The sequence below is a fragment of the Euleptes europaea genome, chromosome 9, assembly GCF_029931775.1.
Source record: "Euleptes europaea isolate rEulEur1 chromosome 9, rEulEur1.hap1, whole genome shotgun sequence".
Lineage (NCBI taxonomy): Eukaryota > Metazoa > Chordata > Lepidosauria > Squamata > Sphaerodactylidae > Euleptes > Euleptes europaea.
In genome coordinates, this window is record NC_079320.1 from 31,488,470 (window position 1) to 31,632,648 (window position 144,179).

A 144,179-nucleotide genomic window follows, 5' to 3' on the forward strand; every position below is an offset into this window, starting at 1 on the left:
CCCGAATATATCCATGGCTTTTCTTATGTTCTGGGGGGTGGGGAACACAGGGAATCCTTACAATGATCCATTTGATATACATGTAGAAAAAATGGGAAAACAGAATGTGTGCTATTGGTGATCATCTACCTTACCAAGATAATTCAGTTGTTTATCAGAACATAGATTTTATCTTGCAAGTTAGGACAATGGTTTAATTCTGCAAAGGATACAGCAGAATTGAATCTCCTTTTTATCCAAGGATGTTCTCTAGATCCAGATGCAGTCTCTGATTATTAAATACTTCGGAGCATTACTTTGAAGGTCAATTAAGTTATTCCTTATAAGGAAAAAAATAAGACTCTGGATTTGCGTAGATATTTTCCTGGCTGCTGGACTAGAGCTTATGCTGTGCTTATCAACTTAGTAACAAAATCAAGCCCAGCTGTAGATTCACCTACAGCAAACCAGAAAAAGAGTACACAAACTCAGGGAGCCATCTGTGAGCCATTTGATTTGGCTTCAGGGGGAAAAATGTATTTTTGTGGTTCTGTTTTTCTCTCTCTTCAAAATGATGTCAAGGAGTGAAGGGATACCGGGTGGGAAAAGAGCAGCCATGGACAGTTGTGTTATCTTGCAAGAAGCTCCTTTTGTTGTATGCAAAGTCTGTGACTGCAGGCTCTTGGAAAGCTCAGGAGTGATGCAAAGCCAGCGAGGTCTGAATTCCTGTCTGTAGAGGTTTTGTTTTTGTTGTTACTTTTTTTGCAGAAAGCTTTTGAAGCAAAACATGCCCTTTGATGGAGAGATGAATGGTATCCTTTTAGTCCTGATGGCAGCACACATCCTCTCCATCTGTAATAGATGTCCACCCCGAAGCAATGAAACAAGCAGCTAATGGTGTCATCTGAAGCAGAGTTAAACCCTTCCAAGCCTGTTGACTTCAGTGGACTTAGAACGCTGCTTAAGATTGCAGTGCGCTAATGTCTTAGCCTTCTGCTGAAGATTGTACCAGGGCCTTGGCCTTGGTAGACATGAACAAGGATAGAAAGAGCAACGGAACTTAATACGCCAGTTCACAGATAAGTGGGAACACATTCTTGGGCCTTGTTGCTGTAAGAATCTCACCTGAGGGCAAGGAAAGGGAATGCGAACTCTCACTTTTGCCTTGCCCTTCAGTCCAGGTGGGGTGCTCAGGCGAAGACATGTGGCCTTGGCCTCAGCTGGCTTCCGCACACCTCAGGCCACCCCAAGCTGTTTTTGCTTGACCTTTGGCTCTGACTTTATTCCAACATTCAAAAGACCCTGGGAGGCTGGGCTGCTGCAAACTAACTGAGATGGGGGGGACATTGAACTTGTTACACAGAGGAGTTTGGTTGCCGAACCGGAGGGGAAACCAACTAACGGTGGAAGTAATGGTGATTACATTTCTAAACCATTTGATTTACAGCAATTGTTGAAATTGCTGCCTTGGTGGCCTTGATTTGGCAGAAAGGTGGGATATAAATTACCTAAATAAATAAATAGATAGTCCATTCACAATATTTGTCCTGTAAAATTTGTATCCTATGAACCAAACTGTCAGCTCTGGGCTCACCAGATAAATCCACAAACAGACTTTCAGGCAGGTCTTCCTACGAAAGCTAGTTTATTAGGAAATACACAACGAGTTACAGAAATTGACTTGAAACTTAGCAAGGATACCAGTGGAAGGAAAACTACAGGTATGGGTGATATAAAGGCAAAAGTAAACGTTCAGGATGACTACTGGTTGCTAGGGCAACCCCCTAGATAACATTCTTTCCCAGGAATGATCAAAGGCTAAACAGAGCTAGGGCTGAGCAACAGTTAGACCTTGAAACGCCACCTGGCCTAACCACTGGGCACCTTTCCCAGGCCGGTGCCTGACACAAACATTACTGTTGCTCTGCTCACACTTCTAAAGTTCATATTCCATGTCATTCAAGAGAATTCACTTTGAAATCTACATCTCTATTAATAGCATCAGAATTTTGCATTCAGCCAAACAGTCGCTCCTGGGCTTTTCAGATTGAGAAAACAGCATGGGAGGGTTTAACCCTTCCTTTCATGCTATGGTCACTATCAAAATAAGCCCCATTACCTGAAATCTGAACTTTAAAAAGTGGGGATTCCATCATCTCCTCTAGTTTGGCCCATAGACAGCCCTGTAAGAAGTCAGACCCCTCCTCCCATTAAGGGGTGCCATAGAGGGCCAAAGACTGGCATAAGAGCAAGACACTGCTCCCCACAAAATGGATTCCTCTCAGAGAGTTTTGGGATTCATCTTGTTTATCAAGCCAGAGCAGGAAGGCTGTTGACCGCTGAACTTTTCCCCTTGCCCTAAGGTTTGCCTAGCTGGACAATGGGGCCATCTAATCCCCATTGTGTCACCCTAAGGTGATTTAATCAGCACTCCAAGCAGACCTTTACTTACCCTATCTGCACCCATCCCATCAATCAATCAGTATTCAAGATAATACTCCAGGCATTTTCTGTGTCCTGATGACTCATCAAACCCCTCTTATCTTTTTGTTGGAACCGTGGGAAAGCAATCAGTTCTTTGTCTCTGGCTTTCCTGCCAGCTTTCCTCGTACCACCTTAGGACCCATTTTGGGGTATAAACATTGATCCTTTGGCCATTCATTGTGTGTGTTTTGGATCCATGCACGCACCCTCACTTGCATGTGGGCTCTTTCCTTAGCTAGTCGTTTTCCTCTGCAGCACTGTTTTCTCTGGATGTCCCTCCAAGACTGGTAACTATCACCCATCCCTGAAATCCTATCCAACTTCCTTTCCTCTTAGTCAGCTCTTGTATGTTTTGTGTGCATATGTTCATTGCTTAAAGTATATCACTTGTTTTACTATTTTTATTCTTTAATAAAACATTTTTTAATTATACAACCGCCTGCTCACTTGAGTTTTTACCCAGGACTATCCTGGAATACATAGGTTATCGATCCCAGTTACATCCCCCTTGCTCTCTGTCTCCAGCTTATTCCCCCTACTAAATTGGAGACTGCCTTCTTAGAGTAACAGGTCCACATATTGTAATCTAACCTGGAAATTAGTGTGGGCTGTGCTGCCAGTATGATATCATATGTATAACTGCTCATTGATTAGGATTCCATATTTTACCATCATAAACGAGACATCTTTAAAAGGTTTAGTAGGCAAATGAAAATGAACTTACAAGCTTGATCTTTCTGACATCTGAAAATACAAACCCTCTTGTTCTGAAATGGAAGTTTCAGATGCTTCCATTTTCAATCTAGTATATTTTAAAGCTTTCTCCAGCAAATACAAAAGTCAGAAGTGTATTCAACTTGTAAACATTGTATTGAGATAGTAAAAGTGATCAAAGTCCATAGCAACCTGCTATATCTGGCAACATGCAACAGGTATGTGTGCTTCTGTGGCTGGTCACAGGATCTGCTTCATTTTTTCCTACAGTTGTGTTTGAACAGCTGCTCATACTGGAACTGAGGTTGTGTATTTGAAAGCACATGGCCTCTTCCCTCAGAGAAGAAGACAAACAAAGCCAGAAAACTTCTTTATGAAAGGTTCCTCACAGATGTCTCTGCCCAGTGAAATATTTGGGGCCGGGGACAGAGTTCAGACATGCTTCCATCATTTAATAAATAAACACAGCACTGTTATCTGAAAGAGATAACCACCTTTGTGTGTGTGTGTGTGTAGTTCTTTCCTTCCTGGCCATCACCTTGTTGCCCAATTGGGGTGCTCATGTGGCATTTTTAAAAATGGGGAACACAAGAAAGGCTACCCCCTTGCCCTACCCCCTAATAAAGACCTTTGCTTTAAACCAAAAATGTCAACAACAAAAATGACCCATTTCCTATGTACAGTGTATAAAATTCAGCCAGGTAATCTTTGGTGTGGTCTCAATTCTTTGCACACCATAAATCTTTTGGAAACTAAATACTCTTCAAAGCAGTTCACTCAGCTGTTCATTCTTCATTTTCCAAAACATTAAATATTTCCAGGTTTTGATTTTGCCTTCGTTTCTCTCCCATCTTGCTGCTTTGTGGATCCTAAGCTAGCTAATTTCATGCCAGAACCAGATCATGAGGGGCAGGAATGCATTCTCACCTATTTCAGACAGACTCCATGGGGAGAGATGGAGCATCTGGTCTCTCTCTATCTCTGCCATTCTGGGTGGCTGTTTCCTTCTGTTTCTTTCGTCACTCGTGGGTGATGATAGAGTGCATGTCATATAAAGCCTCTGATCTCAGTTCTGTTGTAACCTAAGAAGTAGCTGAGGGTTAACTATCACCTCAATTGCCTGAAAGATGAATGTCACATGAGCAGAACTAACAAGATACAGGGAAAGTGACACTCAATGTGTCAGTTAACACTCAATGCTACATTGACTGCCAGTTCTAAGACAAAAACAAAACAAAAAATCCAAGTGCTCTTATTTTGTTTCTTGTGTGAGAAATTAAAAGTCCACCCCTCAGAAATTGTGATTTATCACACGTCTGTTTTCTCAAAGGTAGACTGAGAGCAGTTTTTATCACTGAACTAGTGACTTCTCATGGTGGAAGGAAGAGCTGAGTTTGGCTTTTATCAACAAAAGGCATGTCCCACCTACTCCAAGCCTAGTAGAACAGAAAACCCTCAATCAAGACAACAAAATGAATACAAAACTTAGTATTGTAACAATGTAATGCGTGTAGTTAGAGAGGTGATAGGGTCTTCCGCTTCCACATGCATCAAAGAGTGTGGCCTAAACTCAATGTTTGCAACATGTTTTAGGTCAATTTGGTTGTTCCTAAAAAACCACATTTCATGGATTTTACTCGTTTTTGGATTTCACACGAACCACTACGGCAGCTGCAGAACTTTTTCTAAAGCAAAACATCCAGCTAGATTACTAAGAACTTATAAGAATTTATGTGGACTACCAATTAGATGGGAATGAATGCTCACAGAATGATAAAAATTCCTCTTTCTTCTCCAGGTGACGACAGGCAGTCCACGTGTACAATGTATGTGTATGAGTACATGCATTCCCTTAGTCTTGTGGTGAAGAGAATTAGCGCTCATGGGATGGGTTTATAGCTTATGGCTTTAGCATGTGGATTCTCAGTTGAGCCTTGCTGACTAATCAAGTTCTTTGTGCCCCCTTGGCAGAACCAGCCCTCTGATAAGGCCAACTGAAGTGGTCACCTCAGGTGATGGATGTCGGAGGCAAAGAGCAATGTCTCCACTCTCCTGTCTTGTCTGCTGCTACCTCTTCCTCCAACTCACTCCATGCGCTGTGGCCAAACTCTCTCAAGAGTTATGTCTGATTTTTATGTTTCTGTGTTTCATGTGAAATAAGGGCGTGTTTATCTTAACGCCTTAGCAAACTGGTTCCCTTTGAGCAAACAGTGCATGTGTGTAATTACATATATAAAAGTTGGATCTAGCTAGCTTTTCTACTGGTGAAAAAAGGGAGGATCCCTTTGATAATCAAAAAGGCCATGTTGGAGATGATGGGACATGTATAGACAAAAGCCATATCCAGCGGAGCTGTAGCAAGGATCATAGACACACACAATACTATACTATAAACCTTCTCTTGGCCTTACAGTAGAATCTAAGAATAGAAATATGAAGTTTCATCTGGCTCCACAGCTTAGTACTGAGCAAAGCTGATTGGCCTCTTCTTGACAGAGTAATATGCGTGAGTGAGTGATAACTGCTAAATACAAGTGGCATGGTTCAATAAAGTCAGTTACTATAAGCCTTTTAAACTAGAAATCCCACATGTGGCTGTCAGCAAAACTGACAGCTGAAAGTTCATTTATGAATATTTCAAAGCAGACTTGACAGGACAATGAATCTCATATTACATCTATACAGAAGCAGCAGCTTGTAAAATAGCTCAGATCCACTTTACATTAGTGCACATTAGTGTGCTTTCGTTTGTGACACAGCAACTGCATTGATAAGATGCTCCACTGTGTACTCCAATGACCAGACAGTAATTTATAGTATACCTGCGTATAGATCCTGGGTAAGAAAACACAGAGCTAGATTGACAACAATTCCGACAGTGCATATTGCAAAAACCATTTCTTTCCAAGGAGATTGTTCCTACTTGAAGAAAAATAAGTATATTTCTTAGATGTGTAGTATACAAATAGGAGGATAAGGTGACACCTAAGGAGAGAAAAGGCTGAAGACCAAGGCAGACCATCATCTTGCCACTTCTTGTGGCCCTTCACTCTTCCACGAAAACTAGCTCTGGGTAGAGAGTCATCTTTTTCTACAAGTCAACTACACAATAGAACAGATGTTTATCCAATATGACATATGAATGGAATATTTCATTCAGTTGGCATCTGAATATTTGCTGTTCAAAAATACGTTTGCATTTATTTATGGATCCACACCTAGAAAAATACATTTGATGTCCTTTCCTTATCCCCTATCCAAAGTAAAGCAGAGCAGAACACAAGCCTTTAAAAGTAGGGTTTGTGTCTGTGTGTTTTTGCAGTCCCAAATCATTGCTTTGTGTAATGGCCAACATAAAAAGGAGAGAGGCTCCATACGAGTGAGCTGCAGAGTACAATACTGCATGTTTTGAGGTTGGTGGAGGATGCTGACATTGCTGGCCTGCTCCTGTGTAAGCCGCTAAAGGCTTTTGCTTCTCGTACGTATAATCGAACCCACCCAACCCTTTCTTATTCGCTATATAGTGGTGGAAATCATGTGATAGAATATACTGAAATGAAGTGATTTTATACATTGGCTAATCTATTTTCTTACTGTACTCCTCTTCCTTCCTTCTGTTTGTTTGTTTGTTTTGCTTAAGTTCCTTATTGGCTTCTACATTTTCCTGAAAAGTTTAAATAGAAAAACTGGAAGGGAAAAATACAAAATTTAGGTCTCAAAAGGCAGTGGAAACTGGCTTCTTGTGTTTCCAAGAGCATCCTCTTGATAAATGAACTTGATAAATGAGCTTAATTTTTAAAACCAAATGTTACTCCAATTCAAAGATGCAGAATACACAAGGAGTTACAGGTACAGATTGATAAACAAGTACAGAATGATAAACACCACCAATCAACAATGACTAAAATACAATGAAATCAAAGATTCAAAATAATTTTTTCAGACATAAGGAAAAATGTTTTATTTCTAGCTAAGTGTAAGTTAAAATGCAAAATGCATGCACTAGGTGTTATGGCCACGCTAAACACATTGCTTGCATATCTATCTGTTTAGAAACGCATCTGCATTCTGCCACATTGTGTACAAAGTGATGTGTCAGAGAGTTTTAGATTGGTAGGGTTCATAGGTGAAGGAAGCTGAACCTTCTCTGTGCCTATGGCTTACTTCCTTCTTTCTCTCAGCCAGTCCTACTACAGGTACACAATACATTATTATTTGTACATTGTGTACAAAGTGATGTGTCAGAGAGTTTTAGATTGGTAGGGTTCATAGGTGAAGGAAGCTGAACCTTCTCTGTGCCTATGGCTTACTTCCTTCTTTCTCTCAGCCAGTCCTACTACAGGTACACAATACATTATTAAAATGTGTAATTTACAGCCGAAGGATGTAATGATGGGCACAGTCATGAACACATGAAGCTGCCTTATACTGAATCATACCCTTGGTCCATCAAAATCAGTATTGTCTACTCAGACCAGCAGCGGCTCTCCAGAGTCTCAGGCAGAGGTCTTTCACATCACCTACTTGCCTAGTCCCTTTAACTGGAGATGCCGGGGATTGAACCTGGGACCTTCTGCATGCCAAGCAGATGCTCTACTACAGAGCCATGGCCCGTCCCCTCATAGGCAGCTTTAAAAGGGGATTAGAAAGACTCATGGAGGATAGGTCTATCAGTGGCTACAAGTCATGGTGACTGAAGAAAAGCTCCATATCCTAATGCAATAAACCTCTGAATACCTGTGCCAGGAGGAAACATCAGGGAAAGGCCTTGATCCCTATGGCCTGTTGTTAACCCTCCAGAATAACTGGTTGGACACTGTGTGAGACAGGATGCTGGAATTGATGGACCACTGCTCTGATCTGGCAGGGCTCTTATGTTCTTATGGAACTCAACTGTTCTTTGAAACTCAGCTGATGAGAAAAGTACCTGAGTGTACACATTTGGGGGATAAACCATGGGAAGTTTAGCACCTTTCACCCATTGATCTACATATCAGATTTGGGCATAGAAGTTCTTGAAAAGTGTTCCAGGTGTAAAGCCATTCAGGGATAATAATGGGCAGAGTCCGAGAGCAACGTAGAAGGGTAAATGACAGTGTCAGATGAGAAAGAATGTAGAGCTAGAAGAAAAAGAGTGAGGAGACCTGAAAGTGAGGAAATTTGGTTTGGATCAAACAGAGAAAGAAAACTCAGTGCAGAGGATTTATATAGGTAGCACAAAGGGCAACCCTATACCTCAGTCTTCTACAGACCAGGTGTGAGCTATTATAAGGCAACACCAAAGAAGAATAGATGGCTACAGCAGATGAAATCAACGTTTAACCACGAGAGACTGAAATACTGGTATCAGGGTTAGAGAAGAAAAAACGAATTGGGATAATGCAGTAGAAGGAGAACACGATGCTTGATCAGTGTGGGCCTCTTATTTTTCATCATTAAGCTAAATTATAGGAGAGTTCTAAAATATATTACGTGCTTTCTTCATTATTTAGCCATAAACACAATTATTGTAATTACTATAATTTTTCAGTTATAGTAATTAAACTGCAAGAAACCATCTCTGTAAGAAATTATTCTGCATACTATAAAAACAGTTGAGAACAGCCTGTCAGACTAGTGATGTACTTATACATTTCTTACTTACAAGAACCGTTTCCCTCTTATGTCCTGGCCAATCACTAAAGCAGGCCTTGATGTTTTTGACAGGGTCAAAAAAAGTGAACTTGGAGCTGGGTTTCAGTTAAGCAGGTTGTGTAAGAGGTTTTGCCATCTGAACAGGAATTGCTTGTCTCTAGAACATCCATCTACATTCAAGGGTTCTTAAAATGACATTTTATCCTTCCAAGCTGACACTTTCCAGTCTTATTCACTTCTTCTCAATCATTCCTTGGCTCATGTTGTTCAAGTAAAAGAATCAAGACTTCCCATCAATAAGTAAGGAAATAAAAATGCATTAGTGACGGATGCTCATTGCATAACCCTAATTATAAATGACACAGCACCATAAGGGGTAAAACTTCACCCTAGCAACTTATATTACATGTTTTTTTGCCTTGATCAGCTGTTGGATACCATTCTGAGATTTGTGTTTCTTACTGCTTCATCATTTATAAATATTGCATTAACATAGCATTTCAACATCAATTGCTCACAGCTTTTGCTTTTGCTTTGGCTTACACATTGCAACAAAATGAATATTAGTATTACACAATACCAGTAGTCTGTATAAACCCTGTTTTAGATTGGTGTTCGGGGGGGGGGGGAAACTATTCTAGTATTTCAATGTTAATTCTGAGTTTAGTTAAAACTTTCATGAAGGAGAATAAAATTTGTATGCTGAATAGCAGGACGGTAGCTATTTCAGTGGGCTATAACGATCTAGCAGCTATTAATATTTTAAAGTGTCAGAAAGAATTGCACAATTCTCACACAGATGTACCAAATTTGGCTCTCATGTGCTGAAGCTACATGGGCTTTTATGGAAAGCATGTGAACTAGGGGCTGAATTACAGACAACCAAAACTCCAGAGTATTCTCAATTTGTAGGATTTTACCTTGAGATTATCTGGAATTTAAAGACTTCAGGTTGGATCCTATGACTCCTCTCCATTAGGATGAATCCTATGACACTCTTCTGCTAAGTCTTCTTTCCAGGGAGAAAGACGTCCTCTAACAGAAAATGACTTTTTCTGATGGAGAAAGGCTTCTTCTGATGGAGAAGTCTTCATGTGATGGAGAAAAATCTTTCTTTATCAAAGAAAGCAAGCCTTTCTCTTTTGAAGAAGGGTGGGCAGTGCAATCCAGAGGGAGGGGTAGATGCACCGCAGCCAGGGACAACACAGTCACGGCGCAGCTGAGCCACCTCCTAAGCGGCTTGCCACGCCGCTCCCCCAACCCCCATGGAACCGCTGTATGCAGCTCCATGGGCTGCACCTACGTTTTTGCCTGCTTAAGTTAGCACCGGTAAAAGTGGGTGTTCCCAAGCCGAAAGTGGGTGTTCCTGGTGCCAGCCCCAGCCCCTGTGCTGGAGGTGCGCTGGCATGTGCTGCAGCTGTGCTGGCACTCATGTGTGGGGGTGCTGCATCGCTCCCTGGCACCGGCATAAGTGCTTCGGTGCTGGCGTAAATGCCCCTTATGCCAGCGCAAGTTGCATTTATGCCGGCGTCATTCTGCCTTCCCACTACCCCACCCCTGTGGATTGCACTGGTAGTGGGAGTCATAGGATTCAACCCAAAGTAATTTTACAGAATCATTTTATTTGGGAAAATGCCATAGACAAATATATTCTCACATAGTGAAATGGCCATTTAATCACATGATGGAAACCTGACTTGCAACAACAAAGTTACAGTGAGCAACTGGCAATGAATTTTGGTGACATTTACCCATCTAAAATGATGTTAAGATTTCACTCTTATTTTAATTATATTGTTTCAAACCTTGTTTAACTTAGGAGACATTTTTATGGTATGAACATAATAGGAGGCAATATAAAAAAGCGATTATGTGAATACATTAGACTTTTTGTGTATGTCTTGGTTCACTAATCAGTTGAGAAGTCTGGCATTTATATGCTTCTAAAGGGAATGTTAGACACTTTCTCAAGTCAGCCCCAAATTAACTGTCAGTTTCTCCGTGGACATTTTCCATGTGCACCTTGAGGTAGTCATTTCTTGTAAACTTTTTGTGGCACAGCTGGCACTCTGCCATCGGGCGATTGGGATTGTGAGTCAGTTTGTGCCGGATCAGCATTTTCTTTAGGCTGAACGACAAGTCACAGACCTACAGCATAAACACAGAGACAAAAACAAAGCATTTAAATCCCCTGAAGAAACCGCAAATAAGTCAGATGCAATCAACCACAACAAAAAATGGGCACCTAACTTGATATGCAGAACCTCAGACGGGCAATCCTCTGCACCACTTCGTAAACTAGGAAGTGTTGGTGGCCCCCTAAATCTTCCCAGCACCCCAGTCTTATGAGGCTGCTTTAACAAATAATGGTTTGTACAACTGAGAGGGCATCTGTTGTCTGGGAAGCCAGTAGAGCTCAACAGGATCAGTAAGCAACATTTTACTATCTTGCTCATTCTCTCACATGACTAGGGTCACCAATTACAGGCTGGGAAATACCTGGAGATTTTGGGGGGTAGAGCCTTTGGAGGATGGAGTTTGGGAGGGAAGGGACCTCAGCAGGGTATAATGCCATAGAGTCCACCCTCTAAAGCAGCCATTTTCTCCAGGGGATCTGAACTCTGTAATCTGGAGATCAGTTGTAATTCTAGGAGATCTCCAGGACCCACCTTGAGGTTGGCAACCATACACATGGCTATCAGCCTCAGTTTCCAGTTTTTAAAATGGAAATAGCAATAATCCATCTAAGTCTACCCAGTGGAAAATGGACACTAACCTTTCGAGTCCCAATCAAATACTGATTTGTTGGATCGCACTGACTTGGGACTGGAGCCCTAACCACTGGGACTGCAAGCTAAGGGAGGCTGTACCAGCATATGCTCTTCAAAGTCAGACAAACTAGGTTTTTTTCCTGGCTTTCTAAAACATACTTCAATGAAATGTCCATGACGTAAAGTGTGGATCATAATACAAAGGTTGTGGGAGGGGGTGTTTAGGACAATGACAGTAAGCAGGAGGGACTTGTATTCCTCTTCTCCATGTTTATCGACAATATCTAAAGTGAACCTTTCAAGTCTGTCTCTCCCTGCCCCCTTCAGCAAGATGTTCACGCTGCCTCTGTACTGAGAATGTGCACTTCTCACTTGCAAATATGTAAGTTCCACTTTTGGTGTTACACAGAGGCACAGAGAACGGAAACAATTGCCCTTAGGGATGCCAACTTCTGAGTGGCCCCTGTAGCTGAACTCTGAATGGAATTTGGATCTGCAGCAATGAGCAGTTGCCTAACACCATGTCAACAAAAGCATCACTTCTGTTGAAGTTTAATGGGGAGGGGCAGTGGCTTTACATCACTGACATTTCATTCCCTTGGCATGAAGAAGGTCCCAGGTTCAATCCCCTGCATACCCAGCTAAAAGCATCAGGCAAGAGGGGATGTGAAAGACCTCTGCCTGAGAACACAGAAAACTGCTGCCCTCCAGATAAGACAATACTGACCATGATGGACCAATGGTCTGACTCAGTATAAGGCAGCTTTGTGTGTATTTTGTGTGGTACTTTCTGTTTTTAATGCACCCTGTTTTCTACACATTCAAAGTCACTCGAGATATTCTGGAGTGTGGGTTTAAAGCCAACAACATGTAACTGCTTGTACTCATAAAAGTACAAAACAGATAGAAGCAGCCCTGTCAGGTCACTACATTTAAGGACCGTGCTGCAAAATTATCTTGTGTTATTCCTTCCATTCTGCAAGACAAAACAATACCAATGTATACTGGATGGTAAAATAAATGACACATTCTGACTGCTGGGTTGCTATATGTAAGCCCAATGATTAATGACATGCTTTTTATAGAACTCTGAAAACACAGGAACACCAGCATCTCCCTGTCAATGAATAAGAGGCTGGATCAGCATCACTTATGCATGTATATTTTAAGAAGTGACTCTTTTAACACTGAACAAAGGAGCATTTTTAATAAAAGGATTTTCTCTCTCTCCCTGCAACTACCCCCCTCTTATTTTCAATTAAGGATATTCTCCAATTAGACTGTTTTAGTGGATCACCTAATGTGTTTGACTATTAGGCCTTAATGCATCTATGATTCTGTTTAACCAAGCAGAACGGCTAAGGATAATGACAGTGGGATCAGCTGATCATCACCCATTTGCAAGGAAAAGGCTGCCTATGCAGCGCCCTCACTACACCCATTCAGTTGTGCCAAGTATCATGTGATCAGCATTGCATTTTCAAAATAACCAGAAGACAATCTCCAAATAGCTTAGAGGCGGGGAAGGGAAAGCACGAAGCCATATCCTGTATCTCTTAATGGTTGCTTATGTTTCCAGGGAACTGGAAAAGAGACAAGGGGTTACAACAGCTCCATACTGTAGCAGCTCTTGCCCACAGTCCTGTGTTAATGACTGCAAGCTATGTTGGTGTAGCCAAGATATTTGAGAGTAACCTTGAATTCGGTAGTTCCTTTTGAAACCAGCTAGATTTGTGGCTCCTAGCATTTAAACCACTGCCATTCCTTCAGTCAGGTTGCCAGGTCTCTCTTCGCCACCGGCGGGAGGTTTTTGGGGCGGAGCCTGAGGAGGGCAGTCATTTCCTCCAGGGGAACTGATCTCTATCAGCTGGAGATCAGTTGTAATAGCAGGAGATCTCCAGCTAGTGCCTGGATGTTGGCAACCCTATCCCCCAAGGATGTAACATCTAATTGAATACTCCCCCAATGCATTCATTTACATGTTGCCTTTCCCACCTGCTATGGTGGCTTGCAGAAGAATCTGATCTTTAGGTAACACGTCAGAAATACCACTTTCTTACATGAACACCTGAAACTGCCTTATGTTGAGCTACAGCACTGATATATCAAGGTCAGTATTGTCTCTTCTGGAGGGCAGTCTTTCACATCACCTCTTATTTATTTATTTACTTTATTTATATCCCACCTTCTCCCCAATGGGGACCCCAAAGCAGTGCACATCGTTCTCCTGTACTCCATTGTATAACAACCTCATAACAACCCTATGAAGTAAGTTAGGCTGAGAGTGTGTGACTGGCTCAAGATCACCCAGCTCTTGTCTGATCCTTTTTAGAATATTCTCATGCCGTCTTTCCAACCAATCAGGATTCACAAGGCGGCAAACATTTTAAAAAACCCATTAAAACATTAAAACAATTAAAATGCAGTTAGAAATATAAATTCAATTAAAATATAAAATACAATTAAAACACATAAATAGCACTAGAAAGAGGGCCAATAACCATTATTGGGGATATGCCAGGCGAAACAACAAAGTTTTAACCATAGAGACAGATGGATTAATCTCCCTGGCGAGGGACTTCCAAAGTTTTGGTGCCACAACAGAGAAAGCCCTTTCTTGGGCAGCCACCTATCTAGCCTCAGATGGTGGGGACAACTGAAGTAGGCTTCCAAGGATAACCAGAAAGAGCGAGTAGGTTCATATGGGAGAAGGCAGTCCTTAAGATATGTTGGTCACAGACCTTACAAGGCTCTGAAGGTCAATACCAGCACCTTCAATTGAGACCGAAAGCAAATTGGAAGTCGGTGTTGGTAGAACAAGATTGGAGTGATATGGTCTCTACGACCACTCAGTCAACACTCTGGCTGCTGCATTCTGAACCAACTGTAGCTTCCAGACAGTCTTCAAGGGCTGCCCCACATAGAGTGCATTGCAGTAATCCAATCTAAACGTTACCAGGGCAGGCCCAACAGTGACAAGAGCTTTTCTGTACAGGAAGTGCTACAGCTGGCTCACCAGGTGAAGCTGCCCTGGCCACTGCTGCCACCTGCTTATCCAACAGCAGGCCCAGGTCTTGGAGCACCCCAAGCTATGAACCTGCTCCTTTAAGGGAAGTGCAATCCCATACATAATTCATTACCTAGGTCAGACCTTTCTCCCTTACCAGAAGCCCCTCCACTCAGTCACGATTAAGTTTCAGCTTATTAGCCCTCATCCATTCCAATACTGCCTCCAGGCACCTGTTCAGTTTCCAAAGCCTCCCTGGGATCTGCTGGTAGTGTGAGATACAGCTGAATGTCACCTGCTTATCGGTGGCAACTCAGCCCAAATCTCCGGATGACATCTTCCAGTGGCTAGGACTTTTTTTGTATGAAAACAGGTCCTCTACCATTAAGCCATGGCCCCTCCCCTGCCTCCCCTCCACACCTCCTCAGGGAGGGCATTACCTAACACTGGAGCTGCCACCGAAAAAGAGCACGCCTGTGCTGGTCACTGAATGGACAATTCAGAGGGAGGACTCAACCAGGTGGGGGCCCTGGGGAATATGAGGTAATGAACAGGCTCGTAACCAGCAAAAAGTAGCATATAAAACTGCATTCCAGACAAGGCAGTGTTATTTACATAGGCATATTTACAATATATGTATATGAAACACAGACCTTGGGTGAATAAAAATCAGGGATTTTATTCTCAGAGTGGGTTGAGCAGTATAAAAGCTACTATCCTTTGTTTGCTTCTGAAGCCACTGCAAAATCCTGACCTTCCATTTCTCCCCCAAAGTTCAGAATACCTCCCAAGATTTATAGATTGCTCTGGGTGGGGGGGACATATGGCCCCCATTAAGAATAACTGGGCAAGGTTTTACAGCTACAAGGAGATAAATGATCCAGTGCAATAAGAACGCTTTGAGTGGAGCAAAACTGGGGATTCATTTATAATGTTTAATGTGTCTTTATGTGTCTTTATGATCTCTGTGTTACTTGCATGCTCAACACAGTCAGAAGCAACCATGCAGATGACAGGAAAAGTGCTGATTAAAGAGCACATCTACCGTCACTAACGCACGCTCCAACAGAAATAACAAACTTGCTTTTATGAAAATTGAGACCGTAACGGATTTGGATGGTCACGTGTTACACAGTAAGTACTACAGACAGCCATATTTGCATAAACAGTTACATCACAGATGCATAATTTATCTTACTGGAAATAAATTGTAGGAATATTATCCTAAACAGATGGGCTATGTTAAATTCCGCTATCCATAAGTATTTCCTAATGAGTTTCAATCATACAGCGGTAACAATTTAACAACGGCACATTATCTTTGCAAAATGAGAAGAATAAACTGCTTACAGACACACACTTAAAACCTATATGCTTCTAAGCAGTAAATTCTTCTTGATATGTTATACCTGTAACAGTTCAAAAGACTACGTATAAATCAAGAACTTTAGCAAGCTGAAGCCACAAAAGCAAATCACAGGTCAGTCAGGCAATATTTTCTATAGGAATTTATATAGGATTTTTTTTAATTGACTTTTAAAGGTGGGATTTACCCCGCACAATGTACAATATTATAATACTCATTATTAGGGTCTCACATTTTAAATGCCCTTTAAGTGCAACAATGACAAAGAGGCAACGAAAGGGATGTGTTTGCTAGATTCCAAACAAGAAAAGCTTCTTATGCCTTTATTACCACCAACACGGGAGAATTTTGTCAGGTGCAGCTTCTCCAACAACAGTGCAATTTGAATTTGGAAAAAGGGAGAAAAAGAAGAAAAGAAGCTAAGAAGAAACCAAACGCACAGAGGTTATAGTTAGACTTCAATACACTGTAGTAAAATATTCACTGAATTCAGATGAGGAGGGAAGCAATGAAGAGATGCTTAGGCTTTTAATTCACAAGGCAAGGAATATTTACACTTAAAAGGATTTTTCTTCCTGAAATGCAAGTGTCTCAGTTCCTTCTGTTACTGCAGAATCCTCCTGAGGCACATAAAAGTGTTTTAATATGTTAAGAGATACTTGATCTTGTTTAAATTTTTGACACTGAAGTCATTTCTCAATGCTAATTGACGAATTAATATTAACAATGGAAATCCTGTTCCTAGAAACATTAAGGACGCTACCAGTTTTGTCTGCCTTCTCTAGAATTTTACCAGTTACCCAAGTTCAGTGGGCCCTTTAGTTTCCCTTAAGATCAGGAAAAACAGAAATAGAATTAAAATACTGTATACACTTTGTGAGAAGGGATACAACTACCTGCCTTAATTGGAAGGTTGACTGATTAAAAAGGAAAATTCGGACTTACTGTGAACTCTAATTCTTGCTACTTCCAGTTGACAGACACCCCACTAGCTTCTAATGCCTGTGACTCTCAGTGCAGGCAATCCTAGAAGAAGCTATTCCAAGTTCCCTGAAATCTGTACCCTTTTCTCTGGACTAATAACTGGGTGAGATGACTGCCCCACTCCGGAACCAGAGACAAGTGAAACTCACAAAAGTACTAATTTTCTTTTCTCCAGTGTTCCAGGGTGGGGCAGTCTTTGAGTGATTGAACGTAGAAAAGTGGCTCAGCCTCTAAAGTGGGTAAACATATAAGCCTTATTCTGTAACTATCACAATGATCGTTTTGCTTCTGCCAATGCTGCCTTGAAAAAATCTTGCAAAGGAAAAAAAAATTAATTATAGCTGTGTGTCTAATGAAGGAGTAGGCTGAATTCCATGTGACTTCCTTGCAAGCTACAGAGAAGAAATTCCTATAGCTGTAGCTAGTTCCTTCAAGGAAAGCTGTGACTTGATACTACTTGAGAAGGCAACGTAAGCCACCTCCCAATGGTAGACATTGAGACCCTAGTGGCCAAGGAAGAGATTGTAAAAGACAGAGGATTCAGACTTCCTTATCCTAGAAGCTTTTTAAAAAAGGTAAAGGTCCCCTGTGCAAGCACCGGGTCATTCCTGGCCCGTGGGGTGACATCGCATCCCGATGTTTCCAAGGCAGACTTTGTTTGTGGGGTGATTTGCCAGTGCCTTCCCCAGTCATCTTCCCTTTACCCCCAGCAAGGTGGGTACTCTAGAAGCTTAATGCCCTTTTAATATCTAAATTATACTACAATTGCCAGATCAATCCTTAGAATCCCCTGTCCTTCTGAAAAAATACATCGTTGGTTGTTGTTTTTTAACTGACAATGTGTTCAGCACAGAAATCCTTCTAGCTGACGTAATACTATTAGGAAACCTATCAAAAGTTAATTCTCTGAGGGGATACATTGGCACAGGCACAAAGCGAAGTGAAGTAAGAGTTCTCATACCAGCTTGTTAGTATCTCAGGTTGGAAATCTATGCACTGTAGGGGAATTTAGTAGACAGCCCTTTGAGAAATGACTGATATGTGGATGGCAAGAAAATAGTTTTCTGCTCTGCTGAAATCACTGCGACTTGGCATTTTAGAGCACTAAGACCTTTGACAAAGTGCTGTTTCAGGAACATGAGGAACCTCGCAATTTAAATCTTCCTTGGATCTACTGGTAGAGGACTTTCTGGATGACAACATGTCTGAAATGACCTCTGCTGAGTAGCCTAATGTCCACAGCAGCTCTCCTTGATGTGTAAGTTTGGCTACTAACATTAGCAAAGATTGCTACAAAGAAATGGCACACACATGGCAAGAAAACTGAAAGTTAAAGGCTTGTAATCCTAATCACTTTTTCAGGGCAATTTACTTCTGCGTATACATGTAGAAGTGTCAGGCACAATGCAAATTACTGACAACAGTTAAATTAAGGAATTTGATCTATAACTGGGAGGGTTGATTGCATGTTAAATGGGCCGTTACTAATTATTTAATGAAACAATACTGTTGTTTCTGATGCTGACATTTTGTATTAAAATACGCTTATTCGTATCATTTTAATGTGTTAAATGCTTATAAAAATGTTGGGGATGATCCACCCCACTACACATGTGTATGCAGACTCATCAGAATCCTGTTTTCTATACCCACATACCCCATGCATACAGGCAAAACAATGGACCCTTAATAGAACTGGTAAGTCTGTGTGCTCTTCATAATACTGTTGGGTTCGCCTCCTCTGCACAATGCAATGTATTTATGCTCTAAAGCATGAGTAATTTGTATCATGCAAAGTGATACAAGACTCCTGTTCCCTATAATGGTCCGTTGAGCTGCTTGCATGCCAAGAAGCTGTGAAGGTGGGGAACAGGGATATATTGTAATTGCAGGGATCCTTCATGCCCAGATGCTGTACTCACAGAGGGTTTGGACCATGCCCTTTATTTCATTAGTACTCACAAAAGGAAGGTCGCTGTTATTCCCCTTTAAAAGTTGAGGAATTAAGGCTGATATACAGTCACAAAGCCACTTACAGTGCATTCCTAAGGAGAGTTACTCCAGTCTAAGGCCATTCATTTCAATGGGCTTAGACTGGAGTAACTCTCCTTAGGAATGCACTGTTAGGCCTAAGAATATTTTCCTGGAAGTGAGCCTCATTGAACAGCTTACTTCTGAGTAGATCTGCATAGGATTGCTTCCTAAGTGAGTCCACTGGCAAAGCAGGTATTTAATTCCTTTTCAGCTAGGTCCACATACACTATTCTACTCACTTTATTTTCAAAATAAAATTCTGTAAACATAACTAAAGTTTGAAATTGATTCATATCATGACACATGGAGACCAATAATTATTTCATGTGGCTAGCCTACATTTTTTTAACTTTAAATAAGTTTTATATTTTAAAAAATTAAAACGTGAAGCTATACATAAACAAACAGAATATCGACTGATTTATGTCAACTTCAGATCAGCCTGTCATGTAATCTATTTTGTATTCTTCATAAGATTCAATTAAGGGTTTAGAATGCCTGTAGTATATACAGTACACATACACTCCGTTCTTTTTAAACCATTTCATGACTTAATATGTATTGCAGGGATTCATCAGATCGGCTGTAATAAAACCAATTATATTGCTGAAAGTTAATCTTCAATTCTTAAACTACCCTGCACAAAAGGGCTTCACTTCCAATAGTCTCAAATATCGCAACTGTAATTGAAATGGTGTAAACAAGATTTATATGCTACAGAAGCATATATGTGAGTGTGTGTGTGTGTGTGTGCGTGTATACAATGCCCTTAGCACACACAAAAAAGTTAATAAAACTACAGACTGATGTTTCAAATGCACAACGCTCAGATTTTGAGAAAGTCTGCCAAATTCTGTAAATGTATACAACCATGCACAACTTGAAAATCCATTGAGGTGAATATTCCCCATGGGGCTGACTAAAAAAGAAATCTAACTCACGTCACACTGAAAGGGCTTTTCTCCGGTGTGGGTCCTCATGTGCTCGTCGAGGCCGCGTTTCTGACTGAAGGCCTTGTTACACTCTGAACACTGGTATGGTTTTTCCTGTAACACAGGAACAAGAGTGGGAGTGAAAGTGAGTCAGTGAAGAGCACAGGTTGTTAATGGGACATCATTCCACGCTGGAGGCACAAGATTTGAATCAACTCTGAGATGATAAAGTCAGAACAAAGAACAGCAAAATTACTCCTTGAATGGCAGACTGAAAACTGGGAAACCGGTGGCTTGCCACCTTCCACTTTAACATAGGGTTGCCAACCTCCAGGTACTAGCTGGAGATCTCCTGCTGTTACAACTGATCTACAGCCGATGCAGATCAGTTCCCCTGGAGAAAATGGCCACTTTGGCAATTGGACTCTATGGCATTGAAGTCCCTCCCCAAACCCCACCCTCCTCAGGCTCTGCCCCCAAAACCTCCCGCCGGTGGTGAAGAGGGACTTAGCAACCCTACTTTAACACCCACTTAGGAATTAATTACCTTTCCTCCTTTTTTACAGCCAGTATTTTGTGTGTGTGTGGGGGGGGGTGTCTTTTTTTTGTAACTTCTAATATGGACTAAAGAACATGATGTCTAGGGTTGCCAGCCCTGGGTTGGGAAATACCTGGAGATTTTGGAGGTGGAGCCTGAGGAGGGTGGGGTTTGGGGAGGGGAGGGTCTTCAATGCCATAGAGTCCAATTGCCAAAGCGGCCCTTTTCTCCAGAGGAACTGATCTCTGTCGTCTGGAGATCAGTTCTAATAGCAGGAGCTCTCCAGCCACTACCTGGAGGTTGGCAACCCTAATGGTGTCTCAGAAAGTTTTAACATACAAACCACGTAAATGAAGGCACTTCAGTGTATGTCATTTTAATCCCTCTAACCATAATGCCAAAGACCAAAAGTGCAAAAGCTTCCCACAATCATATAACAAAAGGAAATATTTGCACATGCATCATGGAAGACAATTGCAGGAAGTCTAAACACTAACAATCCAAGACGGTGTGGACATGTTTTCTAATTTTCTAGTGGGATAAAAATATCTGTAAAAAACAAAAAAATTACCATATAAATATCTCACTGCTTAAACACAACTCTCCAAAACTTCCATGTCAGTTTAAAGATGCCAAATATATATAAAAACCCTCCCAATTTACTATATATAACCAATCCACAAACTCCCATAGTTTATAGAACGTAAATGCCTAATGATAGAGCATTCTTGCACAGGTTTTGTTTTTCTAAATGTTTATCCGTTTTTGGCTTTCAAATATTTATTTTATTTTGAGCAATGAGTATTTCTCAAAATACAACAGAATAAGACCATTTCCTAACAAACAAGATTCCCTCCCCCCAAATGGTTGTGGGTCTGGTCTTCAAGCTTTTACGTCAATGGGGTTTCGCCCCCCCCTCTGAATATAGACTGAGTAAATACTCCATAGACACGACCCTGTAATTTTTACAGAAGTGTACGGCTGGCTCAACCATATGAAAAACAGGCTTCACCAACACACCCTTAATTTGTTTTGCATTGTAGTTAATGCAAACCACATTCTGTGTCAACTCGCTGAAAATCCATGCTATTGAGGGGAAATAAAGAGCAGTAAGGAGTTCCACATCTAAGATACAGAGCTATGGATAGATGAAAAATCCACACAAATTCTATGTTCTTTTATATCTTCCTTTTGATTCGAAAATGCTACCTAGTTCCTATGCATCAATAAATTGCTTACATCATCACTACACTTTGAAGGAGACTCTTAAAGGTAAAGGTAAAGGTCCCCTGCGCAAGCACTGGGTCATTCCTGACCCATGGGGTGACGTCATTTCCCAACGTTTACTAGGCAGACTTTGTTTACGGGGTGGTTTGCCAGTGCCTTCCCCAGTCATCTTCCCTTTACCCCCAGCAAGCTGGGTACTCATTTGATCGACCTTGGAAGGATGGAAGGATGAGTCAATCTTGAGCTGGCTACCTGAAACCAACTTCCATTGGAATCAAACTCAGGTCATGAGCAGAGCTTGGACTGCAGTACTGCAGCTTACCACTCTGTGCCATGGAGCTCCTAAGGAGACTCTTAGAAAATGGGAATTTGATGAAGGATAGCGTCTTCTGTGAAGAAAGGACTCCATACTCAGCAAACTGATAACTGTATTGAGACCCAGCATTTTTATTTTGTTTTCTCATGTTTGTTATCTATTCACTGTGCATCGAGTATATGGGTTGGACCCAACTGGTTTCCTGGCAATGAATAAAGAAGTGTTCCCCCTTGTCCACCAAAAGGGCTACGCTGGGGGTTACAGGACTTGCATATACAAAAGGTATGTGGCACAGGGGCTCTAGTATGGAGGGGAACTGGGCAAGACTGAGTGAAAAAGCTGGCTGGATGACAAGTTTGCATATATCAAAAAACTTTAAAAATGATGCAGGACGAGTGGAGCCCAAAAAACTGAAAGCGGAGCTCCACCTGCAGAATGGATACTTGTCGCCTTGTGCTTGATGCTGCAGTTCACTGTTTTCCCTGGAAAGCTGCTTGTCAGGATTTTTGGCATCCTTGGAAACAGCAGAGGGTGCAGTGTGTGGTGGGGGGAAGCAGTGAGGAGCGGGAATTAGTAGGAAACACCCCTCTTCTTGTGCAAGGGAAAAGTGTTTCTGCTCATGCAATGGAAGTCTGGATCCAACCCACCTAGGGTTGGCAGGGCCCTCTTCGCCACCGGCAGGAGGCTTTTGTGGCGGAGCCTGGCAGGGTTTGGGGAGGGACTTCAATGCCATAGAGTCCAATTGCCAAAGCAGCCATTTTTCTCCAGGTGAACTGATCTCTATCAGCTGGAGATAGGCTGTAATAGAAGGGGATCTCCAGCTAGTACCTGGAGGTTGGCAACCTAAACCCACCCAAAGTCTCTTCTTGAAGGTACACAGCCTCTGGTTGTTTATCATGGCTTTCCAGTTCCTTTATAAGATTTTTCTGTACTTCAGCCGTCTTCTCAGTTAAAAAGTTCACTGTTTCCACATCTGGCTTCATTGTAGTAACTTGGTTATTTATATCTTTAAGTTCGACTAAGATGATGTCCAATTTTTGGTTGATAGATTGATGTTGAGAGTTTATCATAGCAAATAGTTGATCCAGCTGATTAATAGTACGTTCCATGGTTGCTACTTTTAAAATTTCTGTTAAAGTTTAGTTGGTAAAGTCCAGACAGATACACCAAAAAAAGAGAGTTTGTAAATAGTTGGCAGGGTTCTTGTATTGTGAGTAGTATTTTAATATTGAAATACCATCGAGTTAAAGACACTCTAGCACAGAGATACTGCAGGAAACAGGATATACACAGGAAGTTGCAAGATCGTGAACCCTCCGTTACCTCCTCCTGATATCCAGGAACTTGGGAGATATTTGCCGGTTGCACAAGGGAGACACACTTCCGGTCCCACGATCGATGATACTGCAATGGTATTAGATGCCTTAAAGAGCAGCGAGTTTCTTACTGTCTTCCGGTTCTCCAAGACAAGTCGCTTCCAGGGAAAATGTGGCTGGAGGACCTACTTAAGTCGGAAAGATTGGGGTAGGGGGGAATCTCCTCCTCCCTCCCCTTTCTGCATCGTGGGGTCTGATTGGTAGCTGCAGCGTCTTTCAAAAGATCCTGTTTGTTATGTCTACCCACCGATCAAATTGATAAGGTTCCTGCCAGTTTATCAGAAATTTTCTTGTTTTCAAAGAGTCATTTATACATTAGGTGGTGAGATGCGGATTTAATAGATGTATTTAATAATCCTTCAGAGCTTCCAAATCCAGGTAAAACTAAAGAGATCTTGTAACTTACTCAGATTTTAGAGGAGTAGGTATTCTTGCTTGCATGTAGTTGCTTAGATGGTAATAGATAGAGGAGATCTGAGCCTGATGCCAAGGAAACGTTCACAGCATTGTATTTCCCCTCAATGCCGGCGGGACCGCACCCAATGTTTCTGAGAGTCTTCCTGAAGTTCTTTCAGAAAAAATGGGGGTCAAACTGCTCTTCAAGGCTGCAGGGGTATTCCTACTTCCCAGTCCACCTGGGGGGAGTGCAGGGTGCACCCCAAATTCGGATGTTTCTTGGGTCCCTCGGGAGCTCCCGAGGAACGTGGCGCTCAGATCAGCGTCTCTACCAGAAGTCCTTCAAGAAGAGACTGCAATAGATCAGCTGGCCACAATGGATCTGAATGTGAGAGACTTTGATTTCTGTCTTTGCAATATGTCTGAAGAACTCTTTAATGCTGGCTTGAAGGACTTGAAGGGTGGAAAGGCTGGAGTTACTGGGATCTCCCTCTACGACTTTGGGATGGAAGAAACTACAATGCACATTTATTATGAGAACCCTAAGTCTGCAGAGGGAATTCTACCAACAATCTCCAAGGATGCTTTTTGACGTTCAGTGTTAAAGAGGAAAAGTGGAAGACACTGGAAATTTTGGACAAAGGGACTGGTTAAAAGAGTTTAGATTTTTTGGAACAAAAAGGAACTGGTTAAAAGGCTCAGCTTTGGTGAAAATGGAATAATCTATTATATCAATATACTAGAAAGATAATTTACAATTATGGGGGATTGGAGACATGGAGGGTTTACAGAGAAATTGACTTTTAAAGGAGATGATAAATGTTACCTAGTGTTCTAATCTATTTACTATTAATAAAATGTATAAATTATTAAGTTAGTATTAATTAATTTTTAAATGAATATATTCAATGCTTTATCTTTAAAATTACATGTGATTTAGTTTAATGAATAAATTTAAAAATATTAGGATTGGAATTATTTATACTAAAGAGTACATAGGCTTATCGATGGATGGAGGAAGATGTAGGGGAAGTTTTCTTTTTTTTATATATTGAATATACTTTCAACAACAATATAACGTGTTCTTTTTAAAATTGTTATTATTTGTAGAAATGTATATGTTTATTTGATTTAGAAAAACAATTATTATAAAAAAAGGAAACCCACCCAAAGTCAACATAAACACAGGTTGTAAAATTGTTACCCACACTGAGCCCTGCTGTGCAAGGGGAGGGGTATAAATATGTATAAATAAATATGTGTCCTATAAACACAGAGATAAATTCTTAACTACCCCTGGAAATGCCCCCTTTTCTGATGTATTTGTGGTGTGGTACTGAGAATGCTGGGTTAGGGTCTGGGTGATCCAGGTAATCCCTGCTCTGATGTGGAAGCTTACAGGGTGGGCTTTGGCCAGCCACACACTTTCAACCCTACCTACCTTACCAGGTTGTTGTGAAGGTAAAATGAAGGAGCACAAGGTAGTGCACTTTGTGTCACTACTGGCAAGAAAGGAAGAAATAAATTAAGTCAATAATAAAATAGACTTGGTAAAACATGTAAAAGGATAAATTGCCAGATATGTGTGTGTGGTTTTTTTCTTATGCAGACTTATGTTCCTGGTTGCCACGGAAAATCCCCTCTTCCCCTCCATGAGAGGCTACTTCAAGGGTGTGAAGGAGAACTAACTCAGCAGTTTCCTAATTTTGCTTGCTCTGTGGTGGAATGTTCTCATGCAGCAGACCACATGTCCTGCATTTGTACAAACAAAATAAAATAAAATCTCATTTCATCCTTTCCCCCCTTCTACAGTAATCAGGATGTGTTGGGACTAAATGTGTACTAAATTTCTGCTTTCTGTCTTTTGCAAAAGTACCATTACAACTTTTATACATCCTTCAGTGGATGAGTAATTGATAATATTAAATAGTACATTATCTATTACGTATTAATTATACCAAGCAGTAGGTTCCCAGCCTACTGGGGCTCCTTGTATGTCAACTTATTTGTGGTTTTTATTGGCATGATGTCCTCTTAATGTACTTACATGACATTTAGAAGCAATTCTGATTTTTACAAGGGCATTTCATTTGGGTGGACAAGAGGGTGGCTTCTTTGGAAGAACCGCCATGTCAAAATCTTCATTCCTACATTGTTCCTTGAAGCTGAGGCCCAGTTTATTATTCATTTCGTTTATTTCAAATATCTCTATTCCGTCTCTTTAGAGGCCTGCTTGAGACGACTTACAATTAAAAACCACATTTAAAAAAAAAAAATTAAAAACAGGCATTAAAAACAAACCATTAGGCATAAGCAACATTTACAACTGTCTATAAAAAAGGAGCAGACCATTTACAAGCCCTGATTAAAAGCCTGGGGGAAAAGATATGTGTTAGCCTGGCACTGAAAAGTTCTCCAAAACAATAACAATTCAGACTGTTATTTGGGTGTCACATGACCAGATGCTCGCCCACCCCCCAAAAACACCCTACACCAAATATTTGTTTTCCATTGCTTTCAATAGCACATGCATTCTTAAGAGGACAGTATCACATGATCTCTCTGAGTATGCACACAGGTATCAAGCCTAGCTTTTCTTAAAGACAGTATTTCGCAAAACAGTTAATAACAAAAGCAACCATCCTTGCTTCTTTTACAAGTAACTGATAGAATGTAGGAAAAGATGCTGGTGGACATGCTCTCTGCACTAGTAAATCTATACAAAACATAAGGATAAAAACTATAGTGCCAATTTGAGAAGAAAATTAATGCCATGACAAAGGACAATGGGGACACTGAAGACATTAAAAGAAGGATGAAAAGATTTCAAAGCATGGCGGGAGGCTAACTAAAAAGAAAGAGAAGGTCATCCAGAAGACAGTAAAAAGGTGAATTTTGCAGACACAGAAAGACTGCTAGAACTGTAAATTCCAAATGTTTATGGAGCATCTTTCAGATGAAAGAAGCAATGACTTCTACTTGCTAAAGTAGAAGAACTAAACGTGTTGGCATTTATTGATGACAGTAATGTAAAAATGGGTTAGGAGTATGGAGAGCTGTCCCTTTCGCTAAGAGGGTGAGTAAATATAAAATATGCCAATCATAAATCAAAGCATCTTCTATAAAGGAAGCTCTATGACCTTCCTCTTTTTGGGAGCCAACAATCTGGAAATCAAATGCATACCTTGGCCATGTATTACAGCTACAAAACACTCTATTGCTACCTACATGTCTTTCCTTATGTTCTTCTTGCTCTGCTGCAATTCTTTCTAAAGCCCCTATCTGAGCTGGGACTCCAAGGTTTTATGACTTGGATTTTGGAATCCATACTTCTAGATATTGTCATGCCTGCTGTTAAGCCTGTCTTAATTGTTTTATCTTATTTTTCAACATTCATGTTTAAAAAAGGATGATACTGAGATGATTCACACAAACCCTTGTTGGGGCATCTTTCTAACTGAGCAGTTCTACAGAAATGTCCAGCTGGTGCATGCCTCAAATCCTTAATTCCTGACTATCACTATTTACAATATTTAACATAATATTTATGTATCTTTATTACCCATAAAGTACTTGCGGCCACTGCCAGAGCTTTATACTTTTGGAGCACAGTCACCTTGTGACTCCCAAATTGTGGTCACAATGGCTGTATGATATATCCACAATAATATTTGCAGCCCTAGGCTTTGGGTTGCCCTTTACAGCATCACAGACATGCATCCACCATATATACTCATGTATAAGCCGACCAGCGTATAAGCCGAGGTGCCTAATTTCACCCCAAAAATGGGGGGAAATTAGGCACCCGCGTATAAGCCGAGGGTCAGCTTACACAATGCCCCTGCCCCAGGTCGCCCTCCCGCCCGGCCTCCCGGGCCCTCCAGACCCACCCCGACCCCAGCACCACCCCCTCCTGGGCCCTTCACACCCACCCCAACCCCAGCGCCACCCTGGGGGGGAGGGAGAAGATCCCCTGAACCCCTTACTCACCGGGAGGACGAGGCCCGCTGATCAGCTGGATGAGGCGGCAGGGAAGGCGCACGAGCCGGCTGCGGAAGCGGCCGCGGGGCCCTGCCTGCACGCAGGAAGGCCCCGCTGGCCGCTCCCAGGCAGCAGAAAAGGCGTGCAGGATGGCGGCGGCGGTAAGTTCCCCCTCTCTCCCCCCTCCTCCTCCCCTCCCCTCCCCTATTGGCCCGCGTATAAGCCGAGTTGGCTTTTTTCAGCCCTTTTTTGGGGCTGAAAAACTCGGCTTATACGCGAGTATATACGGTAGCTTTATTCTCACACCCTTCAACTAGGTTTGCCAGCTCTGGGTTGGGAAATTCCTGGAGATTTGGGGGTGGAGTCTGAGGAGAGTGGGTTTGGGGAGGGACCTCAACGGGGTATAATATCATAGAGTCCACCCTCCAAAGCAGCCATTTTCTCCAGGGAAACTGACTTGCATTGTCTGAGGGTCAGTTGTAATGCTGGGAGATCTCCAGGCCCCATCTTGAGGTTGACAAGCCTACTATCAACTTCCCTCAAATTTTGTGGCTCGATGCAACTGTGCCTTATCTCCAGCAGCTTTAGGCAGGAAAGCAAAAGAGTGGGAAGCATGCATCAAGTGATTTTCAGTCATCTCAGCCCACATGTTTTCTACCTTTCGTCAGTCCTGGCAAAAACTGGCAGAAGTGAAGCGCAGTGATGGCAGGAGCACCGGGCAATGGTCTGCTCCCCTCCCCCTTTGAGGACAAGCACCCGGACAAAGGGCCTATTTGTTGAGTCAGTTGGTCCAATTAACCTTCATCCAGACCCAAAAAACTGTACTGAATTTCTAAAACTACGTAAGCGTTCTCACAGTACTTAGCTGGCTATTATCATATAACACCATCATATACATGAGCTTTAGTCTTCAAAAGTTACCAGTCCTGGGATAAATGTTAGAAATTATGCCAGCGTTTTGCACAAAAGAAAAGGTTAGAACTGGGTTCTTGCCCCCACAGAGTTTCTTGTAAATAATCACGGCCTTTTGCGTCTGGCTTGGGGAATAAAACTCCCTTTGCTGCCAATGTATACAACAGAGCAATAATATCGGCATTCAAACATGATATGGGTGATCTATCCACAACAGCATAGTTAACAGCAAGCTATCACACAGTTAGGCATGCCACCAATGAAAAAGAAATAAGAATCCAACAGAGTCCTACAAACTCCTCTCTTTGGTCTGGAAAACCCCTGCTGACTTCATCAGATGAGCCAGAGTGGGTAAGTTCCTTCCTTTTTGGACTGCAATTTAAAGAAAGCCCTTGTTTGTGATGCAGCTGTAGTAACAGATGACCAAGTGTGTGAATTCTGAAGTCTCTGCATTTTTTTTAATCTTCACTGTGAAGGATCACTTTTACTGCCAGCAATGTAATGATAATGATAGAAATCTTGATCCAAAAACCACTTTGCCTGTTAGAAACCTTGGTGAACCCAAGGACACAGACCAGCACCGTGTGATTACACCTAGAGATTATTTTTAAAACCACAGCAATTATAATATTTGTAAAAAGAGAACTGCATCATAATTGCTTAAAGACAAAACTGCTTGTTAGATGATGTTTAAATAGTGGCTTTTCAGCCTTACAGAAGGTACTAAATTAGTGGCTTGCTGCTAACGATTAGGCTGAAAAGTTGAAGATTTTAAATAAATAGTTTAAATTTAGACCAGCTGCTTTCCCTGCTATTGCCACAGCTCCCTGACACTGATTTGATTCTATTTCTGTTTCTCTTTTCACCAACCTCTATCTCCTGCCAATACCAGACCCTGAGGAAGGTTTTGACCCAATCCCAAGTACCTTCTACTTCCCTAACAGCAGATAAACTCATTGCTGGCAGTTCCTTTCAGAAGTTACATTTTTGTGAACATTCAATGACATCACAGCAGCTCAGACAATGATTACTAGAGCTTACCAGTACTTAGGGTTGCCGGTCCCTCTTTGCTACCAGCGGGGAATTTTTGGGGCGGAGCCTGAGGAGGGTCGGGTTTGGGGAGGGGAAGGACTTCAATGCCATAGCCAAAGCGGCCATTTTCTGCAGGTGATGTGATCTCTATCGGCTGGAGATCAGTTGTAATAGCAGATCTCCAGATAGTTATCAGGAGGTTGGCAACCCTACAAGTACTGGCTTATAGAACTGGAACTTAAACTTTATTTATATTGTACTGTGAATGTACATGGTTTTTTACAGAATAACTTAGTCAACAAAAAATTAGCATTTAAAATTTAATAGTGCAGGAGAACTCATGTGAGGGATAAATGTGAGCAAATGCTGCTGGATGTACACATTAGTGTATGTATAGCCCCCCACCCCAGCAAATAATGGCCCTTGGAGCCATTATAATGGCCCTTGGAGCCACAGTGGGACAGGCAGAAACCTCTCTTTCACTTACCCCATGGTTCCAATCTGAATCGGACCTCAATTCTAAATGGTGTTTCCAAATGGAGTTTCCACTTGGAACCTGTAACTGTAGTATGGCTGTAGGAGCCCATTGGGAATTCATGTAAAAGGTAATATGTAGTTTGGCCCTTCGTTTCAACTGAGGATGGGAACTAAGGGAGAAAAGAGATGGCACCACTTAGGAGTTCTAAACAAGCAGTTTTAGGAATTGGGAGGAAAAGAGAAAGGGCAGGCAATTTAAGGGAACAGAAAATGCCAAGGAAGCATCCCTGATGGATTATACTGTTTTAATAGATTTTTCTCATTATGTAATACAGGGTCTATTCCACTGTTGGTTGTATGTATTATACTGTTCTTATTATGTGGCTTTTAATCTGCTTTGAGTCTCAGTAAGAAAGGCAGATAAATAACTAAATATTTATGAACAGTAAATCATATGAAGATATTAAATAAACATGGAATTCAGTGAAACCCAAAACAGTGGGGAAAGAAGGATTTAGACAGGAGCCAGGGCAGATTTTGCTCCTCAGCCTGCAAAACTAATTTGAAGATACATTTCCTTGTACTGGAAAAAAATAAGAATTAGTCATCTTCAGTGACAGGAAAAAAAAGGGTGAATTAAAGGCCACAGAGAACCCTACCCTATGGAACAAAAGAGGTCAGATGTAAAATCACAGAAGTAGTGAAATCCAATGTACAGTAAAGCACCCTTGTGTTCCACTGATTGGAAAGGGATTTAAGCATATAGCACTACTCTGGATTGTGTCCAATGTCTGTAAGGTGACATATCGGAAGATGTTTTCTTGTCTTGCCACCGGGGAAATATAATTGGAATTACGCATTTAAAAAAAAAAACACTCAGTATTCAATTAGCTAGTCATCTATTATTCTCTGATTTCATGATATCCTAAAGACTTCATTTTTTAAACTTAATATCACTTGTTTGGCGAAAACAAGGAACATCGTTAATAAATGGTAACTTTTTCCCCTCTGTCCGGCAAGCCAAGCATTCACTGTAATGAATAAAACAAAACATTAAATAAAATGCCATTTCCCACTGAGGATAGTTGCAGAACACCAATTATTTCCAACAGGCCTGTATTTTACATATAGGGCAGCTGTACCTATGGGACAATCATGTATGCATTTGTATGAACCAACCAATTTCCTGTAACATTTTGAAAAAAAATTAAATCCTGATCCCTATTATTCTTCCTTTCACCCGAGAAGGACCTTATAGTCATTGCTTATCCTGGAGTTTGTTACTGCAGAAATTTCTGTATTACCAGAACGTGATCCTAGCATTAGTTATTGTTAGGCTCTTATAGTGAGGCTGGTTGATGTATGCTTGTTAGTATATTGTCATTGTTTATTGTTCTGTTTTTTTGTCACCTGTACTATTTGCACTTGTTTTGCATTTCACTATTATATTGCATGAGCCTGTTACTGTTATTTTGCAAGTACTTCTATTTATAGTATTGGTGAATTTTTGTTACCCAACCTCCAGGTGGGGCCTGGCAATCACCTGCTAATACAACTGATCTCCAGATGACAGAGATCAGTTCCTCTAGAGAAAATGGCTTTTGGAAGGTGGACTGTATGGCATTGTACCCTGCTGAGGTCCCTCCCCAAACCCCGTCCTCCCCAGGCTCCACCTCCAAAATCTCCAGGTATTTCATCACCCAGAACTGGCAACCCTAGTCTAAAGAGATAAGGTGGGATATAAATACTTCAAAAAACAAAAAAATATTATGCTTCATAGTGACTCAAATGGAAAGAATACTACAATGGATTGCAATAGTTAACATTTACTAAATAATCCATAACGGGGAACTACTTTATTATCCTTACTAGCAAAGAAAAGGTTCTCTTAGGAAAAGCAATGATGGATGGACCTCAGGCATACAGATCTTGGGTTTCCCTTAACAGCCCATTCCTTAGCTGGAAGGACGAAAGTCCTCAGGAGGCACACAAGGGCCCATGCCGGCATCCAGGCAGCTTGCGCCTGTTCCACTTGTGCTTCTGAGAGTGGTACGGGCACTGGCACTGGGGCACTCATGCCGGCTTCCTTGCACTGCTGTGGCAGCACAGCCCTGGGATGTCAGCTTGGCCTCCCGACGGCGTCCTGATGGTGCACCTCTGTGCGCCGTTGTCCCAGGGGGCGTTCCTGGGGCATTCCGGGGGCGGAGCTGCCTTTAGGAGGGTTGCTAACTCCCCTTCAGGCCGGGAACATCCCCTTTGCCCTTACCTGGAGTTATGCCACCTAAAAAGGACCGCTATGGAGCGGTTCCACGGGACTCACAGGTAAGGGCAAAGTGCCGGCTGAGCCCTCCCCTTCAGGAATGGGCTGTAAGATACTCAGAATTCTAACATTCACTGCAACATTCATGAAAATGATAATAAGGTTATATTATACAGTGCTATAAGGCACTAATGAACTAGAACTGTTAGGTTTGTGCTTGCTATCCAATGAAAAGCATGATGCTAAACAATTCATTCGCCATTTATTGCCATCACTGGCAAGCAGCTGCTGGAGCCAGCATCTATGGTCTAAGTGGAGTGCAGTGAAGCCAGAAACCACAGAGAGATCAAACAGGCATCATTTTGGAGTTTGAAATGTCTTGATTTTCCCAAGACTTTGAGAGAGATATCTGCGGGATGGTGGTAAGGGAAATAACTGAATCTATATAATTTTGACGAAAATAAACTAGTTCAGCATTTCAGGACAGTTACAAGGTTCCTGAAAGGTAATTGTTACTCAACCGTACACTACGAAGAACTGCGGAACAGCCAACAGCAGCGCAATCTTAAGCAGAGTTACACCCTTCTAAGGTCACTGACGTCAACGGGCTTAGAACAGTGTAACTCTACTTAGGATTGTAGTGCAATTCACTCAGATGCTTCAAGAGTAAGCTCTGTTCTCTTTTGTGGTCTTGTTTGTTTAATCTGAAGTCAGTGCACGCTCCACTAGCAGTTTAATTATTTTGAAATTTGGTGAGACACTACACAAAATGCCAGTCAGGGAAAAAAACACAAGCTTGACTGTTGGGCTTCAGAACTGCAGAGTATAAACAACATGACAGGGCTACACTTGAAGAGTTCAAACAGGCATCTGTCCCGGTTTTGTATATTTCAAAACACATTTAGCACGACTGAGGATTTCCAATCATTTATTTGTTACAAGGGATGAGGTGTGTGACATTCCATCTTATCTGACAAATCAGCCATGACATCTCAAACATATTCAAGCCGTCACAGCACACATGGCTTAAGTATCTGAGGAAGTCCCCATTTTTCTGATTCAGAAATGCGGACATTCGGACTGAAATGTAAGTATTTTTATGCAGTGAAAGGATTGTTGCACCATCAAACATAAACTATTTTACCATCTAATTTGGTATCACACAGTGCTTATAGAAAGCCAAAAGCCTGATTTTCTGGCCAGCTTAGTAGTACAAATGTTCTTGTGCCACCCTTTATGTGAGGCACAGTGCTATTCTGAGCACAGTTACAGCTGCGTTGGAAATATACTCCAGATTCTCTGGCCATTTTTCCTTCCAAAAGAAGAGCAACGGACTCTCAGAGAGTGGACAGGAAGTTATTATCTACTGCTGTGGTCAGCCACCGGCTTGCTCTTGACCCTTTTATTGTTCCTTGAAGGGAAAAAAACAGCTGGAGGATCTAGCACAATGCCCTCTTTTCTCTCTCCTCAGCCTTTCCTGAATTGTGAATACCGGATTAGATCTGTGAGAGCGGCACTATGAAAAATATGTTAGGGCCTCTACAGATATACACCAAGCTGTTTCTTATTGAAAGCAGGTCTGTAAGTATCGGCACAGTGTCCATTCTGAGGTATTAAGGCAGTGTGAAGATGGAACGGAAGCCCAGGCTCCTGGATTCACCCAGGAGCCTGTTTTGATGACATGGGAGGGAGAAGGTAGAAGGAAGACAGGCTGGGTGGAAAGGAGCAGCGCATGCGTGCAGCTTTCTCTGCCGATGAAAGACCCGACTATCAGCTGTTTGTCAGGCCTGTCACATGCGCCTTTGATAACGGCCAGGAAGGGCTTACAACAGCCCTAATGGCCAGCTTGGGGAAGACCGTTGCTTCAGGGAACGGACGGTAGGGAGTTTTCACTCCTGTCCGTTCACTGAGCAATTAAGAGCTGGCTTTCCCCTGCCTACTCAGTCTGCCTTTGCTGCTTGTCCCCTCCCTTCCCTTGGTTTTATGGTTCTTGTTTATTAATGTTTAGTGTTATTGTAAGTGGTGTTAGCATTGGGCAGGTACAGTATGGAGAAAGGCAGCCTGCGAGCCCCCTTTCTCAGCAATGGGGATCCCAATAAGGGATTTTGGAGGTGGCATGGGAAAAGGGCATGCCCAGCTTGGGGGCTGTCCAGATGCCTCCTTCCAAGTGGCGGGGAACCGAGTGGCTCATGCCCAGGTAAATCCTGTGGGCACCATCCCTGGGCTCCTGGTGGGCGCACGGGAGCAGGTGTGTCACATCTACCGCATTTGGGCCGGTCGATGTTCCTGTACCTGCTTCCATGCTACGCCAAGTCATCTTCAGCTTTGCCAATAAAATTGGCCATTTTATCCAAACAGAGTGTTTAAAGTTATTTTATGGTTCAATAACACCTTCCGTCTACATTCCCACAAGTGTCTTATTGAAAAGATGTCTTGCTCAGGTTCTATTTGTAACTTGTCTTACTATTTTATCATTGCACAGAGAGGCATAATTGCCTTCCTTTACTCATAAGCAACACAGAATTGAAAATTTCAGGTTGCCAAAGAAACAGCTCCAGTACAAGATCAAGTAAATGATCCATTCTTACCCTTGTGTGGGTACGGATGTGCATTTTTAATCCATCATTCTTGCTGAAAGCTTTATCGCAGTAAGGACACTGGTAAGGACGCTCACCTAAAAGATAAGCATCAGAATTAAAAAAAATGTGGCCTGATGAGAAGAACGTTCTGGCTAAGAATATTAAGAAAGCACAAAGTGTGTATATGTCAAAGGGAGACACAGTTTGGTGGGCAGACAATAACATAGCACTTATTTAGCACTTTCAGTGTTCAAAGAACTTCACATACCTTGCCACAGTAATCCTGATAACTGTCTTCAACACTTTCATACTGTAGCTGGAATGGAGTTGTGAGAAAATGGCATTCCCAAAGCTACCTAGTAAATTCATGGTGAGATGAGATCTGAACCAGTGACGTCCCAAATCACAGCTCATTCTCTAAACTATTAACTATACAAGCTACCATTGGCTAACTAATGTTTAGTTAATTCACCCGAAGGCCCCATTTCAAGTGGGCTGTCAATTGTGTCTGAGATATTCACATGAGAAGCACTGTCTACGTAGCTACTCACATGGAGAATAGGTCCATCAATGGCAACTAGCCAGGGCAACAAAAGGGAACCTCTAAATTAAAAGGTAGCAAACCTCTACAAGTGCTAGGAGGCAACATCAGTGGAAGGTGTGGCCTCAATGCCCTGTTTCTTGGCCCTAGCCAACACTTGTGTAAACAGGATTCTGGACTAGATGGACTGCTGGTCTCTTCCAGCAGAGCTCATTACATACATGCATCCCTGCAGCACGTGATCACACTGAAATGACTCAGATGTTTCTGTATATGGGTATGAAAAGGGGTTGCAGAGGCTGAGAAATCTGAGTTTTTAGAGGTCCACACAGAAGAAAGAAACAAAGATCTTCATCATGCACAACTGGATCAAAAGTACCACACTCAGCTGCTTGACGTTATCCTAATGAGATATGAACACACATACAAATATAATCCTTCCCATACTCCTGGGGACAACTGGGTTGCTAGGGTGACTTCTTTTGTGGTCAGTTTATGGCCACTTTTGTGGATATTCAGTAACTGTTCTCAAAGTACAGTATGTTTTCCTCATCTCACAGCTGTTCATCATTAGAGCCATCTGGGTGTCACCATTGAGTTTAATTACTCCAATCCATTTTCTTCATGTGTCTCATTTAACTAAAAGCAGGCCTTCTGGATATTGTGGCTGTAGGGTTCTGCTGTGCAACTTCTAGAAGTCCTTGGCAGGTAAAAGTGTGCTCAGGATGGTAACACTCAAACCAATTAAAAATATAACAGGTATCTTTCCTGGATGGGTGACAGCAACTAGTAATTTCTATTCCTTTTTAAAAAAAAAAAAACCTCAAACAAATAGCTAAGTTATTTGATATGACCAGTCAACTAGAGCAATATTATAAAAGGAGACATCTTGATCACACTACAATTAATCCATAAAACCACCACTACATAATTTGGGTAGAGTTATCTATGCTCTGACTAGGGTTGCCAGACCCCCACTGGGAGCAGGGGATCCCCCGCTTTGGGCCCCCTCCCCCCAACACCATCCAGCTGGCCAGTGGGAATCTTACCAGGCTTAAAAAGAGGCCTAGGCCTCAAAAGCGCCTGCGAATCATCACAGGCAACAACAGGGGAGACGCTCTGGTATTTGGGCAAAACCCTATGGTAAAAACAGCTTCTACCACAGAGTTTTTGCCCAAATACCAAAGCATTTCTCTCATTGTTGTTAAATTAAGGTGTCACTTCCGTAAGTGATGTCATTAGGAGGACAGTGTCGAGGCCCAGGCCTCATTTTAAGCCTGGTAAGATCTTACCGACCCACCCCTTCTCCTGCTGATGGCTGGGGGGACCTGGCAACCCAAGCTCTGACTAAATCCAGGTGAGACTACTGTGATCCATTCCAAGTGGAGCAGATTCTAAAGGCTGCTTAGAAGCTCAACTGGAGCAAAATAGAACCGGAAGATTGTTTGCTGGAATAAAATATTGTGTTCATACCTCAACAGTCTTTAAAAGATCTGAACTGGCAGCTGATATACTTCGAAGGACAATTCAAGTGCTGGTTAATACCTAAAACCCTGTGTGGTCCAGGCCCAGGATACCTGAATGACTATCTTCTTCCATATGAACCTGCTAACTCCTTGAGACCATCTTCACAGGCTGATCTCTACAGCAGAAGAAACTGGATGAGTACCTCAAAGAGACATTTTCTATAGTGCTACCAAGACTTTGGATCTTCCTTCCCGCAGAGGTTCACTAGTTCCAAATGTAAATGTTTTTAAACTCCAGGAAAAAAATGCTTATTCTCTAGAGTGTTTTTGTAATTGCCCCCAGTTTAACAAATGTCTTCTATGGTCTACTGACATATAGATTTCGTTCGGAGGTTTAATGTCTTTGGTTTTGAGGTGTTTTCATATTACTCACTGGACTGTGTTTTTTTTTATATAAATGCACTTCATTTTATGCTTTTCTGACATTTTTATTCTCTAGCTTTAACTACTAGCTTTTTTTTAAAGGGTTTTTGCTGCTAGCATGGTCAGTGCTGGACTGGAACTGGGGAGACCCCATGTGACATTAAACTTACTGGATGACACTGGGCCAAACATTCTCCCCTCAGCCTAAGCTACCTCACAAGGTTGTTATGAGGATGAAATAGAGGAGGGGATAGCCATATACACCTCTCTGGGGGAAGAGTGGGGCAAACATGTACTAGATAATCAATCAGTGCTTTAATTGAATGTTGGAAATTGCCTTTTACATTTTACATAGTTGGTGCAGTCCTAATTTTTTTTCTTTAAAAAATATTTTATTAAAATTTTCCAGGGTACAGAAAGGAAAAATAGGAAGGGGGGGGAGAATATAGAATAAAAAGACTTCACTTCTTGGATTCTTCTAACACGGCCACAACCCTCCTCGCTTCCCCTTTCATAACCCTGACTCTTTTCCTGAATAGAACATTCATCAATTATTCCACTGATGCTACCACTTATATTCAATTATTTTCCACTTCTCATTCATTTTCATTAAGGATTATAGATCCCACTATTAAACCTTTTGATTTCTGATTCTATTTCTACTATTTCAAAGCATACTATTTTACCATTTAGCATACTATTTTACCATAATGTATGAATAAACACATATGCATCTAACACAAGTCATTGCAAGTCAGTAGGTATGCACTAGGTTGAAAAGGAAAATAAAAAGAAAGAGGCAAGATATGAACTGCACGTCCATTTGCGGATAGCAACACTGAGCATGTAGTTTGCTCTGAGGTAAGGGGAACAGAGCCCGGCTATTTTTAATGCTCTCGAGGATAAAGCCACTTGCAGAAACAAACAGGGTGATAGAAGCCTGTGGCTTTCCTTAAAAAGGGCTGTTGCTTTTCCTCTTCCCCCTCCCCTTGTCCTGCCCTACCTCATTAAGTCTGAATTTAAGGATTTGGGCCAAGATTCTTTTTTAACAAGGCCTGCAAGCTGTCCCTTGTGCTCTGATTGACCAATTTCACATCTGTTTGAAATGTGACACTATCTCTCCTGACCTCTAGTGTCACTAATCCATGCTGTCATCCTTTGGACACTGCAGGCTCTGTTGGGACTCAAACGTTTAATTAATCCAGCTGACATTTTTATGTTTTGAGGCTTTTGCATTTCAAGGAAAAGTTTGGAAAGGTTTGGAAGCAGATGAGTGGTGACAGGCCAGCACCGCCACCTCTTCCCTTCATTCTTTGTTTGTAGAGGGGAGGGTGTGTGGGTTTTTTTAACCTTAAAGGGTTGGCTTAGGGTTGATCTGAACACTGTTAATAACGTCCTTCCTATATTAATCTTGGTGTTTATAGCTTTTGAAGAATGTGTGTTTAAGCAGCTTTCAACAGATGCCAGTGGAAGGTGACACTGTCATCTGATAGCAACTAGTTATGCCTGAGGTGGCCAGCCACAGATCATCCATCATATACTTGTGCCTAATTATTTTGTTAAGGAGCCCCGTGGTGCAGAGTGTTAAGCTGCAGTACTGCAGTCAAAAGCTCTGCTCACAACCTGAGTTCGATCCCGACGGAAGTCGGCTTCAGGTAGCCAGCTCAAGGTTGACTCAGCCTTCCATCCTTCCGAGGTCAGTGAAATGAGTCCCCAGCTTGCTGGGGGTAAAGGGAAGATGACTGGGGAAGGAACTGGCAAACCACCCCGCAAACAAAGTCTGCCTTGGAAATGTCGGGATGTGACATCACCCCATGGGTCAGGAATGACCTAGTGCTTGCACAGGAAACCTTTACCTTTACCTTTAATTATTTTGTTACTCTGTTCATGGGTTTGTTTTTAATTCCTCACCATTTTAAGCTTTTATTTCCTCATCATTTATTTCTCAGTTTTTGACAATAATCCCCAGCGCTCTTAGAGGACTAACAACAGGTTGATCACAATGTCTGAAGTATGCTGCCACCCATTTTTTTTTAAAGAGAATTACAATAATGTAGAAATAAACACTGTCAGTGGGGGAAAGCCCATGTCTTACTGCTAGGTGCACATTTGGGTCTACTTGACACAGAAACCAACAGCAAGCTATAAGTAGGTCATTTAAACTACACTCACTCCTGCAGCGGTGCAAAAAAAAAGGGCAAACTCAATTATCTGTCCTTTGTAATGACGTGAAGCAACCACAACCTGAGGAGAAACTAATTTCCCCTAATGCGCAGGTGCAAAAATGTCCAGAAGGCATAAAGAATTGAGACCTATCCACCATGACCACTGCACAGCCACGTAGCTGCTCATCTTGGCTTTTGAGTTGGGCAGTGAACCGTGGGACAAGTGCAGAGACCCAAGGGTCGACTCTTGGGAAGGTGCTGCTAACTTGGCCACTTATGCATGGGGGGTTGTGCTTGGATTTGGCTGCTCTCTAGATGCACGTTTTCCCCATCTGAATTCTCAAAACTCTGCCTGGGGGCTTACTGTTGAGTTTTGAGGATTTGGATGGGGAAAACGTGCATCTAGAGAGGGGCAAATCAAAGGCAAAACCTCCCATGCATAAATGGCCTTAAAGGTATGTTCACCTGGTGAACACGTTTAAGGTGAAGTTCTCAGCATGCATTCTTCCGACATTTGAATGGGATTGCATTCTTAGCCTTCTATAAATTATATTGACCTGGATCCTATGAACCATGAATGAAGTTCACAGAACAGACCTTGACAAGTGTCCCTTTCCCTTCATACTGGATCCCCTTGAGCGCTATCAAAAGCTACTCCTAAGAGACATGGGATCCCTGGATATAGACTGGATGGTGCATGGGTAACACTGGCAAAAACTGCCCCCACCCCTTTCTATGAATACAGCAAGAACTTACACACGGACTGGCTGGTTTTCCCCTTCCAGCTGCATCCTCCCATATCATGTCCTCATCCCTGAGGGATTCTTCTGTGAACTCTGCTCTATTCACAGTCCATAGGATCTAAGGCTAAGCAATTACTTATACTCTTGCATATGTACAGAGAACAACAAACAAATATTTGTTGTTCCTAAGCACTGTATGCAGGCTGCATGACCAAAGGATTATGCTTTCAGATTTAAGGCTCTATTTAACTGAAAATCAGTAAGTTTTAATTGCTATAGCAACCAAGTGCTATGCATGTTTGCTCAGGAAGAGAATGAATATCAAAATGGGATACTTTATTTAAACCAGTCCATTTTTTCTTGGTGATTTAAATCATGTCTGACAGTGTGATCCTAGGCAGAGTTACTCTAGTCTAAGCCAACTGATTTCAATAGACAAAGGCTAAAGTCACACTGCATAGGACTGCACTGTTAAATTATCTTGCTCTCCTGATTACTTGCAGTCCCATGGATTCTCAGAATACTGGTGTCTGGCTTACAGGTAGACTAATACTCTTCTGATATTACACATTTCAAAGCATTATTCCTTTAAGGTGAAACTGTAATGTCAGATGCCAGTCAAGGGAAAAATAAGTACACTGTTTTTCTGGTTTCCTTTGAAGAAAAATGGCATACATATGGAACAGTTTGCTGGTGCATATTTTATTTATAATTTAAAACTCATTAAAAAGAAAGTTGAAGTAGCCTTGTATTTTGAAATTCACGTGTAATCAAAGTACAATTACAAACACTGATTCAGATCAATTAATCTATAGCTAATACTGAAGGATTCATAAATGGGAACACCTAATAGTGGCAGAAATCCATCAGCTGCAATTTTAGAACAGATTTTGTTTTTTAAAAAGATGATTATCTTGTGATAAGAGATGAATTCCACAGTAGTAGGTGTGTTAGTTTGCTAATCGCACCATGACACCTTTGAAACTAACAGATTGATTGTGACATCAATCCTTGCACTAGACCCACTGGGTAAAGTCTTCTCCAAAACTTTATGCCACAATGAATGTGTTAATATTTAAGTTGCCAGACCTTTGATTTTGTTTTAAATAATGTTGCTTTCAGATGTTTTCAAGTCTCCATATTTGTTACATTTAGTTATAGATTCGTTTTACGGAAATTGATGCATTTCCAGAGTTGAACCACAACACCACAGAATAAGTTGTGGTGGTGAATTTCACAAACCATTCACACTGGAAACTATCAGAATGATTAAAAGTAAGATCATTCTTTACAGGGTCAAACCTGAAGATGGCTTTTATCATCAAATAAATATTAACCTAGATAGGACTATTCATCTGTCCATCTGTGGCTTTTCCAGATATGTTTCTGCTTACTCATTTTTGAAGGAATGAACCAACTCTTATGATTTGGAGTACACACCAGTCCATACATGTGTGTATATGTTATGTTATGCAATAATCACATGGATTGCTGAAACCCAGGAATGTTTCTGCCCATGAGAATCGGGATTCTAAAAATCCAATGGAACAGAGCAAGTTTACAGAAACCATTTGCCATATTCTCATTTACACTGCAGTTCCTGCATTCCTCCCCACTGCTTTTGACCCATGGGAAGGATACAGGATAGCTGCAGCTAGAAGATGGAATCCCAGAACCCCGCCACCACCACCTCTTGCATGAGTGTTGTCTATCAATTATCCTATCTAAAGCCCAGCATGCTGCATCCCAAGCTATCCTTGAGGGCCCTCCAATTGTCAGGAGTGGATTTTCAAGGATACAGGAGGAGGGAAAATGTGAAAGTGGAAACAGAAACTGCCAATACACTCCATTTGCAATTCTGCAGGAAGCAACCCATTGACTGATGTGGTGCATCCCCAACTAGAGGATCAAGTAACTCCATGATCATGCAGTTCTATAACAGTGATTTGTGTTCAGTGTGTGTTACAGATGTTTGACACGGTGCTCAGTGATTAACAGTAGAGTCCTATGTATATTTACAACCTTCTGCCCATTGAAGTCAACAGGCTTAGTAGGTTGTAACTCTGTTTAGGATTTCATTGTAAGTTTGCTCAGGCATCTTTTTACTACCTTATTATCAATGTACATCTTTGATGATAAAAGAAAAGCCCAACATTAAAAAAATTAATCCTTAGCTAAGATCATTCCTGATCAGAGCGCTCCCTAAATCACACTAAGGTAACATAAAATAAACTTTCATATCCAGACCCAAAATAAGCCAATAATGCCAAACCACAGCTACAACATATCTGACTAAATCAAGGTGATTTTCCTAGCAGAAGGTCATTGGGGGTGAGAGAGAGAAGGCCATCTGGATCCCACATTCAACACTCGCTGCCTGGTGATCAATAGAACAGACCAGAAAGAAAGGTAGAAGAAAGCTTTTCTAATCAGAGATAGTGTGAGGTGATGACAGAGGCAATAGCAAGTATGAATGGGCAAAAGGTTAGGGTAAAGAAGAACAGCATTTAATGCTTCGAAGATACTTAAAACTTCAGAGCGTATACAAAAGTATTTGTTGACACAATTACAAAATGCCTTAAAAATCACTTGTACCAATGGAACTCTTGTTGCAATTATTGTGAAGTGATTTCTTTGGCTTCATCACCCTGAATAGATGTTGAAGTTTGTAATAACTGAAATTTGGATAAGGGCTTGTTGCTAATCTAATTATGTAAATCTCTCATTTACATGCACGGGGGGTGGGGGTGTAAAAAAGGAAATCCTTAACATTCAAATAATGTTTAAAGTTTAGAAATCTAATAGATATATATCATCCACCTCAGTTCCAGCTTAAATATAGTCTGGTTTTTTTAAAACCCTGAGGCTGGGGAGTGTGGTCATTAGAGCATTCATGAATCTGTAAGGATTTGAAACTTAGATGTCTTAAAAGAAACACCAAGAGGAAGCATGTCACTAAACAATCTCAAATTTCAGCAACATATAAATAAACAAGGTATAATTTAATTCTAATGCAATCTTGGTTCCACTAAAGTCAATGTGTGGTTGGATGTTTACTACAAAAGAAACAAGCCTGGTTTTTTATGTTTGTTGATGTTGTTAGATCAATTATGTTAGCAATATTTATACTGATATTTATGTGTAATGCCTTGTATTCTGATTGAAATAAAATAAAGAAAATTACAAAAAAAACTATTTAAAAAAGAAAAAAAGAGGAGGGGGGACAAGTGAATATATCTAGCATATTTTTCATGAAATGAAGGCCTAAAGGCTTAAGGGAGTGAAGTAAGCTTCTTGGCAACCAAAACCTGCATCTATTTATTTGAAAATGTCAAATGTACTTCAGTGTCCCTGTCTTCTTTCATTGAAGTGGATGGAGCCCAAAGTGTATTCCCTGACTACCATTTAAGAGCCAACCAGAACATGGCAAGGAGTTGGATCTAACCAGCTACTCAGTAGATATAAAGGAAGGAGGTGGTCCCTTTTGACCTGCAAAAAACCTATGCTAGTGAACATGGGATATACATGGACAAAAATGTGGGCTAGGGGAAGTGGGTATTACTGATTGAAAAAGCTGGGTGGATCCAGTCTAAGTAATCTACTTGTATTATTTACATGTTTGCTTATTCTCATGGGATGGGGTATGATATTAATAACAATCAGGACATGGACAAGGAGGTAACCCTGTCATTAATTTGTGTTGATATGCTCTTTTATTTGAACCATTTTTTCTTCCAGCCTGCTTCTAGCACTGGAAATGAACTAAGGGCGGGGGGGGGGGGGAGCTTAAAGCAGTAGAACACAGCAAAGTTAAGGAGGGAGAGGAGGCAGCTGCATGAGTGTTCCACAGCCCCTCGGCGTGTCGAATGAATGTGGGCACAAGCACGCTGGCCTCTCCCCGTGCCTCTGTGTGATCACCGGCTTGAGCACTACGCCCACATGCAGAGGCAACATTCATGCGGACACTCTCTCCTCATGATCGAGGACGCTGCTTTCTTACTGTTGCCAATCACAGGGAGGGAGTATTCATGTTGACACAGCGTAGGCACCATGCTCATGAGCTGCCAGTTCATGCAGAGGCAGGGGGTGAGGCCAGCACTCATGACTGCCCGTCTTCTCCACACATTCCACCAATGTATAGAGGGCTCACGGGTACAGAACTCACTTAAAACCAGAACCTACCACCTGCTTGACACATGAATGGGCGACATATGAATAAAAACGCATGAACTCTGCCCATCCTGGTTTGGCCCTAAAAAGAGATACATGCAGTTAGGTCCATAGGCTACTCTTACATGTACACTCTTGGGTTTGTACTTGGATGGAATCAGTGCTCCCCATCCCCCTTCTTGAAAAGGAACATTAAAATCTCTGACCTCAGTGAACCCAGCACTGGTTCTCTTTCCAGCTCCTCACATTAATCTATCTATTAGGTGTCGTAACTCATTTGATCTAAAGAAGTCACTAGCTATCAAGACAGTCATCCTTTGAAAGAACCTCTCTCTCTCTCATCCACTAGTAGCAAAGCAACAGGAGGTTGACAGCTGCCTGAGACTTTACAGATACTTTTGAAGATTTAACTGTCGCAGTGAGATAAACTAGACAGTGATGTATCGCCCAAAACCCGTTAGGAATGCAGAAGTCTTAACTTTGAGCCTTATTATAATGAAAGTGTTTTTACAGGCAACAGATTCTTTATTTTTGAAAAAAAGATCACTCTTGTGTTAATTATGAAATGAGGTTTCGGGAATATCTGAGGGGATTTATTATGGCAGCGGTGCAAGAGGCAAAGGAAAGCAAGAAATTCCAGTCAAAAGGACACCGTGACTGCAACCAAATCCAGAAAAGAACCGATTAAACTATTTCACAAGTCAGTTTTGCCAGTCTGCATATATTTTCTTATAAAGCCAATAGCAATTAATAGTAGCACTTGGCACTGACTTGCAAGTTATTGGAGATGGAAAAGTTATTGGAGATGGAAAAGAATTCATATGTTCTGACTAAATTCAAGAGACTCAAGCAGACTCTAAAATTTAACACTGCAGGTATGAATACATGCCTGAATGCAAAACAACAACAAAAAACCCACAAAAAACAAAACCCTGCATAGGAAACTAGTAGGTCTGAAAAGAGGCATTCCTGGGGTGTCACGGCACTAGCCGGCGGACAGGGTCGCCTTTAGGCAGCCTCCTAGGCCGTTACGGCTTGGGAATGCCCCCTTTTCCCGGCCGAGATACGTGGTGTATCTTTTGGTATCTTCCGTGCAACCCTATGCGGGTTGCACAGATTTTTGGCACCGCAAGGAGGTTTCAGCCAGGCCGAAACTGCCTTTGGAGGCAGCCCTCCCTATGCCCTTATATGGGTTCAGGGGGCGGGGCCAGGGGAGGGGACTCCAGGGGCCCTACCCTATATAAGGGCCAGTGGATCAGAGGCTGGGGAACATAGAGGCCACAGGTCTAGCTGCAGGCTATGAGGGATAAGCAGCGTTCCTGGCCACCTCTGAGGGAGAGCTCAGCTCAGACTCCCCCTCAGAGTGGTCTGAGGCTGAGGAGGCTCCCTCGGCCCAGCCCTTTGCTCTACAAAGGAACAAGAGGCAGGGCTCCTGGAGTCAGGGCCCCACAGTTGCTACTTATGTAGAGGTGTGGAAAAATGAAAGAAAATACATTTTAAAAATAATTCTAGAACAGGACTGCAATTAAATAATTCTGCTATTGCTTACACAGTCTTTCGGTGAACAACATGAGTAAAATGTTGGAATAGGCAATGACTGGTGTACAAAGAAGATCCCGCAGGGGGCAGCAATAAGACAATTAGATAGGATAGTGAGGTCAGCACCTTCTCCCCTGCTAGGTGTCTGTCTCTCAGAAGTGCCACATTTAGTCTCTCTCTCTCTCTCTCTCTCTCAGCTAGTGATGTAGCTAGGACCCTATCTCTGTCTCTCCTCTTTACTATCAAGTATGTTAGTTCTTGAATAAAGCTTTATCTACACCTTTGCTGTGTTAATTACTCTGCCAACGTACAATGCCCATGATTCTTTTCAGTAGACCTCATCACTTTGAACTAAACTCACCCTATTTGCAAACAGATCTCAGAATTCAGTGTGCTGGAGGATTATTTTCATATAAGACCTTCATTATAAAGAAAAAGGTATTGGATTTGTCTTTGCTTGAGAAAATGAATATTAGGCATTACTACACTTTCGAAATGCATTATGTTAGGTGATCTTGTGTCATGGGGCCTAGGACTGCCTGTGGTCTCTCCCTGCTGGACTTCTCTTGAAGACCTTTTACATAATCCTGGAGTATCAGCCAGACAGGTACCACTGGTCCTAACTGACCAGTTTTCCTTGGAGGAAGAGCTAACGTATAAACAGAGGAAGGGGGAGTTCCCAGATTACTGTTTGAAGGACTCCCCATTAGTGGACACTAAAAAAGTTCATGGCTCTTTAGAGATGAACACTGAAGGGAACCACACTTCTCTGTCATCCACAAAAAGACACAGTTCAAAGTAACAATGGGGCTGACAACTTGACAGATAACTTGACAGATAACTTGACAAATGATAAATGGAGCTAAGCCTGTTCACTGTCAGTGGAGCAACATAAGTAGCATATATCAAGGAGACTTTGAGATCATGCTGTAACAATGAGAATCATGAATATATTGAAATTATTTTAGTGTTATATCCAGCATTAATACAAACATATTTCTGAAATTTGAAGTATAATTGAAATTTTGCTAAACAGAAATTATCCTTTCCCCTCCCCTCCAAAAGGGCAAGTTTGATCCATAATACTGTTATCAAGGTCACTATAAGGAGGAAGCATTTTACTAAGAGATAAGGGCTTCCCCTGACTGAAATTTTGAGCTGGTATAAACTGAGTGAAGAATGGCACCCCTAGCAGATTAAAGCAAGTCTGAAGGAGAGTCTAGAACAGGGGTAGTTTAGAAAGTGGGTGGGGCCAGGAAGAGCCACTGGAGATCTCATGAGCTGCACAAATTAAAATCACATTGTTTTGGTGGCAGCTGCCACTGTAATTTTGATTTTATTCTCTCTCACACTTATTTTTCCCAGTGTATTGTTTTAAAGTAATCCTCCTATTCCCTGTACTTCAGCTTCCTCTGTGTGTGGGTGGCTTCACCTCCTGTGGTGGCCATTTTGTAGTGGGCTCCACCTCCTGTGGTGGCTATTTTGTGGTTGTGCCCAACCACCCTGTGCCCAAAGGTGCCCAACAGGCTCAAAAAGGGTGGGGACCCCTGGTTTAGAAGCTGTGCATCAGGGTTTGAGTTTTATATTTGATAAGAAGGATAGTCAAGCGCAATATTCCTTTCACCAGGCGGAGTTACAAAAAACCCTATGTTTCCAATTCTTCTACCATTTTCCCCCTCCCAAATCAGTAGCTGGGCCTGAACAAACTGCCAAGGTATTTAAAAAAGTGTACCTATTACATTATCTGATAATAATTTCAGTATCTGAAACAATTTTCTAGTTTGTGTCACAAGCATTCATGGAGCAAGACACCAGACGACTGTTTCAAAATAAAACAGTGGCTTATTATCAGATTTCTATGGCCATGTACAAGGGAAGGCAGACACAAATACAAACCACAAATGATGTATGTCAGCATTGAGTATTGGCTGCAACTGCAGGCAAATCATTAACCTCCAGGTCCAGAGCTTCAAAATCCCAAACTGTACTCCAAAGAATTGCCTTCACAATTTATGAACAACCAGGGGAAATTATGTTATGGTCAGAGGATTCTTTTGTTGAATTAACCCCAGCCCCCTCTGACCTGAGAAGCCATAAACCAACAGGATATAGCGAGGGAGAATGTGCTGTAGTGTTCTTTGACCCACACAGAACTGTCTCTATCATTCCAATACTGGAAAGTTAAGATGACAAACTGCAGGAAATTCTGCCACATTCTTATATATTCATCGGAACTATTCCCATCAAATCAAAAGGTCTAGTTAAAACTGAGTTCACAGCACATTGCGTTACTCCTGCAGAAGAGTGCATTCTAGGGAACCAGAACAGTGGATGAGTGAGGTTTAGTTGATAAGTGCAGGAAGGCGGCAGAAACAAACTTAATTTGTTTATTAAGCATCATTAGGGTTGCCAACCTCCAGGTACTAGCTGGAGATCTCCAGCCGATAGAGATCAGTTCACCTGGAGAAAAATGGCCGCTTTGGCCATTGGACTCTATGGCATTGAAGTCCCTCCCCAAACCCCGCCCTCCTCAGGCTCCACCCCGAAAACCTCCCGCCGGTGGCAAAGAGGGACCTGGCAACCCTAAGCACCATCCACATATGCAACGCTCAACAGAGGCTGAGCTTGCTTATAGTTTTCCTGTTTCATACAAAAAGTTTCTTCCAGCTTAATCCCCAAGAATGAGAAATATAATATTAGCAACATGATTTACTGGTGAATGATCATGCATATGCTTTCAGTCATGTTTAGTGGCATTTCCTATCTGCCTCACATCTAGTTTTTATACCTGAAAATGGATACCATTCTCCATAGTCAACATTTCCCCCAGTTTCTAGAGAGTGTTAAGCACCTGAGAGTGCAACCGTACAGTTTCATGGCGACAGCTTTCAAATGCCAGTGGCAATTCACTCTGCGGATGTCGTACAGGCATACAATTTTTACAGAAAGAAATCTGCTGCAGCTCAGTAGGAAATCAGGCTCACCTGAGGCATACGAGTGAAAAAGGCTACAGGGAGAAGAAGCTGGTAGCAGGCAAGTCTGCAGCTAGATTTCCCACACGTTATTAGCTCCAGTGCTCAAAACCCAGGATTAATAACAGATCTCTGGCCACACAGATGTCATTGAAGCATAATCTGTGAAATTTAATTCTGCAACAGTTTTGAAATCTGTTTAGGACCAAATTAGATTCCCACAAGAAATATGGAACTGTTACAACAAAGACATTGCACAAAGGCATTGGGTGGCACCACCTCCATCTCTCATAGTTCGAAGACAGACATATGCCAATAGGGTTCAAGAAGCATCTTCACAATGAAGTTATCAGAGGAACAGAACACTCCATTTTGTCCTTTTATTATCGGCCGCTTGGAAAAGATAACCCCTTCAACCAAGTCCTTTCCTCAGCTGGAAGAATATGATAGTATGGCACAGAGCTTAGATTCCTACTGTTCTAGATTAAGATTCTATAATCAGTTATGATAGTTACAATACTTCATATTGGCAGGGTGGTGTAGTGGTTAAGAGCGGCAGACTCTATGGTGAACCAGGTTTGTTTCCCCACTCCTACACATGAAGCCAGCTGGGTGACCTTGTGCTAGTCACAGCTCTCTTAGAGCTCTCTCAGCCCCACCTACCTCACAGGGTGTCTGTTGTGGAGAGGGGAAAGGAAGGCAATTGTAAACCAGTCTGAGAATCCTTAAAGGCAGAGAAAATTGGGGTATAAAAAGTACCTCTTCTTCTTTTACTTCTCAAAGTACTTAACGTGTATAACAAAAGGTATGTCAATACTATTATAATGTGCAGCATGGGTGACCCCAGATATCATCCTCCCTCAGCTTGTTACAGAGCTTTTCTTCCACCATTAATTACTAGCATCCTAGTGACCCACAGCTTTCCATGGCCAAAAATGCATGGCCCCTTAACCCACTTTATTCCTGTTTCAGCCAGGATCAACTTTATTCTGGCGGGGGGGGGGGGGAACTGTACACATTACCTTGAAAAGCAGGGATGAAACTGTGCCAATCGATCCATGTAAACAGAAAATGCGGGAGACATCAAGTTCCTATTTAGTTTGGCACACACCCCACGCCCCCGGTGATTGGTCGTTTCAAGTTGACCATTGAGGGCCTTCCCTGCCCCGGGAAACGACTAATCACCGGGGGCGGGGGTGTTGCAAGCTAAACAGGAACTGTGCACGTCTCCAGCATTGTCTGTTTACATGGATGGATTTGCACACAGTTTTGTCCCTGCTTTTCAAGGTAATGCGTACAGTTTCCCCTCCAGCCCGGGTAAATTTGATCCTGGCTGAAACGGGGAATAAAGTGGGTTAAGAGATCATGCATTTTTGGCCAAAGAGTACGTATTCTCCAACTAATAACCACCATTTTAGTCCTTCTTGAAAAGGGGATTCAATTTCAGCTATAACAAACCAAACTTTCATTGGCACAATCAGTATTCATCATCCCTAGTTACAGTCAGAATTACAAACAGGACCAAACAAGTAAACAGCTTTAATCTTAACAGGTGGCTATGAGAGATGGAAGCGATTAAAACTTATCAAACATATTAGGAAGCCAAGTGATTAAGTGCACATGTTCTGTCATCTTCCTGTGAGCCAAATTTGTTTATGCAAAACTGAACAGAATGCCATAGAAAGACTATTTGTTAACAAGCACTTTGCATGTCAAACGCCAATCCTCACCCTTTTAAGTTGGAAACCAAACATCACTAAAACTCTTTGCAGCTTGCCAATCACTTGAATATGTTGTGAGCAGTGCACATGATGCTCCAGGGCATCTACTTTGTTGTGGAAATCTTTGTCTACTGTATACAGTCAGATATGAAGATAAGTTGGAGTACTTAATATTGGGGAGGGGGGGGAGGAAGAGACCGCTAACCCATGGTCGTATTGACTGATTGCAGGGTATTGGTGAAGAAAGAGTTGAGTACAGAAACACATGATTCGAGACTGTACTTGCCAGCAGGGTTTCCCAACCCAATCTTGACTCTCAAATAAATTAAAAGTATTATATTTCTTCCCAAGAAATACTCAATGCACAAACTATATTTTCTTATGTGTGAAAAACCGTCTGTAGAATAATAATCATAAATTGTGCCACATTCTTTTCCTATTCAAAGAAAAATGTCACTTGCTTTAAGCTAAGTTTACACTCATTTTGTCTCAGTAGTAACACAAGCCAGTATATCCCAGTAGGTATCCTTCCACTTCGCCTAACCACACTCTGGCCTTCTACTTGGCCTAACCACACTCTGTCAAAGTCCCTCGTTCTGAGGAACCAGATGCTGCCAACTATTTGAGAAATAATTGGGGGGGGGGGGAGAGACAAGTACCAAAAAACCCCCAACAACCTTACACGCCATACAGCATTTTTCTGTTTGGTGGCTTTATGAACCGTCTTTACTCTAGTGATCAATATCTGCATGCCATATTTAATATCAGGATATTTAATATCAGGAAGGAATTTCCTGTCTTGGCCAAACTGAGATCCATGCTCAGTTTTGCCAGCATTTCTTTAAAGCACTCACAGGGATGGGGGAGGGGTGGAGAAACAGATCATATTAATGGCATGGAAGAAGGGGATAAAGTCCCCTGTACTACTGCATCCCAATGCAAATTTCCCTCCAAAGCTTGGGATTAAGGTTTGCTGAGGCCCTAAACTATGCCAAATTTCAGAAGCCCCATTGCATTTCCAAAATAACAGTGATTTTGTATTTAGAGGCCCCTCATAATCTGAAAAGAGCCCCATGGCACAGAGTGGTTAGCTGCAGTACTGCAGTCCAAGCTCTGCTCATGACCTGAGTTCGATCCCGACAGAAGTTGGTTTCAGGTAGCCGGCTCAAGGTTTACTCAGCCTTCCGTCCTTCCGAGGTCGGTCAAATGAGTACCCAGCTTGCTGGGGGTAAAGTGTAGATGACTGGGGAAGGCAACGGCAAACCACCCTGTAAACACAGTCTGCCTAGTAAATATCGCGTTGTGATGTCACCCCATGGGTCAGTAATGACCCAGTGCTTGCACAGGGGGACTACTTTACCTTTACCATTACCATAATCTGAGGCCCTAAACTGCAGATTACTTAGTTTGTGGATATATCCAGTCCTGCCTACAGGGAAACCACATAATTTCTGACATAGTACTAGTATGGTTTCTGCTAGGGGCAAATATCAGTTCACTACAGCAAAGCCAATAGATAATGCTAAAGAAAAACTAGTACTATGACACAGAGATATTTAAAAGTCTAAGAACAGCTGTTCATTTATTACAAAGTCATGCTGTACCTGTATGGCTTCGAATGTGTACTCTCAATGTTCCATTGCTTGCAAACTTCTGTCCACAATATGGACAAATTTTTTCCTTTTCACCTGTGTGAGTCTACAGGGGAGGGGAGATATAAAGAATGAGCGTGACTGCAAAAGAAAATACAATTAAATATGGCTATATTTTTATGTTTGTTCTTTGAGGAGTCTAAAAATATAACACTGAACTCAAATCTAAGAGTTTAGTAATACAAGACTACAACATTCCTAAACAAATTAGCTATTCATTTCAAACCGCAGGTCATTTAGCCTAGCGACTGGGCATATTAGGCTTTTTTATTTATTTTAAATGGTTTGGTTCATAAAAATTCAATTAATATTTTCTGGCTCTTGAAAATGCTTATGGCACTGCTAAGAAGTATGGAAGTAACAAGTACGGCCTTGTTACTTCCATATTTGCACTATTCCTTAATGGCATTTTTCAAAATAGCAAATGCTGGCTGGATTTTTTCATGATAAACTCAAGTTCCATAATTATGTATTTACTTAGAAAAACATTTAAATGCCATGTGGTCATGAAATGACTGTACATCTGAACACCATGTTCTGTTCAGTTCTATTTGTAGTCAGTTCTATTGGCACTTATTGTCTACTGTTAAGTAAAACTGTTAAGTGAGTTTGACCTGCTGAACAATTTTCCAGTAGAAGGGTAGATGGGTTGGAGGCCCGTGTTTGCATACAAGATTTCACTTTTAACTGTTTGCTTCAACTGCCTAGTCATAAGAAACCCCATTTCTCAGTTGACTTGAACCGTAATTCATAATTAGTGCAATGGAGCCTGATTCACCAGCCTTCTTGTCTAAAATATTTGTTTGTGCTTTAGTCGATACTAAATAGAGTATTGTGTTGGTCCAATGTTGACCATAATGAGAAAAATCCATCCAATAGCTAAGCACATTAAACAATGCAATACAAAAACGCTTTCCCCCAATGAACTGTAAGCCCCACTGAATAGACCTGAATAGGGTTCTGAGTAGACCTGCTTAGCATTGATCTCTAAAGGCCAAACTAAATGATACCACATCCTCAAGTCCACTATGGGGGCACAGTGCCATTTCAGAGCTCGTTTGGGGCCTGATCCTGCTGGGGACTGCAGCGCAGGGGGATGAAGGACTCCTGATTTTTCCACCACTCCATTTTCAAGACCTCTTAAGAATGGCATGGGAGGAGACAGGAGACCCTTGTGTCCCCCATGCTGTAGTCCCCAGCAGGATCAGGCCCCTGCTGCATTTTCAAAAGCTAAAAAAAAGCTCTACAATGGTGCCACATCCCTGTGGTGGACTCCAGGATGTGGCGTTGTCTAGCTGGGCCTTAACACATTTATTTATGTGGGAAAGTTAAGCCAGTTCTTACAGGTTCATGGGCTTTCACCATAGGATTTGCATAAAATTTCATCATCAGCTTTGCATAGGTTACAAGCAATATCTTTGACTTCTGGAAGCAGTGGCCCACAAGTTGTAGTAGCTACAAGTAAAAGGCCACTGAGTAGTATCCAATAAAAGAGGGACTCACATTCTTACTAGCTGGTATTACAAGGGAGCAGTAGATGTATGTGCACTGCCAAATCAATAGTGTCAGTTTCTGGTAGGCGTCAACCAGGGACCCCCAACTTTTTTGAGCATGCAGGCACATTTGGAATTCCGACACAGCATGGTGGGCACAGCAACAAAATGGCTGCCACAAAATGGCTGCAGAGCCAGCCACAAAATTATTGCCACAGCTTAACTTCAGTAATAGTGTAAATCCTTGTGCTGTGGTGGCAGCTGCCAAAGCAACATTTTTAAAAGTCTGCACAGCCAATCAAATCTCCAATCGTCAAACAGAAACCTTACTGGACAAAAGAACCACCTAGCGCCATCCACTTTCTAAAAATATTTGACGGCCACCAACAAAGGTGTCATCAGGCACGCCGATGCCCACATTGGGGACCCCTGGTCTAAACATACAGAGTTGGCTGCATTACATATTCATAGCAATGTGCTTGCTCATTTTTCACATATTAAAGGGTAGTAAAGTGTAACAGGATGAGGTACACCCTTGCTTTCTGCATGCAAGACAAATATCAACAGATTTCTTCCAATCCTTTGTAGAAATATAATCTGAACAAAACATTTGTTTTATGTTGTCCAGTTCCTATTGTAATACAGAATGGCTATTTTCCTTTCAAACACAGTAGCTATTAACTGTCCAATGAAAACTATAAATTTTGATCTCAGTCATGCAAGGTGACAAAGGAGATGACCTTCTAAAAATTTATTTCAGTCCCAATGACTCCTGCCAATGATTCCTGCACACTAGTGGATAAACAGTGTTTGTATTTGCTCTCCTTATTGAAAGCCCAGATTTACAGAGAGAGGGAGAAAGAATGTTGGTTTAGCTCATCTTATCAAATGCAACTGCACACAACCTCAATAGAATCAAAGTTAAGGCAAACACAAATTGGTCAAATACAAATTGGTCAATACTTCAATCTCCGGACGGTGGTCTCGGTGCGATTTACAATGGCTTTAAAAATGAAAGAGTGCAACATGCTGCATGATAGCCTGTACGCTTTGAGTGACTGGGCCATTTTTTGATCAAATTGCTAGCAAATTCAATCAGCAGAAATGTGGAATATGGGTCTTATTCCAAGCTTTCACAAAATCTTCTGGGGTACTGATTCAAGGAAATAATTACAATTAAACTGGTCTTCATCCAGACAGTGTGGTATTTATTTATTTAGAAAATGTATAAACTGTCTCTCCAGAGATCTGCTCAAGGTGATTCAAAGTAAAAAAACAAAAAACAAAACAAGAACAATAAAATAATAAAAAACATAAGAATTATCAGTAATAAAACATGAAATAAAAACAAGTCATAAAAACAAGCCAGGGACATTAAAATAACATTTAGCAGACTGAATGAAAGTTTAACTCTGCTGAATTTTATATACATTGTATTTATTTATTTATTTTGCTGTCAAGACACATCTGACTTATGGCAACCTCATCGGGTTTTCAAGGCAAGACACTTTAAGAGATGGTTTGCCATTGCCTGCCTCCACGTCAACCCCTGGTATTCCTTGGAGATCTCCCATCCAAATACTTGCCACAGTTGACCCTGCTTAGCTTCTGTGATCTGACGAGATCAGGCTAGCCTGGGCTATACCAGGTCAGGGCAAGTACATTGTATACCAGCTAGCATTGTATACCAGCTAGAACTCTTCTGAAAATATGAACTGATGCTATGACAAATTATCAACTCAATTCCAAACTTGGGTGAAATGACTAAACTATCAAATCCATGGACGATTTTTTATGTGGAGAACTCCAGATCTGTATATGATAGTCAGTACTTTTAACTGAGCCCGGTAACTGATGGGAAGCCAGTGGAGTAACTGTCGAATGGGAGTAATATGCATGCTCCATCTAGCTCCTAGTAATAGCCAAGCTGCGGCATTCTGCACCAACTGGAGTTTCTGAACTGATTTTGAGGGGAAACAAATGTACAGCAGTCTAGTCTCAATGTCACCATGGCATGGATCCAGGTGGCCAGATCAGCCTTCTCAAGGTCAGGGGCCATTTTTCGAGCTAGGCTGAGTTGAAAGAAAGCCTTTTTAAACAGCTGCATTAACTTGCTTATCCAGGAATAGTGTTGGGTGAAAGCCCCTCCCCCTCGATGTGTGTAAAATGCCATCAAGCAAAGCTGTAACTGGAGGGGGGGTGAGGAGAGCAGCTGCCGCACTTGTGGGATACTGCCTCTCCTACCCAGCGCAGAGGCTCCTAGAGCAGAGGCAGTTCCGCTGCCCTCTCTGCATTCCACAGGAGCCGTGACTACCCTCCTTGCCCCCTCCCCCAGTTACAACCCTGCCATCAAGGCACAGCAAACTTAGGGTGACCCCTCATGGGGTTTTCAAGGCAAGAAATGAACAGAGGTGGTCTGCCATTGCCTGCCTCTGTGCGACAACCCTGGACCTCCTCAATAGTTTCCCATCCAAGTACTAACCAGGGCCAACCCTGCTTAGCTTCCGAGGTCTGATGAGATAAGGCTAGCTGGGCCATCCAGGTCAGTCCCTCCCCCCCAAAGTTAAGTTACTGAAAATCATGTTGGTGTAGTGGCATTTCTCACAATGGCTGTAACTTCTGAATATTGTTTTTCATGTGGGTTGATCTCGCCAAATGGAGACAATCCATGTCACAACTCATTACAACAGTAGCAGCTGCAGTGAAGACTTCTGGAAATGAGATGCGGGAAGAGGCTATCTAGCTATCCATGACATTTGTATCTTGCCCTTCCTGAAGGAGCTGAGGATGGTGTATACAGTTTTCCCATTTTACCCTAGCAACATCCCTTCAAGATAGGCTTGGCTCAAAGAGAATGATTAGCTGATGGTCACCTAGTGAACGTTAACGAGTCAACTGCGACCACATTGTTAATAACAACAGATTATACTTACTTTTTTATGACTCTTCAGCACAGAGGGTGTCACAAAAGCTTTGTCACATAAGTCACATTTATATTTCTTGTGACCATCATGAACAACCTGTATGTGAACATTCAGCGTGTCCTTCCTTTTGAAGGTAGCATCACAATGATCACACTTAAATGTTCTTTCACCTAGGTAATAAAAAAACAAAGAAGAAAGACATATGAATATTATAATTAGATTAACCTCTACTATAGCACTAGTGGATATACATAAAACGATCAAAATATGATCACATTCAAACACAGTCATACCACGAGCAGAAATGTCATGTTTTGGCTAGAGGATGTGGGTCCAACAGAAGAATGTCAAATTTTGAATACATAAAAAAAAAACCACTGGATTTTTCAGAAGTGATATTTTAGGCTTGCAAGATGGGGATATATATGACATACGGTGTTACTAATGCTTTGGGTAATATCATCTTATCCAGGATAGCACCGGTTTAATGTTCTTGGAAAACTTTTCAAGGAAGCATGCATTCAATAGCATGCCAAGTGCTATCTTGGAGGCATTTTCCTTTCCCCACACAAGTGTCCATATGCAGGAGTGTTCTGCATGCTTTGGTAATAAAAAGATATGGCTGGTAAGAGAAAAACCAAACCAAACCAAAGTTTGTTATAATGATTAATTTCTCTGGGCCTGTTCGGCCATTCCCTTAAAAAAATGCAAATTCCTCAAAAGCTGTATGAGCAGCCAATAGCTATGAACCACTGTTAATGCAAAACATTTATCCCAGCCCAAGAAAATATTAGTGCTAATTTAATTTAAATGAGGTCAATGTCTATGCATAGTAGAGAGTATTCTTTAGTTCTGCACCCATAACATCACAGGTTATATCAGTGATGAGTGCAGACCTCTTAACAGTCTATATTAGGACTTACTGTTATGTATTAGAAGATGCCTCTGCAAAGAAAATGGGGTTCGGAACAATGCTTTGCATTCCTCACACTGAAATGGTCTCTCTTCAGAATGAGTCTGTGGATGAAAGACAATGTATTTTAAGGGGAAAGTCTATGAGATATCGGGTTGGATACAGCTGGCTATTTTTGTTCCATCTTGGCCAATTCCCCTCCTTTCTACAGCCCCCATGCATGTCCCATGACTCCCATCACAGCCTTTGGGTGGGCATAGGAAACCATTCTTCCCTTACCCCAGTGGAAAAGCTTGTTGGATCCAACCCATCAATTAGAAGTTACTACAATAATTGTGCTATCTTTACTGGGTGAGATCGTAAGTGCTGGTGTCTCATTTTACCAAAGAAGCAACATGTTCCCTATGCTCTACAGTCAAGGAAGCCAGCAGTTTAGCTGAGTTGCTGTTAGGCAGATATATGCTACATATGGAGATATGCATATACAGTAAATATGGCCTCAAAAATAAAAGCTTATCTAGGTTTTGTTTGATGTTTCACCAAATAGCAAAGCATAAAAGTCTTCAAAACCTTACATTCCTCCCACCACCCCCACAAAAAAAGAGTACCGTATTTCCTCAGGTAATTAATTACATCCTAGTTTGCAGCTCAATGCCATCTTCTAAAGCTGAAAAATCTAGTAAGGACCCATGCCCTGTTTACCAAATTAAACGTGTTATTTTATTTTGACCCTGATATCAGAGCTAACAGAATTATTGGTGCCTGACTGGAGCTTGTCCATTTGAGTACTCCATGGTTCAAATAAGTTTCAAGTCTTGAAAAAAAAAAACATGTGCAACAGTGATCCTGAAAACATCTATATAATGCTTAAATGCACATGATCAATAGTTTTCAATAGGCCTTTGCACAAACTGAAGTTTTAGTGGAAGAAGAAACATGCTTCAGGGCAGAGACTATCTAGTACACACAAATTGTTCATAGGATCCAATATATAATGTCTTCCTAGAATTATTAATACGCTGAGCGAACTGGATTCTTTAACAATTTTGCCTACTCAGAAATTTCTGATGATCAGATAAATTAATATTTGAGTTTTAAAACAAACAGACAAAGAGCTTCCAGTATCCATAACTTGGGGTGTTTCTGCACAGGGTGATTCTTTGCCTCTCAATGGAGCCACTGTATGGAGATTTTCTCCTTGCATTCCCTTCCCACCCATCAGTCTCCCTTCCTGCCACTAGCAGATTTTTTGCTGTATTTTTTTATCATTGAACACATGAACACATGAAGCTGCCTTACACTGAATCAGACCGTTGGTCCATGAAAGTCAGTATTGTCTACTCAGACTGGCAGCAACTCTCCAGGGTCTCAGGCAGAGGCCTTACACATCACCTATTGCCCAGATCCTTTAACTGGAGATGCCGGGGATTGAACCTGGAACCTTCTGCATGCCAAGCAGATGCTCTACCACTGAGCCACGCCCCCCCCCCCCCCCGTGGTAGCAGATATCCCAATTATCCACTACTGATAATTTTTTTAAGACCCACAAAAGGCCTGATGGAGGTGGAAGGGGCGGAATGGCAGGCAGGCAGGCAGGGGAACAGCGCTGACGTGGGGTCAGATTTAGCAAGGAGGTACAGAATTTCAGTGGAAGCTCAATGATAACATGCAGAAGCTACAACGAAAACCACTGCTAAGGGTAGAGTTGGGGGCATGTGGACCAAGAAATACATGGGCAAGCATCTTGTGTATCTAGATTCTTATGTGTTTCTAGATTTCTGGTAACAGGAGCAATGATGGAAATTGATTAAATCATATTTCAGAGTCACAAGTGACACTAGCCTAATATATATATATATATATATATATTTCAAGCAATATATTATCCTAAAACTACAAATGAATATACATAACAAATGAACGGTCTGCTTCCAAATATACACAGGGTGGGGGAGGTCTAAGATACCATTAAATATAAATCTCCTTCCCTTAAAAAAAAGCCTGTGACATTTAGAGGCACTGCATATGATCTAGAAGTGATCTGTGCTTGCATTGAAGTTTTCCTCTCACTCTCCCTCAGTTACCCCACAAACTGCTTTTTAAAACTTGCCCAAGGATTTGGTGCAAGACTTACTATCACTGCCATCATCTCACTACAACAAAGCTATTTCTTTGTTATCTGGCATACACTTGCATATTTGCCAACTAAAGATACCCTCTGCGCATAATTAATCATAGAGAAATATGAAACAAGAAGAACTGGCATCCACCTCCCTTTAAGTCAAAGACAGTTTTGCTAGTTAATGTAACTGATTAACTGTGCATTCCTGAGCTGCGCCGGCGGCCAGGACGAAAGGCCTCTGGAGGCCGGTGAAGGCCTGTGCTGGCGCAAGGGCCTACAGCACCAGCGTCCAGGCAGTGTACGCTGGCGTTTGTGGCCCCAACGGCAGCATGAAGGCCTGGACACTAGTCGCTGCCACGCCACTGACAGAGCCTTCCACCGGTGTCTGACAAAGGCCGTGGCGGTGTTCCGGGAGGCGTTCCTGGGGCGTCACAGTGACGGCCTGGGGGCGGGGCCACTGTTAGGCAGCCTCGTAAGCCGTTATGGCTTGGCAACGCCCCCTTTTTATGTTGTTGAGATACGGCACCTTTTAGGTGGCGTATCTCCCATGCAACTCTATGTGGGTTGCAAGGATTTTTGGGCTGTGTTGCCTCCTAAGCCCGGCACAGGCATTCCCCTCAAGAATGCAGTTAATCCTCATTTAATGTACTGTTATTTGGAGGGAGGGCAGTCGTATTATTTTACATTTCTGTACGTTTCTACATGGATAGGTAAATATGTAGCTAAACTATACTCATTCTTCTCTCCAGCATTTTAATGCAAGAAAATCTATTGTTCCTTCTGGACTTTGGAACACCTTAAGAGGAGGGTGGTTGCAAAGCTAGAAAACAGCCCCAATGAACATACGTGTCTCACTGTCAATACCTTCAAAGGCAGCCCCCTGAAGGTCACAGAACTGTGACAGATAACAGCTTGCTACTATATAATGATGTAAGGAATGACTGACAAGTAGTCATAATATATGGATTCACTCATGGGCTGAGGCAGAATGTAGTGAATTTCTTCTTTGAGTTCTCATCTGCTCAGAGGATATGCTACAAAATATTCTTATTCCCCATTACAATGGCCTAGTCACGTATGAGGGAAGTAAACCTAGAACTACTCTCCACACTATTTCCCACAAAAACAGCACAAAATGTTTCCTCACGTTGCAGGACAGTACCAAGATATATGGGAAATGATGCCGAAACTCCCCATTCAGGAAGATCATTATGCTATTCTTCACATTTCCCCCTAAGTTACATGAAGCAAAACATCATACTTTTTAGGGTAGTGAACTGAATGAAAATATGAATGCTTCTAACCAATCTTTATATTGTTGCTGTATCTATTGGTATGATCTTTAACAGCAACTGCTGCAGAAAAGCCAAATAACGCTGGACATAAAGAGACTGAACTACCTTCTCACCTCAACAGGTGGATCCTCCAGAACAGGGCTGAGACATTTGGATGAGACTTTGCTGTGGGGAAGCTTGCACTGCTGCTGACTGTGTTGTACCTGTTCTGTGGATAAATAGAAGGCTTCAGTCTCCAGGGCTGTTAATGTGGCACCATGCATGAGTGCAAAATCTACCCACTTCTCCTTGACAGTCCCACTTTTAAAAGCACCCCCTGGGGCTTGCTTAGGTGATCAGTTTTTTTCCAGTATTACAACTCTTAATTTGACTAAAGTTCTGGTTGTTTTTTTAAATGTGATCAGGGGTTGTACAGAAGCAAGCAAAGAAAATGTCTCAAGATAATCAGGGGACTCTTTTTGACTTGCCTTCTCACACCGTGTTAAGGAAGCTCTGAAATAATGTGATCTATGTTAAACAGATATAATGAGTCATATTCAGAATTCAGTGCAAGAATAACACCAGATCTTGAAAAACACAGTAGATTTCTTGGGATTCCTGTATGCATAAACTAGGGTTGCTAATTCAACTATTGGCTAATTCGGACAATAGTCAGATCCATGTGGGGTGAAGAGTGGGGGCATGAGAAAATCACTTCTCCATCCATTCAGTGCACCTCCCCTGGTGCTGTTGCCAACGTCTAACATGTGGTGATGTAATGTTTATATAAGGCCAGATGCAATGCACATAAGGCTCAGTTTGCATAGTCAATTTCCAGATCTCCCTGGGAGATCGACCACATGAATTGTGTACACTGGACTGAGCCCCATTCAAACACTATACCAGCACATGGGTAATCAGAGAAATTGGAAATAGCACAATCACACTGGATGTGCAGGGATGTAAGATGCGGTCTTGCGCCAACTCATCAACAGGCATAGGACTGAGTACTGTCTGAACTGACCCTTTATCAACCCACTAACAAACAATGTCTTGTTCAGCTAAACAAGCCCTTGGTGTGTTGTTGTTTTTGCATAACTGTAGTATGGTTTCCTTTACTTTGCCATTTAACAGCCCTTTGTTGGCTTTTCTGCTTCTCAACCACTAGTTTGAGGACCATCATCATAGTTGGTTCCCCGCAAAGATTTTCAGGGACGACTTAAATTTTATAGCCTCCACATAAATCCTGCTAAAAGCATCATGTATAAGATTTAAATGTTCTTATTATGTACATTTATGAAAATACGTGCAAGCTTGTGCAATATTCATATGCCATGGCCAGTGATACCCCAGGATGAACATGACAGCAACATTCATCCTGGCCAACCACTGGCCCTGGCATATGGATTCTGTAAATGTTTGAACCAACAGGCATGGTATGTATCTTTTAAAATTATGCCTGCTGTGTACAGGAGGATAAATGCTACTGGTCAGACTCTGCAGAGGAGTTGCAATGTTTAAACTGGCTCTTGGTTAGGTGACCCAGAATATAGTTGAGTATGGTTAGATCTCAGAGAACTGTGTCACTTGAATTGACTGTGCACCCAGCAGGATTCTAACTTTATTTTTTTTTCCACAACAGAAGCTGAAGGTTTCTTTTAACAAGCTGAAAGTTGAAACCCAGTGTAAGCTTCAAATTCAACAGTGGATTGCAATGCTGAAGATAAGAGGAGCTCTTGTTCAAACACAAGACTGGAAGACTGAAGTGTTCCCAATAGAAAACCACTGGATAGAACCATCTTTGCCTTGGAAATATACACTAATATTACCTCTGAAACTCTGAATGAATTTGGTCCTTCTTCTTAGAGCTATTAAAAATTTGGAACTTTGCATTTAAATTAGAGAGACAAACTGGCAACCATTTAGAAAACTGGTGGTGACAGGGAAGGGTTATTCCACATATGTGACCAGACTAGCTTTTGCATTTTGGCTTTATCTGTACTGTGCATTCCCAGTTCTGTTATTACTCATTTTCAGGTATTTTAATCATGTTAGATGTGCAACAAAACTATAGCAAAAGAGTTTCAAAAAACAACTCACACATGATTCAATAACTACAAATGGTCCTTCCAATAGGAGCTTGATCCACCTTAGCCTGTTCATAAAGATTCCTCTGGATAATGCCACCTCTTGGGCACCCCTAAAGGACCTCTCTGGATTCTTATTTCTAGAACTCCATTCTTTTTGCCTAGCATTAAGAGGCTATCAGCAGATGCAAAGTCATTCAGGAACTCTTACAAAAGCCCAACTGTACTTCTACAAATCTTTGTAAATCATCTGTGAATACATGAACACACGAACCTGTCTTATAATGAATCAGACCTTCGGTCCATCAGAGTCAACGTTATCTATTCAGCCTGCTAGCAGCTCTCCAAAGATGCTAAGCAGAAGATTCACATCATCTACTACCAGGTCCTTTCCCTGGAGATGCCAGGGACTGAACCTGGGACCTTCTGCAGAAGCTCTACTACAGAGCTGGGGCCCCTCCCAGATATGATCTGTCTGGATGCAGAGTACAACTGTTTCTATAACCACATAAATCAAATTTGCATCCTTTGCCATAACTTGTAGTTGTCAAACTTTTTACCTTCAAGGATACCTACTGTATGCAGAGGAACTGCAACCGACCAAGTTCCTGGGTACAAGTCAAGTGGAAGGCCCTCAGAAAAGGATGAGGAGGCCACTATAGCCCCTCTCGATGATAAGATCAGGAGATCAGGGAACCCAATCCTTGAAGGCACCCAAATCCAGGGATTCTGAGATAAATTCTTTTTTTTGTATCTGAGCCCTTCATCTGTCAACAGATTTCCCACAGTTAATTCCTGTAGGGGTGTGCAGCACACACACACACCCTGTATTTTCCAGGTCTGGATATATTGGAGATGAAAAATATCAGTATTCCAAGGTTCTATGTAGCGCTATAGTATTTGGATCTGAGTTTTTTTTTGGGGGGGGGGTTCCAATATTATTTGGTTCCATTATTCCCTATGAGGAATCTATCTAGTGGCCGGGGGGGATGCTGTTTTTGAAGGTACTGGCATCAATATTGCCAGGGAGCTGCTGGTGCCTGTTCTTTAAATAACCCCCCCAAATTTCATGTCAATTGGACCCCTTGGTAAGGGTTCCTGAACAAGGTATCCCAGCTTTCCTCCACTGTTTACTGGGAGAAAAAAAACCTGAGAAAAATGTAAAACCTGAGAATTCCCCCACAGGCATGCTATTGGGAACTATTTCTAAGCCCAACCAATGTAAAATAGGAGAATCTGAACCTATGTAAACCACAAGAATCTGACCCTATTTAAAATGTGATAATCTGAACCTACATAAAAACAAGCATCTAAACCTATATAAAAAGCAAGCATCTGAACCTATATAAAACACATGAATTTGAATCTACATAAAACTTGAGAATGTCAACCTACATAAAATGCAAGCATCTCTATATAAAACACAAGAATCCAAAAAAGGTGAACCCAACACAAACTACCTCCAGCAAAGAACGAACTGTTCTTAACCCTTTCAATTTTCTTATGTGATTCCTTTTTAAATTCTGTGTTTATTCAGACAAATGGCTGCTTTAGAAGGTGGACTGCATGGCATTATACCCTAGTAAGGTCCCTCCCCTCCCTAAACCCCACTCTCCCAGGTTCCACCCTCAAATCTCCAGATCTGAACCAGGAGTTAGCAACCCTAGAAGAAGCCCCCCCCCCAACAAAATTTCAGGAGGCATTTCAGTCTGCTGTGGGAGAGGGATGCAAGAAAATATTTCTCTTGCATTACCATAAAGAAGGCACCACTAAATGAGGCGAATAAAATAACTGGAACAGGTTCCATAGGCCTGTTTCTCAATGAAGTAATAGAACCAGTGTTCAGGCTATACCAACTCACCTACAGGTTTGGAATCCTATGACTGAATAATCCTCCATAAAACAATACGACCCACCCCCATCCCCCGCCAATACAGTAAACTAAAGGTCAGATAGAAGGGCTCTGGCCTAGTATTCTCCACTGCATGTTAATTTGTTATGTAGAAAAATTGGGGGGGGGGGTACATATGAATACAAATTATGTGAGCCTCTTCAGCAATATGAAGTGGCACAGTCCTGAAGCAAGTCTGCCACTTCAATGAAAACTAAAACTGACAGGGGTGATCATGCTTGCTGGAAAGTATAATATTTATGGGGAAAAGGTGGCATTTGAGGGTGGTAGAACTTGCCCTTCCTTATCTTACCACAAGCTATCATTTCAGTGGCTTTTCTTTTAGTCAGGCTGCCAATACCTGAAGTGAACCAGGAAAGGGGAAAAGTATTTGGAGTGATGCTGAAAATGAAGATAAAGGCAGAGGAGAGGTAGGAGTCAATTCCCCTCACATGTATACATGGTTTTCTTCAAAACTTACACACACATACTGTTCTATATGTTTGACAACAAACGTGGCTTTCCCCATCATGTTTACTTTGGCTCTCAGTGAGAAAGCTCATTTGCATATTAACTGTATGCAACTAACATAATTAGTGCATAATTTTATAAATATGCTGGATACTGTATCTCAGGCAGTAATGCTGAGGTAGGCATACTTTGGAATGTTAACCCAATTTTTATCTAATTTATTTTACTTCATTTGTACCTCCTTTGGAAAAATTGAAACCTGGGATTAAAACAAAAAGGTTTAGAAAAACCTATAAAAAGCAAATTAATTTGGGTTTCTCTTTTGTTGCCATCTGGTTTCTGAGTTTTCAACCCATACTGATGTCATATTTCTCAGTCTTATCTCTAAAACCACAAGTATTTTAAAGAAAAAACTAAAATTCTCTGGCTTCTGCGAGAATCACTGTATCTCATTTAATGCATTTGATGCCAATTCTTATATGCATTTTATGTGGTATCATAGCAGTATTTCTTTTCAAAATTTTCAGTCTCATAATGATGGGCTTGGTGAAACCTCAGGAGCAAAAGGAGAGGTAAAATAGGCATATATTCTGTTTTGCTCTTTGCCCTTCCCCATAACATGCAAATGCAGAATAAACTGTGCAAAATATAAATATTTGACTCATATATGCCACCCATAGAAGATGGAATGAAGTGCTGGTTGTCATGATGTTATATTCAGATATACTGATGGGCAAATAGAAACTTTCCAGGGCCATTTCAATGGCAAAGGACTGAACCACCACCACCCCTCCACATACATCAGGGTCCCAATCCAAATCAGCTCCTACATGTCTGAGAACCTAACTTTCAGCTGGGAACTCCCAGTGTGCATCTGTTTGACAAGACCTGGGGAGGGCCTGGGAATAGTGTGCCACATAATTAGGCCCTCAGGTAGGAGTTAGCCTAAATTCTGCTCCTTGAGATCTCTAAAAGGGAGATGTCAGAATTCAATCATAGCACCGCAGACATGAAAACAGACAGAGGAGGCCACGCTTCCCACAACTGAAATGCAAAGCAACTCACAAGCACTTTGAGGGCTGAATTCCAAGTTGGGTTTTAATCTTAAGCAAAACACTTCAGTTACATTAATGGTGTTATGGGAATTGCAAAAGGGGGGGAAAATGGTGTTTTTTTCACTCCTTCATATTTAAATTAAAAACTGTCTGAGTGAAGTGGCTATGAGTAATTTTCATCTCAATGAAACCACTTTTAAAACTGCAATCTTTTTTTTTAAAGAACATTACATATGTAAACTATGCTCAAGGTATATATGCAAGCTACACTGTCTTTCAGCAGGCACATGCTCTCTGTCTTAGAAAGAGCAGTCATCATGCATTCCACTATAAGAAGCATTATGATGATTATTATTACTTTTGTGTGATTTATGGCTGAAAACAAAAAAGATGGTGCAAAGATCTGGTGCCAAATTCCCAGATGGCAGATAACATCAGCCAAACTGTGAAAAATATGGAAGCATTGGTATATCTGTTTCATCAAAGAATTAAAGGGAGGGAGAGAAGGAAAGAGCTGGGGGGGGGGGGGAGTTCCAAAGACTGGTCAGGAAACCAGCCAGATATATATATTTTTACAGTCTCATAATTTGGAAGCAGCAGCAGCCAAGGTTGTAGCTGTACCTTAAATACATAACCCTGGGTCAAACCTAATGGGGAGGGGCTGAGGCTCAGTGGTAGAGCCTCTGTTTGGCATGGAGAAGGGCCCAGGTTCAATTCCCGGCATCTCCAGTTAAAGGGACTAGGCAAGTAGGTGATGTGAAAGACCCCTGCCTGAGACCCTGGACAGCCGCTGCCGGTCTGAGTAGACAATACTGACTTTGATGGACCAAGGGGTCTGATTCAGTATAAGGCAGCTTCATGTGTTCATGTGACAGGAATGACCAAAATTAGGGCAGACTGGAGCTTAAATCACACAGCCAGAAGTTTCTTGGAGGGGCTAAACAAGATGTTCTTCAGTAGGGCAATGCTATTTGTTATGCATTCAAACATGGGACTGTGATAAATCATAATGATAAAGAATGACTGTCATAACACTGGACGTTTCAAAAATTTGAAAAGTAAATTTTTTGGGGAAAATGATAATGTATTTCGAGACAAACAAAACAAAAGAGTATAAGCCATTGAACTAGAGTTTGTGGTGATTTTTTTAAAAGAAAAGGGGAAAGAAAATAGCCATGAACCCATTTATTATCTAGGCTATACCACCAGAATGCTAATATATTTTCCCCAGGATTTGAAGCTCATGTTTCTAAGCATGCCAAAGCGTACTGATCCATCACTGAAATGAGCAACAGCTGCAAATCTAAGGCTGGCAGAGCTGTAAACAACAACAGCAGAGTGGTATTTTTTTATTACCTTCTTGTGATTCTTGTAAACATTTCTGTGGGCAAATCCCTTTCCGCAAAGCTTGCATTTATAGGGTTTATCTTCACTGTGTATTATGTTGTGTGCATTCACTTGATCAAGTCGTTTGAAGGACTTATTGCAAACCTCGCAGGTGTAGGGGCGTTTTTCTGCAGAAAATGAGTGGGGGGGGGACATTTAATCTCCTGTTTATACAGGGATAGAAGATGAAAGGCAGAGACAGCCATCTCTTTGGAAGAGAGTTCTGCAATGAAGTCAACCCAATCAAGATTAAACCAATTAAAAAGACATCGAATGCCCTTTGTGTTACACAGTTAAGTCGCTTCATAAAAGATGAGCCACGGCACATCTCAAGAAATTGGCACGTTCTTTGCAACAACCACAGCTAAAACTAAACTCTGATTAATTAGCTTAAATCGAAAGAGAATGACTTCAAAGAGGCAAAGCCTGTTGCCAGACTACCAATGTGAAAGAGGGTATGACAGTTTAAATGTTTTAAAACTTAATTAACAATATACATAACATATTCATTTTCCTTAAAACCCACAGTTGGTATGCATGAGCTTTCATGTTTCCACTGCTGGATGAAGCCTAGTGTTTAGAATAACATTGGTATTCTTATCTAAAATGTCAAAAGCCAGCTAAGGACTTCTAAGATGCAGCTTATTGTTTAAGCAAAAGCATTTGTAGTGTGTATTGAAATAGAGAGAACAGATAAAAATAACACTATTTGCACAGTTGGAAACCTGTTTTGACACATTTGTGGAGAGAACAGGCAATCCTGTTTTGACTGGATTGGTTGTAATTTTGCTCTTTTCAATTATTATAGTAAATGCTGTGAAAATGCCAGATTTAAATGAATAGTAATAACTAGCAGGCATAGAATACATCTATCTTTCAACTGCTCTACCCAATGCATGGAGATGCAGGTAGGATGAATTGTTGATGCGGTGAAATCTGGGGTGCTCCGCTCATGTTACTGCCAAAGGTGGAACAAAAGTTGCATTAGAGGGAATCTTCTTGCTGATATCTGGGGGACAATTTAAATTCCTTCTCCGTTATCACTGTTCTGGCTGGGGATACATTGCAGCATCAATCCATGAAAACCGTCCTCTGTACAGGCAGCTTCAGATAACTTACTTTGTTTCTGATATGTCAGGCTATGCAACTTGAAAAAAGTGGTTTGGTTGGTTTGAAACAACAGACCCTGATAGAAGGGAAAAGCAGTGGGATCCGAGGAGCAGACAGAATGAGATGTGAGAAAGCAGAAGGCTGTACCATTAACTTGGAATATTGCAGCTAGGAATGCACATGCTACAACTTATGAAGTGTTTGAATAACACACTTAGGCAGCACTACACAAACTAGTTGTTGGAGGCCTCTGACCTATGCCAACAAACATGGAAGCAATGCAACAGGAACTACTTTGCAATTGAGGTGCCTCCGTGGTTTGTTTCAATAAAGTAGACATACTAGCTTAAACAAATTGTGGAATTGGCTACCCAATAGCCTCATATTTTTTGCTATTTAGCCCCAAGCAAAAGAAATATATATCAGAAAGCAATTGAAGGTTACACATGAAACTTGATTTGATGGAAGAAAAAGAAGCAAGTTTACCTGAGTGAGTTATCATGTGGCGTTTTAGCTGGTTAGCTGAAATAAATTTCTTGTCACACTCCTGACACTCAAAGATCTCATGAACCTGCAATATGAGTATTTAATGTTAATTAAGTATGTGTCTTACACAAGATCACACATCTTAAGCTATAAAAGAACATATTCCACAGACTGTAATTATTCCTTAGCTAGGAGCTATGCTAATATTCATGGATATATTTTCTCCTTTAATTACCCCTTGCTTAACAACCACATGTCCAAAATTAAAAGTTCATTATAGTGCACAAAGATTACCACAGATTTCCCAGTCCATAATCCAGTTATTTTAATAGTTACATTAACATAATTGGATTGAAGTAGATACGTTAATAACCTCCAATAAATCATTGTCACCAAATACAAGCTACATAAATATGTAATTTTGACAGACATAATATTATATATTTGTATACCCTTTATGCCAAAGGAATGCTATGTCGGAGATCACTAACTCATATACTACCTTAACAAAAAAACAAATCTAAAGCCTGAAAAATACACATTGAACATGAAAATAATGTATTGTGACTTTGTACTCAATAAATAATTTCTACTGACTACTACAAACGTTTTCAAAACTGCATTTATTTTTCAAAATGTTTGCTTTGGGTGTTTGCTTTGTCATTTGTACAGTAGTATACTTTTAGGTACTATATACATTAATACTAACAAATATAAAATTATGGAGATCTAGAATAATCTTTTTTGAGTTTGATAACCACAACTAGTACATGGGTGGACAGTATTTCCACTTTAGCACTGAACACTGTTTGCAGGAGTGAAGAAGGTAGAAAAAATAGCCCAGCATGGTGTAGTGGTTAAGAGCGGTGGTTTGGAGCGGTGGACTCTGATCTGGAGAACCGGGTTTGATTCCCCACTCCTCCATATGAGCAGCGGAGGCTAATCTGGTGAATTGGATTTGTTTCCTCACTCCTACACATGAAGCCAGCTGGGTGACCTTGAGCTCTCTCCGCCCCACCTACCTCGTAGGGTTGTTGTGGGGAGGGGAAGGGAAGGTGATTGTAAGCCAGTTTGATTCTTCCTTAAGCGGTAGAGAAAGTTGGCATATAAAAACCAACTCTTCTTCTTCTAAGTTTGGGTACTAAGTTTGGGTAGCTGACAACAGTTTTACAACTGTCAGAGAACTTAGAGGCAGAAAAGAAACCAACAGGGTCAGGAGTGGTAAACACTAGAGGAATATTCAGAAAAGAACCTTGAGAGATCCCAAATGAAGAAGTGGTGTAGAGATTCACCAGCAGAAAGACTGACATGGCTCAATTATCAAACCTGAGAGCTGGGAAGAAAGCAGCAAGATATATAATAATAGGGAGTAAGAATGCCGAGCAACCAGTTCAGCTGAGGGCAACTCAACATCCTCTGGCAGAAACTGGCCCTATAGTTATTACAGACTGAATATCCCTTACCCGGACTGCTTGAGACCAGAAGTGATCCATATTTTGGCTTTTTCCGTATTTTGGAATATTTTGTAATTTTTGCATATATATAATGAGGTAGCTTGGGGATGGGACCCCAGTCTAAACACGAAATTCATTTATGTTTTATATATTATAGCCTAAATGTAATTTTAAACAATATTTTTTAATAATTTTGTGTACATTGAACCATCAATGGCACTGCTGAGGGCCTGTGAGTAATGCCTGCAATCCGGCTCAAAAGGTCTGGATTTCACATCAGTCCGGATATCGGATGTTTGCATAAGGGATACTCAACCTGCATATAGGCAAAATATAAATTTAGTTTTTCATATGATGCTTCCTCCGGCGAATGTTGATAAACAATCTTTCGAAGTGACATTTTTGCATTTGTATTTTATACGGCATGTATATCAAATCTCTCTGCATCGAGCAGAGTGCATGATTCTAACAGTGCAATCCTAGGCAGAGTAACTCCAGTCTAAACCCAGTCTAAGTAATCATTTTACATTACTCTGGGATCTATACCTCTAGACAAAGATGTCTCAAACACTAATTAGCCTGGATTGCTTGTGCCTAACCAAGGCAGTGTCACCAGAAATGAACATTTTTCTTCATTTTTCAAAAGTGACAATCTCAGAAATCTTAATTTAGCTTATTATGCAGGGCAAAAGTGCATTTGCAAAACTTTTCAAAGGTGAACTTAACAAAGAGTACCTTTAAAAGTGCATATAAAAATGAAAACATAATAAGCGTAATAATACGTAATTTCTAAACACCAAATGAACTAGCTGTGGTAAAAAAAAACAAAGATGAGCCCTGCACACAGTCTTAAAGTCGAAGATGTTGCATTTGTTTTCAGCTTGGCTAAAATAATGACTATGGGTTTTTTCCACTCTGTTTCACCTACAGCCAAATTCCACGATACATCAGGTCCCAGGGTAGCAGTGTGGCCATGTTGCCTCAAACATTTAGATTGAGAAAGCTAGTAAATCACCTTTTGAGCACTGTGTGTATTAAGTGCCATCAAGTCGCTTCCGACTCATGGCGACTCTATGAATGAAAGTCCTCCAAAATGTCCTGTCTTTGACAGCCTTGCTCAGATCTGTCAAAGACAGGTCTTTGCAAAAGGCCTTGCTTTTGAGCACTACCTGGTCCAAATATAATACATTTTCTCCTTTGGTCAGTAGACCCATGAAGGGCCAACCTAGCTAAAAAAAATTATTGTATAGAATTAGAGAAGATATAAGAAACCCACGAATCATGGCTGCAGCACCAGAGTGTTCCTCTGTCCAATAGAAAGTCCCCTTCCCTGCCCCACAGCTGTGAGTTGCTCTCTTGGGGGGGGGGGGAAGAGATATAATATAGAGCATGTCTTTTTCCCTTCTGGAGCTCATAAATGTTCACAGAGAGCTTATTTCTATGAGGCGACCACTGTTAACTCCCTACACTTTGGTGCCAATCCCAACGTTAACCTGAAAAAAATATAAATCTCCCACATTCATCTAGTTGCAGATGCTATTCAGTTAATTACAATGAACATTATCTGATCCTAGCAATATTTCATTTTTGGATGAGAGCTGGAGGAACATCTTATTGTGCTGATACATTTTGCATGAAGTTAAATGGGAACCTTTTGTTTCTAAATCTCTCTAGACTCACAAATGGATGTCTGAAACTAGTCTCAATGTTGGCTTTGCATGCTGTCTGAAAGCAGACACTCTGCTCGAACCTAGCTTAATCTTAAATTGTTCTGGAGACACCCTCCTAGGATACATAGAGAAAGTAATTAAACCAACACTCGTTGAGACAAACCAGCATTTGTGAGACTGTGAGCAGCATTATCATTTCACAACCTAACCATATTTAAAATAAACCATGGTTTCATGTTATGTCTGCCCTGAGTTACCACACAAGCCTGTTTCAGAAACCTGAATGTGAGATCAATGAAATCATCATGGTCAGAGATGCCAGTGTTTTATCTACTTAACCACCTGAATTGATGAGCAACAAGGAGTTTTCCATACTGTATGTGTAAAGGGCTGTCAAGTCACAACCATCTTACAGCATCCCAGTAAGGGGCTTTCAAGGCAGGTGAAAAGCAGAGGTGGTTTGCCATTGCCTTCCTCTGCAAAATCTTCCTTGGTGGTCTCCCTTCCAAGTACCTGCTTAGCTTTTGAAATCTGGCGAGATCAGGATATACCATGCAGCCTTCCCTCCTCGTTTTCTATATTACATTACCAAAAAGAAAAAAAAAACCTTCCTAATAAGTCGCAGCAACATCATGAAGCTGTTTGTAATTTGGGATAGCTATAGGGATCAACAACTACATACAGGAACACCCTCTTGAACACTTTCATAGATGTGTTTAGAGATACACTCAGATTGGGACTTCCTGGCAGACACTAACTGTTGAAGACCATAAATCTCCCTGATTGTTCTTCCTTAGAACTCAGTTAATTCTATAAGCTCTTAAAGAGATTCACTAATCCAAGCAATGTGATCTGACCTTTCATACTTTTCATGCAATTCTAAATAGCTAACTAGTCTTGAGTTTTCTGCAGGAATTAGCTTTAAAAATATAGGTCTCTGACATTTTTCACCCTCCTAAAAATGTGCCAGGGCCAGGACAAGCCCCTGGCTTCCATAACAATTACAATACAATAATAAAAGTTTCAAGGATTTTGTTCATACACACTCAGAAAGTTGTTAGGTAAATCAAGGAATACCTTACAGAGTTTGCATCCCAGAGAATAAATGAATCCCTGTGACTGACATGATCTCTTGTGGAGGAGTGGGGAATCAAACCTGGTTCTCCAGATTAAAGTCCACCGCTCCAAACCACTGTTCTTAACCACTACACCACGCTTTGCTCAGAGGAGTGAATCTACTGAGATGGAGCATAGCAGGAGCAGCAGTCAAGGCCATGAAGGGCTTTGTATGTGATAGTAACCATCCTGAATTTAACCCAGCAAGCGATAGGTAACCAATGGAGTGAGTACATAACAGGTATAATATGCATACTGCCTTGAAAGACTGATTAATGATAGACCTCATAGCCACAGATTTTGGTAGCAGAGTGGGTACTTAATAGAAACTTAATACTGACCATGGCAAAGAACAGAACACTAAAAAAATGTTTAAATTTTATTTTACATTTTCTAAATTTGTGAAAATTAATTCTCAGAATCCAAGCAGACTACTATCTTTGCAAGCATGAAAAAGACTGTCCAGTCGTGTTTTTGCTACAGCGGCTCTCCAGTGACCATTCTTTATGGCCTTACATCTTAACAAAGCTGAACCCTGCTGTGTATTAGCCTTTCTTTTACTGACCTTTCGATGCTCCTGAAGATTTGCTGCTGAAGAACACCTCTTGCTACACACTGAGCACATCATCCTCTTCCTAGAGTTTCCTAAAACAGAAACAAAACACCACCAACAGCTTTAATAAAGAAGTACAAAGAAAAAGAGGCCAAATGTTTTTACTGCCCGTGCCATTTTTCACAGGCCTTTTGACAGGCACAAATATTTTATGCCTTTACCCCACCTCTGAGGTATTGAGTTACAAGACAGCTCTGCGGGTGCCCTGCTTAAGATTTTGCCAGCAGAATGTAGGCCAAAAATGTTAAGCTGCTTTAAGAAAAAAAAAATTACCCTACAAAATGGCTCCTTTAACACAACCAGTACAGGGTTTACCACAATTAGATACATCGACTCTGAGGCGTGCTTCTTAGTTCTCTATTAACTGATTATTTTCTAGGAGATTCCATTTGTAAAGAAACTGCCCAACAGATTATGCCAGGTTTGTCCAGCAGCCTTCCATGAGACTAAATGCAACCAAATACTTTCTATTATTTATTAGATTTGGCTCCTGCCTCTCTTTAAGTAACTCCTTCTAACAACCTTGTACAGTTGGTTCGGTTGAAACGAGAGAATTGTGCATGTGTGTTTGTGGCTGGCCCATAACAGATGACACAGCGACGTTTATCACTGATTGGGAATCTGAGCCAACGTCTCCCTAAACCTAGTCCAACAGGTTAACCCCTGCACTACTCTGGTATCTCCGTTCTGATATTTCTGTGCAGTGGGCATGTATTTATCTTTTTGTACATCTATCCCACTCTATTAAGATAGTTTCAGGTGGGTAGCTGTATTTGCCTGCTGTAGAAGAATTCGATTTGAGTCCAGTAGCACTTTAAAGAGCAACAGGATTTCCAGGGTACAAGCTTCTGAAAGTCACAGTTCCCTTCATCAGATAACTGACTGATATCTGATGAAGGGAGCTTTGACTCTCCTTGAATGTCTTCCCCTCGGCAGTTCTCTCCGGGAGATTCCATAATATCCTGTTTAGAGATAAACTATGCAAATTCTGTCTTCTCGAACCTGATTCCATAACTCATATTTTACTGCTCGGCCCCTTTTTTTCTAGTCTAAGAAATTGTTTCATAGACCCAATTATTATGAATTTTCCTGGCCCAGCGAAGAGGACTACCCAACTCTTATTAGCTGATGTGCCCCAACTCGAATGAAGCAGTCGCCGAATATTTGGCAAAAATTTTAACTATGGATCTTTGTATTGACAAGTAATAACTTTGCCAATTGTATGTGTTACTTTGGTGTTTACAATGAATTTTACTACTGTATTATACTGAACTTGATAAGTACTGTATTACCCTAATCTGCTTCTTTTATGCCATTAAAGGTTTTGATATTGATATTGATTGACTCTCCAAAGCTTATACCCTGGAAATCTTGCTAGTATTTAAGGTGCTACTGGGTTGAATCTTGCTGTCCCAGTTCACAAATCCCAAATGTCTAACCATCTGAAAAGGGGGGGAAAGGATGCAATTATAATGAATAGGAGAGAAACCCATGCAAACATGATATAAGGTATGTCTATGCAACTGTATTATAACAACTGTGTCGTGTCTTATATTTTAATTATTTTTTTGCTACAGAAGGTATTCAAAGCAAGTTTTTCACTGTATTGTGCATGCAGGAGTGAGTAAGACCTGGATCAGCCAGGTTTTCCAGTCAAAATCCCCAAACTGCTTGTACAGCAGATTCGTACACTGTACATTCACATTGCTGGTACTACTATCTTTGATAATGGGAACAATGAGCATGAAATTCGAACTAGCAATAATCTATCTAATTCACTGTTACCACCCTTCCTATAAAGAGCTCAGAGGAACGTATATAGCTATCTTCCTCTTTTTACCCTCCCAATAATCCTGTGGGGTAGGATAGACTGAGAGAGGGTCACTGGCCTAGGGCCACCCAATGAGCTTCAAAGCAGTGTGCGGATTTGAACTCCAGACCCGAGGCTGAAACCACTCCACTCCACTCCACTGGCTCCCTGCCAATGGACATAGTGAAGAAGTGAATGGAATAAAAAGACAATGGTGTCATGGACGGAGGCAATGCATGCCAGCAGCTGTGGCTGTACAGAGGAAAGTCTCTAGATCCAAACTCCTGCCCCTATTTTAGGCTCTGAGAGCACTTAGCTCAGTGTATGTTGAACCAGGCAGCGTACCAAGGACATCTTTAATTTATATTTCATGGCCATACTGAATTTGCCTTAGAAGTCATGAGCAGTCCTCAGGAATTTCAACAAAATCAAACCACATTTCAGGGGTCTCAACAAAAAAAGTGAGATATTTCCATTCACCTATTTTGCATATGGAGCATCAATGTATGTGTGCGTAAGTGCCGTCAAGTCAAGGTTTTCAAGGCAACAGATGTTCAGAGGTGGTTTGCCATTGCCTGGCCAGTCTCTGCATAGCAACCCTGGCATTCCTTGGTGGTCTCCCACCCAAATACTAACCAAGGCTGACTCTGCTTTGATTCCTAAATCTGATGAGATCAAGCTAGCCTGGGCCTTCCAGGTCAGGGCAAAATATTTCCAGGGCAGAGATATTTCCGTTCAGCCATTTTGCAAATGGAGCATCACTAGTAAAAGAACAATTCTTGCCCTATTTTAGTCACTGCCTCATCTACAACTTCTTCAGTGAAAGTAAGGCTACCCTATTCTACCCTGTTCCAGAAAGAAACAGAACTCCATTATAATAATTTATTAATACGGTCACTGGCCAGCAAAAACAAACAACCAAGCCAGCAAACAACAACAGCCACAGTAGTTAATATGAAAACCACCACAACAGCTACTAGTGCTACTACAAATAATCTAAGCCTAAAAATTACAAATTACATGTATGAATAAAATTTATATAAACATCGTATAACTTGGTGTGACCCCCTTAATATTTTGAGTAATAAAGTATTTCTGTTACTCTTATCCTGTCAGGGTACGGCGTATTTTAATAGCTCCAGCACAGAATTTAGCAGTCAAGAGTCAAGAAACTCATCTGGTTGGTCAGGGCAAGAGTTAAGCAAAGGGGAAAGAAACCTTGTGCGGACTTCTTGGTAGAATGAGCAGTGTACCAAGACATGTTCTGAAGTTTCTATATCCCCTGACCCACAAGGGCAAAACTGAACTCTATTAATATTTTCATAACTGAATAAAAAAGCAACCAATATCTCTAATAAAAATTTGATCTGCCATGTAAAATTATGCACCCACTAAAGGTCATCTACCAGATGTATTTTCCTTCCTTTTTCACAGCTGGTTTAAAACGTGACAGAGAATATAATTAGGTTGACTATTATTTACCATGGTTTTAAGTTCCCCTTACTATTCTATTAATCTGTTTCATTACAGGGAAAGACTGCTACAATCCTGCTTCTTTGTTTATAACCAAAGGCCCATGTGACATATTGCCTGACATAGATTGGAATATTTACATACTATTTGTAAGGGGGAAAGAGCTGCAAAAGAGGAAGTGTAGGGAAAAAAACCTTCCACACCAGATGGCCTCTATATCCAAAACATTTTAAACCCAAACTGTCACAACCCAAGACCTAGACACTTCTGCATCAGAAGTGACGACTTTGAGAACAAAGAGAATATCTGCTGTAATCTCAGGAAGTACCCACACAGCAACTCATGCAGTGTCTAAGGATAACAAAGACTTTCTCTACCCCTTGACCCCAAGAATATTTCCTTGCCAGCATATTTGATTAACTATGACTTCTTCCAGCAACTCTGTGAGTTGTGAGCATTCAGCCTTCACAACCACAGCAGTCCTAGAGGCTGAAGGAATCATATCAGTCTCACTAGAAAGTGAGCCTCAGAATCAGAAGTCCTGTTACTAATAGACTGATCTGCTCCAGGGAAGCAATGTCCAGAAAGCAAACCTCCTACACTCATAATTCAGCCCTCTGTAGGATTCAGATTGCAAGGAGTAACACTTACTCTAGGCCTTGCTTATTACCCTTAATCTTGCCTCCTGATTCCACAGATCAGAATCAACAGGTTCTGATACTGAACAAACACGTGTTCTCCAATGTCTACCTGCAACCCATCCATAGGTGGGACAGCCCTACTGATCTTCCCCCAATAGTCCCTGTGCCAAAGCGCTGCTCTACAAATTTTAATCACCAGCATGAAGCAAACTGTTTAATTTCTTTAGCCTCTGAATGTTTTCCTGTATTCACTTAATTTTCTTTCACACCAAATAAATTAGGCAACACAGCACAACCTCTTCTAAACTGAATTTGCAATAAGTGTTTTCGTTGCCCTTTAAAGTAATTAATTAATGCCAAGAAATGTTTCCACACAGCCCATTAAGCCTCAAGCTGTTATGTTATGCCAGCATAATACTTCTGACATCGGCCTTAAAATGCTTCCAAAAATCAGCACAAAATTGTCCCAAATGTGCATCTTTGTAAGTTTAAAATGTCACAAGAATGCAGTGTAAACACTTGAAAAAAATCATGCTTTCCTTATCAAAATTCTTTGTTGCTTCTCTCAGAATTCCAATTCACTTAAAAAAATTTGCTTCAGGCAAAATTGGACAGCAACTCTAGTCAAATGTGAGCATGAAACACATGCATTTTAGGAAAGGTCCAATTCCAGATTTGCATCTTACCACTGTGACTTCATCATAAAGACTTTGGCTTTTGTTTCCCAACAGCTTCTGAATAGATATTGACAAAATAGAAGTACTGTACATTCAAACACAGGAATTGCTTTGTTGGAACTGAAGTAACCTCAACAACTGGATGTCTGAGAATTTCCTGAGAAGGACTTGATGGTGATTACAGTCCCCTGTTGGTTGGTCGCCATGAAACGGTAGCCAGATGTACTATGCAATGCTAACAGAGTTATACCATCCCTGAGTAGACAGCCCCTCTGGGCGTTCCATCAGCAAGCAGAGAAGGAGAGTGGGCCTGAGCACACTTGTCCCGCTTCTGTTCTATCCCTTTGCCTAGGCCAGTGGTGGTGAACCTATGGCACGCGTGCCAGAGGGAGCACGCAAAGCCCTCTCTGTGGGCACGTGTGCCGTCGCCCCAGCACATCTAGAGAGTTGCAAATCCAAGGCAAAACCTCCCTTGCGTTTTGGCCATTTGGTCCCTCCCCTCGCCCATCGGCCGCGCTAAGACCCTGCGGGATCCACCAGGGCCTGCCTCCCGCCTTGCTTTCCCCCCTGCTTCTCGGCCTCCAAGCGGCCGAGCAGCTCTAGAGCAGCAGCAGGCGGCGGTGGGGCAGGCATGGAGCAGTGAAGCCGGGGGATGCTGCTGCCGCTGCTGGCCGCCCTGGCCAGCGCACAGTATGTGCTGGAGCAGTACGAGGGCGAGGGCTGGAAGGAGAGCGTCCACACCCTGGAGGCCAGCCTGCGCCTCCACCACCTGCTGCGCGACAGCGAGGTGCACTGCCACTAGAAGTGTGTCAGCGGCAGCCGCAAGGTGCCGGGGGAGCCCTGGCTCGGGAGCCGGCCTTGGCGCTGGCGCCACGCCGGATGAGGGGCGCGTCCTGTGGTGCACCTCCTGCCTGCGGCATTGCAAGCACGGCCTACCCGTCTTCCAGCTCCGCTACCCGCCAGCCAAGACCCTGCGCGACTTCCAGCGACGCACCTGTTAACTGTACCTGCACTATGCACTCTATAAGGTGAGGGGCGTGCCTCCTGGAGACCGTCCGGCCGCACGATCCTGTGCAGAGAGACTCTGCTAGCATGGGATGAAGTGGGGATGTTAATGTATGAGTTGTTTTTTCTAAACTAAAACCTCAGTATTCAGGTTAAATTGCCGTGTTGGCACTTTGCGATAAATAAGTGGTTTTGGGTTGCAGTTTGGGCACTCCGTCTCTAAAAGGTTCGCCATCACTGGCCTAGGCATAGAGCAAAAGTGTTCGTGTACACTCCTGCCCCTTTATCAGGGAGGCTTCTTTCCAAGCGTTCCAGATCACAGGGTGGGACATACTTCCTCCACACTTAAGCACAATGCTGATGGGCCAGAGGTGGGGGAAGTAAGGCCAGCACGCTCATGCCCCCTCTCCCTCTCTGTGCACGGACTGAATGCACAGAGGGGTCATGTGCTCAGAGCTACCTTCTAAGCCCCCTAACTTCACTGAAGGGTGTAACGCTGCTCACCATGGCACTGATAAATGGAGCTTCTGCTTTAACTCCTCAACTTCACATTATATTATGTGGAGATTTCAATGCAAGAATTGGGTCGGGAGATTCAGATGATAAGAGCCGGCTTGACAGCTCACATATATGAACACATGAAGCTGCCTTATACTGAATCAGACCCTTGGTCCATCAAAGTCAGTATTGTCTACTCAGACAGGCAGCGGCTCTCCAGGGTCTCAGGCAGAGGTCTTTCACATCACCTACCTGCCTGGTCCCTTTAACTGAAGATGCTAGGGATTGAACCTGGGACCTTCTGCATGCCAAGCAGATGCTCTACCACTGAGCCACAGCCCATCCCTCATGTTAATCTTTTAGCTCATTCTGTGAAGGATGTGGTGATAAACAAGTTTGGATGAAAACCTTTGGAGATGCTTTCATTGAATAATTTATATGTATTGCATGGCACTGTGTTCGATTCGTCAGGGGGGACTTTCACCTATCTAACGACCTGTAGGGCGAGTACAATAGACTACATTGCCATATCCGATAGTTTAATCAATTTGGTGGATAAGTATGAGTTTATTGATTCCTATATGAGTGACCATGGCCCACAGAGTTTGTTGCTTAAAACCAAAACTAAAGTCCTAATGAGGTCAGTTCCGGAATCTGCAGAGGATATAGTACCAGATTTTAGGAGACTCAAATGGTCGGAGCATTTACACAACAAATCATCCCTAATTTTTACAAATCCAGAGTTAGAGCTACTCAGCTCTAAAACAAAATAGCATTGATGCCATAAAAATATATGATGCCATCGATAATTACCTCAAGCCTCTATTGAAAAACAATAGACCTATAAAACCTGTATTATACGGTAAAAATGGTTGGTATGATAATGAGTGCATAGCACCTAAGAAAGAACTCTAACTCCTGCATCTAAGAGTCACTGATACATCGATGTCTCTATGAATTTGTCTTTAAAAAGTTAATTCTGGAAAGCTGCCCCTAACCAACAAGAACTTCACTATTTCCCTTACCGGTGTGCACATTTTCCTTGTGCTTCTTCAGGGCATCCTTACTCTTGAACCTCTTTCCACAGCTATCAGCCTTGCATACGAACCTGGCATCCCCTCGGCATGCTTCTTTGTGCTGCTCGTAGCTGACATTGAATAGTTGGAGAAGGGGAAAATAATACACCAAGAAATAGCTATTAAACTTCAACTTCTCGGCAGGCATTCTGAGTGCACTTAACGCATGCTTCTAGGGTCGCTTCTGGGGTCACTTCATGCATAGCTTACTGCAGGTAGCAATCAAAGCATTTCTCATCTTGCACACTGAGAGGTCACAACTTAAAAAAAAAAAAACTAGAAAGCAAGCAAGCATGCAAAGGAGGCCAGCAGCAGGATGAGAGTAGTCCAATAATTCTGACTCGGAACCTCGATTCTGAGCTGAAGGGTGTACTGCAAACGGAACACTGAAAACTTCTCAGATGTTCACCCGGGTCGACATTTTCTGTGCATTGAAGGACGCTTGTGGCAAAAGACAGAAGAAAACATAAGACAATCATTATCCATTTGGTTTCAGGATTTGGCTGTCCTCTTGCAAACACTGATGCATTCAGAGTTCCAGAGGGTAGCCTTGTTAATGTGCAGTAGAATAGCTAGATTCGGGTCTAGAAGCACCTTAGAGACCAACAAGATTTGGGGGGTATAAGCTTTCAAGAGTCAACATAGCTGACGAAGGGAGCTTTGACTCTCAAAAGCTTGTACCCCCAAAATCTGCTGCAATGTCCCTTCTACAATGACATAAGATTGCAGTACATTCTCCCCATATTGTCATCCTTTCCTGGGAGATCGGAAGAAGCTAAAGTTTCCCTTCTCCTAGCAGACTCCTCTTGAGATAACCACTCAAGTAGCCAAATGTTGCCTCTGGTCTTGTGGGATTCGTAAACGGCTAACTGAAAACCTTTCCCCATAGAAGATCTTTCCTCCTCTTCTTCAAATCATCCCTCCCAGAATCATCAACTGTTATTATTTTAACCTAACTTTAATTTTTATTCAGAGCTGATATTGTATCGAAATAAAACTTGATTGATAGAGCTTATACCCTTAAAATCTTATTGGTCTTTAAGGTGCTACTGAACTTGAATTGAGCTGATGCATTCAGAATGTACTTTTTGAAGAACAGAACGTTGGTCTAATCCAGGGCCACTATAAGACATTCTGCAAATCACAGTCTGGGAGCTGCACACTGTCATCCCAATAAAAATCACAAAGAATCCTGGAATCAGACTGCACACCATTCTATTTGTGCACACATGTGATTTGCTTGCACGGTTGGGCAGGGAACCCAATCAGTTTTAATTCTCATTCAAAATGTGGCCGCTGGAAGAAAAATGACTTTTGTGTTTGTTTGTTTTTAGCTTCCTGGAGTTTCTTTTTTGTTGGAACTTCTCATCTACCACTGCTAGAAAACGCTTCCCCCTCATGTTATGATGTTATGGTAATAGTGCAATAAACTGAAATATAAAGTCTGCAATCCGTATTAATGCTTAACAGTACACTCATTGACCTCATCCTAATTCATAATTTTATATGATGTGAGTGACTTCACTGTATTGTTTATGATGATATTCACTTACTGTCTCTGCAAAGCTTGCTTAACTGGGAATTTCTTCCCACAGTTCCTGCATTTGAATTCCTTTTCCTCACTGGGTTTTTGGTGCAATGTTTGAAGATGTTCAGCTAGGATTTCCTGGCTGGCAAAACTGGATTCACAGTTAGGGCATGCATGGTCCTCTTTGCAATTAATAGGATCTATATAACAATAACAATCAAGAAAGAACTGAAATATTTTCCTCATGATAACATCCTCTGAAAGTAAACAATTTTTATAATATACGCACTCTAACCACTACACCACAGGTTCAACTTGATGCCTGAAAACAGAAGCCCTGTTCACATGTCACAGTGAATGCATGAACGATGCCTGTACATACATGTGCATCTGTTTGTAAGAAAGATTTGAGTTCGCTTTACAAATTAAACCAGGGACCAGTACCTAGATAAATATGGGGTTTAAGTCACATGTTCCGCTGTGCAGCATGATAATTGCTCAACACAGGTATAAGGTGTACCCTGTACATGGATTGTATATGTGCTCAGTGTGCTTTATGAACAAGGCTACAGAAGAAAACCAGACCATGCTAATTTCTGTGCAACCTCTTTCTCGTGATTTTTTTAGCATAGATAAGTGGAATTGATCAGCAATTTGTAAGAGCAGAATCAGATTCACAAGATCCCTGGTAGTTTCAAATTGACTAAGGCAGGAATCTAATGGACTTCATAAGCTTAGGCCTATAGTTCATTAGCAAAAGTCTGATACTGATGCTTATTAAGGAAAGTAAATTATTAAAATTATTATGAAACAATGAAATTATGTGTTTTTTTAATTGCAATGAATAATTGTTCATTGTGGGAACAATTCACTGAACAGTTCTTCTCTTTGTCTTTCATCCTGCAAGGTCAGACTGGCAACAGTTACAAATTTTTAAAAAAATCAAATTAAAACAAAAGTTTTCAAAGAAAATTGATCCTGACAAAGGAAACTGGAATGAAATTAAAAGAACAAATAACAGTTAGTGGACAATATCTCACCTATCAACTAGTTAACCCTAAAGGACCTTTTATCTTACTTGATTAAGAAATGATTTTTGTATTATTTTGCACAGAGGTGTATGAATTACGTCTATTACTTGTTTTTACCTTTTTCACAGCTTGGTTGCAATTCCTTATTCTGGCCGCTATTACTGTTGTTGTTGCTGTCATCTTCTTCCTGGTTAATAACCACTTCCTCCTCCTCTTCCTCTAATTCTTCCATGTCACTGTCAAGGTAACCGATCAGTAGTTCCGTATCTGTTTCAATATCCTTAACAGCTAGATAGAAAATGTTTTCTCCTTCCTGATGCAGAAAATAAAAAGATTGGGCAGCAAGTTTAGAACAACTCTAATTTCAAAAGCATCCAGAGCTAGCAGGCAAGACTCCATGATCAAGTTAATCTGTGCTTGGCATACAAACCGTTCATCAAAAGCAGGGAATGTGTTTCCAGGAGGGGATATCAACCTATATATGTGGAGATCCCAGGAATGTGGTAGATACACGGTGGCATGCCCCAATTCTCCATATACAGGAGGATGCTACATTGTGCTGTTGCTCCTTCCCTTGTTCTGTGTTGGAGGGAGCAGGCCAATGTCAGGGCTATGTGACACCATCAGTGTACATTGGTTGGCTAATGCCCTAGGTGGCTGGCATGGGGAGTCATTGGAATGCCTCTCTGTATGTCACTATGGATTCCACAGAAGTTGCTATGTTCTCAGTCCCTTAGAGTTGGATTGTTTTTTCTACTGAGAGGACATGGGATACTGACTAGCTATGGCAGAAATGCTCCAGTGCTTAGTATTGGTCTGTGAACCGAAACAGTTCTATTGAAGCTACCAAGACGTTTGTTGCTCCCCTTTCTGAGAACAGATTTACAGCAGAACTCTTCTTTTAGGTGTATAAGACAACATTCACATGGTAATGCAGTATAGGGAGGAAACCATTGTACCAGCCAAGTGCTTTGGGTGTTACGCAAGAACACAAAAGGAGAATTGCAATTTCCTAGTGAAGATTGCCAAGTTCTGTCATCAGTCATCGCACTTATCTGATTAACATCCAGTACAGTTAATTGAACCTTGCTTATAATGTACACAGGCGTATGTTTTTTGACAGGCTTCATGACACCAGGACAAGATAATGATTTTTAATTTGCAATATTGCAAAGATTTATTAAAACTGCCAGTAGGGCAGTTTAGTACATCTAAAGTTTAAATATCTATGAGTGGATTAAAATAACTTATTTAGGAAATGGGAAAATCTGTATTTAATTCAGTGTACTTGACATAAGCAACAGTCTTCAAGGACTGGCCAGGTTTTTGCACTTACATCAATAACAGTAAAGGATAAAAAAGCTAATTATGTATTATCTCAATATGGGGAGTTGGATCCAGACAGCTTTTTCACTCAATCTTCCCCAGTCCTACTCTTCATTTCAGCAACCTGCCCCACATTGCTTCTGCTGTTTCGGGATAGCTTGGGGGGGAGGTCAAAGGAGACCCCATTCTCCTTTTTCATTATGGAAAGGCTGGTTGGTTCCAACCTATTATTTCACAGCACAGTCCCCAAAACTATCAGAATATCTAGCCTACATCAAGAAGTTACTATTTCCTCTTATGGTACAATTATAGTTGCAGGACATTTTAATTTACTACAATCTAAATTTAATCTAAGTCAAATTATATGGCACTTCTTTTTTCAGTCCGTTTCCTACTGTAAAACTATTTGCCTCTATGTTTTCTAGGAACATATGTTTCAGAACAAAAGGCTTTAACTTGATGATGTTCAATTTGTGCTGTTGTTCAGATGTAAATAAAACTGATAAAACATGATTCCTCCCCTTAGAATGGGACAGCTAGTGTAGTGTAGTGGTTGGACTAGGATCAGGGACACCCAAATGCCCATCTAGCCAGCCAAGGATGACCTTGAGGCAGTCATTCTAGCCAACCAAAAAACATTGTGAGGATTTAAGGGGGGGGGCTACTCTGAACTTCTTGAAGAAAGGGTGGGACATAAGTGTCCTACATTACTAATGCTACAAATTATATATTTTTATTTTATTCATTTATTTGTATACATTTCTACCACTGCATTCAAGGAGGTTTACAATTCAAAATAACACCTATAAGGATACAAATTCCTTTTTTTAAAAAAAAAAAGATAAATACTGGTCATTATTTTTCAGAAGGCTTCCACAGTAGTTGTTTGTCTTATATTGACACTATTGTCTTATTATTTTTCCCCAAGAATCCATGAAACATTGATTCCAAATAGTTACATTCCCATTTTCTCATAAGCACCTGAATCTGTCTCATGCTGAGTGGTCTACCAAGGTCATTTTGACCAGCAGCAGCTCTCTAAGATATCAGACAGAGATCATTCACACGAGCTACTGCATGATCCTTTGAACCAGAGAAGACTGGGGGTGCTATGCCGAGGAAGGCAATGGCAAACTGCCTCTGCTCATCTCTTGCCTGGAATGCCCCATGAGTCAATTGCGACTTGATGGCATATTCTTCTTTTTATAGCACTTTTTTTTAGAATATGCAATGCAATGGCACAGCAAACCTTTATGTCTGCACTGATCTTAATAGACCTGGCCAAGGTTGCAGCCCACGGCAGGGAAGAGGGTGAGGGGATAAGTGTGGGAAAGGCAAGGAAATTAGGCAGTCTTGCCTAGCCTGAAGCAGTGATCAGGGAGGAGGAGTGGAGCCAGGAGAATAAGGGAAGTGGAAGGGGATGGGTCTCATTGGATGGTCAGGGAGAGGGGGTGAAACAACTGCCCTTTAAAAAAGGAAGCTTCCCAAACAGTCGGGGAAGACGTTGGCTGGAAGGTTTGCTAATCCAGAAACTGGCCAGCCAGGGGGCTTCTTTGGCTCAGACACATCATTCTGAGGCCTAGGAAGATGACCCAGGTGGAGCTGAAATCATGGCAGAGGGCCAGGACAGGCGCAGGACACGCCTCACACAAACACATTCTGAACAGCGCAGGCCCAATTTTTGCCCATTCAAGGTTGGGCACTCCTGCCATCAACTCATTCAAACATCTCTAAATTGTTTAGTTTTAACATTATAGCAGTCAAGAGAGCTTGGTTCTCAGTTATTTTTTTTATCTGAACTCTAACCATATTCATTTGACTCTGGTAAAAGCCTAATGTTCATATCAAAATGGGCAATTTATTTTAGGGAAAAAATGGCTAGCTATGGTATTCTCACCACATTGGTACAAACAATAAATGTCTAATATCCAAAAACAAAATATCTAAAATACCCAATACATTCAACTATGTATCTAACCCTCAAATTAAGAATCTAACAAAAAATATCTTTGCCAAACGGCTTTATAATATGTAAATGTATCAAACCACATAAGCCCTATTTGTCCTTGCTTTCCTCTTGGGTCCTTGCCCTCTTCCTCCCTACCACAATTCCCTTCAGTCATTTGGGCTGAGAGACAGACCAGTTGCACCATATTTATTGTAGTGTTGACTGATTCTCAAATACTAATCTTCCATTATTACATTTGTTAAGTATGACTTTAAACCACTCTACTGCATCACAGTAAATACCTCCTTTCCCATTAACCTTTGCCATTTCATTATTCTAGTTTGCTGAGCTTGTCCAGACCACCAGAATGTCTGGTGGTTAATGAACAGAGTGTTTGACTATAAAGATTTGGCTGTGATTCTGTTTATAAAGAGTTTTGACATTAACAATCAAGGGGCCTTCACCACACAGTAGTCACTGCCAGACACAAGTTTTTTTAAAATATATGTGTGTGCATATGTGTGTGTGTGTGTGTGTGTGTGTGCAACTTGCAAACAGTTAGGAATAAAGCCAGAAATTTCTTCTTCTTCAAGAATATTCGAAAAGGTAATTTCTTGGCAACCTACAACAATTTGAAATCAACACAGAAAAAACACTATTAGCAGTGCATTCCTGACTGGAATGCCTGCGCAGGCCTTAGGAGGCAATGCAGCAGTGCTGCCTCCAAAGGAGGTTTCGGCCTGGCCGAAACCTCTGCCCCGCGCCAAAAATCCGTGCAACCTGCATAGGGTTGCACAGGAGATACTGCAAAATAAAAGGGGGCATTCCCAAGCCATAATGGCTTAGGAGGCCGCCTAACGGTGACTCCACCCCCCCAGCCGGCGCGGTAACACCCCAGGAACGCCTCCCGGGACGCCGTTATGCCCCAGGAATGCCTCCCGGGTCGCCACCACAGCCTTTGCCGGTGTCCAGCAGAAGGCTTCATCAGTGTCCAGACCCAGCGCTGCTGCGCCAGTGGCCGTAGACCAGCGTCCGACCCTGCACGTTGGCACTGGGCCTACAAATGCCAGCATGCGCCGCCCAGATGCCGGCGCTGTGGGCCCTTGCACTGCCGTAGGCCATCGCCGGCCTCCAGAGGCCTTTGGGCGCTGCCACCAGCACTTCTCAGGAATGCGCTGTAACATTTCCAACTCTAGACTTTACGCAATGAGATGAGCTGTGGATTTGATGTCTTTACCGATCACTTGACTGACTGGACCAACGATGGAGGTTTTTTGTTGCTGCTGTTGCACTGATGAAAATTTGCAAATAAATTATTGAACAACAATATCGTGCACCCTTCTTGGCCTTTACTGATTCCAGTTAACTTAGAAGAGTGGAAGTCTCCTTAAGATAGCAATGTACTGTCCAATTTGGCAGTACTGTCCAATTTGGCAGTACTGCAATTTTGATTTTCCTGTTTTGGAAGTTGTTCCTAAAAGGTCGAATCCTACCAGATTTTTGGAGTGCTAAAAAAGGGAGAAGGTGGTCTTCTTTGATCACAAAAATGGCTATGTTAGGGAGCATGGGAGGAGGACTGCAATAAGGAGGGGAGATGGCCGACACTGATCCAACCCACAGTGTGTCACTCATCAGAGAATGGGAACCTTTCTCTAACTGATGACATTCTGATCATGATTTTAAAAATGTCCTTAATATTGACATTCTGGATATAAAGGTTCCAAACAGCATATTGATAATATTTGCAGTTCTTTTAAAGTCCAATAGCACAGGCATAACCCATGGGCCTAGTTCAGACACAATAACTACTGTGGTTTGTGCAATCTATAATTTGCCCGGTTTATACAAAGTGGCTAGGGTTGCCAGGTCCCTCTTCGCCACTGACAGGAGGTTTTTGGGGCGGAGCCTGAGGAGGGTGGGGTTTGAGGAGAGGAGGGACTTCAATGCCATAGAGTCCAATTGCCACAGCAGCCATTTTTTCCAGGTGAACTGATCTCTATCGGCTGGAGATCAGTTGTAACAGCAGGAGATCTCCAGCTAGTACCTGGAGGTTGGCAACCCTAGTAGTGGCAGCCAGACAACAAAAGCAGGAATTGAGAGAACTGAAGAGGAAGTGGGAGGAAGGATGGGTGAGTCTCACCTCAACCATGCATGTCGGGACCGTACCACTAAAAAGCAGTCAATGAGAGTTACAGTGCAATCCTATGCGGAGTTACTCCTGTCTACATGTATTGATTTAAATGGGTTTAGAATAGGACTGCAGTGATAAGTATGTACAAATCTTTCCCATTTAAATCAGTGGAAGTTTTTTTTTTTATAATAATTTTATTGGTTTTTATAATACAAATTTTCCATGATAGTAAACAACAATAAAGGCAATATGAAATTCAAATTTCTAACTCTATGTTGTTATGGTTTCTTAAATTCATAACAAAAAAAAACAATTAAAGGAAAATTTATGACTTCCCCATCGCCTCTCTCCGCCTCTTAATAAAGTAAAATCAGTGGAAGTTAACAGGAAGTTAATTTTGTCTGGATGTGCCCTATATGTTAGACAACCCTACACAATATACAAGTTATTTTTTTATTTTTTTATTAACATTTATAGTCCAGCTTTCTCTCTAGCACTTGCAAATGTGTCATCTCTTTGGGCATTTCTTCTTCATGCACACAATATAAGCTTTGATTGATAAGCTTTGACTGACTGACTGATGTTGATGTCTTACAGTGCATTCCTAAAAAGAGTTACTCCAGTCTAAGTCCACTGAAATGAATGGGCTTAAACTGGAGAAACTCTCCTTAGGAATGCACTGTTATTTCTCTATTGCCAAAATCTTCAGGTGACAACATTAAAATCATAAAGGGCTTGCATAAATTGAAGTGCAATGCACATTAACAGGAAACTATTGTAGTCCACTACCTGAAGGTAAAGAGTTTCATGGGTAATCTCTTCTCATAGCTAGTGATGGGAGCCTCACATAAAGATCGGCTTGGAATTGAAAGCTTTATATTTTATTCCAACTTAAATAGCATGCACAATCAATTCAAATAAATGGGAGGTTTGGTTCAAACTTATTTGCACTCACTGGCTTTTGCCTGATTTTGACAGCATCCGTTATTGTTACAATACATTCATTTTCAAGAAAAAGTTGCTTCCCATCCACAAAGATGGTTTGTTCCTGTTTCCTTCCTGTTTTTCTGAAAGCAACCTTGATTGTGAATGTAATTACATTTTTCTGAGATTACCAGGATCACACAGTAAGACTTTACCCATTGCGAAACATGGACAATAAACCAAGGACTACACAAATTAAACTAAAATCTAGTTGTTGTCTCTTAATATTCTAAATTAATATGTTTTGAAAATTACATTTAAAACTACAGTATAGAAGCATAATCAGACTGCCACATGGCTAGTTAATTAGGTCTCTATAGCACTCAAATGTGTGGGCATATTATTCTGTAATCAGTGGTGTGCAATTATTCAATCACATTATTAAGATTATGATTCTCTTGGGTCTTGTACAGATAATCCATATAAAGAATTATTGGCCAGTTTTCTTTGCTTGAGTGCTTCACTGTGATGTAATTGATTTTAATGAAAACTAAATAGAGTTAATGATGCAAATGTAAACGTCGTTTTTCCCAGCGTGCAGATAGCGAAATTGCCTCTTTGAGACAATTGACAAAAATGCTGTGTCTCAGAATGAATGTATTTGTTGGGGCACAAGCAAAATGTTAATTTTGTTCTACACCAGCCTTTCATTATTGATGCCACTGGATTAAAAGAGGGCCTTTTCAATGCAAGGAATAATACATGAACATATGTGTCCATGTGTTATTCCTTGAATTGAAAAAGCCCTCTTTTAATCCAGTGGCATCAATAATAAAAGAAGCTGACCTCAGACACACCTGTAGTATCAGTGATGAACTTGAAAGTAATCTAAAAGAATGGTTCTCAAGTCATGGCTGAGTCCATCAAGATGGTAAGAAACTTCCAGCTACAAATGCATGTTGAGGACAGTGCTATACAGAAGCAGGTGATAAAAAATAAGGCCAAGGCCGATGGTGCAAAAAAGGTAAAATATATTTTAGTACTCAGGTTAAAATTCCCTATGCGTTTCGCTCGAGAGGCTTCTTTGGGGGAATCTGTTAGCCTTGCAACGGTTTTTCAAAGAAGAGTATAAATTCAGTAGTGAGTAATAAAAGTAATAGAATATATTTTAACCTATTTTGCTCCATCGGCCTTGGTCTTGTTTTTTAATCTCCTGTGACTGCTGAGGGCTCTTTTATTTCTCCTTCGTACAGAAGCAAGTGCCAGGCCACACGGTGAAAAGTGGCACCCAAGACCATTTTGTTTGGCATGTAAGATCCATTTGCTGCCCAAACAAGTGAAGTGCTGCTGGTGCTGCTGGCATGAGAGAAGGCAACAGGCACAGGTTATGCCCATCATCTCAATCCACGGCCCACTGAAGCTGCAAGCCAGTTCGAAAGTGAGCCCAAGACGCTGGCAACAGCACTGGGCTGGGTTTTGTCCCCGTGTGTCTACCTAAGTACAATCATCATCACCACGTAGACAGTTTTTCAGGCCAAAAAAGCTGTCTACTCCTACTCTTAAGGTTGAGTGTACCTGATGGGTCTCTCTCTCTCTCTCTCTCTCTCTCTCTCTCAGACACACACACACAAATAATTAGATTAATCCCCTTAGTTGTCTGTTTGCACTGATGCACAAATAGTGTCTAACTCAGATATCTTCAACTTTCAGTGAATTCAAGAACACTGGCACTACTGTGGTTAATTTATGATGATGAGAAATCATTGCATACAAAGACTTTCATTGTATCCACCTACCACACAAAGGCCCTGTAAAGATGGCCAGGTAAGCTGACATAGTTGAACACTGTGAGTTGGACACTGGTTGAGTACACAAGTGGCTGTACTTATTAGGCCTGGCACAGTGGTGGTGGAAAGTGCCATCAAGTCACAACTGACTTCTGGCAACCCCATAGGGTTTTAAGGTAAGAAATGCTCAGAGGTGGTTTGCCATTGCCTGCTTCTGTGCAGCAACCCATTTCATGTAGGATGTCATTCAGTTGTTGTAGTGAAGACAGACTGTTAGCTATACTTTGGCTATCCACCTACCATACATTTAAATAGTTCTACTGAATCTGTTCCAATAGATAATATAGCTTAAAATGGCTAGTTTCCATTTCCCACCACACCCAGGGCTTGGTTCTTTTGATTGAACCTCAGGAGGTGGTAAGCTCTCCTTCCATGGAGGTTTTTAAGAAGAGGTTAGATGGCCATCTGTCAACAATGCTGATTCTGTGACCTTAGGCAGATGATGAGAGGGAGGGCATCTTGGCCATCTTCTGGTCACTAGGGGTGTGGGGGGAGGTCGTTGTGAATTTCCTGCATTTTGTGTGTGTGTGTGTGTCTGTGTGTGTGTGAACATCTCTTTTGGAAGGGGGTCATCTTACATTCATAGTCATTATTCTTTCAATTAAATACAATACTTTTAGAACGTTATCATTTTTTCTCTTAGAATACTTTATGTTTGTGAGGCTAAATGGAACAATAAGCAGTTGCAAGGTTTATGTCTTTTAACCCCTTTGCTATTTGCTAGCATAGATAAACACCAAACAAGATGGCATCCTATAAAGAAACTTAATTTACCTGGATGGCTGCCAGGTTCTTCTGCTCCTGGGATGGGGCTTCATGCACAAAACGCAGCCAGTTAGAATGCCTCGGGTTGCTGGCATCTAGAACATAAAGCACCTCACCTTTATTCCCACGAACCTGAAATGGAAAGAATCATTAAGCAACAAAATAACACTCGGAAGCAGAGAAGATCATAATCTTACACTGAAAACACAGCGAACCTATCCTAGCCTGTTGGCAGGAGAAGCAATCTGTCTTGTTTCCAAATGACGTGCCATATTCCGCTTCCCTGACCCACATACCTCCATCGCCAGCTGGCCTCTCCTTTGTTAACTCTCTTCCCACTTCCTTACTTCCTTACTGAAAGATTTTGCCCAAATTATAACTGCAATCTTTTACACAACCCCATCAAAAATCCAATTCCTTTTGTTCCCATTTTAATTGTATCAGCTTCCATTAGTTTGGCTCTTTTCTTTTTAATTTCAAATATTCTCTGCAGGGTCCAGCTTCAAGATAAAACCACTGTGTAAAAGTCACTATTTTTTTTTAACCACAGTCCTGGCTTCCCCCCTCTGCTTCTACAGTAGAAGGAAGATGGGAGCTTTTTCAAAATTGTTTATTATTTATAATAAATTGTTTCTGTATTCAGCCATTCCTTTAAAGACTCTTTGTATTATCAGTACTATGGCCAGAAGGAGCCCCGTGGCCCAGAGTGGTAAACTGCAGTATTGCAGTCCAAAGCTTTGCTCACGACCTGAGTTCGATCCCAACAGAAGTTGGTTTCAGGTAGCCAGCTCAAGGTTGACTCAGCCTTCCATCCTTCCGAGGTCGGTAAAATGAGTACCCAGCTCGCTGGGGGTAAAGTATAGACGACTGGGGAAGGCACTGGCAAACCATCCCGCAAACAAAGTCTGCCTAGAAAATGTCAGGATGTGACATCACGCCATGGGTCAAGAATGACCCGGCGCTTGCACAGGGGACCTTTACCTTTACCTTTTTACTATGGCCAGAAACAGGCTTCTGTGTTTAAAATAGCTTTTTCCCTCACACAAGGTGAAATATCATGGTTGGAGTGTTAGACTAGGATCTAAAAGACCCAGACTCTGCCATGGAAGCTTGCTGTGTGACTTTGGGCCAGTCTTTCTCTCAGTATAACCTACATCACAGAGTTGTTGTTGTGAAGATAAACTGAAGGACAGGAGAACAATGTCCCCATTAGGTAGAAAAGCAGGGCATAACTATCTCTAAATCAATAAAATTTAAAAAGCAGTCAGTGGTTAAGAGCAGTGGTTTGGAGTAGTGGACTCTCATCTGGAGAACCGGGTTTGATTCTCCACTCTTCCACATGAGCGGCAGAGGCCAATCTGCTGAACCGGGTTGGTTTCCCCATTCCTACACATGAAGCCAGCTGGGTGACCTTGGGCTAGTCACAGTTCTCTTAAGATCTCTCTCAGCCCCACCTACCTCACAACAACAACAAGTTTATTTACGGTCAAAGACCAGCAACAAATTGATATAACTCTAGACGTATATAAATAGTTAAATGGTACAGTTATAACACTTAGATAACTTTAATTAAAATTTAGGTTACCTTCTTCTGTTTTATTAAACATGTTTGTGTGCAGAATTTTGCCACCTTAAGGGTGGTCTCGTTGGAGAAGTCAGCAAGGAGAAGGTCAGTATAAAAGGAGCTTGTTCTACCTGGGTATGTGGACAATATTGGTCTAATGAGCCTGGATCTAATTTCCTGATAGTAACAGCAATCTAATAAGACGTGTTCAATGGTTTCAATCCCGCCTGACTGGCAAGGACAGGTTCATTGATCATATGGGATACGGGCATATCTTCCTTCAATAAGGGCGGATGGAAGTACGTTGAACCGGGCTAAGGTAAAGGCTCTTCCCAACTTTGGGGTTTCCAGCGAGTAAAGGTAATTTAGAGGCACAAAGTTTTTATTAACCTACCTCACAGGGTGTCTGTTGTAGGGAGGGGAAGGGAAGGTGATTGTTAGCCGGTTTGATTCTGCCTTAAGTGGTAGAGAAAGTCAGCATATAAAACCAACTCTTCTTCTCATGTCTCCACGACATGTAATCTGTTTCTTTTCCTGCCTCTTCTAGGTGCTTTTAAAAGTAGCCCTCTTTCTTGCCTTTTTCATTGATTCACCTGTGGCCAAGATTGGGATCACACTGCCAGGTGATTTGTGCTGCCTTTATCTCGGTTTTCCCCTTGCCATTTTTGCATTGACACAGGTAGTCTCAATATAACAAAACTGTTCAAAACACTTGGGACATTGTTCATATCACTAAAAGAAATTGATGCTTGTGAGGTTCAGCAAGCAATATAAAAGTCTCTCCAATTTATCACTCTTTCTCTAAACAGAGGTTTGTTTCCCTAAAAAGACAGACATATGAATACGACTTATTTCTGAAGATAACAGGATTGTTATCGGACGTGGGGGAAAAACAGAAACGGATCCAAAAGTTTTATTTTATATATATTTTACTTAGTTTGGGGCACACAAGCAAAAAACAGTGTTAATTCTGGCATGAATATGGATGAAATTAAAGTGATCGCATTTCAGACCGGCTGACATTCCCACAATAGCTCCGGTTTATGCTGTGTTTTCAACATGAAAGGGCTAAGAGCCTGGAGGGACCTCTGCAGTACACAAAACTGCACATTAAACTAAGCAGACAAGCAACACAATCATGAAAACTGGAGCCTTCCTTCATAAACGTACACAGCAGCAATCCTGCAGAGAGTTAAGCTGCTTACATCTCACTGAAGTCAATGCCATTTCAGAAGTCTTCGAATTGCTTAGCATTGCAACCTTAATCACTGCCTTTTGCAGCCCCGAAGACAAGTTCAGAATGTAGCCATCAGGGCAAAGTCTAAAAGCTCAGACAAAAATCAACAGCTACAAAGAATTCATCTGATGTGATTTTTTTTTTCAAAAGGCATGCCTCACAACTTTTGTATACCTGCACTGGCTATCATTAATTTCCATTACAGAAGAAGAGGAGGAAGAAGAAGAGTTGGTTTTTATATGCTGTCTCTACCACTTCAGGAAGAATCAAACCAGCTTACAATCACCTTCCCTTCCCCACAAAAGACACTCTGTGAGCTAGGTGGGGCTGAGAGAGTGTGACTAGCCCAAGGTCACCCAGCTGGCTTCATGTGTAGGCGTGGGGAAACCAACCCAATTCTCCAGATTAGCCTCCACTGCTCATGTGGAGGAATGGGGAATCAAACCCGGTTTTCCAGATCAGAGTTCACCGCACCAAACCACTGCTCTTAACCACTACACCACTCCAGCTCTCGCACAGATTTCAGCACATTCCTTAATGCAGTAGATAGTCTTTAAGGTGAAGACTCAAGAGAGGAACTTGTTCCTTTTCCTGTGCCACCAAATGGTCCCAATACAATGAGCAAGGATTTCAGCCCAGGTATTACCTAGTCGGAGAATGAAAGTGTATATACTATAAGGTTGGATAAAAGATACTGGACTGAAAATAGTGCTTCATTTACGAAAAGTGTTGTAAAAACATTGTTTCATTGTCTGGGCTACAGTATTCTAATGGTTTGATACCCTCCATGCTCCTACTGCAGTGAGGGAGCAAGAAATTTGGTTTATGCTGCATAGTGGATTATAGAATACTCAAGTTTCTTTTTCCAAAGCTATGGTGGCCTAGGCTGCCCATAGAATAAAACAGTAAAGAAACATAAGATTTACAGTATTGCTGAAGCTACAATTCCAGCCTTTTTTTAAAAAGCAACTTCAGCCTTTTTAAAGGGCTACATGACCTTGACCTCTGTGACACGTTCAAAGTTCATCCAGCAGACTTGCTATCATAGAAGAATCAAGAATCCAAGATTGTCTCCAGTCCTGAAGCAAGAATAAAATCTATCTGTGGCAAGTTTGCAGGATTTGGGGATCAGTAGTTTATTGCCGGTGTTGGGAATAAGGTTCAGTTTCACATGAACACATGAAGCTGCCTTATACGGAATCAGACCCTTGGTCCATCAAAGTCAGCATTGTCAACTTAGACTGGCAGCGGCTCTCCAGGGTCTCAGGCAGAGGTCATTCACATCACCTACTTGCCTAGTCCCTTTAACTGGAGATGCCAGGGATTGAACCTGGGACCTTCTGCATGCCAAGCAGAGGCTCTACCACCGAACCACAGCCCCTCCTACAGAATTTCAGTTGATTCCATTGTACAGCCATGGACAGATGCAAATAAATGTGAGCTGGAATCATGGAATGCCCACTGCTTGAAGAATGTCTACTGGCGATGAGGGGGGAGGGAAATGATGGAGACTATGTTGGTGTGTGTTCAAGTGTGGCCTCAGGCCACTTGCTCAATGACTCCCTTAAGCTTATAATGAAATCATGTTGAATTTAGTCAAAACATTAGGCATTGGAATACGTTATGTAGTACTGCTTAAGCATGCATGTAAACTGAAGTCAAATACTGTGCAGCTAGTGAGGGGGGAAACATCAGCTCAGAAATGATAACAAACAGATGGCTTCCTCTGCTGTACTCAGTGCAAACTGCTTGAGATTTTGGAGACCATTTTGTGGACTCTTGTTGAAGAAGTGCAGAAAACTACATTCACACATTAAACAGAAAGGGAAACACTTTTTCAGTGTCTGGAATCCTGCTTAATTTTGAAACAAAGCACAGGAGGAATGGCGCTGATTGTTCTTCTGAATGTTCACTTTGCACTGGATTGTGCTACAGCAAGTCCCATTTGCTTCAAGAGAATCTGATCCACTACAATGATTTAAGGATAATCCTTTCACAGGATAAGCTTCACATTACAAATATCATGATTTTTACAAACAGATGCATCGGGTACGTCCACAAGAATGATGTTTCTGCAGAGAGAAAAATTATGTACTAAGTGAGTCCAGTTTGGGATCAGTATGAGAACTTTTCATTCAGCTTTTGCTTTTATTTGCAATTCTAAAAAAACTGACACATGGAAGACAATTTGTGCCCTTCATGAGTGAACTACTAATTTATTATAGAATCATAGAGTTGGAAGGGACCACCAGGGCCATCAAGTCCAACCCCCTCCACAATGCAGGAAATTCACAACTACCTCCCCCCTCCACACCCCTAGTGACCAGAAGATGGCCAAGATGCCCTCCCTCTCATCATCTGCCTAAGGTCACAGAATCAGCATTGCTGACAGATGGCCATCTAACCTCTTCTTAAAAACCTCCAGGAAAGGAGAGCTTACCACCTCCCGAGGAAGCCTGTTCCACTGAAGAACAGCTCTGTTAGAAAATTCTTCCTAATGTCTAGATGGAAACTCTTTTGATTTGATTTCAACCCGTACATTCCATAATTTCTCATGTCTCAGAACAGCAGAGCTGATTGAAGAGTCCGCCCTATTGCCTGGCAAACACAAAATCCTGCAACATACAGATTCTATCACTACTCTAGAAATATGAACCACAGGGCTACAAACATAGTATATTTCAACATATATTAGCACATCTCTCTTCTCCGGAATTCCAAATCTTCTACTAAAAAGAAACCTATGGAACATCGAGAAACTACATGATCTTCCCATTTCCACAGTAATGGGAAGATCATGTGGTCAAAACTCGTCAAAAAACTAAATCAAAATTTTATCTGCTGGCTGCTAAATAGGTGCCAAAGGCTTTCCTTGCTCAGGATGACTGCTTCTTTGAATGTGGACAGAAACCAAAATCACAACTTACTCTTTGTGCAACAAGGAAACTGATGACCACAGTGGTCACAGTTCTCCTGAAAGATCACACCAGGGAATGCTGATGAATATTCTGGTGCTTTTTATCTATACTGGTGTTTAATTAGGAAAGGGCAAACTAACAAACACATCCGTCTGGGAGAAACATTGATTCAAAACACACCCCAGTAAACATGATTGAACTGCTCTTTAAAAAAAAAAGTATCTAAAAAAAGGGGGTTGAAAACCAGAACTTAAAAGCAAATTTCAAAAGCTTATGAGGTTTTGGTGACTATTATTTCAAGGGTAAAAGCCAGTATATGAAAACTGAAATGACCCTGTGAGTTGGTAGAGCATAAAAAGAAATATATCAGTAACATCTAGCAAGTGGTGTGTCAGAGGAACATGTGGTATGTCAGAGGAATAAACTACAATGTTGTAGAAGTGGGCTTTACTACACCAATGAGTAGCCTTATTGAAAGTGCAAGAATGCATGTATAAATTTCAAATCCTATTTTAGGACGCTGTGAAGGTTTTCATAAATGAGACACTGTTGGACATTGTGGGAAGGATGTCTCTGTTTTAAACTCAGATATTTCCTAGACGTTAGAACAGTCCCACTGCTTGTTACTAATAGGCAATGGAGCCCAGCATCCTGTTCTCCACAATGTCCAGTCATACAAACCTGCCTGCCAGTTTTGATCTAACGAGACCATTCTTCAGATGCTAATACATTTCGAGAGGGAGGGGCTGTGACTCAATGGTAGAGCATCTGCTTGGCATGCGGAAGGTTCCAGGTTCAACCCCAGCATTTCCAGTTAAAGGGGCAGGTAGGTGATGTGAAAGACCTCTGCCTGAGACCCTGGAGAGCCACTGCCGGTCTGAGTCTGATGGACCAAGGGTCTGATTCAGTATAAGGCAGCTTCATGTGTTCATGTGAGATAAGGCAAGTTGAAACCAGTGATAGGGGGCTCTATACAGTTCACACTGAGAAAATAGTGAAAAGTTGCTGGGCAGCAGATTGATTACCTATTGACTGCTGAACCTGCTGGAGCCATGCCTGGGGCACTGACTCCACCTGCCACCATAGCCTATGGATTGCTGCTCCAGCTTCAATAAGCCAGGCAGGAAGCACTAGGTAGTCATCCTAGATAGATCAGACAGCCCCCTGAGAAGCGACAGGGCCACAGCAACGAGGCCAGGAAACCCAAAGGAGGGCCAGGGGAGGCAAGAGGACTTCCATTTGCCTGTGTGAGGCTATGCCTCAAGTACCCGTGCAAAGGTCATGCCAGCAATGAGTAGCACATTGGTTTGGCAACCAGGCTCTCACAATACTTTGAAGGGGGTGAGGTCATCACAAGGGATAGAAGCCCTTCCCACCTCAGACTGAGGATGCTGTAAACCCTTGCTCTCCCTTGCCCTGATGAGGGCACACAGAAGAAACGAGAGTATATAAGATCACTGTAATTCATGCCTTCTTTACAGCTCTTCATTATGGGTTTCCAATGGATAGACTACAGACGCAAGACAGCCTGGCGCACTATTTGCTAAGCACAGAGTTCTACTGCAGTTACGTCTGTGTGAGCCATTCTTTTTTGTAAGCATAAATCCATATCAGTAGAAAGGTTATCGGGAGGAAGGTGGCATGGTATAGTACAATCTGGTCAGATCTCGGAAGCTAAGCAGGGTGGGTACTTAGGAGGGAAACACCCAAGGAAAACTCTGCAAAGGGAGGCATGGCAAACCACCTCTGCTTCTCATTTGTCTTGAAAGCCCCTTGCTGGGGTCGCCATTAAGTCGGCTGAAACTTGACAGCACTTTACACACAGAGAGAAAGGTTATCACACATTGTAACTTCTGACTGTTCAAACTGAATCCCTTTTGGCAAATCCCAAACATGGAGGGGAATGGTGGGGGAATCTGTAGTTTGGGGCCTTCTTCAATACAAAATATACTGTTGCCTTGGTAAACCATTCATACTGGCACAACTGGTTTGAGTGGGCACTGTGCTGGGAGCATAATACAGGGTTGAGCAAGAGTGGACTCCCTGCATGACACTCTTAAAGGTCTCTCGGGCCAAGGTACACAGCAGCCACCCCCAAGGCTGGCATATTGATCACACACACACCAGGAGTCTTGTAGCGGACAAGAATAACAGGCTGCTGTTTCTTGCCTTAAACTAGTTTTGTTCCCACAGGTGGATTGCGCTGTTCGCTTTCAGCAGCTCGGCTGTCAATACCATCTGCCATTCCATAAGGATGCCGTGCCAAGACTGAAGGAATCTGCAGTCAATAAAGTTGCGGCCTGCTTTCCCTATTCACATGTGTCATCCTTCTGAGTGTGTTCTCACTTTGCGCACAAGTATTCTAGCACGAAATGTAATGGTTTTGTGCTTTCCTTTTAATCGTCCATATTCCTGTTCGGTTGGTATTGTAATAAAAGGTTTTAGTAATGAGAATTCTGTCTGTGTGCTTCTCAGTACAAACTCATTCCACCACCCCCGATTATCCATATTGCTTATCCATATACTACCAATATAAAGTAAGGTATCCTTGTAAAAGGAGATAAATTGCTGTTTATAGTTTGGAGACCTCCAGCCCTTCACAGAATAGTGTAGGTGGTGGCAAATATTGATTTATAGTGTTTGGGGTGATTTTATCCACAGCTGTAAACCTCTTCACAAGCCTTTGGTTGGCTTGTGTTACAGTCACATAGTTCCATTGAAGTAGCTTCACTGGACTACTTCAGAGCAAGTGGTTTGCGGTGTGCAGCTGAAATGTTTCCACACCCTGCCTTGTGCTGTAGTCCTTAATTTGGAAACTGGATCAAGGAAGCTGTTGTTTGTTTCAAACCTCAGGAGTCTGACAACTAACTAAGGAAGTATCACGGCCTTCATTTCTTCAAAAAGAGACTTTTTACAACAGCATCTGCAGGCACAAAAATGATGTAGCCTGATCGCAAATGCGGACAAGCCCTGAACACAGAAGGACTGTTTTTACAAAGACAAAAGAAAAACATCAAGCCACACAGCATGGTGCTTTCAAGAGGCCCCCAGGAATGTTTGTTTCATCAGAGTTCAAGCAATTGCTTTGTTATATGAGACTAGATAGTCATGGGATATGGGCTGCAGTCCCAAACACGCTGAACATCTCCCAAACCCTACTGAAGCCCATAGGGCCTTGAAGGTCCAAGAGCATTTAGGGTCATAGCTTTAGTACTGCATGGGCAAAGTATGACATTTGCAAAAAGCAAAAGATCTTGGATCTTAGGGATAAGGCTGAACTCAGGGGTTCCTGAACACACAGAAAGGCACCCATCACTAAATGATCTTTCAAATTAAAATCTCCAAATGCCAAAGGAAGAATAACAGGGGAAAGGGCTCTCACCTACCCCTTATCCTGTTTTATTTCCTATAAAACTGTTTTCTATTTTACTTTCAGATGGGACAATAATCAACATACTCAATGATGCCTGAAACTGGTAGCCATATATGCCAAAATTACATTGTAACTAAGAGAGAGAAGGTTGCTTTGGGCATATAAAACCTATTTCTCAAAGTGCTTCAATTTAGAGCAGACAAAAGTATTACATGAGTTATGGGGGTTACCGCATTATGTATTCCCAGCGATGTATCGAGAGTTTGAAAATGTTATAAAGAACATCGCTTTAAAAGGGTTTTTGGATACCACGGCTAAAAAATGGTTGGAAGACGTCTTCACAGCTAAAGGGGCCAAACAAAGTGCGAACAGTATTTTTTATAACATTTTCAAACTCTTAATACATTGGTGGGAATACATAGAAAGTGCGAACAGTATTTTTTATAACGTTTCCAAACACTTAATACACTGCTGGGAATACATAACGCGGTAACCAAGAGACAGAAGATCTGTCTCTTGGTTTCAAGAACATTTTCCCGCTACCAAGGGCTACCAAGCCATGCACCCAGAATGTGTGGTAGAAAAGCAGCGTGCCTTCTCTCTCACACAGTGTATGGAAGTTTGCTTGTGACATGGATGCTATGCATGATGCACCCCACATCCACACACCTTATTTGCTTCACCTTTCATTCCTTTTTGGACAGAGAAGGATAATGGTGTAGTGGTTAAGAGCAGTGGACTCTAGTCTGGAGAACTGCGTTTGATTCCTCACTCCTCCACATGAAGCCAGCTGGGTTACCTTGGGCTACTCACCTTTCTCTTAGACCTCTTTCAGCCCCACCTACCTCAAGGTGTTTGTTGTGGGGAGAAGAAGGGAAGGAGATTGTAAGCCAATATCTTAAAAGGTAGAGAAAGTCGGCATATAAAAACTAACTTCTACAAGTATTACTCTATTTATATGAGACAAGAGGGTGAAACAGTGACGTTCGCTTCCATGTCTCCACAAGAACTGAATCCTTGGCCAAATGAACCAGCTCTGAAAGTGTCTGCCCTTATTATTACACAGTAACTAAAACTGGGCATGTGGGATACTCCATGGTTTTCACGTGTTAAACTAATCTATCTTTCTGTGTACTATATTTCTCTCAGGTTGCACTCTAGCCATTTCTACGCAGTCAAGCATTCTTGCCAAGAGCAAGTAGTTCTTTCATTTGTTTCTCCTTTCTGTAACCTACTAAAAACATTTCTTATCAACTGGAATTAACTCTGCTTCCAGTCTACAGCAATATAGTCACAAAACAATAATAAACAATATATCCATTTCAACTAAACAGCCACTTGACTAACTTGGCTAACAGTTATCACTTGCCTTCCTGGTTTCTGGAGGGACTGTCTATTCATATTAAGACAGCTGCTTTTTACCTTATATATTCCTAGCACCAGTCTTCTCACTCAAGGCCACTTCAAAGCATGATTTATAAGACACGACAACACTTGTATTCAGATCAGTGTTCCTAAACATAAACCACTTGGGTTCAACCATTCAGGAAGTCATAAAATTTGGTATGTAGGAATCTGTGGAAGATTCTGAAAATGCCTCTGGGGAAAGTCATGAAATAGTGTCAGAAACCTTCTAGTTGGTTTTTAGAGAATGTAGGTGAAAGTGGCAAGCAGCCGCAACATTTTAAACTAAAGGATAACAAACCATTTATAAGAGTCGAAAAATCATTGCTCTTCTAGATCAGGGATCTGCAAACTGCGGCTCCCGAGCCACATGCGGCTCTTTGGCCCGTTGAGTGCGGCTCTCCGAACTTGGTTCGGAGCCCCTGCTCTCGCGCCCACTCGTGCCAGCAGCCGGGCTGCGGAGCCGGCGCGCCTGAGAGAGCGAGCGCAAGAGAGCAAGTGAGCGGGCGCGCTGTCTCTCCCTCCCCCCCGCCCTGGAGAATGGCTGGGTCCCCCTTTCCCTTGCCCTCAATGGTTGGGAGGCTAAAACCTCCCCTCCCCTCTAGCCGCGCGATTGCTGGGCGGGCGGCTGGGCGGTTCCTGCCCCCCCACCCGCCTACCAGCTGTTGGGTGGGGCGGGCTTCCTTTGGTAGACCTGGCCTCCAGCTGAGTCCCATTGGGAGGCCATGTCTACCCACTGGCTTTCTTGGCGGTAGACCTGGACTCCAAGGAGGGGAAAAAGTCCCCCTTCAGAGGCCAGGTCTACCCATTGGCTTCTATGGGCCTACGGAGGCCAGGTCTACTGCCAAGAAAGCCAATGGGTAGACCTGGCCTCCAATGGGACTCAGCCAGAGGCCAGGTCTACCAATAGGCTTTTATGGCGGTAGACCAGGCCTTTAGACGAGGACTGGACGGGGAGGGGGAAATGGCAGGGACTTACAATTTAATTTTTATCAATAAATAAGATCACTATTAAGTATGATATCAAGTTTTATTCAGTGTACCTATAGTTTAATTAAGACTTAAAACTTTAATTAAAGTTTATTAAGTTAATAAACAGTGTACCTACCTATATAGTTTAAATTTAAGAAATTTGGCTCTCAAAAGAAATCTCAATTGTTGTACTGTTGATATTTGGCTCTTTTGACTAATGAGTTTGCCGACCCCTGTAGATCAACAGCCTACCTTTTTCTGCAGCTTCGATTTACTCAGCCTTTTATAAGCACCACTGCCTGATGAAGTAGATTTCAGTCCATGGAAACTTAGGCCACAATAAATCTGTTAGTCTTTATGATGTTGCAAGATCTTGTTTGGTTTTGCTACAGCAGACCAATATGGCTTGAGATCTTTGAAGGTAGGCCTTCATCACATGCAAATTCCATGTGAGGTGAAATTAGTGGAGTCAAGTCCCTAAGATCTGGAGTTCATTCACCCTAGACACTCAATTGGCCGTCTAACTGATGATCTTATGGAGACTGATAAAAACAGCCCTTCTAAAGGAATTAAATCTTTCCAAATAATTAGGCTACTTTCATGTCAAGTTTTAAATTACAGTTTGTTCTACTGTGGTTTTAGAGCTGTTTGGCTCTTTAATCTTCACTGCTATTTTTAAAATCTAGTAGGACCTTTGCTCTATACTACTGTGTTTAGCTCAGTGAAACTGGGATCCTACTATGTAATTTTTGTATCAAACTTTATATTGCTCTAAACATTATATTGTAAGCAACTCTGAGTAATTTTAAGTAAATATTCCAGCTAATTGTAGATTTTGTCCCTGCTCTGATAACTTGATTGAATCACTGGCTCATGTGTTAGTTCATTCTACAATGAACTAATCTTATATTCTTACTAATCTTACAATCTTATATTCAAGCATGCCTAGATTTACTAGAACCTGTTTTGCCTGATAAAAAAAGTATTTTCTGAGCAGAAGGCTTAAAATTGTATTGGTTGGGATTGACCAAAGAATCGCTATACAAGTAGCTAAGTTACTGTCCTCTGCTATGAAAATATGGGTAGAGATAATGTCTTGTGTATAATTTACTCTGATACCCACTAACCCTTTTCATTGTCTGATGGACTCGGGTGAATGATTAGTAGAGATATAATTTCAGGTGACTGATTAATTGGTGTTGTTTGTTCTGTGTCTGTGCGGCCTGTGGGCTGTAATAAAGATGTATGTATGTAGGTAGGTTGGTAGGTAGGTAGGTAGGTATGGATGGAGTAGCTTTAAGTTAAAGTGCTGGATATAAATTTATAAATAAACAGATTGTTGTACCCCTCTGAGTTTGTTAAAATATGTTCATTAAAAGAAACCTACATAAACTGTGAGACTACTGTAATATTTTTGACTCTATTCATTTATTTATCATGGTTCTACCGTTCTTTTAATTGGATACCAAATCATCACACCATTCAAATAACAATAACTATTGTTGCCATTGAACTCTGACTGATGAAGTAGCACAGTTTTGTTTTTGGAGAGAACTATTTCCTGTGCTGGAAAGAGAGCATTCTTCAGTGGCTGATGGACTGGTAATAAGGAACAGATGATGAAAGAATGGCACCTCACTCTTGTTCCACCCCAAGGGTGTTCTAGTCCTCTGCTAAAAGTTCCACTGTGGTTTCAAGGATTACCTCTCCCAGATGTTGACATTTAGTTGCAAGGATAAAGCTTCCTCCCTTGGACAGAGCTGTTGACTAGGATCTGGCTGCCTCATCTCCTTCTTCCCAAAAGCAGCAAGGATGCTTTCAGAGAACAATGATGACTCCTTTCCACAAACGTCCTCCTGCTGCAGCTACTAGTCTTAGCTATGTGACAACTCTGACAGGAATAGTCCTCCCAATCCAATACATAGCTTGTCACTGGGTCAAGACAGACTCTTATTAAATTCAGTCTTTAAACACAGTGAGAGCGAGAGTAAGTGAGTCAGAGAGACTCAGAGACAGAGAAAATACCAGGATCGTGGACATATCTGATGTATAATTTCGTATTTTGCACCATTTATTCTGCTTTGTCCCAAGCAGGGACAAAGGGCTTCCAAGAACTCTCACCTCACACCCATTGGACAGAAATCCTATGCATTCCGCTCTCCCCAACTTTTGAAATTTTACCATAAATTCCCACATAACTTCAGGCTTCCCTTGAAATGTGCTCGCTTGAAAATGGTAACTGAGATTTTCAATGTAACAAAATCTGTGGCCTACACCAATTCCTGCAATTGTGATCAGAAAATGCAGAAATTTCCCACAATGGCAGAATGAAGACCAATTGCCTACACTTCAGTTGAATGACAAACATGGTGGCTGCTGTGATGCAGCTCTCAACAGCTCAGTCTTCAACACACATGGCACTGACTGTGCCGCATCATTCTGTTTGTCAATATGCTATTATAAAGAAAGGACTGGGCTGAAAGAGACACAATTCACTTACTGAGTAAACACTTGCCCTGCATGTCTGACAGGCAACAGGAACACAAATAAACCTGAGCCCCAAGAGCCATATTGTTTAGGAGATAATAAGCAAGGTTAGTCTGATAAACTGGAATCCTAGTCCTTATTTTAAAAAGTAACTAGCACTAACCCACAATAGTAAGTAATGAATGAGGGAGGAGGTCAGGATGAGTGGCAATGCCAAGACGCAGGTCTAGCCCTTTAGCTGTCCATATTCTGGGTAGCTCTTCTATCACAGTACTTGCGGGTCTTTCCTACCAGAAAGGACCAAGAGTACAAGCGTCATGAGCCTGTACTTCTGGACTGGAAAACTGGAACTATGGGATTATCCCCCCTGCAGATCTAAACTGACAGGGGTGCGGGTAGGCTTCTGGGATAGCACAATAATGGGTTGCCTCGAAGTACATTGGTCTGTAGCAATTTGTTCTGTATGGTGCAGACATAATACTCCCAACTTCCGAGCCATAATCAAGAGTCTATTCATGTTGTCCCTTCACTGTCCAAAAAGCTGGGTTTCGTACTGGTTAAACTTGGTTCTTTTATGCACAGGTTGTTCCCATTGCAGACACCCACCAACTGCTTCAGGGCTTTCATTATGCATGCATTTTCCAACCTTCAGAAATCGCCTTGCTCTCCCCTCGCATTTTCCCCATATTTTCAGGATATTTTTTTTAGTTTGAAGTCTGCCTCAATCCCAAATTGAAAGCCAGTCTGTGCATACTTGTCACTTCAGGTTCCCCTCCCCCACCGCAACCATTCTAGCTTCTCCCTCCCAAGTGTCTGTCCCCCTCATCCCACCCCTCCCCTCAAAGTAATTTGTGAGTGCGCTAGGGAGAGAATAATGCTGGAATACCATGAGGCTGCTTATTTGGTCAGTTTCACAGCAAGTGTGGGTCAATGTCAGATCGAACAATTGAAAGCTGAAATAATCACAAACAACCCATGCAGTTTCACAGCGAGAGTGGGCCAGTTTCAGTTCTTGGAAGGATAGAACAGAGCCGGGCTGATTTGCCACCCTCCCCTTATATGCATCCTCTTACGGGCATGAAAGCCTTTTTTTGTTTGCGAATATAAGACTACTGATGGAACTATGAATGGCGCAAATGATCGTGTGAGTGTTATGTTCATATGAACCCTGCATTGAGTTACGCAGAAACAAATTGGCCGGTGGTGGGCAGTGACCGAACCTTTCTCTGCTTTGGCTGTAAAACAGCCACTCAGTTCAGATCAAATGAAAGAATCCCACTGAGGGCTGGTGACATCTTTTTTAAAAACAAAATACACCACAGCCAATTACAAACCAGCTCCACGTTTTCACTGGGGATACGTAATTAATCACAAGGTACTCCTGGATTTCTTTGAGGCAAAAAGTCCCTGCGCACAGTGTTTTGACAATTCAACTGAAAATACTGTGCAGTTAGAGAGCAGCATATGCAGCAGAAACAGACCATGCATAAAAAGACCTTGGTTAGTATTGGCAGTGCCAAGAGCCCGTAGCTCTCACCTCCCACATCAGCCTGCAGTCTGTGTTTTCATCCAAGTCCTGAGGCATTCGCTTCTCTCCTGCAAACGGTCCAAATTTTTCACCCTAAATCAGGATAACACAGGCAAAACAACATTGGTGCCTTTATTTTTGTCTCAGGAAGTTGTCTGCCAAATTATAGCTTCACCCATCCCTACTGCAGTTCTTTTGCCACCATGGTATAGTGGTTAAGAGTGGAAGACTTTAATCTGGAGAACCAAGTTTGATTCTCCACTGCTCCAAATGAAGCTAGCTGGGTGACCTTGGGCTAGTCACAGTTCTCTCCGAACTCTCTCAGCCTCACCTACCTCACAAGGTGTCTGTTGTGGGGAGAGGAAGGGAAGGATGTTGTGAGCTGGTTTGATTCTCCTTAAAATGTAAAGAAAATTGGTATATAAAAACCAACTCTTCTTCTTTTAATAGCATTACCTTCTTCTTTTTATTATTATTATTGCTCAATAATGAATGAACAGCCCACAGTGTCATCTTGAGCAGAGTTATACCCTTCTAAATCCATTAATGTCAATCGGATCAGAAGGGTGTAACTGCATAGGATGGCAATGCCAGTCAGAGGGGGAACTGAAGAACACTGTGAAGAAGTTGAGGAAGATCCTGCTGGCTAGCTGACCAGTAGCGGCTGAATAACATCCTGCTGAGTTTGTCCTCTTTGCTCACTGATACTTAGGGCCTGGCCATGCCCAGAAGCATCAGCCAAAGTGCTATTGTCCTTCAGCTTTTAGCTTAGATCTGGGCAGAAATGACTTCTTGGCCCTCAGAAGTCACACACCCCCAACACACACACACATACACACCTTTTCTTCTTTGTTTTCTCTTTATTTTTCCTGTATTATTAGCAATTTTGGATTTCCATTGGGGAGAAAAGTGGGATATAAATAAATAAATAAATGCTGCTGTGGTGAGACAGTGGCTCCAATGAGCGTGACTATGGGCCCAGGCCAAATTTAAACATTAGTGTTTTTAAAGAGCTGCATCTGGGTTCCCCCCAACTCGTGTTCCTGCAGCCACACAACAGCTGTATGGAACAGCACTGCAGAAGGGGAAGCACTCCTGCCTCCCCCCCCAAGCCATCTTCCTGTGTGAAAACCAAAATTGGGGGAGTTATTTCCCCAATTTTGGTGCTCCACTTGGAGTATCTGCGAACTGCTCCGTGGCTGCAGCTAACACAATTTAGGGGAGCCCAGAACCAACTCTTTAAAAACAGTAAAGTTTCGTTTGGCCCTAAGTCCTGGCCATGGCAGAGATGGAAAAGCATCCCTTGTACACGTTCTGAGATCCAAACATAGCCCCTGCCATTTAGCACCTACTGTCAAAAACACATTTACAGTACAATCCTACGCACACTTACTGGGGAGCAAGCCCCAATGAATGTAAAGGAACTTACTATCGAGTAAACCTGTATAAGACTGCATTGTGATTGAGAGCCAATGTAGTGTAGTAGTGTTGGACCAGGATTTAGGAGACCCAGGTTCGAATCCCCACACTGCCATGAAAGCTTGCTGGGCGACCTTGGGCCAGTCACACACTCTTAGCCTAACCTACTTCACAGGACTGTTGTGAAGACAAAACGGAAGAGAAGGATGTAAGCCATTTTGGGCCCCAACTGGGGAGATAGGTGGCATCCACATGACAGGTTGTTACTGCTCTCACATGCTGCATTTAAACTACAGGCCAGGTGTAATACAGGTAATACAGGTGTGTGCCCACTAGGTGTGAAACAGGAGCCAGAGGAATGCTGGAATTTGGGAGGCACCGGCCTAACTTTGCTAACAAAGAACCTTGGACCACCACCCCAATTATTTGTGTACACCTTCCCCTCCCTCCCCAAAGAGGCCTAATTTCTCCCCAAAAGGCTGGCAAAACAAAAAAAAACTTTTGTTGAGCATTTGTTGTTTCCCCCTGCTCTGTGGTATAGGGTGCTTTCACGTACACTGAATAATGCACTTTCAATGCACTTTAACGACGGTTTGCGAGTGGATTTTGCTGTTTCGCACAGTAAAATCCAGCTGCAAAGTGCGTCGAAAGTGGTTTGAAAGTACATTACTCTGCTCGTGTGAAAGCGCCATAGGCCATTTCTGCGTGGCAGGTTGTGCCTTGGATTTGCTGCTCTCTAGATGCCCGTTTCCCCCATCCGAATTCTCTAAACTCTGCACGGGGGCTGATTGTTGAGTTTGGAGGCTTCAGATGGGGGAAACGGGCATCCAGAGACGGGCCAACCCCAGGCCAAATCTCCCGCGCAGAAATGGCCACAGAGTTGGAGCTCCGACGCGCAGGTTCTCCTTGGAAACCAACGTCCTGTATTTGCACGATGGAAATTCGGACGGAGGCAAATCTGTTTTGCGTAGGAAATCAGTTCGGAGTCCTTTTTTTTCTTCTTCTTCTTCTTCTCGCTCTTGTTTTCCCACCCCGGAACTACCAAAAACCACGCCGGCGGGGGGAGGGGGGAACGGAGGAGAGAAACTTTAATTTCGGGGGTGGGGGTGGGGGGTCTGATCCCCCGGAGCAGACGGAAGTGGAAGGAGAAGTGGAAGCGGCATTGGGGAAAGGGGGGCGGCGGGACGCGAACTTGACCTAGGAAGCCTCTGCCCGGAGAGCGCGCGCGCGAGAGCCAGTCCCAGCCTACGTGGCAGGCTGTCTCGGGAGGAGGAGGCATTCCCACCATTCGGGACACTTCCCAAAAAGGGGGGGGGTTGGGGGAAAGGGAGGGTGGGGGGAATAAAAGAGGTCGAGCAAAGAGTTTGCCGAAGCGGCAGCTCCCCCGGCGGGTCTTTGCACTGCACCCCTCCCATCGCAAACGCAACCCCTCCCTTTGGGGGGGGGCGGCAGCACGCGTCACCCACCTTTTTCACTCTCCGGGCTGTAAAGAGCCCCATCCCGTCTTGAATGTTAGAGGACTTCAGGGCAAACCTGTCCGGCACGTACATGCCCAGCATTGTGCACTAAATCTGGGGGGTGGGGGGTGGGGGGTGGTAGCCGTTTGCCGCTGCTAAAGGTGCAAAGAAGCCCGCGGCGCTTCCATTGCAAAGAGCAGGAGGGAGGGGGGAGAGGAGGGCTTGTGGCAGGGGTCCGCCCGCCCCCCCTCCTCCTCCTGCTGCGAAGCAAGGGAGGCGTCTCTTGCAAGGAGTCCCCACGGCGGCGGCCGGGCGGGGGCTTCTGCGAGGGTCGGGGCGAAGGCGGCGCTCCCATTGGCTGAAAGTTTCGCTCGGGCGAGCCGGCCAGAAAAGGCCGATCCAGTCCGGCGGAAAGGCCGCTTATGCACGGGAGGGGTTGCCTTGGGTTTGCCGCTGCGCTGGATGGAAACGGTTCCCATCGGAATTCTCCAAACTCTGCAGGGGGGCTCATTTTTGAGTTTTGAGAATGTTTTTTTTAAAAATATATTTTATTTATTTTCAAAGAAAAGTGGGGGGGGGGGACAGATAGACCATTTATTCATGGAAGGTTTTGCATTGGATTTTCCACTCTTTAGATGCACTTTTTCCCCATCCATATTCTCAGAACTCAACAATAAGCCGCCATGCAGAGTTTTGAGAATTCAGATGGGGAAAATGTGCTTCTATAGAGTGACAAATCCAATGCAAAACTTTCCACGAATAAATGGCCATAGGGAATTTTAACATGTCATTTGTTGTCTCCAGTCCCAGACTCAGTCAATGCTTTAGTCTTACCCCACTTTTGATCTTAATTTGAGATTCTATTACTTAATTTCGTTCGTTGATTTCTATCATTATTCTCGTTGCTATATTTGCTATACTTAATTTTATAATAAAAATAATTGGTCATTAGTTAACAAGCTTGTGCTCTCCTTTCTTACTGGTAATTAAATCGTATATATCTAGCCTGAAAATGGAATACATTTACAAAATTCTCTATTGCTGATATCTCTTCTGCTCCCATATTCTGCTCCATTATATACATAGTTCGATCACGGAAATCTATCAAACAATGGCTGCCACTTCTGTTCGAGTTTTGAGAATTTGGATGGGGGAAATTTGCATCTAGAGAGCAGCAAATCCAAGGCAAAACCTCCCATGCGTACAATGTGGGGCAGAATCCAGGGGAGGCTGGCGCACCAGCTGGACAGTTTCTCTACTAGTGAATGCATTGCTGCTCGGGAGCTGGGTGTGTGTGTGACATTTATGCCCCATTATTCTCCCTGTAGCACCACAAACCTGTCACCCTTTTACTTGGTCCCCAACCACTGCCTTGGTGATGGTCTTTTGGGTACCACTGCCAAAGGGGTTGTGGAGCCGAGAATGAGGCAGGAGTGTTGATGTGGCCCTGGCATCACCTGAATCATGTCTAGCATGGTTATTCACGGGGCTGGATCCAACCAGCTCTTCCAGGCGTGTACTAAAACGAAGGACAGGATTGCCCATTGGGAACAACGGGAGATGCTTGAAGGCCCATTGGAGAGAATGGGAGCTCGGCCCGTTGAACTACAGGACGGCACCAAGAAAGTAGCAATGGAAATGCGGGATGGATTTGCAAAGAAGGTCTCCGGGCCAGCTAGACCACTCAGGGACTGGAATGATGCCCCCCCAAAGTGGAGTGATGGCCCCTAGGAATAGAATCAGTGCTCTGGGCATGGAAAGACAGGCCCCAGAGTAGAATGATAGCCCCTGTGAATAGCAGAAGTGTTCTGGGACTGGAATGACATGTCCCAGAATGGAATGAAGGCTCCTGGGACTAGAATCAGTGCTCTGCTGCTGGAATCACAAACCTTAGAGTGGAATGAAATACCTTACATTTTAATTAATATTTCTGGACGTTGCATAGTTATCCCTAAATCAGCTCCCCATCAATAGCTGTCCTGCTGGTCAGCTGTCCTCTGTTTTCTTCCAGAGTCATGATGCTGGTGTCCACCACCTCATTCTGCTCCATTGACAAGTATACATTTTGGGCTTCTTCCCCTTCCTTTTCTTTCTTAGAGCACCACAGTGTACAGTTCTGCTTCCTTCTGAAGCTCCCATGGACTGTTATTGCATTCTGGTGGCAGTCATTCCCTAAACTGTCATTCCAGTCCCAGAGCACTGATTCTATTCCTAGAGAGCGTTATTCCACTGAAGAAGAAGAGGAGGAGGAGGAGTTGGTTTTTATATGTCGACTTTGTCTACTGTCATTCCAGTCCCAGAGCACTGATTCTATTCCTAGAGAGTGTCATTCCACAGAAGAAGAAGAGGAGGAGGAGGAGGAGGAGTTGGTTTTTATATGTCGACTTTCTCTACCACTTAAGGAAGAATCAAACAGGCTAACAATCACCTTCCCTTCCCCTCCCCATACCCTGTGAGGTCGGTGGAGCTGAGAGAGTGTGACTAGCCCAAGGTCACCCAGCTGGCTTCATGTGTAGGAGTGGGGAAACAAATCCAGTTCACCAGATTAGCCTCCGCCGTTCATATGGAGGAGTGGGGAAATCAAAACCAGTTCTCCAGATCAGACTCCACTGCTCCAAACCACCACTTTTAACCACTACACCACGCTGGCTCTCTGTCATTCCAGTCCCAGAAAAATTCTGCTACTTCCAAGGGTTATTACTCCACTCTAGGGAGCAGAACACAATATTCTACTTTGAGGCTGTAATTCCAATCCCAAAACAAATGATGTCCGACCAGAGACTTTCATTCAAACGCCACTCTACATTTTCATTTCAACTTTTGTGTGCTGTGATATAGTTCAATGGGCCAATTCAAGTCAATTGGCATTCCTGCACCCATTATATCCAACTGGCCCATTATATCCAATGGACCAGTTCAAGTCAATTGGCATTCCCGGCTGCCATTATATCCAATGAACCTTCAAGCTTATCCCATTGTGCCCAATTGGCAATCCTGTTCTTCATTTTAGTTCATTCCACTCTTCCACTGGTGAGAATGGGATGCGAGTTCCTCTCTGACTGCCTCTCTGACTCTTTGATGGCATCAAAGCCACTAAGAGGTCCAAGAAAATCAACAGAGCTGCATCCCCTTGCCCCGGGTCACTCTCCTGGCAATGGTCATTAGTCAGTGCCACCAAGGCTGTTTCTGCTACAAGACCAGGACTGCATCCAGATTGAAATGGGTCTAGATGATCCATCTCCTCCACAACCACCTGAAGCTGCGTAGCTACTACCTGCTGAGCACCTTGCTCAATAATGGAATATTAGCCTTAGCCTACTGGGAGGTCATCACAGATCATAACAATGTGGACAGGATAAAAAGATCCCATGGTAGTTGCATGATGGAAGAAAGGTAGGATATAAACAAAATAAATAAGAGACAGTGGTTGCTTCAAGAATACACATAGAGTTTCATATCCAGGCTGAGAATGGAACCTGGGTTTCCCATATGATATCCCAACACTGTGGGATTGTTATATTTGTATCACTAGGGTTGCCAACTGCCAGGTAGTAGCAGGAGATCTCCTGCTAATTCAACTGATCTCCAGCCAATATAGATCAGATCACCTGGAGAAAAATGGCCACTTTGGCAATTGAACTCTATGGAATTGAAGCCCCTCCCCTCCCCAAACCCCGCCCTCTTCAGGCTCCGCCCCACAAATCTCCCACCGGTGGCGAAGAGGGACCTGGCAACCCTATGTATCACAGCCCTCCTCCAGTTGCAGCCCACTTCTATGCAGTTAACTACACCTAATTCTGCATAAGATCATGGTGGAAAAATACAGAGGAGGGTTTTAGCCTCACAACTACCCTATGAGGCTGGTTAAACTGAGAGACAGTCACATGTCCAATCTCATCCTGTGAGCTTCAGAAAACCACAGTCTGAGTTTCCAGCCTACAAACCCAGAATGCTAACCACCCTCGTATCTACTCGGGCTATTTACATAGCTATTGCACTGGCTCACAAGCTTGCCTTAAATAGCGCATCGGGTAGTAGTTTATTTATTTTATTTATTATTTGACTTATAGCCCACCTTCCCTAGCAAAAGTTAACATGGAAGACAGTAGAAGATTCATCAGCAGACTTTGGGCATTTTATTATTCTATTTTTTTAAAAATAAGACATTTGAAAATCAACTTACCGTGCTTGCAGCAGCCATTTCTTCTTGAGTGAAGCACCTCATACAATCATTGCTGACAGATGGCCATCTAACCTCTTCTTGAAAACCTCCAGGGGAGGTGGTAAGCTGAGCTCTCCTTCCCTGGAGGATTTTAAGATTAGATCTGTCAGCAATGCTGATTCTATGACCTTAAGCAGATGATGAGAGGGAGGGCATCTTGGCCATCTTCTTGGCATGGAGTAGGGGTCACTGGGGGTGTGTCGGGGGGAGGTAGTTGTGAATTTCCTGCATTGTGACCCTGGTGGTCCCTTCCAACTCTATGATTCTATTCTACTCTTATCACATTATTGACTTGATATGCCCTATGTTTGTCAATACTAAGTGCTTAAAGTATTGACTAAATTGTTGTTGTAGCTATTATTGCTAGCAACAGCAGCTGTAGCAGCAGTATTATCTTTGTAAATATCCAGTTTCTATAGGGCACTGCATGTAATCTAACAACTTCAAGAAGCATAAGAGAAGACCTATTTGCTAAATACTGTACTATGTAGTAAAGCTATTTACATCATTAAAGACAAAGAGCACCCAGTTGGAACATTAGATTTTGAATAATATTATACCTTGGCCCAGTTTGATCATCAAGCTGTAAATCACTTTTTGGTTATTTTGTTAATATTGTATATTATACAATGGTAGTTAACTGAATGACAGGGGACCTGAAAGTGAACTCTCTCTATTAAACAGATTAATTTAAGATGGGAATTCAATCCAGAGTACACGTATTATTGCTTTAGTCTATGCACACTTTATCAAAGCACAGACTCTGGCTGGTAAAATATTGTTCTTTTCCCAGTGGAGAGATGCATTTGTTTAAATCTGATTATAAAGCTGAAAGAAAAACAATGCATTTGGGGAGTGGGAGAAGGAGGAGAGGAGGGGAACCGACAAACCTGTGGTGTTTAGAATTCTATATTTAAAGTTGTGTGCTCGCATCTTATAATTTTAATCATTGGGCTGCTCCAGATTTGTTCTTTTGGTTATGCTTTGTTACAAACGCCCTCTCATTGACATGGCTGCCCTTTCAAGAGTGCTAAAGGGTATAATTAGTTTATTCTTTTAGCCATCATTTGGAGACATCCACAAACAAAGTTACAACTGTTGGTAGCTGGAGGTTAAGGATTCTTGTAAGTCTTTCTAAAGTTAGAGATGAGAATCTCCTCAGGCTTGGGTAATATACATCTGTGTTATTTAATGCATCTAGGTTTAAAGTTGGGTTCTTCCTTCTCTATACAGTGTACAAGTGACCAAAGCTGAAAGCTGCCCATTTTCTTTGACTCAATTATCAATACATTCTATAAACCACCTCTGATATCACTGATTTGGTTTGCACCACACAATATTATTTAGCTGTCAGCAGTGCAGGTAAAGTTGCTTGAGCAGTAGGCAGTGAAGCTTGGGTGAGCACCCTGAAGGATCAGTTTGGAAGGCAAAAGGGCAGTCCACAGAACAGAAGCCTAGGGCCTCAAGCCTCCAGGGACCTGGGACACAAACCCCTTGAGAGATGCCATTATCCTCACCCCATAGACCTCATGGAAACCAGAAGACTTACCTCATTATATCCTTTCTTGCCCCCTGTATGATGGTCCTAGGGCCAAATTCTTAGCAGGAATATTATCTGTTATTATGGTATATTCAGATAAAGATTAAATTTCTGCTGTCTGACATAGATGCTTATGTAACACATAGGGATTCTTTGTTTGCCCTGGAGCAAAGAAAATAAGATCTAAAGTTTCTGAAGGAGTTATCAATTAAGTTTAAAATGGTGAGTTAGTATGTTTTGGTATCTGTTATACTATTTCAATTGCTGATTTGTTTTATTTATATTGCTGTATTACTATGTTTTAGCTTTTTGTATGTATTATTATTTTCTGTATTACTATGGTTTAGCCATTTGTGACGGCCGACGGCCATTTACAATAAATTTTCTGATTCAAAGACCCTATGGCTGGAGGTAAGGATGTGGCATACCTCCCTCGAGCACTAAGGAGACTCGGCTGCAAGGACCCTGAGCCAGAGACACTTACAGCTCAGAGCTTGGAGCCAGGGTGGCTTTGCCTATACAATATGGCATGTGCAGACAGAGGGGGGCAGAGTCTTCTACAACCTACCCATTGCCTGCATTATGACTAGGTTTGGAATGAATTAGCCTTGGGGAACTGCTGATCCTTTGATGATGTAGAATTAAATAAAGTTGGCCCTTTAATTAACGCATCAAACAGCGTTGGCTCTCTTTCGTCTGTGTCCTCCTGCAAAGTCCTTTTTTGTACAAGGCATGGGGAAATGATCGGTCTTCCTTCTACAACTCCGTGGATCACTCTAACAATGTAATGTTTCACTGTAAAAACATTGCCAGTGCCACAATTCCTCTGCTAAAACTTGTAAAAAGTGATGAATTTACCGTAGCATAAATTTTCCATTTTCCATTAATGGGGTTATACATTTTTCCAATGCTGTTCCAGACTCTTTTATGGCCAGCTAAGATGAAACAATAGCCTTTAAAAGAATGCGTTTAGATTTGCTATATATCTTAATATGCTTATAGTTTCTGCTAGAGTGTTCGTCATCCATTATTGCTAAGAGGTCTGATAGACTGAGGTGGATCGCTTATATTCAGCACTGGTTCAGATAAGAAGCAAATGTTTACCAAGTTCAGAATGTCTCTTCTGGTCACCAAGAGAAGGAGACAGGCTTAGAAGGACATGCTCTCCACCATTTTACAGAAGGAGAAGGGACACTGTTGTGTACTTAATAACACTCTTATTCCCCCATCAAAATCACCACATGCACATTATTAAACATTGCAGAAGAGTCTTCTTTGCATGGTGTACACCCGTGGTTCTCTACTTTTGTACTTTATGCCCCACCAGTCACTCTATCAAAGACAATGGGAGCCACCATGATAGAAACAAACAGCCCACCTTTTACAAGGATATTTATATGTTTACATGGATTTATTTTATTTTTATGCCGTCAAGTCACATCTGACTTATGGCGACCTCATAGGGTTTTCAAGGTAAGAGACACTTGGAGGTGGTTTGTCAGTGCCTGCCTCTGCATCACAACCCTGGTATTCCTTGGAGGTCTCCCATCCAAACACTAGTAGTCGCGTCAAGGAGCTTTGTTGTTTTCTGGCCGCCTTGTTCCTTTGAGAGTTCTACCCTGTATTAATGCTGCCCCATTTTAATAACTTTTATCCTATTCACTTTCTTGCTATCCTGTTTGTTCAATAAATTGTTTCTTGTTCCCTCTGCTTGGGTTTTTCACACCTCAAATTTGGCCATTCATCAGGATCCACTCTGACTAAAGAGGGAGTTGCCTAGGGCAGAGAGGGTGCCCTGGGCCCTCCCTAGAAAAGCTCTAGAACCAGAGTGGTGGCAGTCAGTTAAGGCCTTTGCTTGCTGCAGGCCTGAAGGGGGCAGGGGGAAAGGAGGGTGTGTGTGGGGAAGGAGAGCTCCTTGGAAGGGACATCCCAGGTGTGTGCCAAACCTGCTTGGCCCTGCACCATTCTGTAACAGTTTTTCATAGAATATTTGCTTGCATTGTGTACTTGGATATATTTATTACAGAACATCTGCAAGTCAAGCACATTCAGCCACATTTACCCTTCGGAAATCACAAGACCAAACAAAATATCACAACACAGTGAACAAGTAGGGTTGCCAGGTCCCTCTTCGCCAACGGCGGAGGTTTTTGGGGCGGAACCTGATGAGGGTGGGGTTTGGGGAGGGGAGGGACTTTAATGCCATAGAGTCCAGTTGCCAAAGCAACCATTTTCTCCAGGTGAACTCATTTCTATGGGCTGGAGATCAGTTGTAATAGCAGGAGAGCCAGAACAAATTGTGTCAAACTCCACTCAATACAAAACACATGTTGTACTACTGAATCTGAACTCTGAATCATTTACAAGTAATCAAAGGCATAATCTACTTGCCTAAACAATCAGCCAACCCTTTTGTCACATTAAATCTTTCACCCTAGAGGAAAAAGAGTTACATTTTCCCCCAGACTTGGTTTGCCTTAACTACATTTCTGGTGATTTCAGAAACATGTGTTACTTTCCCTTTAATATACTTTGATTAGCAGGAAGCAAAATTCTTATATATGTTTCAAAAGAAGAGGTATTGTTACATAAAACCCCCCTTCCCAAAGCCTTTTGGCTTTAATTAATGTTTCATTAAGATTGTCACTCTAAAAATATTTCTGCTGCCATCAATAAATGATTCAACTGCTTCATTAGAGAGCCATTAAATATGTCACTGTTTATTTCAAAGGAGTTCTGAGCCAGATTGTTTTCTCAGTCGCATAGCTCAATATAGCTTCTTAGTTAAAAAAAAAATGTAAAATGTTATGGCTCACTCTCATGAGCTGCTGTGTCACAAATCAGTGTGTAGGATCACAAATGGCATCTCAAGCTGACCTAAAATATCACCCTGGTACAGCATTGGAGATCAAATTGACTGCACTGGCAGCAGCCATTTAGGGTTGCCAACCTCCAGGTGGCAACTGGAGAGTTCCTGGGATTACAAATGATCTCCAGGTGACAGAGATCAGTTCGCCAGGTGAAAATAGCCACTTTGGAAGGTGGACACTTTGGAAGGTATTATACATACTATAATTATAGATACTAGTCATGATGCATACCTATTCTCTCCAAGATCAGAGGAGCATGCCTATGATATTAGTTGCTTTGGAACACAGGCATGATAAAGCTGTCGCAGTTGTCTTGTTTGTGGGCTTACTGGAGGCACCTGGTTAGCCACTGTGTGAACAGACTGCTGAATTTGATGGGCTTTTCTTATGTTCTTCTTATGATCACTGTCTTGTGACCCGTATGGGCCGTAATGCATTTGGTCATGGTGGTTTTTATAGTGCAACCAATTGAGCTGTCTTATGTGATTCCTTATATGTGTGTAGTTTACCTTTTGAGGCTTACATTTTTAACTCTTTTAAAGCGCAATTAGACTTAACAATAAATATATATTTAAAATATTATTTTTAATTATTGTGGCTCAACCTTCTATGTTCCTAGCTAGTTTCACGACTTGGGTATGGCTCCTTTTTAAATTTGGTTTCAAAGTGAGATTCCCACCAAAGTGAGATTCCCTCATTCACAGTTTATTGTCATAACCATTCTGCTGCTGTTAATCTCCTCAATATCTATGATACAAATAAATAGGTATAATCATTTATTCTATTGGGATTATGAATAATAACCGGCCAGCTGGACAGATCTCTTACATTTTTGGACAGAATGCAACAGTAGGTTTATCAACTCAAGCAACAACCTGTGCCATTGCGATTAGGTATATTGTGATACTCAAGGAAGTTCCTCTGAACTAACAGGCAATGCATAGTTGGAAGAACATCCTTTAGAAAGAAACTGTTACTGAAAAATTATGTGCCCATTTTTACACTATGCTGCTATAAAAGATTTGTACAACATCAGGGTGGATTATTCCCCTTTTTTACAGAAGGGATTTACAACAGTTATTCAACACACAATTATAATAAAATACAAATCTCAAAACAATTTCTAGTATAAACTTCGAGAATGCAAATTTGGGATCTAAATTATATACACAAGATGTCCACAAGTGTACATTTGTGGTTAAACGTATCTATGTTCTTACCATTTCTGTCTCATTATTTGCACTGTTTTGAGTTTTCTATCCAAACTCCTTCCCCATCTGGCTGCTGAGTTGATTCATAACCTGTGTGAGGATGACTGCTCACTGAAAAATCTGTAAGTTCCCATCAGATGCTTGGCTCTGTCTGTTATTTAGTTTGCCACATTTAGAAGACAAGCTATACAAATAAACTCTTTATAAATTGTTGAAAGAACTTTAATGATGTGAACTGTTTTTCTGTCATTCTGAACAGGCCATGAATGCTGGAACACCATGTTGGCTTTTCCTGTTTCTGCAGACAGCGGATTATGCTATACTGTGAACATTTTGGTGTTTATCAAATATTATTTTAGCAGATGACTGAGGGCTTTCGCTTTTATTTCTTCAGCTAACTATTGGAATTGCAACACACTCGAACCTGAAGCTGAGGGATGACTCCTTTTTCAACTAGAAAGTCCTATTCTTCAACAAAAATCTCAAAACGTTTGTTTGTTTGTTAGATTTCTAGGCCACCCTCACTCCCCGGCTGAAGCCAGGCTCATTGCAGGTTGCATATAAGTTCTATTTCATATGTGACACCTGGGATTTGATTGCTAGCAAAAACTGCTTCCCCATGGCAGTGGCTACATGTGGAAAGACGTCTATAAGCATGCCAGCCATGTCATATCAGGAACACAGTGTTGGCGCAGGGACTTTAAGTCAATGACTTAAAAGAGTGTAACTGCGTAAAATGGCATCCTAAGCAGGTCCACTCAGAAGTAAGCCCCATTTTACTGAATGGGGCTTCTTCCTAGGAAAGTGTTCTTAGGACTGCAGCCTCTGTTTGTTAAAAATCCCAGTGCAGGGATCCCAGTATGTGATTTCATCACAAATTGAGGAAGTCACAGAACTGAACAAAAATTTACTTATTTTATTTTAATAGTCAATTGTTGCTAGTAGTTGAAAACTTCCAGGGTCACAAATGTCACAACTTATTGCAAGAATGTCTTTCAATCTGAGTGCCTTTTAAGTAAGTGATATAAACTAAAAGGTACTGTTAAGAAGCTAAAGCACTCTGAACAATTAACAGAGTAAGCCTAAGGAGGGGTAGTTGGGGTGGGCCCGGGGACGGCACAGCCACGTCGCCTCCTGAGCAGCTTGCTGCCTCAGTGCAGCAAGCCAAAAATGTATTTTGCTCCAAACTCCATGAAACTGCTCCACTGAGTTTCATGGGACTACGCCTCCCTTATTGCAGGTGCAAGTTCATGCCAGCAAAAGGGGGCGTTCCTGAGGTGAAAGGCCTCAGGGAGCTGACTAAAGTCAGCACCACCCCCGGAAGCACCCCCTTAAGAACATAAGAAAGGCCCTGCTGGATCAGACCAAGGCCCATCAAGTCCAGCAGTCTGTTCACACAGTGGCCAACCAGGTGCCTCTAGGAAGCCACGAACAAGACGACTGCAGCAGCACCATCCTGCCTGTGTTCCACCGCGCCCAAAATAATAGGCATGCTCCTCTGATACTAGAGAGAATAGGTATGCAGCATGACTAGTACTCCATTCTAACTAACAGCCATGAATACCCCTTTCCTCCATGAATATGTCCGCTCGCCTCTTAAAGCCCTCCAAGCTGGCAGCCATCCTGGGGCAGGGAGTTCCACAATTTAACTATGCGTTGTGTGAAAAAATACTTCCTTTTATCTGTTTTGAATCTCCTACCCTCCAGCTTTAGCAGATGACCCCGTGTTCTAGTATTATGGGAGAGGGAGAAAAACTTCTCCCTGTCCACTCTCTCCAAACCCCCTTTGGTGCTAGCACGAGCCCTTGCACCAGGGAAACTGCCATGGCAGCTGCACCGGTGCCCATGCGTGGTGCTGCCATATGGCTCCCCAGCACCAGCGTAAATGGCCCTGTGCTGACATTAGTGCCAACTTAACCAGCGCAAGTGGCACTAACACCAGCATAGGGGTCACACCGGCTCCAAACCCCTTTTGGGGGCCCCTTCAGGATTGCTCTGCCTGTTTATCATTTTATTCAAAGACCAGGGAATTTCAACAATCAGTTTTAGAAGTCTTCGTGAAAATTCCTTAGCCCAGGAAAGAGAATAGTTTGGGTACTGCAGTCTATCGGTAACTGATTTTTGATTTGCAGCCATCAACAATAAACTTGTGAGATTTAAGTATGAGTTTGGTATATGACTTCTGCACTGTGAACATTGGTTCTGCTCTCTATTTATCATATTATTTCAAACTCTTGGCAGATTCTTGTTCTCACTGCAAACTGACGGATTAAATTAAAATCAGATTAAATGTGTTCTGTTCTTTTGTATGGAACCAATACTGCAGGGTAATCGAGTCAGTCAGTCAGAACATATTGAAGCTTTCTTCCCCCAAACAAAAATTAGTGCCTTTAAAATAAAAATAGTATAAAAATGCTATCCAAACTGCCACACGCATGCCTAGCTCTTGTCTTTCATCAGCTTCTGTAGAGCAATAGATCTCATAATGCAGAAATGTTGCTTTCCTTCAGCAAAACCCATAATTGTGATAACAACTGTGATATACATTTTTGTTGTTGTTGTGTGGTAGTGGTAATTGTAGTAGTGGTGGTGGTGGCAGTAGTAGTAATGATAGAACCTTCTGTTGGCACAAGGCGCCTTCTGCCTGTAGGAGAAGACTTGCTCTGGCAGATGAGCTATGTTACTCCAGTAGAAGGCATTTCTGCTCCTTGAACCAGAGGCAGTCCCCACCATTAACAGAATGGACTAATAGGATCCAATACATTATTATTACTGTCATCAATGTACATCGTTCTTTACAGAACAACATATGCCAAAATATGACCAAGGGAACTTCCAATAAAAACTTGAATAGAGAGACAAAACAGTGAATTAGGGGGAAAGATCAGTGGAACGGAGAGAATAACAGCATAAATGCAGGAACGAGTTCATAGGGTTCATATGAGTAGGAAAAGATGATTGAGCCAAACACAGAGCTATAGGTGTAGCTTATTCTTTTAAAGGTAATACCCAGATAACGATGCAAAACTGTTATGCGCACAAGCCAAACATACCCAGTTCTATTGCATCTTAACGAAATGTTGGCCTCTGGATAGACTGGGGACCGCAGTACTGGAAATGCTGTTGAACATTTCTTTGGAAATGTTATAGCGCCAAACACAACTGGCTGCCCGAGTGATTAATATTGTATTCTTCCTCTTTAGCACAAGTGTTACAGCCAGGTGTGTGCCGTGAATTAAACATTTAACTCTAGGAACATTTGGCCTCATATTGCTTGTTAATAGCTCACACAGACATATGGCTTATAGTCTGTGCAAAACACTCAAGACGCAGCATGCAGAATCTACCCCAAAGCAAGAGTCTGCTTTGGCAACTTTCATGGCAATGACATCCCTATTTGTTGAGAGTTTATTGAAACTGCTATCCATGCTTTGATTTATGGAAATTTACCATTTAATCAGGCCCGTGCAAAATGAAGTGAAGCGTTAAACTGTCAGCTGAGGAATCCATTTAACCCATTACTAACTGCTGAGAGGCCTGGGGATGATTCAACTCAGTCTTATACACATTTAATTCTGCACTGAGCTAGTTTTGCCAGTGTAACTCTAGGAATGTAACCATTGTTGGTAACTTTTTATAATAGGGTTGCCACTGAAATAATAGGTTTGCACAGTAGGATGGATTTGCTCACTTGGCCAGCCATAGATATCTGCATAAATACAATCTACGCATATCTCTAGGATACAGCATAAAGAATTTCATTGTGCATATTATAGTTTGCTCTGAGATTTCAAAATATGAAATGATAGTGGGGAGTTGCTTCCGATGCAGATTTTCCTTCCTTGGATTCTCCTTTGAGAAGCTGTTTGAACATTGCAAAGAAGCAGAAAATGAAGACGTAAACATTATACAAGAACTTCATTGTTTTAACACCTCATTTTTGAAAGCAGTTCTTATAACTGTTAGAAGTTAAATGTGTATGGTTCTTGAACAATCAGCCTGGAAAAGCTGAACTAAAATACATAGTAAGTTAGTCCTATCAGATGGCAAATACTTGAAGAAACATAAGTGGATGGTTAAGGCCCCAGAAATAACGTCTCCCCAGACACTTCAATTCTCTTTATAATACAGTTGAAAAACCTGGAAACAGATGGTATTTGTGTTCTATTGTTCTCTCAGTTGGCTATTACAAACTTCTGAAAAGCAAAGTACAATGAAATCCAGTAGCTTTGCCACACAAAAAAGCATGTAAAGAGACACTTCAATTGGGCCTTGGGATGGGTTTTGAAACAGATTGCCTTAATCACCCACTGGATGACTTGCACTGAGAAAAGAACAGAGGAAGTTAGATCCTGCCAATTTTCCTAGATCTTTTAGTGGCTTGTCTGTTCATGCCATCCTTCAGAAACACCTCTGAATGAGAATTTGGGGGGCAAGTCTTAGAGTAATTAAGATCATTTCTGGGCCAAGGTTCCAGAAAGTGTTCTTAGGTGACTACTGTTTAACCCCATAAAAGATATCCTTTGGGATTCCTCAATGGTCAGATCTATCTAGGCATTGTGAGAACTTTGGCACAAACATGATGGCTATGCCAACTTAATTATTCTTGAACTCCCTTAATTACATATGCAGTAAGCTCCTGACTGGATTGCTTTGATGTTTCCTGGTGAGGTTTGTCTTGGTAGTACTGTGCCGAGTGAGCAGCCTAACACTGGTTAGGAGTGGCAGGAGCCACTTGTAGCCTAACAAGCAGCCTAACAAGTGGCAGGAGCCACTTGTACTTATATGGATCGTGGAATTATTGACTAGCTTGTATTATAAGGCATAGAACTGCCACTGTGGTCAGATGCATTCTTTAAAGACCTACATTGGCTAGGTGCACTGGCCGCTTTATGAGTCTGTGCCGTTTGAAGCATCTATATGAGAAGTTATAGCAACATCTGTAAGATTAGCTGGGTTCATGGGCAGACACCAAAGACACACATAAGCAGTAAGCCTAAGAACAATTTCATGGGGGTATGCCCATTGAATAAAAGTAGATGTGCTTAGAATTGCTCCCAGAGATACCTAAGTAGTAAATCTCAACTCTAAAATTTCAAACTGTTGTTTTCTTTTTACTATGGTGCTTTTTAAAAATAGCTGCAGCAAAGTGGGGATAGGTGGTTGCTGACAAGCAGAGTAATTGTGCAATCTGGACATAACAGAATGTGCTTGGATGCACCCTAACTACATAAAAAGCATAAGTAGAGACCTGCTGGACCAGATCAGGAGTCGGCTAGTCCAGGATCCAGTTTTGTCACAGTGGCCCTGGAGGGGCAATGAACAAGGCATAGAGGCTGGGTCTGCCTCCTAGAATGGGCATTCAGAAGTTGGCTGCCTCTGTAGATGGAGGCTCTCTTCACTCACTATAGCTAATAGCCATTGATAGACTTCTGCTCCATGAATCTGTTTAATTCCCCAAGAAAAGCCACATGTGTTCGTGTCTGCCACTGTGTCCTCTGACAATGAATTCCACTGTTTTATTACTTGTTGAGTAAAGTCTTCTGTCCATACTGAATTGATTGACCATCGACAATTCATCCAGACAGCTGAATCATTGTCTCCCTGCTTGCTACCAGTGACCAAGATGTGAACGTAACCTGTGGGTGATTATATGTGACTAATTCTATCACCCGAGCTTTTTAACACAACATCCAGAGTGTAGAGTGTGATAACATCAATATGAATATTACATCAAGCTCTATTTCTTCTTTTCATCTTCTTCCAAGAAGCTGATCTCATCCCCAAACACTTGCCTTTAGTTAGTAACTGTGTGAATGTAATAAACCCAAACTAATTTCCAGACAAAACAGAAGTGATGCTGGTGGGAGACACAGTGGACTGATGGAAAGGAGTAAGATGCAGCTTGGTAGTACTCATAGTCCCTGCTTTGCATTTAAATTCCCAGAGCGTTTTTTTTTCCAGCAAAATCTACCCTCTTTCAGCAGTCCCCTTTTGAACCCTTGAAAGTTTATTCCAGGAGTTCCAGGAATCATGTGAACAATCACCATGCAGGTTGAGGGGCTGCACTGAGAAGGAGACAGGCATGAATTTGCCCTTCCTTCATCAGAGGAGTGTTTGTTGAGGTAATTTCACCCCCTTCCTATCTTTACTGCATTCCTCACCCCACATGGGTTCAAGAACAATCTTTCTGGGTCCAAATCAACTGCTGGATGAGAGACACTTGGGGGAGAATCTGTGTGTCTTTCACTGGATGGAGCCAAGCGATCATTTTCATCTTTTGCACTTCGTATGGAACTTTGAAAAGCATTTCTGTAAAAACCATTATCCACGCAACATTATGAAAAATTATTAACCATTTATCTATAACTCATTAACTAAATTAGTAAAATTCATTTTCGCCAGTTTGTCCCAAAATGCGACGGCCTTTGACCATGTTTTCTTAAATTCTTCCATATCCTTTCCATGTAAGGAATCTGTTAATTTGGCCATCCACATATACATCCATAATTTCTCTCTCCAGTCAATAATTGAAGGTTTATTTACTTGCTTCCAGGTTTTAGCTATTGTAATTCTTTTTTTTAACATTGTTAAAGATATTTGTGTATAATCAAAGAAATATTGACTTCCCCTACACCTCCCTCCATCTTGTGATAAATTAGTAATCTCTTTTGCATAAAATTCTAATCCTGATATTGTTGCTAATATTTATTAATAGTTAGTACTATCATATAAAAGAAAGAAAAAAGGGGAAAGAAAATAAAAGAAAAAAAAGAAAAATAGTGAATCTCACTAATAATAAATGGATTAGTATAGTAGAAAACATTTATAAGGTGCTGGAGGGTAGATTCTAAAGCCGAAGTTGCGCGCTGGCGATTTCAATCCCTTCGTGTCCACGGGATCAAACGTCTGAAACTCCGGGGGACTTAATAAAGCTACCTCGGAGTATTCAGGAGATCAAACCGCATATATGGCTGCAGGGAATTCCTGCTTCTCAGCCCACTTGCAAGGGCTGGATTGGGGTGCGGTAAAACACCCCAAATTACACGCAAACTTGGATTCTCCCCAGGAGCCCCTGGGAGGACGTAGCAATCAGCCCAGCGTCAGCACCGGAAGCCCCCCTCCATTTTCCAACTTTCATGCCCTTACATACTAATGGAGAATACCATAGTACGAATTTCTTGATCTTGGTCTCCAGCATCACCTCCTTACTCTTAAGGACCTTTTCTAGGGGAAAGAGAAGGGACTTATAATAAACATATCTGATTCCCAAATATCCATAGATATAAAACTATCCCACTTCAGTATTTTTCATCATGAAAGTAGAAAGAGCACTCCCATGGATGAAAAGCAACATGGCCAGTGATAGAAGTATATTCCAATCACTCCCGCACATAGGGCAGGAATAGCGTTGCTTTTCACATGAAGGGAACTCTTGGTCAATTAAAAGTTTTCCAGAGGGATGCCATTTTGGGTGACATCTCTGTAGAGAGCAATATTGGTTATTACCCAGGGGCTGTTGCTCAGTGGTAGGGTACATACTTTGTATTCAGAAACTCAAAAGGTTCAGTCCCTGGCATCTCAAGTTAAATTATTTCAGCTAGCTAGTTGGAAAAGACTTCTTTTCCCCCAAATATGGATAGCCTGAGTAGAAAATGCTGAACTAGATGAACCAATGTTCTGTCTTAATATAGGGCATCTTCTTATCTTCATCAGAAAACAATATTAGTCCATGATCTTTTACCCTGTTTTATTAAATTCCATTCTTTGTTCTATTATTCCATTTCTTTCTACATCTGTAGAACCTTTGGGAATCTGTAGGGAAAACTAATCATCTGCCTTAAAGAATGGTTTGCCCTTATTAATGACTTTATATTATTAAAGGCACTTCTTTTACATAAAAATATTAAATAAACTCTGTATGCTGGACATCAAAGAGAACATCAAAAGAGGTTGCTTGCGTAAACGGACCAGCTCCGTCATCATAACACTGCACAGCTGATGCAAATGTGAAATCTGTAGCAACAATCCTAGCCCAACACAGTTGGTTATTGCATGTGAAGCATGAATTTGCATCACAGACTGGATTGGCATTGATATTTATAAACCACTTTAAAGACTGCTTTGTGAAGGCGGCTAAGGCATTTTTGTGTTGTACCACTTGCTAACTGAGGCAGATATTTGCTTTTGTCCTGAACTATTAAATTTCCTGTAAAAATCTGTGCTGCAGCCAAAGAAGAGTAATGAAAGGCTTTCCTCATAACAACCATAACAACCATAACAACCATTTTTTCCAGCCTACTGGAAAAAATTACTGAGGCAACTTTGGGGAAACACAGCCTGGGATGAGTATTCTAGTAGACAACTATGAATGGCTGCTGGTGGTGTTCAGTCCTTAGAATGCCAAACGAAACAATAGCTTGAGGAAACGAGAAAACAAAACTAAATGCCCTCAAAATGTACTTTGTTTTATCAAAGCACTTGTAAATCTTAACAAAGAGACCATCTTTGACCCATAATAAAGTTTTATGAGTTTTTGTTCAGTCTTCATGTATATCCACTGAACATTTAGAAGAAGGAGGAGGAGGAGGAGAGGAGGAGGAGGAGGAGGAGGAGGAGTTGGTTGTTATACCCTGGTTTTTTTCTACCTTTAAGGAGTCTTAAACTGGCTTATAATCATCTTCCTTTCCTCTCCCCACAACAGACACGTTGTGAGGTAGGTAGGGCTAAGAGAGTTTGGAGAGAACTGTGACTGGCCTGATGTCACTCAGCAGGCTTCATGTGGAAGCAAACCCAGTTCACCAGATCAGAGTCTGCCACTCTGAGGAGTGGGGAATCAAAGCCAGTTCTCCAGATTAGAGTCTGGAGACTCTTAACCACTACACCACACTGGCTCTCTTTAAATAGCCCAGAGCTTGTTTACATGTCAGTTTATCCTGGGGTGACAACAGAAAGACCCAGTCCAGATATCTGGAGTTAATGTAGTGAAGAATAATATATAACCAGTGCTTTTTTTGTAAAAAAATTTAAAAAATGCCAATACTCATATATAAGGCTGCACTGATTTCTATCAATCCCCCCTCTTACTCTCAGGTCCATACTTGGCTGTACCTGAGGGTCCACTCTCTCTCTGGTTAAGTGTGGTGGGCCGGCACATGAGTATCAGGACTTGGGAGAGCCCCCCCCCCAAAAAAGGTGCCATTACTCAGTACTGGTGAATACTATCACAAAAAAGCCCTTGATTGAAACCTGTGGAATATTTGCACTGCATTGCCTACAGCATATGGCTTAAACAGGGAAAGCTTATTGGACTTGGATCAGTTACCCAAGTTTAAATTCCAGTCATAATATGCCAGTTCAGATTATACCTGGCCGTACGCATGGTGAAGAGGAACATGCCTAACTTTCTCGCCCAGTTTGCAAGACCCATCTCCAATGCTAGGGAGCCTCCAGATGTGGTGTAATGTCTAAATTTTGCCTAATCCAACATGCTTAGGCTGCCTATTAGCTGTTGATTTCTAAAACCAAATCCAGAAATAAACTTTCCCTATGGAGTTTACACATATTGGATTTGGCTAACTTTAGATATCACTCCATCACACTGATGACTGCTGGTGCATGTGGCAGAGCAGACTAGCCAGGTAGTGGGGTGAGGCACCTCCTACCCTTATTTAATTATTTATTTTAATTTACATCCCACCCTCCCCGGCTCTCCCCAATTTAAATTGCTGTATGAAGTAAAGGCATAATTTTTTCCCTTAAATTCTGACCCCTGCTCCTGGTAAACCATGATTCTAGTTTTGTAGCTCCCCCCCCTTTTGGGGGGGGGGTCTTTTCAGGTTATCCTATTAAAATGTTGTCATTTTTTGTTGCTAAACATCCTTGAGAAGTAGCAACTCTACCAGTTAAATCTCAAAGGGGAAATGGATGCATTTTGCCTCTAGTGCCCATGCATCTGAACCCATGAACACTAAGGTGCTACGTAATGCACAGACTGCTATTTCATGCGCTCTGGCTGCTGAGTTGCATTTTGAACTGCTGCTATTATAATGAAAATAAATGCAGCCGCACTGAGTAGAGCCATCAGCAACGTGTAATGTCAGTAGGCCTTCAGTGATCCTTGTGTATTTTCAGCTGTAAAATGCTGGAGGTTCTGAATCATTGCTGTTCACTCTCACCATGAACCATCTACATGGTGGAAGCCTTTTTGATGTTAACTGTGGGTGATGAGAAACATTAAATAGGTCCTACATGAATAAGAAACCCGCTTTTAAAGAAAGGACACTTGTCAAAACATATGTCCGTTTCCCTCACTTTCTTGCCCAAATTCTGCCATTTGCTGCCATCAGTTTTATCTACTTTCAAAAAAAATCACTGGTTGTCCCAGCATCTCTTGGGATTAAGACTTCCAATCTATACTCATATGCCTCATTCATTTAAGCAAAGACATTTGAATTACAGTCTGACTGCTAGAATGGCATGTTAACCAAAATGGGAGTTCACATTCCCCAGCCTTGTTTCAATATTAACCAGAGTCTAGAAACAATATTTAAAGCAATAGCAAACACTGGGAAATTAAATAAGGCATAAAAGAAGAAGTTAATCTCTTCAGAGGTATTTCTGTAATTCTTAAATTTCCATCATGGTACACGAGCCTTTTGTAAATAATGGCACCCTAAAGCTTATCAAATATTTTCTTTGCCATCCTCAGGAATTTCTCTGTGCGCTTGAACATAAACCTTCAAGAATTTTCCACTGTAGATGTAGAACAAGGAAACAGAAGAGACAAAATGTGTTCAGTGGTTGGTTTTATTCCACAGAAAGCAATCCAAGGGTGATTAAGAACAATAACGTTTAAGAATTTAATGCATTCTTTGAAAAATGCAAAATACCTTTTCCACAAATCCTTTCCCATTTTCTTTAGTAAAAACTGGGAGGGTGCATGCCTCCGTCGAATACACTAAAGGAATATAAGCATTGATATAAGCATTGACTCCTTCAAGAACACACAAGATATGTGTAAATGGGCTTTTTTAATTCAGGAAAACCTCTGTGTATTGCAGTTGAGTTTTTACATGATGAAACTGATTTGCAACTGTAGGATAGCAAATTCAATATCAATGAGACTATGAACATTCAAATCTCAGTTCTTCATTCTTAAATAGCAACATATTCCAGTGTGATATAGGTAGCTAGACTGTTGGATCTAGGACATCTGGGTGCCAATTAAGTCTTGGAGGAGTTCCATACACCCAATGCAGGGTTAAATATTTTTTGGGGGGTGGATTTTGATTGGTTTACATAGTGCTGAACAAGCAGCAGCAGCAAGATTTGATATGTTGGTTCAAGGCTAAAATAAATCACATCTCCTGGTATACCCCCCGAAGAGCATTACGCTCTGCTGACAATAATCTATTGGTGGTCCCCAGCCTGAGAAATGTGCGGCTGTCCTCGATCAGGGCCAGGGCCTTTTCGGTCCTGGCCCTGGCCTGGTGGAATGCTCTGCCGAATAACATCAGGGCCCTGAGGGACCTGAAGGAGTTCCGCAGGGCCTGTAAGACAGAGCTATTCCGCCAGGCCTATGGCTGAGGACGGCCGCAGGTGAGATTAAGTAAGATCTGCGCTGGCCTCCCTACTCCCCACTCTCAGTTTATGACCTATTTGAGGGTGGATAGCCGAACCGATTATATGCTATGGTTGGCCTTACCTGCTACAGTATGCACTTATATATGGCAACCATCTTTTAAATTAATTGGGTTGTTTTGTGGTTTTATGGTTTTTATATATTTTATTGTTATATTGGAAATTTTGGTGTTGTAACCCGCCCTGAGCCCGGCCTCGCCGGGGGAGGGAGGGCTAGAAATACAAAAATAAATAAATAAAATAAATCATGGAAGGACCTTAGGGAGGAGCATGAAGATCTGTTCTTTGTGAAAAGCAGCTAAGGGTGGTGGCAGCAGCAGCAATGGTTAGGGTTGCCAGGTCCCTCTTCACCACCAGCGGGAGGTTTTTGGGAGCAGAGCCTGAGGAGGGTGGGTTTGGGAAGGGGAGAGACTTCAATGCCATAGAGTCCAATTGCCAAAGCAGTCATTTTCTCCAGGGGAACTGATCTCTATCGGCTGGAGATCAGCTGTAATAGCGGGAGATCTCCAGCTGGTACCTGGAGGTTAGCAACCCTAGCAATGCTGACAGTGGGAGGGGCCTTATCTTGCTGCCGAATTATCTCCCAACCAGAGGTAATAACAATGTGGAGTGGATTAAGAAGTTGTGTGACCAGTCTTCCTTCTGCTCAGGACTGCAATCCTAAACACACTACGTGGTGAATCTCACTGAATTCAGTGAGGTTTATTTCCAAGTAAAAATGCTTGTCAAGCTGTAAGAGTTCAGGAAGGTTAAAAAAATCTGTTCCTGGCTGGGATCCCAAGATGACTGATCCTTTCTTTCCTTGGCTTCCCCACCACCACCACCACTTGGAACCAAGCACTGGAATAGTGTGAATTAAATTTATCACAGTACCAATCAAATTATGTACGTTCAAAAACACTGAGAAAGAAATTAAAACAAGAACTGAACTTCTGAAGGTTTCTGTTGGAGAGGCTCAACTTTTGCTTGTTTGTTCAAGATCCAAGAGGACCTGTATTTGGGTTCCAAAGCAATTCCCCCCATGTCCAATTGGCTAGGAGCCATCAAGATTTTCACTTTCCTGAATAACATGTAGAATGATTGGGTTTTCCAAACCAATTTATCACATAATGGGTTGGATCCAGCCAATTTTTCCACTGAAGAAAGAGGGAGGAGTGTGTCTCCTTTGACCACCCAAAATATGTTGGTTATCGTGGGACCTGCATAGACAAAAGCCACATGAGAGGGGGGCTATAGTAGAAGGGGAATTGGCTGGTATTGAGTGAAAAAGCTGGCTGGATCCAATCCAATGATACTTTGAACAGTGTACCTTTTACTTTCCTGCTCTGATCAGGCATGCTACATTCAAACAAACCTTTTAAAATTTTGGGGGTGTTGAGTAAAAAGAACTCTCCATAGTTTTAAAAGCTTCATATTCATCCTCCTGTTAACAGTTGGTACAATATCAAATATTTAAGACTTTATCAGCAGTAATGAATACTCAGTGCATTTATTCTCCCAAAATTCACCGCCAATGAAATATTAATTTCCAGGTTACAGGGGTGAAAGTAGAATTGCTATAGGAAGCTTTACAGCGCATTCTGGGGGTGGGGGTGAACCACAGCAGCCAGGACAGCTCAGCTGAGAAGCCTCCTCTGAGCTTCCCGGCTGCCGTGGAGGGGAAACTGCTCCATCTCAGGAGGCGTTCCTGGGGTGAAAAGGGTTTGGAAGCTGCCTACTGGCAGCTCCACTCCCTGGAACACCCTGGGAACATCTCCCGGGACATCGGTGTGGGGACTTGCACCGGGAGAATGCCGGCAGGAGGCCATGCCGGTGTCCAAGGACTGCGCTGCCGCCATAGTCTAAGGGAACCAGCGTAATTGGCACTACACCCTCGTCCATGCTACTTTGCAAGGCGCAAATGGCATGGATGCTGGAGTAGGGGTCATGCCGCCTCCTAAGCCAATTCGCCCCCTCCTTCAGGAATGTGCTCTTACTGTTGTAACTGATCTGGCTCCAGGGTAGTTCTAAATGGAGGATTTAGATTCCCTTCATCAAGTAAATGACATATATGTTTGCTACACAAAAATGGATATTGTGGCTAGACTTTATTGTTCACCAAAAGGAGTGGGGAAGGAAAAGACATGGCTGTTTTGCCAATGATCAGCTCTGCCAGCCATTGGGCATCCATGCCATTCATGCAGCCACAATCCATATGGTAATCACATATGGAACAATACTAGTATTATGTGGAAGATGTACATTTTCCTTTAAATTTTGTGAGATGACTGTTGGAAAAAACACCAAAAGCAGTACACTGGATGAAATTTGTATTGTCTCTCAACGGTGAGAGACTCTGTGTTATAAAAGCAAGAGTGTTGGACTTTGACCAATTATTTGGATCAAAATTCCTCATCAGTTGTAAAGCTCACTGTATGACCTTGACCTAGTCACTAACTTTTAGCCTAATGCACATTACATGAGTATTATGGGGCTAAACACACCGGCATCAGCATTTTGGAGCTCCATGGAAGAAATTTATGATACACATGTGATTAAATAGTGTGCATACAAAAAGAGATTGTCTTGAAAGGATATTTTTATTGCCAACAATATGCTAGGCGTCAGCCCTACACAATGAATGGAGCTTCCTCAGAGCCAAGTATTAATAATGAATATCATTTGTTCAACTTTTGCTCTCCTACATCACTAACTAACTACAGATATAAAGAAGAAACAGAGACCAGCATTACTGAACTGTGGTCAGCTGCAAATATAAGTTTTCTGAAGTGTTATGCAAGAAAACTTCTGCAAAACGTGTGGTATTTTTTATTAGAAAGGAGTTAATACACATATACTGAATAGAACTATTTTTGCAAGGCAAAGGCGTGATTATGTTTTTGCACTACCACAACCTATATAATTAACATGGCCCTCTTATGCATATCCTTACAGTGAATTTTGTAATTTGTAAGTCATTTTGTCGAGAGCATGGAATCCGGCAATGCCTGATGAGCCACCAAACTGACCGTGGAGTTTGGGGACTGCACCACGTACATTTGCAAGCTGCATGTGGCCCCAGCCCTTGCATTCCTGGTCTGAATCAACATTTAAATAGGCTGTTTATTGATGCATATATACCATGTCCTCCTGAGACTGAAAACTGCTTTTCATGTTTTTATCCTCCTTGGAATTTAAAAAAGAATACAGAATGTCTCCTATAGTTGTTGTTTGTTTAATTAAAAATGGCATTTCAGTTACATTTTAACTGGGCTGTTACCTTGACTGGAAGTGTACTCTGCTCCTCACACACCTGTCCTTTCCTTGTGCAGAATATGGTTTTGGCTTTCCTAAATGTTCTGGTGTATCTTAAAGAGGCTAGAAAATGCATGTCTACCATACTTAAGGCATCTTAACCATACCAGATCTGAAGCATTTTAACCATGGCAACTCAGGTTCTGGGCTAGGTGAGGCCATGCTTCAAGCCACCTCAAAAATACTTTTTGGCTGAGAGAGGGGATATAACTGTTTCAACTAAATAAATAAAGAATATTGCAGAATTCCAAAGAGCAAGAAAGATTTGTATTAAACTACACAATAACATATCTTCTATTTAGAAGTGTCCTATAAACTATTCTGTGCTTTATAGAATCAGTATGTCACGTCCTGGCTGTAATATACATATTGAACTGGAGCCTCTTCAGACACTTAACACATTCCCAAAGACAAAGTCCAAGGGTAAAACATTGGCTCCATTAAAATCAGTGGGAATTTTGCCACTAACTTCAAGGGAATGACATTCCATCTACATGAGCCTGTATTTACACCAGATGTCACACATGATAACCACAACAGCCAGAGATAATATTAAGAGATGTGATAGAATGAAGTGCATGCTAGTTTGGCACTGAAATTGGGTTCAGAAAAACCAAGGTATCTCTTTCACCCAATGATTTATAACTTCTGCAGTTGAAATCCAGTGGAACTAAATTATAGGAAGGGCTCCAGCAGACAATAGATGCCATAACTATCATACTCTGAACAACATGTTCAATTTTCAGTGATTGAAACTGTAGTGACACTGGATTCCGTTCCACATCTTCTTACAGGATTTCCATACTTGCTGACTATAAAATAAATTAACCCTTAGTTAAACTCCAGAAAGGTATCAGCTATAAGGAAAAATCAGTAATTATTTAAGTTTTGCCTTTTGTGGCTTGATGTATGAGGGTGTGCCCAAATAGGTTTGATTCTTAGCATCTCCAGTTAAAAACATCTCAGGTAATAGGTACTGGAAAAGTCATTCTAATGGTCTGACTAAGAGTACATTATATCCATGTTGCTTCACCATTAGCTTATGGGCAAAAGAACCCCAAACTTCTTCCCTTCCTCCTCCCTCCCCACCAATATCCAAGGACTGTTCCAATCATCTCAGTGAATGAAGCAGATTTTTAGGTAAGCTAGTGGTTGTCAAACTGTGGGCCACAGCTCTTTTGCAGGAGGGTTATGAGGCCACGAGGGAGGAAGAGGAATAATAGTAGTAGTAGTAAATATTTATTGTGTGTGGCCAAAGGAAGAGGAATTGAATTATTTAGGAAGGGGGGCTTTGGACACTATAGTGCAAATTCTGGTCTGTCTCTGCATAATGTGTGAAATTGCATTAAAGACAGTCTGTTGCTCAGTAATGCAACATTCTTGTGTGTGTTAAGTGCCATCAAGTCGCTTCCGACTCATGGCGACCCTATGAATGAAAGACCTCCAAAATGTCCTATCTTTGACAGCCTTGCTCAGATCTTGCAAATTGAAGGCTGTGGCTTCCTTTATTGAGTCAATCCATCTCTTGTTGGGTCTTCCTCTTTTCCTGCTGCCCTCAACTTTTCCTAGCATGACTGTCTTCTCCAGTTACTCTTGTCGTCTCATGACGTGACCAAAATACGATAGCCTCGTATTTAGTTTAGTCATTTTAGCTTCTAGGGTCAGTTCAGGCTTGATTTGCTCTATAACCCACTGATTTGGGTTTTTTTTTTTTTTTTTTTTTGGCAGTCCACGGAATCCGTAACACTCTCCTCCAACACCACATTTCAAAGCAACATTCTTATAAATGCTAAATATGAAAAATAAAATATTAATTTGCGCAGGTTAACTGAAAGCATGGTGAAGTTACTTTGTAAGAATATCCAGAAAAATGACAGCATTTTCAAAAGTGTTTCTCACTTCAAAAAGCTGGACAGTGACTGGTATATGCACGTATCATTCTAGTTCTAAGTTATAATTTTTAATTTATATGTAACTGGTCTTTTATATTAATTTTATTTCTACATTAAAGAGGTTCTTAATAAAGGGCATGATCCAGCCAAAGTCCAAATTATCCCAATATGATATTTTAAGATATGTTCAATTCTCCCAGTGAAAGCCATGGGACTTAAAAATGCTTCACTGTAGTCAGGATGTCCAAACATATTGTGAAAGGGAAGTAGGACAAAGTACTTATACCAAGACAAACTGGAAGTCCAATTGGAAACTACAACTTACTCATAGGTAAGCATATTTTGATTGGAGCTCCAAAAAATTGCAATTTAAGTATTTGGAGACAAGCTAATTTTTAATTTAATACATCTCAAAATTTTATTACATTATGTAAATATTGTCTAATTGAATGATCAAATTTTGAACCAAGGGGCAATCTCTTAACAGCCCAAATATAAAATATTTACTTCGATGGAAGCACCATTGAGTTCAGTGACATTCACATTCAGGTACAAAACAGGATTCTGCACTATAATCCCATATTGAGGCCAATGGTTTTACAAGGCCATAACACTGTTAATTGGTAGTCTTATAATATTTACTTATTAGTCAAAGTAAGTTCCACTGAATTTCAATAGTTCTGACTTTCTAGTAAGATCACTTAAGTTTGCAGCCTGAAAGAGCAATCCTAAACAAGTCTATTTATACTTCACTCCAATTTTATTCAATGTGACTTGGAAAAGTGTTTTTGGAATTGCAGTCGGGATTGGTTAAGACTATTCAAAATGTTTTGACAATAATTGATCCTCTGATCTTCATAACAATAAATGGGGGAAAAAGCTACCTGGTTCAAATCGAAGTTTGAACCAGACTAATTTCTGTGAAAAAAACACTTAGAAAAAAGCTCATCTGCCTTCCTGCCATTTGTATACTGCGTCTGTGACTTGTTCTTCAGATTGTAATTCACTAGGTGTAATCCAAAACATAGTTGCAATAAATTAAATCCAGTTTAAATCAGTAGGATGTAAATGTGTTTAATTAAGCACTGAATTATGTCCAAAATATTGGGCCAAGCCATTGTTATGTATTAATAGAAAACAGGAGAAAGAAAACCCATAACAGACCCAAACAATTTTAAGCCTTACTAGGAATCTGACAGTACAATTCTAAATAGAGTTGCACCTTGCCCTCAAAGATTTATAACATTGACTTCTCAACTCTGTTGAGAAGTTATAACTCAGTTACAGTGCCTTACTGAGCAGAGTTACGCCCTTTGAAATCCATGGGCTTAGAAGGGTGTAAGTCTTTTAGGTTAAACAGTTACTCTCCTAATACTTATATAGGCAGTTGCTCCTATTAATTAAAAATTTCAAAAGTAAAAGATAAAAGACCACCCTGTGTTCAATGGCTTATCTATAGCGTCTAAAGGGTTTCTGAGATATTAGTAACTTTTGTGATATTTGGATATGAAATGTTTACTGATTAAAGATACTCAAAATGTATTCAGAGTTCTACAAATACATAGACAATTTTGACAACATCAGGATGAAAGGAACATATAATCTAATATTTTAATTTTATGTACAGGAATATAACGTCTGACAATTTTGTACATGAAATACGTACATTTAAAATTAAGCAGATAGGAATTTACATTAGCAATAAAACTGACTTGTGCTCAGTCCAGTTAATACTTACTTTAGATCTGTGTTTTAACAGGGATTTTTTAAAATAGTTTACACTCATGGAGACATAGACATTTCAAACAAGAATAATTTACATAATCCTATAGTCTACAAAGAGAGATAGAGGTTGTGTGGGAATGTTGTTTGTTTGTGCGGAATAACAAGGTGATTGAATGACATCTCAGCTTTCTGAGTAATAAAATAATTTAGAAGCGCTTCATGCAATATGGAAGCAAAAAGGGCAGTTCCTTCAAGATTTCCCACTAGTTTGGATATCTACTGAGATTCAAACATGGACCACCAGACACATGATAATGCAACTGTCAGATACCAGCAAAGATTGCCAGGCTCAGCCCCTCCACACTATCGCTTCTGTAAACATAAATATAGGTGTTATCTTCTCTACGTAGTACCAACACAGTTCACAACTCCTCAGCTTTACAAGTAGTCAATCTGTATGCTTAGTGTTGGGTGATGTTCCATTGAACATCACTAACAGAATTTCCTTGTTTTCACCAATTTGCTCTGATACTTGACAGAGTGTCCTCCATGTCCTATGACATAAACGTCTAGCAGGTAGGATTTGCCAGGCTGCAGACCTTTAATTGTCTCTGTGGTCACGGCCTTCTGCAGGTTCTGGCTGTGAAAATATTTACAAAGGACTTTTTCAGATTTCTTCCTCATGTCTGGCCCCAGACACTGATTCTGCTCTCTTTTCTTTTGCTCCTCATTATAATTGTCATCCACTTCTTTCCTATAAATGCAAAATTTGTTCCTTTCTTGTGTGCCTAACCAGGCGACTGTCACTGAAGAACAAGTGCGAAGTTTATCAAAGGCTTTAATTCTTGTGTCTTCAGGAAGAGAGGGAAATGACTGCTTATTAGGCCTTGTAGTAGCCAGAATCTTCAACATGGAGGCTCCCTTCTTATTTCCTTTCAGTCGAATGAGGTATTTAGCTTTTGGCTTACCCCTAAGCTGGAACTGACGGACACCTTCAACATTTTGAGACAAGAGAAGCTTTCCATCTCTTCTGACTTGGATCTGTATGGCATCAAGGCATGAATGAACAAAGAATGTAACTTTTTGGTGTGATGAGACCGGAGCAAAACGTAAAAACTTAGCACCTTTTCGCTTGATGAACACATCTGTAACTTTCCCATCTTTGAGATCAATTGTCTTCTGCTTGGCCTCCTCTTTGGTTCTTGCAAAAGTGCCAACATAGGCAGTACTCATATTTGTGTTAACATTTAGCGCAAATATATCAAAGTAATACTGTGTATCTGGTTTCAGTTCAGACACAGTGAAGATGTTCTTGTTTCCTATGCATATCTTTTCCAAGTCAACTTTGGGCTTAGAATAGATATGCCGCCCAAACTTTGATGAAGATTTTAAAAAGCTACGGTCTTTGCCAGAATTACTGTTAGAAGAAAATCCAAAATGGGCAAAGTCAAAGGGGCTGAAGTCCAGACCAGGCTTGGGAGCCATCATGAAGACATCATCAACATTCTGTTTAGCTTCAACAGCACAGAGACTTTTGAAATTGTGTTCTTTATTAATGACCACACAATATTGCACTGGCTGTTTCAGCAATGAAGCTGTGGGGCTTGGTTTCCATGCCAAAGTGACAGTTGTACGTCCAAGAGAAGTGACATCAACTCTTGGATCATAAGGTAATTCAGGATATGGTTGATCTGATTCTGGAGTTGTGGTGGCATAGACTTTGAAGTGTGTGTCTTTCTCTGTTGACAGGAGTTCTAGCTGGTACAAGCCAGAAGGTGAACTAGAGGACACAAAATACTCGACATCATTTCCTCTGTACGAGAACAGTTCTGTTCCTTCTTCATTGATAATCTGTTGTTTCTGCTGTTCAAGTGGCTCTGGTTCACCTAGAGGACAAAGACAGTTTTGAAAGGGGGTCTCAGAGAGAACATAAAAATAACCTAGATGTGAAATCAACTCTTCCTTGAATGGGAAAGGCAATCATAAATGACTGTCAGGCATATTTATAAATCATTCAACTTTTGAATAAACAACACTGTCATTATATTAATATATCACCCTTTTACAGACATAATAGAGTATATAAGTATATCCTATTACTATACTAAGATGATTTAGGGGCATATGAGACTATAATTTCCCTTATAACACATTTATGTGATGAATTCTAACTCAGTTGCTGAAATCTCTAATACTCCCATCAGTCTCTCCATATGAATTTCATGATGACTGGAAAAAAATAAAATTGTTCACGATTCTTAATATATGCTTAATCTGTACATGCTCATGCTATCAGCTAAACCTAATTCACACATGTAGTCATATGTATGGCTGTTTCTAATACAATCACACAGCTCCACAAGACAAAACTGGGAGAGGGAAGTTGAAGTGGCTTCACACAAACCACTTACCACCTGGCATGACAGCCATGCAGTGGTGAATCTACTATGAAACTAATGAAGTTTAAGCTTCAGGGCCCCTAACCCCGGAGGGGCCCTGAAACAACTTTTTTTTAATGAATGAATTTTTCAACAAAATCGATGGACTTTTTAAAAGTGTTTGTTATTAAAATAAGGCTATTTTAGTGATAGAATCATGAGCCAATGGGTTGAAGTACTCAATATTGACCTTAGAATATGCTCTAATACCCATTTCATATGGCCTCAAAACAGTTTGAGAAACCAACATCTCAAGCCATTGGGGAAGACCATGTTCTCTGCAACAAGCCAAACGTGGTTCTCTGCAACAAGCCAAATAGCTCCTTCCTGGGTTGTTTCTGTTCAGTGTAACAGCTTGGGGGAGAGAAGGTGGAGTCTCTTTCTTCACACATTCTACAGTCCAGTCAGAGTGGAAAAAGCGCACATGGGAAGAGAGGAGAGCATGCAAATCACATATACTGTGATTGTGGTGGAGTTTGCAGGTTGGGTCCAGGGTCCCCAGCCTATCGTAGCCTTTGAATGCCATCTTATGGAAATTGACCCTCAATAATCAGAAACATAGTAGAAAAGAGCAAGAGTCCAGTAACACCTTAAAGACTAACAAACATATTTTCTGGCAGGCTTACACATAGTTACTTTTCATGCAATTACTATAAAATGTAACTGCAGACTTTACTATATGAAAAACTAGTTCTGTTAACACCACTGATTTTGATCCCTTCAAAATGGTAATTTCACATGGAATACTCTGCATTCCCTACTAATTCATATCAGGGATAAACAGAATTTCCTCTGGCTTTTTGTTGTTTACCTGAGCTTTCCCCACTAGATTCTTCTGGAAGCTCCTGCAAACTCAGCTTCCATTCCAAAGGAGCATCACAAGGCGTTACTGTAACTGCCAAGGGTGTGTTATCTTCTTCCACTACAAAGAAAAATCTATGGAAAGATTAAAGCATGTATTATATTCTTCATGGTATACATTCAGTTCCATGAAGCCAAATATTTTTTAAAGAATACAATTCAAACTTCATCAAGAAATAAAATTGTAACTGATGTTCATTTAAAAGTTTGCTTACTGTGAAATGTAAGCTTTGTAGTTTTTATTTGAGGTTAAATGTGACATATCTGTTTATATAGCAGTGTTCTTAGTAGGCATCTTCTAGCTCTTCACATTTCCTTATTCCATGCAACCCAGTCATATGAAGAACTCCACATCACAGTAATAATTTATAATTATTATTAGGGCAAGGTAAGGAACATTTTTTATGAAAATGATTGTTTATTAAATGCACAAAAATGAACATTCTCATCTATACATTTGTAAAAGCAAGTGCTCCAAAAAATAAGAGCTTGTTTACCATTTTCATGCCTTATTTTAGTGATCCTAGTGGACTTCTCATCGCTAAAATAAGTGAATACGAACACCTTGGTGGTCTACTGAGTGAGAAGTACAAGAAACAAGAGGCACTATAAGTATGGAGAACATTGACTTCTGCAGTGGCTGCTTCCACTACTACTACTTTTCCTTCTTCCTATCCCCTCCCTTTGTGGGAATCCCTGAAGCTGATGTTTCATTTTTCCATGGCAGGGACCTATTCTGAAATCATGGATAATTCTGGGCTTCGTTGGCCATTGACCTATAGGATGTTTTTTTTTCCTTTAAAAACTTATTTATTAGGTCCAAACTGATATTCAGTCTGGCAAAAGCTTCCAAAGGAACCTTCCATCTACCAATGCACTTTGCCTTGTATAAATCATGATTTTCCTTGGTCAATATGACAATCGGGAGGAAAAATGCCATTTTCAACCACCTTCAATGGAAATGGATTTCAAAACTCAAACCCTGTTC

At 41.6% G+C, this 144,179-nt stretch overlaps 2 protein-coding genes across 3 annotated transcripts in view; both read right to left on the reverse strand.

The window, feature by feature from the left end:
* Window positions 1-10,722: 10,722 nt before the first annotated feature.
* Window positions 10,723-111,601, reverse strand: PRDM5 (PR/SET domain 5). 2 transcript variants are annotated; one of them, XM_056855470.1, is made up of 16 exons: window positions 111,505-111,601; window positions 108,629-108,712; window positions 93,146-93,268; window positions 84,313-84,508; window positions 83,190-83,364; window positions 81,985-82,077; window positions 81,586-81,707; window positions 74,409-74,488; window positions 69,604-69,688; window positions 61,252-61,346; window positions 57,732-57,825; window positions 56,818-56,978; window positions 52,344-52,437; window positions 35,009-35,094; window positions 19,915-20,019; window positions 10,723-10,959 (listed from the first exon to the last, which is right to left on the reverse strand). In XM_056855470.1, exons 1-16 carry the CDS (start codon window positions 111,595-111,597, stop codon window positions 10,795-10,797), a joined length of 1,851 nt encoding a protein of 616 aa, XP_056711448.1. In that variant the 5' UTR covers window positions 111,598-111,601; the 3' UTR covers window positions 10,723-10,794. The 2 variants fall into 2 exon arrangements, with proteins under 2 accessions (XP_056711448.1, XP_056711447.1); XM_056855469.1 differs by lacking the exon at window positions 61,252-61,346 and adding an exon at window positions 67,978-68,135.
* A 28,158-nt stretch (window positions 111,602-139,759) lies between these two features.
* The window catches only part of NDNF (neuron derived neurotrophic factor), a 5,963-nt gene continuing 1,543 nt past the window's right edge, over window positions 139,760-144,179 (reverse strand). The window contains exons 2-3 of the mRNA XM_056855496.1: window positions 143,142-143,266; window positions 139,760-141,778 (exon numbers count right to left, since the gene is read on the reverse strand). Of these exons, the coding sequence (XP_056711474.1) occupies window positions 140,385-141,778; window positions 143,142-143,266 (1,519 nt within the window). The 3' untranslated portion in view covers window positions 139,760-140,384. The remainder of the gene's footprint in view (window positions 141,779-143,141; window positions 143,267-144,179) is intronic.

What these genes read in the sequence shown, in the direction of transcription:
- PRDM5 (XM_056855469.1), bottom strand. Translation starts at nt 111,597, where the DNA reads ATGCTGGGCATGTACGTGCCGGACAGGTTTGCCCTGAAGTCCTCTAAC. An exon ending in ACTGCAGGCTGATGTGGGAG is followed by an intron (nt 93,269 to 108,628) that starts GTGAGAGCTACG and finishes TTTCCATTTCAG; the next exon opens with GTTCGTGGGAATAAAGGTGA. An exon ending in CCCTTCAGCTCAGAATCGAG is followed by an intron (nt 81,708 to 81,984) that starts GTTCCGAGTCAG and finishes ATTCAATGTCAG; the next exon opens with CTACGAGCAGCACAAAGAAG.